Raw genomic sequence first — 130,061 nt, 5'->3', positions numbered from 1 at the left:
AATGCCCTCTCTGTTGTTCTGCTGCCAGTCATATCTCTCAGATACGTCCTTTCTAACTGAAACCTGCGTATCTTTTTCCTTACGCCGACCATGGCCTCCCCTTAACCAGACCACTATAGCTATGCTTACATACTTTCTAACCTCAGCTCCCCTGGGTGTAAGATTCTGGAGTGAAGTGTAGACTTGGGAGAGGGCAGGAAGGAGGACATGTGCTGAAAAGAGGGGGCTTTGGGGTCGGAGTTACATGATCTGAAGAAAGTGCAGTAAGTCCCCAGAGAACAGATGCGCTTCCTGAAACCGCCAAAGGTGGCCACGCCTCAGCCGGTCTATCAGTGGCTGTGGGGTGTTCTTTCTTTGGGTGTGGCCAGAATCCCAGTGTCAGATGAAGGGAGAGAACCAGGATAGAATGAATTCCACTAACCCGAAGAGGAGAAGGCAAGATGAGGCTTGGGAGAACTTTGTGAATAACCTCAGTGTCAGTGGTGGGGATGTCAGATGCCACAGGCCCTGGTGACGTTGATGCGATTGGTAGCAGCAGCAGTTTGCACAGCTGGAGGAGCCGCGGCACCTGTCTTCCTGTAATGGCAGATATATGCCATGCTCTAGGTTATTAACTGCAACTGTTCTCATGAACCCAGCACTGGCTTCTGCCAACAGCAGCTCTCAGACTGGAGAAAGGTATGCAGTGAGCTGAGGGCTGGTGTCCCTGTTTAGAAAGGTTTGCAGCAGGGAAAAGCTGATATCCCAAATCCTCCAGTGACCAGGTGCCTGCTCCCACACACTCCTGCTGTCTGTGCCTACCACATTCCATTTTAGGTGTTGAGGTTATAAATGCGGGTAAAGCCAGTAGACGTCCTGTCTAGGTGAGGAGAGGCACAGTGGTGTGACAAGCGCAAATGGCGACAAGGGCTGACAGATGCTTCAAATTAACTGAGCTGATGAGGAGGTGCACCGGAGTCTGAAAGACAAGGGCTGGGGTGAACAGAGAAAGGTCCCTGCATATCACAGGACTACTAATAAAACAGAGAGGGCTGTGTACAGAGAGGGCTGTGTCCTGTGGTGCATTTGGGAGGCTGAGAAACGAATCTCAAGTTTGAGGCCAGTTTGGGACACATGGGGAGTTCCAGGCCAACCTGGGCTACACAGTGAGATCTTGTTGTCAGTGCTCTCTGTCCGGTCTTGGTGTGTTGTTTAGGGTAGACACAAGGAGGCCGGGGAACAGTGGGCTGCTTTAGTTAGAATGCTCAGGGCACCTGGTTACTCCCAGGATGCCCTGCTGTGGTCCATGAGTCGGTTGCTAAGGGCTGAGTGGGGGTGATTTTCTGCTTTGTGTAATAGACTTGGGCTCTGTACGTCTTTGTCTGATGCACCTGTTCTTTCCCATGATGCATCTGATTTTAATCACAAGCACAGCCAATCTCAGACAGGCATAAGATAGCAAACGGGGCTACTTTTTTCCCTATAAATTAATTTTGAGGACAGATTTTTGTTTTATTATGCGTGCACTGAAAACCACTCCATGCTGGGCTGTCCCGTTGTCCATACCTTCCTGATACATTCCAGAATGTATTTGACCACAGACTAGGGGTTACCAGCAGAGGGAGTTACCATGGTGTTGCTATGAGTGACCTACTTCATTGTTTAGAGCAAGATGCATGCACGTTAAGCTTGGGGTTTCCAGGTTGCTAAGTGCATTACTGGGAAAGAGGTTTGGGTATAATTCAAACTAAGCAGAATCCTGGGTTTTCAATTTGTCCCTGTGCTGGCCTGCTTCAACTGTTAAAAAAAGAAAGAAAGAAAAATGTAAGAAAGTTTTTGACGTTCAAAGACAAGCTTGATCGTGGGTACTGGATGGAAACGTGTTATGCATGGATGGCTCAGAGGAAGAGCTGTCAGCTCTGGGCCCAGGGAAGACGGGAAATTCTGAGAAATGAGTTTGACCTGAGTGTTGAGTGTGTGCTTGCTTGAGGAAGAACTCTGGCATTTGAATTTTTTTTTTAATTTTTAATTGATTCTTTGTGAATTTCACACCGTGCATCCCAATCCCACTCATCTCCCCACTCTTCATATCTGCCCTCTGACCTGGCAACCACCCCCACAAAAGAAGACAAAAACAACAAAAAACAAAGCAGATAAAAACCATCTGTGCCATGGAAGCTTCGGTGTGTCACAGCGTGTCACACGGTACACCCTTCTGCTCAAACAGCTTTACTGATGGCAATGAGTCAGCGGTCTGGTTCGAGGCCTCTGCTAACACCACTGAATTCTCACGGGACTCCTCTCAGGAATACTGTTGTTGCCCTGAGTCATGGAGATCCTATAGCTTTGGATCACCCATGCCATGAGGGTGAACTCTCCAGCTTTGTCCAGGCAAAGGGCAAGGACGGCTCTCCTGCTCTCCCACCCTCAGGGACAGCTCACCCACTTGCTGCAGGCGTGTGTGTGTGTGTGTGTGTGTGTGTGTGTGTGTGTGTGTGTGCGCGCGCGCGCGTGCGCGCGTGTGCGTGGCACCTTTCCTGTACATAAGCCCTCAGGCTGCCTCATGGGCTCTACCTCGATGCCCAGGCGGGGTACAATCCAGATAGTCCTGATTGGTCCAGAAGGGTGGGAGGGACATCAAGAGGTTCCGCCCCCAAGCCTCCACAGTCAGATGCTTTAAAAGACATCACTACATATATTGAGTGTGAGAAGTCTGTGACCAGCCCATGGCTAAGCTGATATTCTTGCTCTCCGGGCCTCTTGTCACCGAGACATGCCTCAGTCATTTGCATTAGGCCGCTTCACATTTGATGACAAACTTGGGAGAAGAAGAAAAATGACAATACAGACTCTGAGATTTCTCATAAGCTGAAGTGATTCCTCTCTGTTTCTAGGCCACTGACTAGATGATGGATTACAATATAAATCTTGACAGAATTAAAAAAAAATAAAAAAGCATGGCCGGGCCAACCTTAGGTGTTGAAGGTATAAAATTAAATTTCACATTGTGTGTTATACACGTGAAGACTTGTCTTCATCAGGCCAGTCAGGCAGATATGATTTAGTGAACTATGTTTAGAGAAATGGGGAGGAGAAAAAACTATGGAAGAGGGTAATAATACAGATTAGAGGACCATGATTTGATACAGCACCTTTCTATGTAGATCAGTCTGGCCTTGCTTCTGTGGGCCTTCTGCCTCTGCCTCCTGAGGATACAATCCTCAGGTTTGGGGTTATAGACATGCTACGTTCCAAGATGGGACAGTTCCCCGAGCCAGGCTGTGAATGGCAGCCCTCAGCAGGTTTCTCCTGGCTGTGGAATAAGCGAGTGGGTTGCTTTGAAGGGTCTGTAGGTCATAGAGAGGAGCCTGGACGGGGCTCCTCTGGCTAGCCCACCCTGATTGTGGCATCCACTTGCTTCAATATTTCAATGAAAGGTCCCGCTGCTCTGCTCTCTTACTCCGAATTTTTGCATCCGGGCAGCGTCCCATTTTCTGTGATGCCGAAATACAGGAGAAGGCAGAGCTCTCGGCTTACCTTCCAGTCCCTGCATGCTTTCTTATGACTGCCCCCCCCCCATCAAATTGTCTTTGTATAGTTTTAATTTATTCTTTAGCCATTCTGTTTCTTCACTGAACTCTGCTTCCGTATCTCAAAGTTGTTTCTTGACTTCATGTTTGATTTCATTCTGATGAGTTGGATATATCTGGTTGGAGTTGTTTGGACACAGTGAGTTCAAGAGAATCACTCTCAGCCGGGCGTGGTGGCACATGCCTTTAATCTCAGCACTCGGGAGGCAGAGGCAGGCGGATTTCTGAGTTCGAGGCCAGCCTGGTCTACAGAGTGTGTTCCAAGACAGCCAGGGCTACACAGAGAAACCCTGTCTCGAATAAACAAACAGACAAACAAATAAACAAAGAAAGAAAGAAAGAAAGAAAGAAAGAGAGAAAGAAAGAAAGAATAACTCTCGAATTCAGAAAGTTCTTTCCATTCGTTTCCATTGGGCGCCATTACAATGGAATTCGTAGCTTGAAGGGGACCTGTTGGCCTTTTCACACTGTTTTTGTTTCTGTACCAGGACTTGTGTATCTGGAGTTCATTTTCTGGTTATGTAAACCTGTGCCCCCCACAGCTCCCCAACCCATCCATGTTCTTCATTCAGTGGAGGGATTTGCAATGTTTCTAAGAGAACAAACTCTCGTAAGAGTTAAGTGTCATTTTCTCAATGGACTGATAGAGTTGTAGGCTCTGTCCGTAATCTTCCTCCAAGAGTTATTGCATTGATGACAGTGACTATGGAAGGGTCAACACACTCTTGGCTGGTCCTTACCCCCTCGGCTGTTTGGTGTGGTCAGCTGTGGCCTGATTCTAGCTTTTCTGCACTTTCATGCCTGTTGTGGGCCTCCATGCATCTGGGAGCTGTATCCTCCCCTCTCAGCTCTGGCTTCATCCTGGCCTTCACTGCTCGTTTAAGGGCTCCTGGCACTTAGATTAGCTTAGACCTGATTCTGGCTTCCCCAGCCTTCCACGTGGGACTCTGCCACCTGGGCATCTTACCCTGGGTTGGTTTGGGACTCCTTCCTGGGTTCATGGCTTCCCCTGCAGTTTTTATGCACACTCGGGGGCCTTGCCCTGGGCCAGCTCCAGCCTTCTTACTTGGTCCTTGTTTGCTGAGTTTCCCCTTGTACCTTCTATTCTGAATTTTCCATTGTCTCTTTACACCTTCAGCTTTGCCCTTTCTCTTCTAAAACCAGGAGATAAATTTTTCTTCACTTACAAAGCCAATTGTCCTATGAGAATTCCTCATTGAATAGTCTCCTCACACTGCCTGGCTATCTGAGGTCTCTCTTTCAGGTTCTGGACAAGGAATTGCATTGTGTTGTGAGACATTGTCAAGGGACAAGGAGCCTGACATTTCAACAGGCTGTTGGTGCATCTGAGAACCTGTCCGTTGTTTTCCGATGCTGACAGTATCATTGCTCTTGGGTGTAAGCTGCCAAGCCTGGTTCTACCTCAGAAGCAAGCATTTTCCCAGGACTTGGGACACATGGAATGCACCCTTGAATCTCCCCAAGTTGCATATGCACACGTATTTCTCTAGTACACAAAACAACGACCGGCTGCTTGTCCTGTCAACTGTGGGGTGTGGAGAGGAGAGGGCGGTATAAATGACAGAAAACAGTTTTGGTTATAAGGCTTTCCAAAGTGGTTCTCCAGGACAGAATAAACTGTCTGTGACAGTAAAGAAGGTGACTCCTGTGACTATCTTAACCCTAAAGCTCCCCTCTCACCCATACAACTTGCCCAAAGAAATGCCAGACACCAGGAAAAACAGGCACCCGGTGCAGTGTTTGGAGCCTGACTTCGCAGGGTACCCTGAGGCACACTGCTTAGTGGGTTGGATCTTGTGCCTCCCCAAGTTTCCTTTGTGACCTTGGGCAAGTCTTTGCTATTCTTCTAACTTTAAAGTGGGCTGCACAGACCAAGCTGTGCAACTGACCCCCCTCCTCTGCCCCGGGGCAGCTGGTAACACACTCTGCTATCCAGGGAAGGTGATCAATGTGGTCTCTGATAAAGACTGGATTGGGTGGCTGGAAGAGAGAGAGTATGGGGGGTGTGGAGAAAGGATGGATGCTCACAGGAAGAGTATATCATGTTAAATGAGTTTTTAGGATTGAGACCATCAACAGATAACAGATAAGTAGGTTTACTTGATCCAGTTGTGGGAGGAGAAAGGAAGAGAGGCTGATCGGTTTATCTGGAGTCAGAGAGGAAGATAATTCTTCCCAGAGCAACTCAGAGACGGGAAGACTCCAGTTCTCAGCCTTATCACTTTCTTTGCGGAGGCTCCATCTACTCCAATTAGTCCAGGATTGTGGTGACAGCTTTGGGCTTGTTCAGGCTTCAGGTCATCAGAGCCTTGGCAAAGGATTGAAGCCATAGCTCTCCTGGTCAGAACACTTCAGCGGCTGCCTCTGCACGGCACTGCTTCCCATGTCCGTTCCCTCTGCTCCTTGTCCTTGCTGAGAGCCACAGATACTAAGCACACTGTCAGGATTCTAATTCTGTGTGATCATCTGCACGTGGAATGATGCTTTAAAGTCAAGGTCAGCTTTAGAAAGAGGCTGTCAGCATTTTGCCTTCTGGGTTTTTTTTTTTTCTTCCTACTCTTTGTAGAATAATAATTTCCCACACAAGCAAATTTTCCTGGCATAAAAGACTTAATTAAGATTAAATACTTCAATTGTGGTTCTCCTGCTCACAGTGCCTGCTTATGATTCCGAGTATCCGGCTTAGTAGCAAGCACTCTAACTTAGTAGCAAACACTCTAACTGGTGAGCCATCTTGTTCCCAACTCCAGGAATCTCTTTTGCTTTGGCAGAGATCTCTAACAGGGTAGTATTCTTCTCATCTTCTCTCTTACCCCCCCCCACTACCCCCCCCCAGCACTGGGACTAAACCCAGGGTGTTACCCCTGCAGGGCCAGTACTCCATTCCAGTACAAAAACAGTATTTCTTGTTTACCTCCCCTCCTCCCCTCCCCCTCTATCTCTTCCCCTCCTCTTCTCCTCCCCACTCCTCTTCCTCCTCCTCTTCTCCTTCTCCCCTTCCTCCCCTCCTCCTCTCCCTCCTCTTTCCCTCCTCCCCTTCCTCCCCTCCTCTTCTCCTCCCCTCCTCTTCTCCTCCCCTCCTCTTCTTCCTCCCCTCCTCTTCTTCCTCCTCTTCTCCCCCTCCTCCCCTCCTCCTCCTTCCCTCCTCCTCCCCCTCCTCTTTTCCTCCTCCCCCTTCTCTTCTCTTCCTCCTCCTTCTTCCCTTCCCCCTTCCTCTTCCTCTTTCTTCTCCATCCTCCCCTTCCTTTTCCCTTGAGTCCTCCCTGCTTCTTCTTTTTAAACAAGGTCTCACTATACAGTCCAGGTTTGCCTCGAACCCACAGCCCTCTTGCCTCTGTCTCCTGTGTGCTGGGATCACCAGTGTGTGCTACCACACCCCATTTCTTTTAAAGTTTCAAATCTCTCGTAAGTCATTCAAGACACAGTTTTCTCCCACTTATTTTGAATACAATCTTCCTTTGGAAATGGGTGTCAATTGCAGATAGCATGTTGGCTAGGGGTGGGAGCCCCATGTCCATTCCCCCGTCTCAGCAGTGGGACCCCATCTGCCTTGAACCTGTACAGGTCCTGTGCATGCTTCCGGGGTCTCTGTGGAGTCCTATGTGGATCAGAGTGTTATGTCTGCAGGACACTTTTCCTGTTCCTCCACTCTGGCTCTTACAGTCTTTCTGCCTCTTCTGTGTAGCTCCCTGAGCCCCGAAGGCAGGGTTGGATGGAAACATCCCATTTAGGACTGAGGGCTCCAATATCTGCCACTCTGCACACTGTCCAGCTGTGGGTCTGTTAGTTCCTGTCTTCTGCAGGGAGAAGCTTTTTTGATGATGGCTGAGCAAGACGCTGATCTATGAGTATAACTGAGTGACATTGGGTTGACCTGACTTATAAATGGAATTTAGGGAAAGGATTCTTAATGTAGGTAGAGCATCCCTAATCTAAAAATCTCTTCACTATCCAGCACCCCAAACAACAACGCATAAAAACGAAGTGAAATAATAAAATGTATTGCCTGTACATTGTTTATACTCAAACTTAGAGTTAGATGGTGTTTGCCTTTATTCCTAGAACTTGGAGGCAGAGGTAGATGGATCTCTGTGAGCTTGAGGCTAGCCTAGTCTATATAGTGTGTTCTAGGCTATCCAGAATTACATAGTGAGTGAGACCGTGTCTCAAAAATAAATAAATAAAACCAAAATAACTTGAGTTTAAAATGTTGGCTTTCTTGGATGGGATAAGTAGAAACGGACACAGCTGGATTTAATGTCCTCATTCACCTAACACAGATAAAAATGGGGGAATTGTGTAGGTCTCTCCTGCGTCCTCCTGTGCAACTTTCTCCCCACCCCCGCTGTGGCAGTCATATTAACCCTTTGGACTGAGCCTGCGCAACTGTTCCTGGTGCAAAGGCTTCCTCCCTTTCTTCTGCACAGGGCAGGCGCCTTCATGTTTTCCTTCCCTTCACTTGACTTTGAATGGGTGTTGGTTCGCATCCAGAACTCCAACCTTTAAAACATATTTTTAGGTTAAAACAAACCTCCCCATTCTAAATCCCTGCGTGTCTAAGGGGATACCCCTTCACACAACAACATGCACAAAAGCTCCATTCAAATCCCCAAGTAATTTATTTTCCCCCCCGGCGATAATCTTCCTGCTTTCCCCAATATATTAAATTTGTTTTCTCAAAGCTATCTCAACTGTGGTCTGAAAGACTGGGCAGTTTCTTTCCCCTCCTAACCCGCAGCCTCTCCGTGGGGTTGTGTCTCAGCTCCTCTGCTCCCCCACACCTTGGTCCTCTTGTTTCACCCTGGTGCTGATGAGGGGCAAGGTGTGAACGAAACACCTTAGAAGAGAAAGAAGCAAAGATGCTGTGGTGGCAGCTTATGCACTGCTGATTATCGGTTGTCAGAATGGTCACAGTTATCAGAAAACGTCCTGGGTCAGGCACAGTAATGAGAGCGGGCATCTATCTGATACAATACAGCGGCTTACAGTGCTACATACTTGAATAGACACTCATTTAACTGCCTCACAAACCTGTGATCAAGCTATTGCCATGACTCCTACTTTACTTAAGAGGAAGCTAATGAAGTTTTTAGTGAAGAATTTAGTAAGTGATGCAGTTGGAACTTAGACCTGGTGGAGTTAGATCTAGAACGCTTGTAGCAGTGCAAGAGGAAGCTGTGAACTCTGGAGTCAGGGGATCTGCTTCTGAACACTGCTTTCCCCATATTACCTGTGACATCACATGTCAGCTGTGACATTGCATATCTGCTGTGACATCACATGTCAGCTGCAATATCACATATTAGCTATGATATCACATATCAGCTGTGATATCACATATCAGCTGTGACATCATATATCATCTGCAACATCACATATCACATTTCTACTGTGACATCACAGTTCTTCTGTGACATCACATATCTGCTGTGACATCATATATCATCTGCAACATCACATATCTGCTGTGATATCACATATCAGCTGTGATATCACATGTCAGCTGTAACATCAGATATTAGCTGTGACATCACATATCAGCTGTGATGTCACATTTCTACTGTGACATCACATATCTGCTGTGGCATCACACATCAGCTGTGATATCACATATCATCTGTGACATCACATGTCAGCTATGACATCACATATTAGCTGTGACATGCAGCAATCCCTTAACTTCTGACATCAGTCTCCTCCAGTTAGAAAGAGAACCAGCCCCAGGATGTTCTGAACCAATGGTTCCTCATTACGCAGAGTTGGGCATACCAAGTATTCAGTTTTTATGTGAATTATGCTGTCTCTTCTGAGATCTATTAACTCTCCTCACTTACTCTATGTCAACGTTTCCAAGTGTCTCGAAGACATTTTAGAGGCTTGCCTCTACTTTAGCAATCGCTTTCTATTATTCCAGATTACTGTGGAAAACAAAAGAATATGACAGCGTTGTGGTGTGGGGTGGAATAATCCACTGATGTAGCTGATACAGTTGACAAAAATTAAGATGAGACACTGACTGATGTGAAGAGAAAGTTTAAATAAGACTAGCAGACCAAAGACATATCATGGCGGGTTAAGAAGAAAGCCCAAAGAAGGAAGGGAGGGAGGGAAGGAAGGAAGGAAGGAAGGAAGGAAGGAAGGAAGGAAGGAAGGAGCGAGCAAGAAATGACAACATAAAGTGTACATCAGAGGACGAGGTGTCTTTCCAGGAAAGACACAGAGCATTGACACCAGGATGCCTCAGCCAGAGGACTCTGGGCGGGGCCTCAGGCAGAGGGTGCTGGGACGGGGATTCCTGGGGTGTCTTTAGGCCTCTTCCCTCTGGCCCTCATTTTATTAGTCAGCTCTGCTTTCGTAGTTTTCTACCTCACAGACAATATAGGCCATCCTAGCCCTAACTTTCCTCGTGTCTTCCTTACTGTGTCTGACTGCAGCTGCCACAGGATCTGGATTCAGTACTTTGGTTTACAGGTGAGCGTTTCATAAAGTGATTCCTTCTTTAAAATTGAGAACTAGCACTTCTCTCCAACCAGGCACTGACCTATGCCCTTTGTAGGTTTTGCTTACATTCAGAGGTCATAAGAGAGGATCCGATCTCCTGGGGCTGGAGTTACAGACAGATGTGAGCCGTCAAGGGGGGCTCAGAATTGAACTCTAGTCCTCTCTGCAAGAACAACCAATGATCTCTTGCAGCTGCTTGCTACTGGTTCCTCTCTGCCCTTCTCAAGGGTCCTGAGGCAGGAAACAGTCTGACTGCTCACCAGCTTACTTTCCTGAGTGCCATGTTTGGTCCATGGAGCATGGTCTTAGTTTGAACATCCTCGGCCTAGGGAGTGGCACTATTAGAAGGTGTGGCCTTGCTGGAGTAGGTGTGTCTCTGTGGGCTTTAATACACTTGTCCTAGCTTCCTGGATGCCAAGATGAAGATGTAGAACTCTCAGCTCCTCCTGCACCATGCCTGCCTGGATGCTGCCATGATCCTGCCTTGATGATAATGGACTGAACCTCTAAGCCAGCCCCAATTAAATGTCCTTATAAGAGTTGCCTTGGTCATGGTGTCTGTTCACTTCAGTAAAACACAAACTAAGACAAGCACACAGCACTCTAGAAAACCCAGAAAAACAGACAGATCCCTGAATGCTTTGCTGTTACCCCAAGTGTCTCAGGAATGACTCTGAGATCTGTTGTCTGCTGCCCCTCTACTTTGTTGAAAATATTTTAAAGCTTTCCACGGGAGCTGAAAATATGAGCTCTCTCCTTAGGCTTGAGATAAAGAAGACTCAGCCTTTGCCCGTATCCCTTGTGGTGAGAAGAGAAGAGGGGACCTGCAGCGCATTGGTGGCTCTCTATTGACTGCCCCACGTACACTCTGACTTTTCCCACTCTTGATCTGTATTTGGCAGCCGTGAGTGGTGGCTGAGTTCTATCCTTTGAGAATTTTGTTTCTGATAGCTGTGGTATCAGTGCCTCACAGAAATGGAAGCCGAATCCTCTTCCTACACCTCAGTCACTGAAGCAATGGAGAAACATGCAAGGCAGGGAGTGTTTCAGCTCTCCATGGCTTCTTACACCCCAAATGTGGTGGCTTCAAAACATGGGGAGACCATTCCTTGTGGTTCTATGGTTTGGCCGATGGCTTCCCGTATAGCCGCCATCCTTCACAAGGCGTAAAGCTGGGTGCTTTTGACTTTTAGGGACAGGGTTGAACACCTGTCTTTCTCACAGCGTCTCATTGTTTAGTGATCCATGCTGGCTTCCCTGTCACCTGCTCAACCCTTTCCTATAGCTTTGTGTTTATGGGGAAAGCAAGTGACAAGATGAGATACTTGGCAGTGATCAGGGTGGAGGGCAGGATTTAGGAAGACGTGATGGGGTGGGGGAGGGGAGGGGGAGGGGGACAGGAAGGGACTGAGGAGAAGGGGAGAAGGGGAGGGGGAGAAGGAGGTGGACAGAAAGGGAGGAAGGAGAAGGGGGAGAGAGAGGGCAGGGGAGGAGGGGGGAGGAAGAGGAAGAGAAGAAGGAGAAAATGTCTTATATTAAAATTTTTACTTCATTGTGTTTTTTTTCTGACCACGTTCCTAAGTTCCTCTGTAATCCCTTGGGTCTCTTTAAAATCTTAGCGTGTATGAATCCAGCCAGCCCTTCCCCCATCGTCTCCCCCTCCCCCAACGTAGCAAAATGCGAAGGTTGATCACCACCTGCTGGCTGGTGCGCTGATCTATCTCACCGGGACCTCCTTGAAGGGCAGTACAAAGAGACTGCCAGTAGGCGGCGCTGTGCCCACACCTCTGGCACCAGTGCAATGCTACCAACTTCACGAATTGCTAGATAACTAAAACAAGAAAGGCTCTTCAAAACTATGCCATTCGCTGATTTCTTCTTCCCCATGATGTACCTGTGGTCTGGAGAGGTGACTGTTGGAAACTGGGCTAAAATCCTCTTGACTTCCAGGTTGGCGTTTCCACTCTCCAATTCTCCCCCAGACAGCCCTACAGCCATCTCGGCTGTGACTTCAAATATCTTAGCAGTGTCAAAAACAAACAAACGAACGAACAAACAAACATCTTTTATATGTGTAAAAAAATCAGCAATGAACAGAATAGCTTTTTGGTGACATTTGTTTGTACCCTTTTGCATTTGTCCTTGCGGTAGTTAGCAAATATCTAGCAGAGATGGAATTAAATTTTCTTTAAAAATGTAGTTTAGTTAACAATTGCAAAGCCACGGGGGAAGATTCCAGTTTCTGCAAATAATTAAAATACTCAGGGATATGAGGCAGTTTGCAGTGTTAATCTTCAATTCTGTTATTGCTAGCTTAGGGATCATGGGGAAACTTCACATCTGTAAAATGGAGCAATGGTGTTGGTGGGTCATGTCATAGTCCAAGCGGTCAACACGTGCAAATGGTAGTGAGAGTAGTAATCATAATTTAGAATCTAGAACTCAGAACTGAAATCTAGTTGTTTCTATTACAACAGAGGAATTCCCCTCCTTGCTGTGGGTATGTAACTGTGGCATAGGTCTTTTGCATCCGTGTATAGCCACTCCAGACACTACCGTGGCTAGGAACTGTGAAAGTGGTGGGTGAGTGGCTTAGCTATGTGGCTGGTGAGTAAACAGGAGATGAGAAAGGAAGGAGGATGCCAGAATGACTTCTTCCCAACTGGGGACCCTTCTCATAGAAGGGTGTGGTGGGGGATCTGGGAAATAATAATAACAGCGCCAACAAGATGGCTCAGTGGGTAAAGATGCTTGCCACCAAGCCTGGGGGTCTGTCTGCGTGCAATCCCGGACATCTACATCGTGGAAAGAGAGAACTGATTCCAGTAAGGTGTCCTCTGGTTCCACACATGAGCACACGGACACACACACACACACACACACACACACACACACACACACACACACACCCTACACTGAAAAATGTAAAGAAATAGTAACTGTTTGCTTTCTGTGAAAACTTTTTTTTTAAGGTGTGGATCTTTGGTTTGTTTTTGAGATATGTTGCACAGTCTAGCTTCAAACTTGCCATGTAGCCCAGGATGGTCTTTAATTCATGATATTTCTGCTCCCTAGGGCTGGGATTCCAGGACTCGGACTCCCCACCTAGCTTTTTGGGTCATCTCTTACGGTGTCATCCACGTGACACTGGCTTCTTCTCTTCCTCTTCCTCCTCCTCTTCCTCTTCTCCTCCTCCTCTTCCTCCTCCTCCTCTTCCTCCTCCTCTTTCTTCTCTTCCTCCTCCTCCTTCTTTTTAAAAAGGATTTATTTATTTTATTTATATGAGTACACTGTAGCTGTCTTCAGGCACACCAGAAGAGGGCATCGGATCCCATTACAGATGGTTGTGAGCCACCATGTGGTTGCTGGGAACTCATGACCTCTGACAGAGCAGTTAATGCTCTTAACCACTGAGTCATCTCTCCACCACTCCCCCAGTGGTTCTTGTCTGATCTCTCCTGTGCTATGGTTTTCTCATTTGGACAGATGCCTGCAAAAGTCTAGATCCTGCATATTCTTTTCAGTTAATTAAGCTGACCTTGTGTCTGTTTGGTAACATGATTCAAATATTGTTTTGTTTACATTTTAAATATTGAACTTAACTGGGATTTTTTTGTGGATTCCTACCCTGTGGCACGGTTATCCCGGACTTCAGTGTTGTCTCTTTCCTGCAGCTGTAAGATGCTTGGAGGTGAGAGTGTTGAAATGTTCCTTTAACTAAAAGCCAAGTATAGATCAGAAATGGGCCGAAAGGCAGGCACAAGCATGGCACTTCTTTTTCTTTTGTGCACAGCAGAGCACAGCAGAGCACAACATTGAATAATCGGTAGGTATATTTGACAAATTGGGAATCCAGTTCATTAGAGAGCTTGGAGTCTAAAAATCAGGCAGCTTACAGGAAAATTTATGAGAGTATTAGACTGTGCAGCTACCAGAAAACAGGGCGCCAGGAACCGAGGCTGTATTGATGATCTTCCGCCCGAATCGGAGCTGTGTCCACTGAGCAAAACCTTCTCTTGTCAATGTGACTTAGGGGAGGAATGTTAGTGACACATAGATCTAGAAGACCAAGGGGACAGACTCAAACCCACAGGGCAGGATCAGCTCTGCAATATCTGTGGTTGAAGAACTAGGGGCCTTGTTCATAAAGCATCAATGTAAACAAAACCCTTGGGGAAAGACTTAGTCCCCATAAGGATCACCAGGACAAGCACCACCAAGTTATGAAATGCAAGTTATGCTGGTAAAATCATCTTTAAAAAAATCAATGTCTGGTAAGGCTTTTGAGAAGTTTATGTTCCCAAACTGGCATAAATTAGTACAAATATTTCTGGAAAACAGCACAGTGAAGTGTTACGAGCCTCAAAACACCACAGCCTCTAGTCTGGTGACACACTAGAGACCATTTCTTGGAGAAATAAGTCAACACAAAGATACAGGGGCTGGAGAGATGGCTCAGTTGTTAAGGGCATTGGTTGCTCTTCCAGAGGACCCAGGTTCAGTTCCCAGCACCCACATCATAGCTCACAATTGATTTTGACTTTAGGGGACCTGATGTCCTCTTCTGACCTGCACAGACATTTTCACACAAGTATTGTACACGTACACACTCATACACATGTATACACAAAATAAATAAATTTTAGAAAAACAGAATAGATTACCTAAAAATTATTAAACAGAAATGATATGTTTAATCAATATAATATTATTAGGACTAATATACTTGGGCTGGAGAGATGGCTCAGCGGTTAAGAGCACTGACTGGTTTTCCAAAGGTCCTGAGTTCAAATCCCAGAAAGCACATGGTGGCTCACAACCACCTGCAATGAGATCTGATGCCCTCTTCTGGCGTGTCTGAAGACAGCTACAGTGAGCTTACAAATAATAATAAATCTTTGGGCCAGAGCAAGCGGGGCCAGAGTGAGTGGAGGTCCTGAGTTCAATTCCCAGCAACCACATGATGGCTCACAACCATCTGTACAGCTACATTGTACTCATATACATAAAATAAATAAATAAATCTTAAAAAAAGAATAATATACTTGTGAGTTGTGAAAACAAATGGAAAAGTCAGTACAAAACAACACCAAGTGAAAAAAGAGTTCACTTAACTTTGTAAACACCGACTATTTACTTCCTTAAGACAGAAACCATTGGAAATGTAAATGAGCTAAATACCTAATAAAAAATGGAAAAAAAAGTATAAACAATAAAATAAAAAAAAAAGACAGAAACCAAGCAGTTACAGATAAGAGGAAATCACTCGGGCTCACTGCATAGCCTGATAAGAAGTTAATTTGATTTTTCTATTGCTCCAAGGTACCGTATCTACTGCTTCCTACAAAATTAAGACACATATTAAAAAGATTAATATTTTGATGTGGATGGGTGTTTTCCCTACATGTATGTCTGCATGCCGTGTGTGTGAGGTACCAAGGAGGCTGGAAGAGAGTGTTGAGTCTCCAGGGATGGGAGTTACAGATGGCTGTGAGCCACTGTGTGAGTGTTGGGAATTACACACTGGAAAGAGCAGTTGGTGCTCTAACCACTGAGCAATCTCCCTAGCCCCTACAACCACAGTTTAAAAGGCTTTAAAACCTTGAGTTGTGAACCTGCTAGTAATCCCAGCTTCAAGGAGGCTGAGGCAGGAAAACGGCTGCATTCGGGTCTCCCTACACAGGGTTAATCAGACCAGTTAGGGCTGCAGAGCAAGACACAGTCTGAAACAACAAACCCAAACAAACAAAGGCCGTATCACAAAAGGCCATTTATTAAGAACAGGACAAAGATGACCCTTGGCTCTCTATCGTGTGTCTTCTGACAGCTGTTCAGATCTTAGATACCAGGTGGGAAGACAGAGTGTACCACTCTGGGCCTCACAGACATGCTGCACACGGTGGGGAGGAGTGTCATGGCGGCTCTAAGCCTTGAGCGGTTAGGGGAGACTGTCTAACTGTCTGCTGGGAAGCTGTCTGGCTGCCATCTGGTTGGGAGCTTGGCTTTGGTCTGGTTCTTATGATTGCTTGGCAGTGTGGCTGGTTTGGACATGAAGCAGCCAGCGTGGGATCACAAGGGGTGGCAAAAGAATTGGCTTCCTTCTGCGGGTGAGAATTCCCCCGTCACTAAGCCAGCACCACAGCTCAGCATCAGTCTCCCATCCTCTGGCCAGAATCTTCCTGTCTCATAAGCATGGCGTCTTCTCAGGCTACATCCTGTTGTTAACTCCTAAGGGCTGTGGCGCTCTTCAGTCTCACCCGTCTTTCAAACACAGGGATCCTGTTACAGGCCTGTTTTATTTAATAGTGGCCATTTTTCTTCTGTCTTTATAAACAGGGCACCTTCATTTGCCCTTTTGTACCAAACGACCCCCAGTCTGTGCTTTGACAGAATTCCACTTCAGCCAGGCAGAGTGAGGGCAGGGGCACCTGGGCCATACCATCTGTGTTAGTCAGCCCCGTGTCCAAACCTTGGAGTGTTCATCTCCTCCGTTTCTCTGTTTCAATGCACAGATGTGCTTCCTGCTGGAGGTGGGACAGGTGGTCACCTGAACGCTCTTCTGGCTTCTGAACTTTTCTTCCCATCTTGTCTAACAGTATCGGTCCTCCGCTTCTCTTTTCAAATTCCTTACAGCAATGGGATAGCGTCACTGAGCAGGTGACGTGCTTCAGACACGCCTGCGTGCGTATTGACCTCTGCAACTGTCTACGAGGTAGACGGGGACTTGTTATCCCCGCCTGACAGCTGGAGAAGCAGGCACAGAGAAGAGCTTGTCTCAGTTCGACAAATGGTAAGATCGGGTTCACACCCAGCAGACAGTCTAAAGTGCAGGCTGTTGGCCCGGTGGGTGCTGAATGCCTCCTCCGTGGGCCAGGCCTGGCCTGTCTGTGCTCTGGGGAAGGAGTGGTGTGGAGAGCAACGCAGAAACGAAGACTGAGGTGAACATGCAGCTCAGCTTGGGTCCTTGTGCTGTGTACATGTGTCGGGCCCCGGCCTCTTCAGATGCTTAACCTGTGCAAACAGAGTTGTGCTTAATGCTTGTCTTTGCAATCAGCTTCATTCGGGACACCGTTTGAGAGCCACCGCTCTGCCTGCCCTTTCTCCTAGGCCTGTGTGACAGGAAGCACCTCTCTGGTGAGTTCCACGAGGCACAGAATCTTCATGTCTGGGAGCTGTCCTTGGAGAAGGACAGAGAGTACCTCCCCTGTTGTCCAAGATCTGTTTCCTTCTCTGAGTGATTGTCCTGGATCACTTTCAATTCCTGTCTTGTTTAGAGGGAGAGACTTGGAGATGGTGGTCGGCTGTCAATGACCAGAGACCAGTCACTTTAAACAGGCCCCGAAAGGTAGGGACATTTCAGCTGGTAGGAGATTCAGGCAACTGAAGAAACGCCTAGAAGCCAGGCACACACACCTGAATTGTCAAAGGGCAGATCTAGAAAACCAGATGCCATGTGATTTAAACAAATGAACAAAATCAGTTTCTTTGCCCCTCAGGCCAGTGGCTTCCAGTTCATGATCCTCCTGCCTCAGCTTCCTGAGGGCTGGGGTCACACAGGTGTGTGGCACACCTAGCTAATGGCAGGTGAATTTGGAATTACTGTGAGAGGAGAAAACTAGAAGTGGAGTTCTTGGCAATGTCTATGACCAAAGGTGGGGGTACCAGGAAGAACAGAACTGTGGGGTTCAGTAGAGACCAAGGGTGATACTTGATATGAAGACAGGCCTTGCAGTCTCTTCTGTCACCTGGGGGAGGGGATGGGGAATAGCTTGGCTCTTTGAGCCCTCTATTTGTGTGGCTGCGGATTTCAGAGGTCTGAGTTTCTCATCACTACTGTCTTGGTGTGTAGAGTGTGCTCTGAACCCTAAACTTCACTCTCAAGAACATTGCCCAGAAGGCTCAGGGATACAGCAGAGCTTCAAGCCCGACTCCTCCCTTCTCTCTTGCAGAGACAGATCTGGAGCCCTTTCACCCACAGCAGGATGCTGCTTAGTGAGGCTACTGTGGTGGTGGCGGCTGCCTGGGACAGCCAATGCTCTGGCCTGGAGTGGCAGGGCAGGCAAGTGGCAGAGAAGGTCATGACACTCTTCCCAGGTGTCCTGCTGCCCACAGACCCTGTGGACTCCTAACAAGCCGCCTTGGCCAGGCTGTGTCTATGCCAGGCTTTGCCCAGCAGCTGTTTCCTGCACCTTGGGTTCCTGACAAAAGCAAAATAATCGCTCCTTTCCACTCCAGCAGATGGTCCCCAGAGGAATTCTGCCAGGTGCTCCAGGTTCTCACAGTCCTGCTCTAAAAAATGATATACCATGTTGGTCCCCTGCAGATCACAGGGTTTAAAATTAAAATGAAGAGAACTGAAAAAATGTCAAAACAGCAAGAATTCGGTGCTGGCTCCTCTCTGTGGTTGGTGGTCTGGCATCTTCTGTGCACCCGAGGAGGCAACAGTCCCAGCAGGTACCCTAAGCAGGTTCCCAGAGCAGTCCTCCCCCCAGCAGGTACCCAGAGCAGCCCTTCCCTTCCCCCCAGCAGGTTCCCAGAGCAGCTCTGCCCCTCACCCTTCAGTGGGTGCCTAGAGCAGTCCCCCACTTCCAGCAGATATCCTAAGCAGGCCCCCAGACCAGTCCTCCCCCCACCAGTAGGTGCCCAGAGCGGGCACCCAGGGCAGGCTCCCGAAGCAGGTGCCCAGAGCAGAGAGGTTAGGCTTGCTTGACACTGTCTGCTTTTAGTGGGAGCCTTTCTCAAAGCAGCAGCTGCCCAAGAGGGAGCGCTATCACCTACGTTCAGAGGAGAAGTAAAAATCCCATTTTCTGTCAGGACATAACATTCTCTAGATGATCCTTGAAGGCAGATTAGTAAGCAAGAGAAACGCCAACAGGTTCTAGGATATGTGCTTCATACACAGAAGCATCCTAGGAGCTCTAGGAATGGCCAGCACAGGGCCTCTCGAAGACTTTAAAAAATTCATTCTTCAGTCATTTCGTGTATGATGTAGTGTATTTAGACATATCCAGTAACTGCTTCGTCCCCCAGTTCCTGGCAGACTCCCCTCACATCCCTGCATCCTGTCCCAGCTTCATGTTCCCCCTTCCTCCTCCTGAGTGCAGCTAGTCCTGCCTATGAGTGGAAGGTGCCAACCTCTGGAGCATGGGCAACCTACCACGGGCCATCTCCCTGCAGACATCTGACTTGCCTTCCCAAAGGGACCATCAACTTCCAGTATCCCCTTGTCTTAGTTAGGGTTTTACTGCTGTGAACAGACACCATGACCAAGGCAACTCTCATAAGGACAACATTTAATTGGGGCTGGCTTACAGGTTCAGTGGTTCAGTCCATTATCATGAAGGCGGGAACATGGAAAAGTCCAGGCAGGCATGGTGCTGGAGGAGCTAAGAGTTCTACATCTTGTTTCAAAGGCAAACAGGAGAAGACTGGCTTCCAGGTAGTTTGAAGGAGGGTTTCAAAGCCCACCTACACGGTGACACACTTCCTCCAATAATGCCACGCCTACTTCAACAAGGCCACACCTCCAAATAGTGCCACTTCCTGGGCCAAGCATATTCAAACCACCACATTCCTCATGTAGGGGTGGGATCTGGGGAGCCCCTTCTCTCTCCACGCCAGACTGTTGGCTGACTGGATCTTGTGCAGTTGTTACAGTGTTATCCACTTACAAGGAAAGCTAATGGAAGATAAGGGCCCAAGAGGAAGATAGATTATGCAGATTTTCTAGTGCCTTTGCTACATCATCGAGGGTATACTGGGCAACATCTGACTCTACTAGGATGTAAGTTTTGTCTTGGTGAATGACATGGGCCGCACCTTCCCAGACTGCAGAGGGCTCTCCCACTGGTTGGGTATTGTCGTGGAAGTGTGTTCTGTTAGAGGGAAGAATAAACACTTTTACTAATCATCCAAAGAACTTTGAACACAGGCATGCCCCAGCCTGGGTAGACTGCTTACTAGCACGAAGACTCTTAATCCCTAGGATCTGCATAAAAAGGAGCACTTTCATTTCAGTAATATTTGTCTGTGTTCTAAGAGGCAGTATGTGTTTCTTAACACAGTTATAAGGAGGAAAAACCAAACCAAACCAAAACAAAAAAACAAACCAACCAAAACAAAACACTCATGTCCTTACCAATAATCACAATAAAAATAACCAGCCTTCAAGTTTTGGATTGGTTCCATTGAAAAAGTGCTTATGAACCTCGCTGTGAAAACCCGAGGTTCTTTTTTTAATATTTTTTATTTTTTATTTGTTTTTATATTTGAATACTCTGTCGCTGTCTTCAGACACACCAGAAGAGGGCATCAGATTCCATTACAGATGGTTGTGAGCCACCGTGTGGTGGTTGGGACTTGACCCGCTGAGCCACCTCTCCAGCCCCAGCCCTTGCTGACTCGTGGTGACTTGAGTTGATGCTGGCTCAAGGTTTGGGGGAAATCGGGAGGCTCCTATGAAGCTTTGTTTTCAAAGGGATCATGTCTAATGTCCAGAATTCAGGATGGGTTAGAGCCACCACAGCGACTGAAAGGGAAAAGAAAAAGAAAGGAAGCACACTCTGTCACCCGACCATGTTGCGAATCGGAAGAAAGGGCGCCATATTTGTGGTGAGATAAAAATAAGGCCAGGTGCGCTTGTGCCCTAGCACATTCCTGTTGGCTGACTGAGCCACAGATGCCTGGGCGTTTGAGCTTGTGAGGCTTTATGCTAACCATCAAGAGCCTGCTGTCGTCTCTACTTCATGTGGAAGCGAAGAGTTATTTATTTCTGATTTCCAGGAAAGCCATTGTTTAAATCCACATGCTGTTCTGAGCTCTTCATAAAAAGCAGACGGCATTTTCATTGTGGATTATTTTTTCAGACTCAAGGCCTGCGCTTGCTTGCCTGCTGAGAGCTGTACCTGCCCGCCAGGCTCCAGGGATGCTGTGATTCACGTTTCCTTTTCAGCTGAATTTGAACCCCAGGAAGCATCGAGTGAGTTCTCCTGCTGAGTATCCTCCCACTGGCATTAATTATGCAACTTGAAATTACAGAAAACCCATCAGATCTTCTTTCAGTGGAAGAGGTTGGAAATCTATTCTTAATTTTTAAATTTCCTCATTCCTTTGTTTTGAGAGAAGGTGTCAGCAAGCCCTAGGCTGGCCTTACAACTCACTGGCAGCCCAGGTTGGCCTTACATTCACTGGTAGCCCAGGCTGGCCTCATACTCACTGGTAGCCCAGGCTGGCCTCATACTCCCTGGTAGCCCAGGCTGGCCCCAGAATCACTGGTAGCCAAGACTGGTTTTGCACTTTTGATCCTCCTGCCTTGTCTTCCTAACTACTGGGATTACAGGCGTGCACCATCATAGCATCTGGACTATTATGATAGTTATGATAACTGAAGCAATGCAGCAAGGCAGCTCTTGCTGAGTCAGCACTGCCAATAAGAACTTCCCGGGTTAAAATAACTCATATCTAGATCTCTTCTCCCTTCACAATGAACCGCTCACTGGCACTTTCCTTCTGACTTGCCAAACAGAAGCAACAGCATGAGTGGATAAATAAAAAGATCAGAGGAGTGTGCGGGAGTACTTTGTTCTGTGAGCAGAGACCCAGCTCTGCACGCTTGGAGCCTCGCCCTGCAGCAGCCACCTTCTCTTTTAACACGTAGTGACAAATAACCTTTCCAGACTTGCCTTGTGAGTCCCATTTTAGAGATGGAGACACCGAGACACAGGATCAGAAGACAACTACACCTGTTCACATGTATTTACAGTTCTTATTTTTAAAATCTGGGTTTTGCCTTTCTTACCTATTTTAGGGCCTATCTATTCATGGACAGGGAAAGGAAGTGTGCATTTATTTAATTTTTATTTGTTTACTACCAGACCAAAGCTTAATCCATACTTTACCATGTAGCTCATGTGTGTTCTGATTTTTTAAAAAAATTATTAGATATTTATTTACATTTCAAATGTTGTCCCCTTCCATGGTTTCCCCTCCAAAAACCCCCTATCCCCTACTCCCTCCCCCTGCTCACCAACCCACCCATACCCACTTCCTGGCCCTGGCATTCCCCTACACTGGGGCTTAGAGCCTTCACAGGACCAAGGGCCTCTCCTCCAACTGATGACCGACTAGGCCATCCATGTGTGTTCTGATTCGTAAGTATAGTCATGGTCATTAATGGTGTGTGATGCAGGGAGGGGGAAGGGGGAGGGGGAGGGGGAGGGAGAGAGTGCTGAAGACCAGTCTGGACTCAAACTCAGAGGTCACCTGCTTCTGCCTCTCAAGTGCTGGGACTAAAGGTCTCTTCTCTTCTCTTCTCTTCTCTTCTCTTCTCTTCTCTTCTCTTCTCTTCTCTTCTCTTCTCTTCTCTTCTCTTCTCTTCTCTTCTCTTCTCTTCTCTTCTCTTCTCTCCTCTCCTCTCCTCTCCTCTCCTCTCCTCTCCTCTCCTCTCCTCTCCTCTCCTCTCCTCTTTCTTTTTTCCTTCTTTTTTCCCTTTCTCTTTCTTCCTTTCTCCCTTCCTTCCTTCCTTCCTTCCTTCCTTCCTTCCTTCCTTCCTTCCTTTCTTTCTTTTTTTCTTTCTTTCTTTCTTTTTCTTCCTTTCTGCATTAAAAAAAGGCACCAGGGATTAAATGGACATAGGCTCTAACAAATGCCAGGCTTGTGCTCTATCCCTGAGCTGTGTCTTTATCTGCCTTTGACTGAATTTTTACCTTTTATTTTGAGGTTCTTACCGACTTGTCCAGGCCCCTCCACAAATCAACCAGCTTGGGTGTGCATTTATTTGTTTTTCTTTTTAAAAACCTCTGAGACTACAATATAATTATAACATTTTTTTCCTTCCCTTTCTTTCTCCAAACCTATATATCTTTCCCCGATCTCTTTTAAATTCAGTCTTTTTTCTCACTCATTGTTTCTGAACGCATATATGTAAATGTGTATTTCTAACTATAACCCACCCAACTGTATAATGTTGCGTGTATGGATGTTTTCAGGGCTGACGGTTTGGCACAGGACAACCAATGGTGTCTCTTCCCTGGGGAGGGCCTGCTCTCCGGCTTCCAGCTTTCCTCAGTTGCCTGGAGTTCGTTGTGTCTGGTAGAAGCCTTGGGGGCTTTCTCCCTGTCTGCTTTGGCATGTGCACTGGTGTGGTCCTTGTTTCAATCATGTTTAGGCAGGCATGCTGGTGGGACTTTATGTGTGCAGCTTCGGACATTCCCAGGAGACACAGCCGCACAGGAAACTCCCTCATCCTTCTGCTCCTGCAATCTCTTCATCCATCTTCTGCCAGGCTCCCTGAGTACTGGGTACCAGAGAGTCCTGTGATGTGTCCGCTGGGACTGGGCCCATAGCTCTGCATCTTGATTGGTTGTGGTTTTCTTTATTTTTATCTTCCTTCAGAGGGATCAACATTTGTGTATCCATGTATGTATGCATGTATGCATGTATGCATGTATGCATGTATGCATGTATGCATGTATGTATGTATGTATGTATATCTCTGCACATGTGTGTGGGTATGCATGCATAATTGTATATGTGGATGGGGGACTACAGGACAACTTTGGCTGTAGTTTCTTAAAGACTGTTTATCCACTTTTTTTGGTGGTGGTGGGGTCTGTTTTGCCCTGGGGAATCAGGCTCATCAGAGAGCAGGGTTCTGACGTCAGAATCCATGTGCAGACACACCTGTCTCTGCCACCCTAGTGCTAGGATAATAAACACAAACACACACCCCACTTTGCTAACACACACACATACCTCACCAACACACACACACACATACCACCTGGCCAACACACACACACCCCACCTCACCAACACACACACACACACCACCTTGCCAACACACACACACACACACACACACACCACCTTACCAATACACACCCCCTACCTCACCAACACACACACACTACCTCACCAATACATACACATCATCTCGCCAGCACAAACACACACACACACACCACCGCCAACTGAGCTAGCTCCATAGGCCATGGCTATTCTTTGTAATAGTGCATATTTCTATTTATAGCTGAGGCACTAGTGAGCATGCTCATAAACACAGCAGTGTGTAACATATGCATGTCTATAACATAATGCTTCACTCACAGGAAAATATAATCTAACCAATGAGAAAGATGCTCAGTATGGGATAGTGGAGTGAACTTGGCACTCAGAATTCTGGTTTTCTAATTCTAATTTTGACAACTGTGTACGATGGAGAAAGATGAATAGAACTGGGAGTTATGAATCAGACGCGTTTGCACTTGCTCTTCCCAGATTCATCAGGAGCCTGAGCAGGACAAAGGCCAGGCTGCAGACAGCAGACTCTGGCTCCTATGTGGATGTGGAGCGCCTCTGCCTCCAGGCTGCTCAGCCCCGCTTTGAAGTGATGCTTAGGAACAAGAACAAGGCACGGGGATAATGCCAGAGATTCTCTGCATGCTTAACACCTTGCACACGGTCCACTGAAGTCGAACACCACCCTTTGACCTGCACCTCCATCCAGTGTGTTTGCTTCACAGGTAGGAGAACCGTGCCTATGGAAGAGTGAGTTGGCACACACACACACACACACACACACACACACACACACACACACATACACACTGGGAGATGGAGAGTGGCATCAATTCCAAGCCACCTGTGAGCACCTCGCCTCCTTGTCAGAGAGCTGGGCAGGAGCCAGCATCTGTACACACCGATTCCCCGTCTAGTAACTGAGACTCGCCCTGTCTTTCAAAGACAAGCTGTATGTTATTTGAAGAGGCTTTCGAAGAAGATAATAAGAAGTCCCACAGGGAGCGGGGAGGCATGCTGTGTACAGTGCGAGGCCCCAGAGTAAGCTGGCCTCTGCTCCTGAGCACTTAGCTCATAGGGCGATACTTTGGGGTCTCTGTACTTGAAAAAGACTAGTAGGGGAAATGATAAAAGTAACTGATTTTTGCTTTGTTTTGTTGTTTAATTTTTGTCAAATGTTAAGTAATTGGGTGTCTCAAAGATGGCTCTTCTCATACAGGTTGAGATTCCCTGATTGGAAATGCTTAGGATCAGAAGTATTTTGGATTTTAAATTCAGATTTAGGAATACTTACATACGCATAATGAGGCATCCTGGGGATGGAGCCAACTCTAAATTCAAATTCATCATGATTTACATGTACCTTAATATACATACATATACACAAAAATACACAACTACACACACATGTACATGCACATATACATACACATGCACATACAGACACACATACACATGCACATGCATATACTGACACACATACACGTGCACATGTATAGAAACACATACACATACAGACGCACACACAGACACACATACAGATGCACATACTGACACATATACACATGCACATGTACATACAGACACACATACAAACACATACACCCAGACACATGCACATACACATGCACTTACAGACATACATACAAACACACATAGACACATACAGATACACATACAAACATACATACAGACACATGCACTTACACATGTACATATAGACACACATACACACACACAGACACACACACACAGATATATACACATACTGACACACATACACACACAGACATCTGCACATACATAAAGTGCAGACAATGTGTTGGCCTGACCTCTCACAACTACAGAAACAGCAGAGACATTTATTTTAGCTCAGTTTCAGAGATTTCAATCCATGGCTTCTTGAGGTAAGGCTTGATGTCATGGCAAAGAGCATGTGACAGACAAAGATGCTCACCCCGTGAAAGCCAGCATGTAGAGCAATGGGAGGGGGCAGTGGTATTAAGATACATCTTCAAAGGCGTTTGCCCTGGTGGCTTCCTCCAACCAGATCCCACGCCTTAGTTTCCCCATCCTCCAAATGATGGGGATCAAATGATTCATCAAACAATGAATCCATTGATCTCTCATGACCCAAACACCACTGAATAACTGACCAACTGATCCACAATTGTGTACCAAGCCTGCGACACACGAATCTGTTGGAGCACACTTCCAAACCATAGCAGCAGTTACAGTTTGGTGTCCTAGCGCCTGTGTTGACCACATCCTGTCATGAAAGTCTACTGGGGAATTTTCTACTTGTGACATTATGGTACTCAATATGTTTCAGAGTTCAAAGGATTTCCTTTTTCAGAGCCTTGGATTTGGGAAGCTCAAATTTGTGCTTTGTGCGAATACTGCGAATACTTCTACTAGTTGACTGACATGTTCAAGGGCGGATCGGCAGCTGAACAGTGCCGTCCTTGGCAGATGCTGGGAAACAATCTTAACCCCACCTTTTCCCAGTCATTTAGCTTGGGTCACTTGTCATGTGTGCTGTCAGTAAGGGCTGACAGCATCATCCTGTGACAACTAAGGGTGTGTGTGTGTGTGTGTGTGTGTGTGCATTTATGTGTGTGTATGTGTGTGCATTTTAGTGTGTGTGTATAGTGTGTGTTTGTGCTTGAAGGCACACAAGTGGGGTTCAGAGGACAATCTATGAAGGTACAGTCTCTTCTTCCAACATCTAAGTCCCAGCTATCAAACTCAGTTATGATCACAATGTCTGAGTTCTTAACTCAAGACACATTGTAACAAATGTCTTCCCATCAAGGGCTCTTTTATATGTATGTATGTTTTGATCAAGCCTATTCCCCATTTCCTCTCTTTTGATGCCTCCCCCATTCCTCACCATGTTCCCCTCCCAACTTCATATGTTCTTTAAAAACAAACAAAAACCGCACTGAGTCTGAGACCGTCTAGTGCTGTCTGGATTACACAGGTGTAGGACCATCTACTGGAGCATGCATAGCCTCTCAAGGGTCACAGCCCCAAGAAAACTGACTGTCTTCCAGAAGCCACCAACTGCCAACAGCACCTCATCAAGAGGAACCCACATTTTGTACAGTGTGTGTACATGTAATTTTACATGCTTGCAAAAAGCAAACCAACAATAAACAAAAGGATACAAACATGCTTTGTACATGAGAGGAATGATGGTGTGGTTATAGGCCATGGAAATAGTGGATGTGGGGGATGAGGAGAAAGCCTGTCGGGATGTGCATGGGAGAGCCAGGTTTAAAGGCAGTGAGGGTCGCTGTCTGAAGTAACAGAGATGGAGGGGTGCCCAGGCACAGATGTTGACAGGGCAGAGATGGATCGCCCAGGAGAGAAGTTCTGAGGTTTTTAGTTGAATCTTCCTGGAAGATGTGGGCAATTGTTCAGAGACTTACGCAATAGCATAGGAGAAGCTGTATGCGGCAATGGTGGAAGACTGTGGATGCCAGAGAGGGACTATTGGTATTGAATTCAGAACGTTTTAGTCACCCATAAAAAAAAAAAAAATAAGGTATTGCTTCTGAGCCCACAGTGTCCAAGGCTTTGTGGAAACCCTTCTGATTTTGAGAGAGCCATTCACCAAGTGCCTAGGAATCGCCTCAAAGTCTTGAGCCTTGACGCCGTCTAGTGGCTACTCTGTAGCTCTCTGGTCTCTGTCATGAGCGAGCACACAAAGCTGGGTCTGGATCACAGGCTGGCGTCCTTCTCTAGCTTGCACTGGGGTCCTCAGTATCAGCACTACCTGTCAACCTGCTACAAACGCAAGCACAGGTGCACATCTGTAATCCTGGCACTCTGACGGCAGAGTCAAGAGGTCTTAAGTTCAACACAGGATGTAGTGAGACCCTGTCGAAACAAAAACAAAACCCAAAAATATCAAAAACCAAAATGACCAAAACCCTTCCAAGTCAACCCGAACTTGCTGTGTTAGGCGGTGTTGGTAGGAGGCATGCACATTATAAAAGGCAGTTTATTAGACTGGCTGACACGGGGCCTGGGTCATCCAGCAGTGACTGAAGGCATATCATAGCTGTCAGACAACAGAGATGATGCCTCTGTGGCCTCTGTCTGGCACTGGAGTCCATGGAGACCCTTTTGTAGACCCTGGCACTCAGCCTACAGGGGGAGCTAGAGATGTGTGTGTGTGTGTGTGTGTGTGTGTGTGTGTGTGTGTGTGTGATGGGCTGCCTGTCAGAGGGTGCAGCTCACTTTGTGGCTGAGCCTTCTTCCCTTAGTCAGTCCTTTCAGGAGATGCTCTCACAGACACGCCCAGAGATGTGTCTCCTAGGTAATTCCAGATCCGTCAAGATGACAACCAAGATCCACATCATAGCAAGCAAGCATCCAAAAAGTTGTGTCCCCACCTCAGATTCTGCTGAGGCGGAATCAGCAGGGTGGGGGTCAGCACCTGCATTTTACCAAGACGTCCTGGAGACCTAGATGGGATGAGTGCTGGGACCCTAAACACTACTGTTCTCTCGCTCCAGTCATAGGCTTTCACTTGATGAAATGACAGCAAATGAAGTGTTTTGTGCTGGGGAGACACCATCCATGCTCTAGGGGATGCACGAGTGTGTAAAACACACACACATATTCACACACACTCATTCTCTCTCTCACACACACTCACACATACTCATACACTCTCACACACACTCATTCTCTCTCATACACACACTCACACATACTCACACACTCCCTCACACCCACATTCACCACTCTCTCACACACACAGGCACACACTCTCTCTCACACACACACTCACTCTCTCTCACATACACACTCACATATTCTCACAAACTCTTTCATACACACACACTCTCACACACAGACACACATTCTCACAAACTCTCTCACACACACTCTCTCTCACACATACTCTCTCTCACACATACACTCTCTCAAACACTCCCTCACACACTCTCTCTCACACACACACACTCACACATACTCACACACTCTCATTCTCTCTCTCTCTCTCTCTCTCTCTCTCTCTCTCTCTCTCTCTCTCTCTCTCACACACACACACACACACACACACACACACACACATCCTGTACAATCCCTCACTGCTCTCAGGGATCCAGAGAGTGTAAGAAGCCAGGAGAACCACAGTTACACCAGGAGAACAAGCAGGGGTCATTTCAAGAAGAACTTCCCTGAGACACAGATGAGAGCAAGGTTCCTTTCTCTCTCTTCTCTCCCCATCCTTCTCTCTAGTACTACTGAGTACTACACTGAGTACTAGCCTCCTGAGTGGATCGACTGAGTACTAGCCTCCTGTGTGGATCGACTGAGTACTAGCCTCCTGAGTGGATCGACTGAGTACTAGCCTCCTGAGTGGATCGACTGAGTACTAGCCTCCTGAGTGGATTGACTGAGTACTAGCCTCCTGAGTGGATTGACTGAGTACTAGCCTCCTGAGTGGATCGACTGAGTACTAGCCTCCTTAGTGGATCGACTGAGTACTATTGACTACTAGACTGTGTTTTGTGGGGTGCTTAGCAATAGAGCTGGCTTCTATCCACTAGAGGCCAGTAGCACCCTTCAGGTTTCAGTTGTGACAACCAATAATGTTAAGATATCACCAAGTGCACAGCCTTGTGGCATGGCAAGGAAGGATATCTGACCTCCATCAGAGAACCATAACCTTAAAGTGAGGGCGACAGTCTTCCCTGATGAGGCAGGGTTATGGCTGCATTCCAGGGCACCCCAGGAGCCAGGGGTGGCTTGAAATTTGTACATATTATATCTTTCAACCTTACAATAAGCCCGTTTACAACAAATGATTGCCTGTTTATGAATGCAGAATCACCAGGTAAGTTGTTTAACCTGGTGCAGTCCTGGACTCATCTTAGCCATTATGTTCTAGAGCAGAGTACAGAGTACACATATGCGTTGCTTTTTGTGTATGTGTGTGTGCATACAAGTATGTGTAGGTATGTGTGTGTACATGTGCATGTGTATGTGCGTGTGTTCATACGCATTTGTGTGGAGGCCAAGTCGATGTCTGGTGCCTTCCTCAATCTCTTTCCACCTTATTTGAGGCTAGGTCTATCCGGGTGCAGAGCTCCCCGATTTGGCTAAGCTGGAGCTCCAGGGACTTTACCTGAGGATTGGAGTCCCACCTTCCTGCTTGTGTGGCAAGCATCTTAGCAGCTGAGCCACTTCCTAGTCCTGTCATGTATTTTCTCCATCTGTGTCTCCAGCTATGAACCTGCAAGCATCTCCCTGTCTCTCTTCAGAATTAAGAGACGCCTGGAGAAATAGCCAATAATTGGCCAGTGCCCAGAACTGATTTTTCCAGACCCGTGAGTTAGTTGGCCAAAACCCCAAATATCAAAGAGGGATGCCTGCTTCGATACCCCCACAGGGGTTGCCTCGTGCCCAGGAGTCCTCCGCCTCTGTTTGCTACCCCTGCTTCTCCCCAAGTTCTTGGTGGATGAAGTTCTTGGTTCTTCCATTCCCTGCAGCTGCACATGCCTGGATATCAAAGGCTTTGTCTGCTGTATGGTGCCTCGGGGCCATCTCACACCATCTGAGGCTGCTAGGTCCAAACCATGAGAATGCAAACAGGACCTGGATAGAGTTCATGTCAATCAGTCGCTTAGCATTTACCCAGCTGGAGGCAGCATCTGCAGGGGGTTGGCATTGTTGGCAAAGCAGCGGCTGATCTCAGCTTCACTGTTTGAATGTTGAATACTGAGTTTGATTGAGCAGGTGGGACCTGTGCTTCTTTAAAAATGCCACTTCTAGAGCAAGGGTTTCCTGGCACTCCAGGTGACCATGATGTACAGCCAGGATCTACTACTGTCTGCTGGTCTGAAAGGGCTTGGGGCTGAGTATTTAGCCCCAGTTTTTTCATAGAGAGATCCCAAGTTACTTAATGTCTCTAGGCCTCAGTTTTGCACCTCTGTGAAATGGAAATTCATGACAGTGAAACTGTGATTGGTAAAGTGACAGCCCCGAGCCAGACTTCTGTGACCCTTGACCTTCTCTCCATTCTCCCTCCATGTGCTTTGAGGCTGCGGCTGTGCCTCATCTGCTGATGGACACTTGGGTTGCTTCTACCTTCTGGCTCTGTAAATAATGCTACTGTGAGCAGGGTCTGGATTAGATGGTGACTCTGGCTTTACCATTTTGAGGACCTCCCACACATTTCCACTTCGTCACTCCCTCTCACATCCCCACAAGCAGTGCATGAGGCTTCCCACCTCTCCATATCTAAGTGGGTCTGAAGTGGCCATGGATAGACATAAAAATGCACACATATACATCTTTTCCAGCCTCAGGGTTCTACATTTACCAGTGACTCTGCTCCAATGTTGCCTCCTTGTAGGTTTTGATTTTTCAAACCTACCTTTAATAAGGGTTCTTAAATGCTTTAGCCTCCCTTCTAGCCCACCACCCACCAGAGGTTGTGGAAAAGAAAGGTTATTAGCATATGGGGGGAAAGGACCTGTTTAGAAATTGTTCTTTGGAGCAAATCCAATCTGCGTTGTTAGGAAATCAGCAGCGGCAGCTAGATCCACTCACAAACACTTCATGGATACACCAGCAGTCCAGTTCAGTAGAGTCAGGATAGTAAACACAAATCAGCCACGGTGGCACGACCTAGCAGAAACAGCCAGGCCTCAGTCCGATCAGTATGAGTCAGCAGGAGGGACCAGGATCAGCAGGGAAGCCAGCGTTCTCTGCAGTGCCTCTCTCAATGAAGTGAAGATCCGTGAAGATGAGGACTGGAGACAGAGAAGCGTTGCAAAGCCAGCTAGGCAAGCCTCCCGTCGCTGTCCATTGAGTCCTAGATATACTCCCTCTAAATATCACTTGTCCTCCCGAGCGTCTTGCCTCACTACATGAGCCTGTTTCATAAAACTCCACATAAGTGTGTATCAGCTGACCTCACTCTGCCAACTGGCCTGAGTCCGCGTAAGTGGCAAGAAGCCGCAGAAACATCTTGAGAAGTACTTAGGTGCTTTTCTCTCTATGGAGTCACAACAAACCTAGCTCAGCAGTGCAATGTAAGGGGAACCAATGTATGCTTGTCCTTAGCGAAGAACCCTTCATCACGCATCCTTTCATGTGTTTGCTTTATCAAAACATTCTTTCACCTGTGTCTGCTTCAGTGAAATGTCCCTTCACATGTCTGCCTCATGAAAACACTATCTGACACAACTGACTTTCTAAAGAGACCAGAAGTCTCCACCTTACCTCCTCCTCCTACCTGCCCCGATCCCATCTCATCCTTAAGGTATTAACTTAAGCTACATACCGCCTGTACAGCTGCCTTTGGAGTCCCAAATAAGTCAGCTCCTTTTATATACTATTTGCTCCAATTTCTTTGCAGCACTTGACATAATTTAAAATAATTCGGCAAGTGATTTACTTTTTAATCTGTTGTCAGTTTATGGGGAGAGGGGCTCTCCATGATCATGTGCCCACCATGCAAATCCAGACCTAAGCTTAATGACTGGCACATAATGGGGGCTCAATAAATGGGAGCTCTAATGAACTTAGGTACTCTTGTTTTTGGAAAACATGTTAAATAGGGTGCAAAAGAATGGTCATGGTGTTTGTGCTGGTTTGTATATGCTTGGCCCAGGGAGTAACACTATTAGTGGGTGTGGCCTTGTTGGAGTGGGTGTGGCCTTGTTGGAGTGGGTGTGGTCTTACTGGAGTAGGTGTGACCTTGTTGGAGTGGGTGTGGCTTTGTTGGAGTAGATGTGTCACTGTAGGCGTGGTTTTAAGACCCTCACCCAAGCTACCTGGAGGCCAGTATTCTGCCAGAAGCCTTCAGATGAAGATGTAGAACTCTCAGCCCCTCCTGCACCATGCCTGCCTGGATGCTGTCATGCTCCTGCCTTGATAATACTGGGCTGAATCTCTGACTCTGTAAGCCAGCTCCAATTAAATGTTGTTTTTAATAAGAGTTGCCTTGGTCATGGTGTCTGTTCACAGCAGTACAACCCTAACTAAGACAGTGTTGTCAGCAAGGGAATGGATTTGCAAGCAGGAAAAGACAAAGTAAACCAGGACTTGGACCATGTGCTTGTGTTCTGAGCTGCTTGGAAGAAAATAATGCACCAGGGTCTTTCCTACTAGACTAAGGTTGTGGTACTCAAGGGACAGCCAGCAGACATGCCAGCATGGGCCTTTCTGCCTTAGGCTGGTCTGGACTCTCTCACTTGCTGCTTCCATCTCCGTAAGACAGAGACCATAATGGTATTCCTCCTTTCCCCTGCAGCAAGTGCCAAAGGAGTGACTCTGTGTGAAGCACTCAGAGAGAGGCCTGGAATGGCAAGCGCTCAGTGATCTGAGCAATGTTTATTTATTAGCTCTCACTTGAGGTTAGAGAGGTCACCCAGGCTGAGGCTTCTATCAACTGCTCCTTCTATCTGCTCTGACTCTTCAAGGCTATATTCTTCTCTCCCTCTGATGGTGTCCAGAATGACCAGATCTTAATTTTTTCTTATCAACTCTCAAGGATCTTTTCATATTGCGTGGGAAGTTATTACAACCACATTGCCAATATTGCACCAACAGGAGAATCAGGAGAGATGAGGGACCTGTCTCCTACCTTAGAGGCTCTTTGAAGTCATGGGCTCCCCTCTTCTTGTCACTAGCAGCTCAAGCTGATCCTTGGGACCTGATTAGAGTCAATGAGCTCTTCCGTCTCTAGGTCCAGGGTTTTGGTAGCTTTAGATGTAGGTCTTAGATCAAATGGAGACTTCCCTTAGCAGCTGTGGAAGTCTCAAGTACCTATGGTCTGGAGGTAGTAGATGTCAATGGTTACACTAGTAGTGTCTTGGGCCCCAAATCTGCAAAACTGTGCCACTGTGGGTCTCTTTTTTCCTTGTGGGCCACATGGCAAAGGGAGCAGATGTGGCAGGATTCGAACAGCTGTAAGTATGGTAGAAAGAAGTTCCTGGAGTCAGCTCCAGAGAGACAGCTCATTGTATTGTTCTGGGGGTAGGGTATATAAGGGCTCTTAAGGTTATGGGCAGGATCCCAGCACTTGGGAGGCAGAGGCAGGCGGATTTCTGAGTTCGAGGCCAGCCTGGTCTACAAAGTGAGTTCCAGGACAGCCAGGGCTACACAGAGAAACCCTGTCTCGAAAAAATAAATAAATAAATAAATAAATAAATAAATGGCAGACTCTGAATTGGTCAGTCTAAATAAAAAAAAAAAAAAAGATTATGGGCAGGAAGAGCTGATTGGTCATAACACAGAACCTAATTATCATACAGGGGGAAGGGTCAATTGGTCATAACATAGCACCTAATTATCTTATGTGCAGGAAGGAAGAGCAGTGATTGTGTGCTGAGTCACAGCTCTTGCAGGAAGAGGTCTGGCATTTGTGCTCAGACACATTTTCTAGACAAGTTCAGGCAGATAAAAGGAAGCCCTGTTGAGAAAGGAGTCCTCCACTTTGTATGAGCTCAGAGAGCCATCCGGGCATGGCAGACTGCAACCTTGTAGCAGGGTTCTCCAGCATGCTGCCATCACTAAAGTTAGTTATAAAACATCCTGGTCACTTCTTACTCCTGAAACCCATCAGCAGTTGCTCCCTCCTCCCTCCCCACACCTGCAGGACTGACCTCATGCAATACTATTCTACTTTCAGCCCTCACAGGGGAACTCTTCTATAATCAGAATTTAAATCTTCCTTTTCCGGAGAGAAGGTTCCAGCATAATGAGGCCTGTGTTAGTTATCTATTGCTGCATAATGCATTATCCCCAAATGTATGGATGTGAACAGCACTTTCTTTCTCACAGTTTGGGGTGTGGGGCAGGAATACAGGAGAAGCTTAGCCAGGGAGGACCTTGCATGAGGCTATGGTGGACAGGAGTGCCGTCTGCAGGCTTGGATCCGCATCCAAGCCCATTCACACGTCTGTGGCAAGATCCAGCAGCTGTGAACTGGGCAGCTGGAGCCTCACTCACCTATTGGCTGGAGGAACCCTCTTCTCCTTACTACATAGGATCCTCTAATGTGGAAGCTTATTTCATCATAACTGACTTATTAGAGAAATATGCTTGCAAATCTGTTGTCATGTTACCACAGAATGCCAAATCCTGCCACGTGGAATGGATGGCTTGACACAGTTTCCACTCCTGGGCACACTCCATGAGTGTGGATGGTGGCTAGGTATGAGGCTTGTCTTTATAATAATGTATATAGTTTAATGTTCCTTCTTTGGGGAATGCTTTCCCTGTTAAGATTACTGATTCCATGATAATTAGCAACAGCATGACTCTAGGAAGCAAGAATGTGTCTCTGTGATGCTGAGACCTTCAGGACAGGCCTTAAGGCTGTGGGAAAGAACCCTGAGAACATGAGTCCAAGAATATATAAACAGGAATTTCTCAACTACGCAAAATATAAGGATGCAATATAAATTATACTAGGGGCTTCAGGGACCTAAAAGAACAGAGACAGCTGTACCACGAGCCAGCTTGTCAGAAACTTATTAAGAAAGGCGATAAAGAGACTGAGGGAGTGGCGATTTCAAAGTGAGAGCCTATCCAGCTAAGTTTATTGTTTGTGCTAAAAATGCGATTTATGCAAAAATCAAAAGGGAACCTGTGTAAACCATTAAATTGATATGTAAATAAGACTTGGTTTTTGATCAGAAAACCTGCTAGACTAAATTCTATCCATATCCAAATTCAACTCATGAGTTGTCCATAGAGCTTTTGTAATTTTTTTTTCTAGCAAGAGAGAGAGCTGTCTCACGCACAGAGAGATCTAGGGAGATTTTGAGCAGACTACAGAGCTGTCAGCTTATACCCATAATTGATGTCGAGTCATTCTTTTGCTGCTCCCAAACACCCCTTCTTCAGGAACCCCTCTCTAAGCCAAGGCTGGTTCTTGGCAATAGAACTGACATTCCTTCATATTGCTATGCTCCTTTGGTCAGAAATAAATTACTAAAGGGGACATAAAGCCATTAGCTAGGGGCAAACACTTAGTCATCTTTGGGTCATGACCAAATAGCTGCTTCCCTCTCAATATGTCCTGAAAAATTTAGGCATCAGAAATTCAGACCGCTTTAAGTAAAAATGGAGTTTGTTGACCATAGAAGTTTAGAAGAACGTTGTGGAGACTCAAAGGATGGAGAAGATCATTAGGCTTCTAGGCCTACAAGGTAAGCAGTTCTTCAGGATCCCATGGGTGTCCCATCACCTTTGTGTCTCATTTTTCAATCTCTGCTTAGCTTTTTGACATGTGACAACTAATAAAAGTTCAAGACCTAGAAAAGAGACAGAGTTGATCCAGTCGGTTACTCTCATGGTTAGGAGGGCAGGGTTTGTGTTTAGCCAAACAGGGGTTGCATGAAGGCCTCAGAAAACCAACAACCAGCACGTCTCAGTGCAGAGGCTGACTTGAACCCATGTCAGTGGTCAGAACATGGGCAGACAAGCTATGCAAATGGACCTTACATTTTTGGAGACTTCCCACAGGACAAGATGATGCCATACTCTCCAGTAAGGGCCTTGTTGAGAAACATGGATTGAAGTGACATTTTCACCCAATGTTTTTCATGGAATTTTGGCATTAATTGTATAACATCCAGGGTCTAGAATCTTAGCTTATTTTTTCACTCTGGATTTTACTCCTAACTACCTGACAGCTGCAAAGTGAATAGTAGAGACATAAACGCCAGCGATGACATGGAAAACAACTTCCATTCCACAGGTTCATGGCCAAGGTTCAAGTATAATAGCTAAGAAGAGAAATGCTTTTTATTTACTGTCCTTTCTGTGACCCACAGGCAGGCTCCTGTTTGTCTTTTGCTTTTAATCTCTCAACCAAGGCATGAATCGTCAAGCTCATAAAAGCCATGTGTCTTCAGGAACTCACCCACCTCAGGGCTGAGGATAAATCTTGCGTTCTGAATTCTATTAATGTAGATTGAGTCCAAGATCAGTCAGGCACTTAACTTTTGTAAGATGTAACATTGTGTTCCTATTAAATATGTATACTGACATCAAACTTGCCATAATTCTCCCAGAAAAGAGTCACACAGACTTTCTACGTGCCTGTTCTGGCCTTGGACTATTCACAACCACTGTGAGGCCTGATTCACAGCCCAGTGCTTTTAGTTTGGCAGCTTTTTATGATTGGCCTTCTAGTGCTAGGTGTATGGGCCACATCCCAATAGCCTGGCTTAGGGCTTTCTCTTTACTAGATGTGAAAGTGGGCTGCTTCCTCACTTGAAAACAGCAAGGTACAGAGGAGTAAAGACAAAACTTACTGAATATTTCCCAGAAGCAAAGTCATGTTGCTGGCAGGTCTCTGTCCTTGGTTCAGAAAGACTTGGAATTGACTCTTAGTAAAGATGCTCCAGTTTCATGACTGTGGGGACCTGTGAGTTTCGACAAAGCTCACTCTTGTGAGGCTTTGTTCTCTCATCTATAAAATGGCACAAGTAATAATACAAACCACATACACTTGCTTAATATGATCAAGATAATCCAGTTAAAATTCTTGGCAACAATGGACACACTGCTTTTAAAATCACTGGAGCTAGATGTAATAATCTCCAGGACCATTATTGTTGGATCCCTATATATCTACTTTCTATTAACTGGTAGCACCTTCTATGCCTCTGGACAAAAGGGAAACCACCATCACAATAAACACCATCACCATCACCATCACCTCTGCCATCATCACCATCAACACCACCTCTACCACCTGCAGCAACAGCAGCAACAGGGACATGGGGTCTCTTGGCAACAGGTAAGGGTAGGGCTTACACATAGGATTTACCAGTCAACCCCTCAGGGAGCCTCAACTGTGAATGGAGGAAGGAAGCACCTGTGGTGAGCTTTAGAGATGGTAAGGTCTATAAGTCCTATTCTAGGTTGGCTATAAAACCATGCCTCATCTGACATCTTCCATCTCTAGTTCTTTTGAAGGCAAATCTCATCATCCCTATGGTCAGGCTTATTTTCATCCATATTGGCCCCAGTCAGACTTCATTACTGCTAAGCCTACCCTAATTTCCTTCAAAACGAGGCACATGGAACCATGATATATGCAGGCTGCTTACAGACATGCTCTTTCTAGAACACTTACAAGGGCTGTGGAAGAGATGGGGAGAGCCCTCACTTCCAGAAGTGTAGGTGACAGGCAAACCAGAATGCAAAGGGCATTCAAGTGATTGAGCCTTTGCATGAAGACCAGAACAAAAATCAGCAGATAAAAGGCTTTTTTGGTGTTGAGGAGAAATGGTGTTGAAAGCCTCTGGAAGTTAGGCCAAGGTTTCCAGAAAGTTCTTTCCACCTCTTTTCACCTTTCCCTGTTATGGAAAGCTACTCACCAAAACAAAACAAAACAAAACAAAACAAAACAAAACAAAACAAAACAAAAAAACAAAAAACCAAACCAAACCAAACCAAACCAAACCAACCAACCAACAAACAAAAAAAACCACCACCACCACCAACAACAACAACAACAAACAAAAACCAAACAAACAAACAAAAAAGTACATCTTCTTAAGTTACTGATACAGCATCTTCCTGTATACAGCATCTTCCTTGGATGGACACCATTCCCGTGGACTCGGGAGAGAAAACCGAAGGATAATCTAAAGGCTTGGTGACAGTGGCTGACCTTTGTCCCTGCTTGTGTCTTACAGCCTACTTCTGCTTCCTCCTGACTGCCCTGTGTGTAACGGCTGGTGGCCACCATCTGTGGAGTCACAGGTCCTACAAGGCCAAGCTGCCTCTCAGGATATTTCTGACTGCTGCCAACTCCATGGCTTTCCATGTGGGGACAGTGGGCTCCTGGGGACCGGCTAGCAATGTGGGAGGAGAGGACAGCTGGGCAGGTCCTTCTCTTCCCTTGCTCTAGGCCCAATGGCCAGTCTCAAACACTCTCAGGCTGCACCAGAGTTTTCTTTTTTCCTCTCCTGGAGCTATAGACACAGTAAAATGTGTCTTGGGGGATTTTGTGCCTCAAGTCATGCTGCCAAGGAGGGAAGGAGACTTCTCCATCCAGAATTCATGCTATGAAGGTACCGTGACCCCTGACCTTTATGTATTATGCACTTGAACGTCACAATACCCCATGAACTAGCTGTTACATGAATCCCAATTTACAGGCAAGGAGACTGGTGGGTTTGTTTTTTTGTTTGTTTGAGATAAGGTCTCAAGTAGCCCAGGCTAGCTTCAAGTTCATTATGTAGTCAAGGATGACTTTGAATTCTTGATCCTCCCAAGTGCAGGGGTTAGAGGCACTGCCACAGGCAGTTTATAGGATGCTGGAGGCGGAACTGGAGCCTCCTGTGTGCTAGGCAGGTAGTCTGCACCTATGTGACATCTCCATCCTCTAAACCAGTGGTTCTCAACCTTCCTAACTCTGTGACCCTTTAATACAGACCTTCATGTTGTGGTGACCCCCAGCCATAACATTATTTTTGTTGCTACTTCATAACTGTAATTTTGCTACATTTATGAATCATTAGGTAAATACTTTTTGTCAAAAGAGTCACAACCCACAGCTGAGACTTAATAAGGTTAACAAATTCACTCAATGTGTAGAGGTAAAGTGTGGGTCATCCAGTCTGGGCAGTCATGGGCACTCTCACATTGAAGCCATCATGCTTGCAAGGCCTCCTCCTCTGATTGCCCTGCAGAATCTCAGTGGGAGGTCTGTGAGATCCGGAGTCCAGGACTCGGGGACCTAACACCAACAGATGCTAGCTGTGAATCACACATCCTTTCTAGCTCATTCCCCTGTAAAAATAAGACTGCCTTCCTTGCCAGTTATTACATAATCCCTGAAGGCTGCTGTGCACTAGAGAAACTTAAAGAGAAACGTAGACACTGCTCTCTTTGCGCTGGAACTGGGCTGTATCCTTCCGGTCAATTCCAGTTCTGGGTTCTCCCCACCGCTTTGGACACTTTCTGAGCTGCTGGGATTTGGGTTGACCATAGATTTCTCTTTTCCCAATTCCTCATCGGATCCAGGCTGCTGGGGTGGGAACAACTTGTTTGCAAAGTTTCTACCCATGTTTGCACATAGACGACTCTGGGCCTGGTTTATCTTCACTCATCCAGGAGGAATGGCAATTTAAAATCCAGGGAATCAAGCAACCTAGGAGCCTTCCCGTGGCCTCGGACCTGCAGCTGCTATGGCTTCCTGAGATGGGCCTCCCATCCCTCCAAATATCGCACCCAAGTGTTTCTCTAATTGTCCTTGTGGCCAATTCATTCCCCCATTTTAGGCCTCTCTACAGTTGGATTATTCATAAAGCAAATAGCTCAGTTGGGAGACTTATTTGGCAGGAGGGACTTAGACTCCTCGTTCAAGCACAGCGATGACCTAGTCCCAGAGCCCCCGGATACACTGCTGAGCACAGAGGACCAGCAGCAGCCTCTTGCTGCCATTTCTTTGCTTGCTCTCTGCAGCATGAACTCCGTGCCTTTTATTTTGAGTTCAGCCATCATCGTATGGCTGCGTCATTCTTTACCATAGATTCTGAGCTCATTGACAAAGGTCTGCGATGCCATTCTGGACTGACAATTTTAATTTATTTCATTCATGCAGTTTATTGTATTTAACTTCCAGTTACACATTCACACGGTTATAAAACACTCCAACTATCGGAACTTTTTCCCAAGATGAATAACTTGTAGCTGAGAGTCTAAGCTCAGTGAGATTATTTGTGTATAACTCAACATTTGAAAAGCTGTGTTTCTGTAACAACACATCACAGGGCAGAGGATGCAGCTTTAAAGAAAGTACTAGGTAGAGGATGGACCCAGGCCTTAGAAAAAACTCTTGGCTTTGCACTTGCAAGCTAAGGGCCTGTATAGAAGTCTTTAGTTTTTTGCCTACAAAGGGAGCATAATCGAATCACACTCAGAGTCACTGGATGACGAGGAGGGTGAGGTAACTGTGATCCAGCCCGGCGTGGAAGCACACACCTGTTAACCTTGGGAGGCATAAGGATTTCAAGTTCAAGGTCAGTCTGGATTACGCTTTTAAAAAGTGCTTATAGTAGCATCCAGTAGGTGGTTCTTCATCTTGTCTTTTAGGTCAATTAGCATGCTATCACTTATCTCTAGCTCTATCACAGGGAAAACAGTGATTGTTGTTACATAAATAAAAGTGAATGGCTTTGGGAAGTACCTTTAGAGATCACATTTGACGTATAAAGACTTTTTCAAGGTCCATATTACAGCAAACTTTTTAAAAATAATTTTCCTTACAGTGTTTATCAGGCACCCACCACATCCCCCCAGACTCTGTGGTCACAATGGTGAACAGCTATCACAATCCTGCTGCCTTCACAGCGCCGTTCCATCTAGTGAGATGTTAGAATTACAGCTGCCCAGTAGAAATTTTCAGTGCTTTAAGACACAGGGCTCGGCTGGTAAGAGCATGCACTGCTCTTATGGAGGACCTAAGTTTGGTTCTAAGCATCTACATCGGGTGACTCTCGACTGTCTCTAACTCAAGCTCCAGGGGATCTGACACTGCACTCATGTGTACACATCCCACATACAGCCGACACACACACACACACACACACACACACACACACACACACACACACGTACATGCGCATAAATAAAAATAAAATATTTTAAAAATGACTCTGGGAAGTTTCATAATATTGACACTTAGACCTAGGTGAAAGTTGTCTATGTGGCTGGCATAGGGCTTGCTGCCATGATAGTGTATGGTGAGCCAGTGGGAACACAGTCAGTTTAAATCATATAACCTGTGAACAGTCTGGGAGGATTACAAAAAGAGTGGTCTACTCTGGCACTGTGAGGATGGCCCCCAAGCCCCGACTAGAGTGGTTTGTGATTCACTTTCACTCTGGTTTCTGTCTTAGTTAGGGTTCTATTGCTGTGAAGAGACACCATGGCTAAGGCAACTCTTATAAAGGAAGACATTTAATTGGGGCTGGCTTACAGTTTTAGAAGTTTAGTCCATTATCATCTGTAGGAGGAATGGCAGTAGCCACCTTTACATAAACATGAGGGGAGACGCACAGCCACAAAGGCAACTCTTGCAGGAGGTCCTGATCAAGTCAGCTCAGTCAGTCTACAGGGTCTCAAGAGATGAAGTGAGGACTGAAAAAGAAAAACAGACAAAATTAGAACGTGACTCCAGCCATACTGAGGCTCTATGTCTCTCCAGCCTGCTTTTGTATCATTCTAGGTGCATCCAAAAGCATGGTCAGTTCTTAGATCAAAGACAAAGTAACCAAGTGAAGTAGTAAACAAGGAGACCATACAATGTATTAGTTAGGGTTTTACTGCTGTGAACAGACACCATGACCACAGCAAGCCTTATAAGGACAACATTTAACTGGGACTGGCTTACAGATCCAGAGGTTCAGTCCATTATCATCAAGATGAGAGCATGGCAGCATCCAGGCAGGCATGGTGCAAGAGGAGCTGAGAGTTCTACATCTTCATCTGAAGGCTGCTAGTGGAAGACTGGCTTCTAGGAATCTAGGGTGAGGGTCTTAAGCCCACGTTCACAGTGACACACTTACTCCAACAAGGCCACACCTCCTAATAGTGCCACTCCCTGCGTCAAGCATATAAAAATTACCACACACTAGAAGCAATTAAGTCAAGCAGTAAGCAAAGAGATCACACAAGGTGTGATTCAGCAAAGCAGTAAACAAAGCCCCATGGCAACTGTTGATGATATTCTTATTTGAGCCTACTTCCTTGTCCTAGCCCAGTGACAAATGACAAATTCCTAGAAATGGCACCAAAAGCCCTCAACATCTCCCCCTTTTTTGTTTCATAAACAAGACTGCGCCTATCTTAGGTTATTCTGACAAGAATGCCTTCCTTATCCATTTTGGAATTTACATTTTCAAAAACAATGTAATTCTGTCTTAGATTGGTAAGACACTGTACAGAAAGTTATCTGTCTTTGGCAACCAGCCTGTTAGATTAAAAACTCTGCCTGGGGATCCATTTTTAGTTTCAAGCTGTATTTTGGCCACCAACATGAGGATGTTGTTAAAGCCAAGTTTTATCACAATGGGCAGGAATAAAAGTATTCCCAGGACAAGGAGGGCTAACATGATCAAGCTATATAAGCCATTCTTGAAGCTTGAACAAGATGGAAATACTAACCTTAAGTCATGAATCAGGATGACCAAGATTAAAGAAACGCCACACACTCCCCTGACACTCCTGGGATGACTTTATTTTGAGCTTTGTATTCCTTAGATTCATGATCTCCTTATGCAAAGTTAAAATATCCAGAGAGGTGTTAGAATTATGCCAAATACCCTGTAAGTATCTTTGAATTTTCCATTGGTATTTAGCATGATACTCAAAATTACTTCTTATTCTTAAACTCTGAACCTACTCTCCAATAGTTTGAATAGTATCAATAACAGCATCAATTTGTTATTTTAGATGTCTATCTAAATCTTCTTGAATACTCAGAGACTTAGTAACATTTTATGCTAAACGGTTAACAAAAGTAGCTGTCTTAACTTCTTGTGTCAAAGCAATTGCAGAAGCAATGGTGCTAGTAGCTATTAATGTAATCAAAGCTGCAATACCACCAATAATCAAGCCCACTACCCTTTTGCTTCTGCTTAAAGTCTGACTCACTTCTTCCAGTATTTGCAAGTCTTTTTCAGAATACCAAGGTTCTGTAATACTCACAAGCAATAATACAAAAGCTGATTGATAGACCACCATAACAGGCGTGCCAGATTTCAATACATTAACACAACTGGAAAGAGTACAATCAATTCAACTTACATTAAATACCATAGAAGAAACAAAAGTAATTTTAACATGATCAATTAATAAGATTCTAATTTTAAGGAAACACAGAAACACACCCATCATTTGTACTATTCTTTATAAAGCAAACAGAAATACCATCACCAAATGCATTGAAAGTCATGGTCTTATTATAAGCTCTCTGTCCAGGGAGCTCCAAGCAGGAGAATCTCCAGTCTGGACCACACTGCTGGATGTACCAGTGGTAGGTTAGGAACACGGGACCAATACAGCTTCCCTGTCCCCACCGTCAGGTTACTCAGCAAGCTCACGGTCAGCATCATTTTTTTTTTTTTTTTTGTCCCAGCATCAGCACATCTCACCAATCACTCTGGCAGCTACCATACTTCTTCAGCATCCTGCAGAAAAAACACAAACATGACCTCTTCCCCGTATTAATACCTGATTGGGATCATATGCTGATAAGTGGATCTTTCCATTTCACCTAGGCATAAGTATGTCAAGTTGTAGGATGCCATAGGACTTAAAATAATGAGGCATTCTTTTAAGAATTCTTTGGCATCCAATTTTTTAAATATTTAAGTAAATTTGTGATGTACAGGGACATAATTCCCTCTTTTTTATTTTATAAAGATATTGTAACTCTGAAAAGCAAAATCAGTTTAACAGTATAAACAATCCATTTTCTCTAAAATCAATACCAAGTTCATTACTTTCATATTAGAAAGTTTGGCTGCCAGTTCTTATATATGAATGTGTGATGGTACAGCTTTTAATGCCTCATTATTTTAAGTCCTATCTTTAATAAATCTGATTTCTAGGACAAAATTTATCCCAATTTAGAGGTATCTTTAAAGACCTCTTTCCCTGGGTTGGCTCATACCGTGTGTTGTTGTCTAGAATTACTCCAACCCTGAGTTACCAGTTTCAAGCCAACTTTTTTTACCCATGTTACAAATTTTTAATCATACCCAATAACTTATAAGTCAATAATCTATAACCAAACATGCAGAACATATGTGTACATTTAAACAAACATGAGGTGGCCACACATTTACTTATATAGAGTGGAAAATTTTTTCTTATTTTTTCTAGCTGTAGTTTCAAGGGAGAAACAACTTGTCACCTGCTGAACCCAACAATCACAGTCACAGAGATTTTCTAGGAGAAACAACCATCAGCTTCCTTACCATGGAAGCTGAGAAGCTGCTGGACCCTTTAAGAGCAGCTTGTACAGGCAATCAGCTCCTGGCAAGGCCTCTCCAGCTGTGCTATATTCCTAGCTACAGGTGCAGGGCTCCAAAATCTATCAGTTTTTGTTGTGTCAGTTGAGACCACTTTTTTTTTTTTTCTTGAAACAGTTAAAACTAAATCAAGGAGCGAACAACCAGCAGATAAAGCTTTAACCATTTTTTTTTCTTTTGAACGTGAAACACAGAGCAACAATCAAGCAACAAAATGAAAACATAGACATAATGTGACAGACATGGACAGATTGGTACACCAAGGACAGACAATAGACAGAAAGGGAAAGGAACTAGCGTGCCAAAGGGACCCAGAACCAGAACGAAGCATTCCCCCAGTAGGAGTCAGGGAGGAAGCTTAACATGTCCCGACCTCTTCCTCTCCCTAGGAGAGCTCCAGACAGCCTATGTTCATGTTCCTTCTCTTTTGTCTAAGCACACACACAGAGGAGAGGACTGCTTTTCTGAAACCCATTCTCTGTCTCATGTGAGCTATCTCTAATTAGGATCCAAAGACTAAAAGCATCTATGAGAATTATCTTCAATCCTGTATATTCTATCATAATTCTAAACACATTCACAAAATACATTCTACCATTACCTTGTCTCTCTTTACAAAATTTATTCACCACCGGCCCAAGTCTTTTATTTCCCTTTACCTTTCATTTTCCCTTTCGAGTGCTCCTCTCTCAGCAGTGTCCTTCACTGTATCCCCCTTACTTGAGCCCCAGGTTGGGCGCCATGCTGACTAAGCCAGTTCAGTCAGTCAACAGGGTCTCAAGAGAGGGAGGGAGGATTGAAAAAGAAGAAAAACAAACAAAAATATAACGTGACTCCAGACTATACTAAGGCTGAAACAGCTTTATTCTTTCCCAGCCTGCTTTTATATCATTCTAGGTACATTAAAAAAACATGATCAGTTCTTAGATCAAAGAGATCACACAAGACAGTAATCTAGCAGAGTAGTAAGCAAAAGGATCACAGGAGATAATAATTCAGCAAAGCAGTAAACAAAGCCCCATGGCAACTGTTGATGATATTCTTATCTGAGCCTACTTCTTTGTCCTAGCCCAGTGACAAATGCCAAATTCCTAGAAGTGGCACCAAAAGCTTTCGACAAGGACCTAATTGAAGACTTCCTGAGAGATCAAGGATTGCTGACAGACAATGCCAGATAATCAGGAACTGCTGTTTGGAAGAGATGCTTTCTTGGGACGAATGGGACATGGGTGGAGGGTATTAAAGGAGCTTGCAGCAGCATTCGCATGAGCTTGCTGCGGCTTTCTCACCTGCTCCTGGAGTCTGTGCCATTGATTCTGAACCACCTCATCTTCAATCCCCAAGGGCAAGTAGGGTTGGGCAGCAGGCTGTCCAGGCACAGGCAGCGATCATCCTGGTGGGAAACATGGCAGCATGCAGGCAGACATTGTGCTGGAGGAGCTGAGAGTTCTACATCTTGATCCACAGGCAGCAGGGAACTGGACTCCACACTGGGGCATGCATATATATATATATATATATATATATATATATATATCCATCCTACCCCCAAAGACTACCCCCTCAGTGACATACTTCCTTCAACAAGGCCATACCTCCTAATAATGTCACTCCCTATGCCCAAGCATTCAAACACATGAGTCTATGGGGGTCATACCTATTGAAACCACCACATTCCATTCCCTGGCCCACATAGGTATATAGCCATAATGAAATGCATTTAGTCCAATGTCAAAAGTCCTCATAGTCTATAACAGTCTCAAACTTGTTTAAGAAGTTCCAAGTCTTTTCTGAGATTCATGCAATCTATTAACTGTAATCGTCTATAAAATAAAATAGAAGAGCAGATCACAACATAAAATGGCACAGGATATATTTTACTGTTTCAAAACGTAGGCAGGGAGCACTGTGAGGAAATATTGAACCAAAACAAGCTGGGCAAACCCAAATCTCTACATCCCCATGTCTGATGTCAAAATGCTCTTCAGATCTCCAACTCCTTTTAGCTTTGTTGACTGCAATACACTTCTTTCTCTTGATCTGGTTCCACTTCTTGGCAACAAATTCTCTCCATTTTTTTGTAAGTCCATTTTGCTTTTGAAGAACACTTTCAATCACAGAATTCCTAGGACTACTGTTTTGCTCTCAGCACGGTTAGTGTTCTGCTCTCATGCCACTGGCGTGGCTTCTGAAGAGAAATTTGGTGTAGTTTTTCATCACTCCTGTGAAATAGGCCAAGGGTTTTCTTCACCTTCTCTTCCTTCAAGCTTTTCTCTTTTCTTTGCTTTTCTGCAGTTTGACTGCTCCTAAGTATAGGATCTTTGCTGTGCACCCTGTCTCATGTTCCCTGAGATGTCTATACAGGTGTCTTGGTGACTGAGCTCAGCTTTAAAGAGTCTGTGTCCTTAATAGTTCGTTCGTTTGTTCGTTTGTTCGTTCGTTCGTTCCTTCCTTCCTTCCTTGCTTGCTTCCTGTCTGTGTGTCTGTTTGACTGTCTGCCTTTTTCTTTTGGTTTGTTTTTGTCTGCATGGGTTGGAAGTGAGAGACTCAGCTGGGTGTTTGTGGGCACCAGTAGGGATGCTGAAAGAGAAGGTGGTAGATATAGGGACTCTAGGCTTCCCTAGAAATGATTCATGAACTGCTCTGGGCCCCGAGCTGTTTCCCAGGGTCCATTTTTCACCTGGAAGACACAGGTGGCCTGTGGGTTTCTGGGATTTTCCATTTCTTCACCTCAGAGAGAGGAGTGTCCTGAATCAATTCTGCCGGCTTGGTGCAGACTACATTCAATTCTTTGAGTTGATTGTACAGTCCACAGGACTATGCACAGCAGCAGGTGGAAGGCTGCTCTCCAGATCTATCTTCTATAGGGCAAGAGTGCTGCCAGGCTCACATTAAATTCACTGGTGGAGTAAGGTAGGACTTTCTGGAATACTGAATTGACGGATGACTGTAAATGACCAACAGAAAGCTAGCTCTCTGATTGCATTTCCCTGGGTAACAATAACAAAAGTCCTCTTCTCTATTCACATGTCTTACACAGACTTTTGTCTTACATGGCATGAGAACTCCTCCTGTTTTAAAGGAAGTCCTAATAGTGTCTTTTTTTTTTTAAAGTAAACAGCAGCTACAACATTTTGTGATCAATGTAGACTCGTTCCAGGTCTCTGTAATGCTGTAAAGGCAGAACAAAATTGTGTGGTTGTAAACCAGTCTGGTCCATGTCTGTGCTATGAACATTTCTAGTTAGGAACTACAGGATCCTTGTGGTATTCTGTGTGACATCTTCAGGCTGGCTTCACTGTGCTTTCTAACTTCTGAACCCAAGTTTCCATAACATATCTCATGCCTACCTCTCTCAGAGCCTGCTTACCCAGATCTCTATCTAGCCAGAGGGGCTGGTCATCTTCCAAAGCCTCTAGCTAACTGTTAACTATTACTTCCTCATATAAAACTATATGACAGGTTTTATAGGAAACAGACCAGATTTACCAGGCCCCTCCCTCAGGATAATAAATAATAAAGACTATGGAGTCTTAGTCAAGTGCAGTAGGACTGACAGACCAAACAACCAGAAGGATTCCTGCAAGACAAGCATATTTTATATAGCCCCTCCTTTTTTAAATGATGTGTACTTATGTGCCCATGAACGCCAGAGGCATTGTGTCCTACAGACCTGGAGTTATAGGTGCTTTCGAGTCACCCAACCTGGGTGCTGGGAACCAAAGTTACATCCTCTTTGAGAGTTACAGCAGGTACTCTTTTTTGTGTTTTTAAGATTTATTTACTTATTTCATGTATGAGAGTACACTGTTGCTGTCTTCAGACACACCCGGAGAGGGCATTGGATCCCTATTACAGATGGTTGAGAGCTACCATGTAGTTGCTGGGAATTGAACTCAGAACCTCTGGAAGAGCAGTCAGTGCTCTTAAACCACAGAGCCATCTCTCCAGCCCCTTTATATAACTTAATGAGAGTCTCACAACCCAAGATTGACTGTCAGATTCATGCTTTTTTTTTTTTAAAGATTTACTTTTATTTCATGCGTATGAGTTCTGCCTGCTGCACACACATACACCTTGTGCCTGCCCAGGGCAAGAGGTGTCTATAGCCTGTCACCACCACGCCTGTCACCACCGACTGTGTGGCCCGTCTGCCATGGGAGCCACTACAGTGTCTAAGAATATGGGAGGTAGATGGGAGAGAGAGAGAAGCAGAATGGTTTGAGCATTATGAAGAGAGATGGAACTGGAAACATAAGGGTTATGGGGAAAAGCCTGTAGTGAGTAGCCAGCCCTGCCACCTGAGGCCATGGTGAAGTCCCAGCCTATCCTGCAGCTGAAAGCCACGTCTGGGCCTGTGGCCATGCAGCAGCAGGGGTTGGTGTTAATGTTTGTGGCTCAGATTACCACTGGAGAGCATGGAGATGTCCCTAGTCTGGGCAACCACCTGGGACCACACAGATGTGGTCCAAAGGCTGTGCAAAACTGGCACCGCCTATCACTAGCTGTGGCACTCTGGAGAACTGACCCTACTTCTCATTGGTGCCAGCACTTGGGATAGTGGGCCCTGCACCTTGCCTGGGCAACATTCTGATGCTGGCCCAGATAGCAAAGGCACAGGTGAGCCAGCTCTGAGGGCGTGAGAGCAGGAGAGCTGGCCCAGCCCCTCACAGGCTGCAACACTGACTGGACCTCGTGCCATGACTGGCCAGCACGTGGAGCTGGATCTGGTGGTCTGATTGCCTGTGAGCTGATCCTGATGGCATGAACACAGGAGAGCTGACCCTGCCTCCTGTCAGCGATGGCAGCTTTGGGTGGCCTGGCCAGAGCAGTGCCGGAGAGCTCACCTTGGTGGTGTGGATAACGGAGAGCCTGCGGGCTGACCAGCTCAGCTACCAGCCAGGCCCAGATCCAGGGCTTTGAGTTGTCCTACCCAGAAATCTACATCATCTGTGAACTGGTGGAGCATGTGAAAGGGCTGGTCCTGCAGATTCAAAGCTGCAGGATAAATGAGAGGAGTCCTGGTGAATATCCAACATTGGTGCTGTTAAAGAAGTCAGAGACTGGGGCTGGTGAGATGGCTCAGTGGGTAAGAGCATCCGACTGCTCTCCCGAGGGTCAGGAGTTCAAATCCCAGCAACCACATGGTGGCTCACAACCATCTGTAACAAGATCTGACGCCCTCTTCTGGAGTGTCTGAAGACAGCTACAGTGTACTTACATATAATAAATAAATAAATCTTTAAAAAAAAAAAAAAAAAAAAAAAAAAAAAAGAAGTCAGAGACCTCGAGCTAGCCCAGCGAGTAATTAATTCAATACACATTTGCAAGGGCAGATGTGTGGACAGAGGGGTGTACTGTAGGACACACTGCGACACGTTACAGCATCCACAAAGAGATGTTTTCTATGCTTGGTTTTGCTTATTTATTTATTTTTGCTTGTTTTTGTTTAACTTGCAAGGGTGGGTGGTGGATATGAAGAGGTGGGAAGATGAGTGGGACTGGGGTTCACGATGTGACATTCACAAAGAATCAATAAGAAGCTTTTAAAAATGTTATGTAGACCCAGTTCCTTCTATGCACAGTCTCCTCTAATGACACAGGCATGTAGGAGTCCTACTGATGTGCCAGCAGCTGGGGAGGGGAGAGGACACATTCTGTTAGTGAGAAGTTCCTGTTTGGATCTGGGCTGTCCTCCAGAGACCCTAGTCTCCAGCCTATGACTCTATTGGGCATTGGTAGAACCATCAGGAGGTACAGCTGAGTAGCAGGAGGTTGTCTCAGGTGGAGGTGCTCCAGGGCATGTTGGGTCCCTGCTACCTCTTCTCTTCACCTTTCCTTCCTGGCTGTCAAGAGGTGAGCAGCCACCATCACCATGATGCCACAGACCCAAGACAACAGAGTCGACTGCTTGTGCATCCCGTCTCTGAAACACATGTACTGGCTAGTTCTGTGTCAACTTGACACAAGCTGGAGTTATCACAGAGAAAGGAGCTTCAGTTGAGGAAATGCCTCCATGAAATCCAGCTGTAAGGCATTTTCTCAATTAGTGATTGAGGGGGAAAGGCCCCTTGTGGGTGGTGCCATCCCTGGGCTGGTAGTCTTGGGTTCTATAAGAGAGCAGGCTGAGCAAGCCAGGGGAAGCAAGCCAGTAAAGAACATCCCTCCATGGCCTCTGCATCAGCTCCTGCTTCCTGACCTGTTGAGTTCCAGTCCTGCATCCTTTGGTGATGAACAGCAATGTGGAAAGTGTAAGCTGAATAAACCCTTTTCTCCCCAACTGCTTCTTGATCATGATGTTTGTGCAGGAATAGAAACCCTGACTAAGACATGCAAGATCAAAATAACAGATAGAAGGAAGCTTACAGTTAGGTCTTAATTATTTTTTGTTCCTCAGGGTTTTTTTTTCTTTCCTCCCTCCTTCCCTCTCCCTCCTCCCCCTCCTTCCCTCTCCCTCCTCCCCCTCCTTCCCTTCCCTTTCTACCCTTCCTTGTCCTCCCCCTTCTCTTTGGTCTCTCCTTCCCTCCCCCTCTCCCTTTTCTTCCTTCTTTTCAAGACAAGATTTCTCTGTATAGTCCTGGCTGTCCTGGAACTCGCTCTGTAGACCAGGCTGGCCCAAACTCAAAGATCCACCTGCTTCTGCCTCCTGAGTGCTGGGATCAAAGGCATCACCATCACCTGGCAGGTATTTTTCTTTGTCCAGATTGTTTAGGTAAAACTCCTGTTGTTTAGGTCCCTGTAAAACAATTTCTTTAGAGAACAGGCCTTATTAAGAGGATGGAGGGCCCTTGCTGAATTTTTAAAACAGCTGATTTTATCTTCTCCCGAAAAAAGCCCAAGGCCATCTTCTTGAGATTGTCATAGTGAGAATTTGATAAGATCCTGCAAGTAAAGTTCATGAACGTGCTGGGTTTCCCTGGGACAGCCCATCCCATGGATTTAGCTTCTAATGTCCACCCTAACCACTGCATCCATCACTTACAATATACGTGCTCTTTCTCCTGGCTCCCGCTGCAGGCCTCTGTCCCTGGGCTATGAGCTTCTACATTGTGTTCATCCTGCTAGTTTACAGGGCTGCAGTATGACCTTAAGGCTCTAATAGATGTAAGAATTTCTTGTCTTTAGTTTGTTTAGCTTTTATTTACTGTGAAGATAAGAGATGACTTCTAGGGCTAGAGAGATGGCTCAGTGGTTGAGAGCACTGACTGCTCTTCCAGAGGTCCTGAGTTCAATTCCCAGCAACCACATGGTGGCTCACAATCATCTGTAATGGGATCTTCTGGTGTGTCTGAAGACAGCTATAGTGTATTTATATATATAAAACAAATAAATAAGTCTTTTAAAAAAAGAGATGACTTCTAAACATGCTGGACCAGTATACAGAAATTATAGTGTGATTTGGAAATAGATCAAACATTTAAATACAGTAAGGGAATCACACAATCATGGGGTATGCACTTTGGAGTAATATAATAATCATAACAATGACAACATGATAACAGAACTATGCAGTGCTAACAACATAATATATAAGCAGTTCATTAGACACTTTATACAGTCATTGGACAGAACACTACAAAGTAGGCACTGTTGAGTTCCTGACTGGACAGATGAGAAAAGAAAAGATACTATGTTGCTAGTCCATGTCACATCTGTTTCAGTGACAGAGAAGAATCCAATGCAGGCAAGCCAACTTCAGCTTCTTAGAGCTGTACCCTAATGTCTATTCCAATAGAGTATGCACTTACCTTTTGGTTCAGCAAACACAAGAGCTAAGCACTGCACCACTCTCCGGGGATCCCTCTCCTAATGACATATATGTTACAGAGAGCACTAATGCACATACAAACGAATGAATGAATGAATGAATGAATGTATTCAGATGAAGAACATGAAGAATATTTTATGTATGTATGTATGAGTGTTCTGTGGGCATCTATGGTGCATTCCAGAAGAGGGCAACAGATTCCATTCCAGATGGTTATGAGCCACCATGTGGTAGCTGAAAATTGAACTCAGGACTTTAAGAAGAACGGCATGCTCTTAACTGCTGAGCCATCTCTCCAGCCCTGAACATGAAGAATTTAAGGGCAGCAATGTGACATACAGGGAGGTGACTTCTTTAGAGAACAGAGATGACCTGGCAGAGGACACACTACGAAACAAGGAGCAGGAGAGAGCATCTGTGGAGCTGGGGATGCAGCCCAGTTGGTAAAGTGCTTGTGTAGCATGCAGAGAGCCGTCAGTATGAGCTCTAGCACCAGGTAAATCAGGTATCTTAGCACACACCTGCCATTCTAGCATCGGGAGGTAGAGGCTGGAGAAGCAGGGATTTAAGGTCATCTTCAGATGCATAGTGAATTCGGGGTCTGAGGTCCATGAGATCATGTCTCAAAAAAAGAAAAGAAAAGAAAAGAGAAGAAAAGAAAAGAGAAGAAAAGGAAAAAGAAAAGGAAAAAGAGAAGAAAAGGAAAAAGAAAAGGAAAAGCGAAAGGAAAAACGAAAGGAAAAACGAAAGGGAAAAGGAAAGGGAAAAGGAAAGAGAAAAGGAAAGAGAAAAGAGAAAAGGAAAGAAAAGAAAGAGATTTTGAAAGTAAGAAGAACATTTTAGTAGCTAGAAGAAAGAGCCTAAGCAGAGATCTAGTATGGTCAACCCATGTCTTGGGAAAGATAGTCATAAATGGAGCCAGATGAGGTGGGGGTGAGGGTGTCAGGGCCACACCCTGTGAGACCCTGCCAGGAGGTTTGGACTTTGTTCTGAATGCCCTGGGAAGGTACAGGAGGGAGTGACAAAGTCCACGAGTTACACTGGCATAAGAGAGACTCAGATTGCAGCTACAGGACCCTGGAGACTTTGAGCTACATTCAGGACCACAAACTATCTCCTAAGGCTAGATTTCTGTGAGGGTGTACGCCAAGGAGCCTACACCCGGGGCAGGACCCTCAATGCGATCTCCATCTCCTTTTAGGTTTGCCGCCTTCCCTAACCACAAGGGTAAGAACCACACGGATAACTTCCATGAGTAACCTAGCAACAGTCTGGTCCTCCCAGACAGTGGGGGCGCCTGACCCGGAGTCCTGAGGAGTTTTCCTTCCTTTGCGACTTAGGAGGGGGCCCATCTTGTCTTCCTCCTCCATGTCTTGCTCTTCTGGGAACACTGGGAACAGATGGCGGTCCCTTCATCCTCTGATGCTAAGAATGGCGGTGATCAATCAAAGCATCCTGCCTCTCTCTGACTCAGGGCAGAAGATCTGACCGATGCAGTGAGGCAATTGGGGAGTGGGAGACAGACTCCTGGAGCGGTTGTGAGAGCGCCAACATGTTCCACCTGTTTTTACTGTGAAAATTAACTGCCCATCCTACCGAGACAAAGGTTCCCTTTACAGTAGAGAGTAAAATCATCGCACATACCCACAAGTAGTCTCTCTTCCTTCGTTGTTGGAAATCTAGGTCAAATGAAAACAGGTGAGAGAAAACGGCCCAGCAGAGTGTGCTGCGTGGGAGGATGAACCTACCCAGCAGAGGCAAACCTGACAGGAGATGACTCCACAGATGGCTGACTGCCCCAGAGGCTGCGCAGTCTTCCCCAAATAGAGTGGAGATTTTTCCCTTTCCTTAAAAAAAAAAATAGTTCTTTAAGAATTGTATATGTATTTTTACTATATCCATCCCTCCCCACAACTTCTCTCAGATCCATTCCCACCCAACATTGTGTCCTTTAATTTATTTATTAATTTTTCTTTTTTTATCCATCAAGACTGATTTGTGCAACCCATATCCTCTTGGGTGTGTGGCCATTCACTGGAGTGTGGTTGACCTACCAGAGACCACAGCCTAAAAGAAAGCAAGCTTTCTGTTTTCCAGCAGCTACCAGTTACTGTCTTAGTTAGGGTTTTACTGCTGCGAACAGACACCATGACCAAGGCAAGTCTTATAAGGACAACATAATAATTGGGGCTGGCTTACAGGTTCAGAGGTTCAGTCCATTGTCATTAAGGCGGGAACATGGCAGTGTCCAGACAGGCATGGCACTGGAGGAGCGGAGAGTTCTACATCTTCACCCAAAGGAAGCAAAGAGCAGACTGCCCTCAGGCAGCTAGGAGGAGGGTCTCAAAGCCTACCCCCACAGTGACACACTTCCTCCAACAAGGCCACACCTCCTAATAGTGCCACTCCCTGGACAGAGCATGTTCAAACCACCACACTTACCAATATCTCCTCAGCTAGGAGTGGGAGTTTGTGCTCCCTTCTCCTCCCTCTGTGTTAATCACTGTCTATTGCAAAAATAAGCCTCTCTAAGGAGGGGTGAGCTTGTACTTATGTCTGGGTATAAGTTACAGTATTTTTAATACTATGTTCATTTAGCAGAATAACAGTTCTGGGTTCTTTTCTAGGGTCTGTCACCTGCCTAACTACAAGCTCTTGGCCCTGATAATGATGAGAGGGTGCTCATCTTGGGGCACAAACCAAGCAGAGAATGGTTGCTTACTTCCATGATGTTTATGCCATTTTTACATCAATGTGCCTGGCTTGCCAGACCTGTCATCTTCGTAGTTCATAGCTGACGATTCCTTTCTCCACCAGCAGAATGCATAGCACCTTCTAGAATCATGGAAGAGAGCCAGTAGGGATGGACCTTCCAGGTCAGTGCCAGCTTGCTTTCTCCGTATTCATTCTGTGACTTAAGTATACAATATCTTCCGTAAAAGGATTTTACTGTCAGGTTCTGGAGGGTAACCAAGACCGTTGGCAATAACCCCCTGTACTGTTTTGAGGTTTATAGAACCTCACTGGTCAGCACCTCTAAAAGAGAGGTAACCTGTGCCTGGCACAGGGGATTTTATTTGTTAGTTAGAATGTCTAGTAAGGGCATGGTCACTGAATTACAGGATAATTTCAGGTAGCTTCTACAATCTTAGATTTCCATATGACTTTTTGAAAGGTCTTTAATGTTAGTTATCTCTTCCCTCCCCCACCCCATCCTATCCCATCCCCAGCCCGATTAACCCTTTCTGTTCCCTTGTTTCTCCTATACCCAGTTATACCATACTGTGGCTTTCCTGGAAGGTCCCTTTCATGTCCCCATCCTAACTTCCTGCCCTCTGTGGGCATTCCAAATGGAACACGTACATCTTGAGAGTCAACGCTAATGAAATGAGAGGAACAGGAGACGACACAGAACGTGTGCCTTTCTGGGTCTGAGCTCCTTCACTCCGAATGGCAGTTTCCAGTTTCATTCATTTACTTTCCAATGTCATACTTTCATTTTCAGGACAATATTCTGTTGTGTGTATGTAGTACATTTTCTTTACCCATTCTTCAGCTGATGAATGGATACACCCAGGCTGTTTTCAGTATCTGGCGGTGTGAACAGAGCAACAGTGAACGTGGACAAGCAGCTCGCTCTGTAGTAGAATGTAGAGGCCTTTGGGTAGATGTCCAAGATTGGTGTAGCTGGATCGTGTGGTAGAGCTATTTCTAGCTGTTTGAAGAACCCCACATGGATACTTCACTCCACCAATGGTGGACACGTGCTCTGCTTCCCATACCCATGTCAGCTCTCACTCATGTGCACACTCTTGTCAGCACTCACTCATGTGCACACCCATGTCAGCTCTCACTCATGTCCACACCATGTCAGCTCTCACTCATGTCCACACCCATGTCAGCTCTCACTCATGTGCACACCCATGTCAGCTCTCACTCATGTCCACACCATGTCAGCTCTCACTCATGTGCACACTCTTGTCAGCACTCACTCATGTCCACACCCATGTCAGCTCTCACTCATGTCCACACCCATGTCAGCTCTCACTCATGTCCACACCATGTCAGCTCTCACTCATGTCCACACCATGTCAGCTCTCACTCATGTCCACACCATGTCAGCTCTCAATCATGTGCATACCCATGTCAGCACTCACTCATGTCCACACCCATGTCAGCTCTCAATCATGTGCATACCCATGTCAGCACTCACTCATGTCCACACCCATGTCAGCTCTCACTCATGTCCACACCCATGTCAGCTCTCAATCATGTGCATACCCATGTCAGCACTCATGTCTTCTTTAAAAAAATTTTTTTTTATCCTAGCCATTCTGACTGGGATAAGATGAAATCTCAAAGTAGTTTTAATTTACATTGTCCTTGTGGCTAAGGATGTTGAACATTATAGACACATGCAGACAGACAGATACATACACACAGACACACAGAAACAGACACACAGACATACATACATACCTACACAGAGACAGACAGACAGACAGACAGACAGACAGACAGACAGACAGACACACATATGCACACAGAGACACATACAGAAACACAGAGATAGGCACACACACATACGCATACAGACAGACACACACAGACACACACAGATACACAGACACACACAGATACACAGACACACAAACACAGACACACACAGGCACAGACACACATAACGAGACACACACATAGATACAAAGAGATACACACAGACAGATACACACAGGCACACAAACAGACAGATACACACAGACAGAAAGAGACACACAAAGTGTATCTTATTTATATTTCACCGTTTTGAGAACTCTGTTCTGTGTTAAAAATTGTTCCATGTTTTTAAACCGAGTTGTTTGACCTCTTGGTGTTTGGTTTTTCAGTTCTTTGTATGTTTTAGATGAACAGCAGGTAAAGATTTGCCCATGCTCCAGGCTGTTGCTTCACTTGACTGACAACGTCTTTTGCCACACAGAAGCTCTTAGTTTCATGATGTCCCATGTGTGTATCATCAGTTTTAATGCCTGCACCACTTGGTACTGCTCAGAAACTCTCTTTCTGTATCAACAAGCTCAAGTACACTCCCTACTTCTCCTCTCTCAGACTCGGGCATCAAATCTTAGCTGAGGTCCTTGATCCATTTTGAGGTGACTCTTATGCTGGTAAGAGACAAGGATCTAACCTAACTCTTCTACATGTCTCTGTTCAGTGGGCCAGCACCGGTCGCTGAAGATGTTGTCTTTTCTCCAATGTCCATCGCTGGCCTTTTGCCATCAATCAGGTGGCTTTGGCATCAGTACCATGCTATTGATCAGTGTATCTGTTCTCACGCCAGTACTGTGCTCTTTTTATTACTGTTGCCATGTAATATGGCTTGATATCTGGATGGTAAGGACCCTCCCCCCACCCCCCAGCAGTATTTTTCGTTTTTCAGGATTGTTTTAGCTACCCTGGCTTCTTTATGTTTCCATAGGAAACTGAAAAAAAAATTTTTTTTTAATTCTGTGAAGGATTACATTGGAATTTTGATGGAGATTGTATTGACTCTATAGATTTTTTTATTTTAATTAATTAATTATTAACATTTTTCACAATATCAATCCTACCAACAGGGAGGTCTTCCCATCTTCTGGTGTCTTCTTGGATTTTTTTTTTTCATTGTCTTAGAGTTTCCATCATGTAAGCCTACATGTAAGTAAGGTTACTTCCCTGACAGGGTTTATTCCAGTATTTTCGAGGCTAGTTTGAATGGTATCAGTTCTCCTATTTCTTTCTTTGTATCATCTCATTGCATCTAGGAAGGCTACCGGGTGTTACTGTATCCTGCTTTGTGGCTGAATGTGTCTATCAGCTCTAGCAGGGTTCTGGAGGAGTCCTTAGGGTCCTTTATGTTTAGAGTAACATCATCAGCAAGAATATTTTGACTTCTTTTCCTATTTGTATCTCCTGGATCTCCTCGTTGCCTTACTGCTCCAGCTAAGGCTTTGAATGCTACATTGAACAGGAGAGGGAAGGGAACAGAGCTGCTTTGTGTCTGACTTTAGTGCAAATGCTTTACATTTGGTCTGTTTAGCTGGCTGCTGGCTGCGGGCCTGATAGATTGCCTTTTCAATGTTGAGATGGCTAGTTTCTCCAGGACTTTTATCGTGAAGAGATGCTGGACTAGTTTCTTCAGGACTTTAATCATGAAGGGTTGCTGGATTTATGAAGAGAATTTTTTTAGGGGAATTGCAGGTGGCTAACCCTCTTAATCCTGCACCAGTTTTCCTTACCAATCCCAAACAACTACAGTTAGGGGGTCCTGAGCTACAAGGCTTAGCCCTCCTAACAATGGTGGAATGAAACCCAGATGTCTGAGTGTGTCTCATTGGTTTCTTTTCCCTGCTAGTCTCCCACCACGTTTATGGATGTCAAGGAAGGCTGTTGCAAGGCAGTCTTTGTCAAACAATTTCTCTCTCTACCTGCCACCTGCTGCCAGGCTGAGCTACAGGCTGTTACAGCATGCCCCTATTCCCCTGTCGGCCTGACAGAAACACTTCTGCTGCTGTTTCCTAGGTGCCCCAGCCTGCTGATGGGCCTGTATCTCAAATGATTTCTCCCTCAGCTACCTTCATTTGCATTTTTCCTAAATCACATCTCATTCCGATCATTTTTTACTTATATTCCTAATCTCTCTAGGCCCATTTGTAACATCTCTGTCCTCAACGGTGTCTGTTGCAGCTCCCAATTTAGAACCAGCTAAAAATGTTATTAACCAAACGTGTAACCCTTGCTTCTGCCGTTAATGAAGATCTCAATGAAACTGGGTCTCACAGGCAGGGGCTTTCCACTACCTGTCTTGTCCCCTCCCCTCATTAGACGCTATCTCCTGAATTAGCTGTTCTCACCAGCAGCTCCGTTCATCACAGCTCAGGGCTTTCAATTATCCTGCCCCAATTCCTCCTGGTGCCAACCTCAGGTTCCCCCACAGGACTGTTCCAGGATGCCACTGCTTTGCCATTAAGCTCCAAGGCTACAGTACCTGCAGTGTCACTGAATAAACAGATTTAATCGATGGTGAGATTTATGGAACGTCACATGGCATGTGGGCATTTCTAACCTTGCACCAGAAAATTACGGTAAAACCTAGAAACATCTGATTGTTTCCATCCAGGTTTCACCCACCAAATCATCCATTGTTTTTGTGTAAAGCCTCTGGTCAACTCCCTTTGAGGTCACATAAACCGTTATGGGCCACTGAGGAAAGCAGGGAGCTGTATAAGAAATGGCCCTTGTCATGGGGGCTTACAGTCTAACAGAGCTGGCTAGAGTGGCATACAGCAAGGACAGTGCCATACAGGACAGTATGGAATTAAATTCAATGGCTTCACATTGTTCTGGCTGCAGAAATTCGAATACAGGCTGGGATAGCTGGAAAAAGCCTAATGCCACACAGGTTTTGAAAGGGTTCTTTGACCCTTTGACCTTTGAAAGATAAAAAGAATTCACCTAAGCAGAGTCGAGGGGAAGGTGAGGGACACACCCAGGCAGAGGTAGAGAGGAGTGACCACACACACAGGCAAATGTAGAGAGGAATGACCATCATGTGCTGTGTTGAGTGATTGGGGAAGTAAATTGACAGGCTTCAGTGTGGTTCCAATCCAGTACTCAGCATGTCGTTTGTGTATATGCATGTGTATGTGTGTGTGTGTGTGTGTGCACACATGTGCACACATGGGAAGGCCACATGATACCTGTAATCTTTTGCAGTTGCTGTCTAACCTGTTTTTAAAGACAAATTCTCTCACTTGAACCAGGAGTTCACCTATTCAGCCAGACCCGTTGTCCAGCATGCGTCTGGGGTCCTCCTTCCTCTACCTCCTGAGGGCTGGGATTATAAGCACGTGCTGCAGTGCTGAGGTTTTTATGAGGGTGCTGGAGACCTGAACTCAGGTCTGCATGCTCTCTCAGCAAGCTTTTCTCACTAGCCAGTGACAAACCCATAACCTTCTAGCTTCAGTAAAAATTCACCGGAATAGCTCAGAACTCAAGAAAGTGCTCAGCTTCCCTAAAAAGGAACAATGAAATAGCCACATCCGGTAAGGTTTGGGAGGGCCTGCAGCTCAGAGCTGCCATGACCTGTCCCCTGGGGTCAGGGAGCATTACCTTCCCGGCACATCAATGTGCTCACCAACCAGCGAGCTCCACCAACCTTCCCTGTCCAGAGACATTATCAGGATTTGTTGCTTTGGCGTGGGGATGCAATCATGTGTCAGGTGACCAAATTCAATCTAAGCTCCGCTTCCCTTTGAGGGCCAAACTCGAAATCATCTGACTGGTCCTTCTAGTGATCTGTCCCCACTCTCTAGGGGTGCACGTGAGTCACTTCTTCAGCGTGACAAGGACTGTCCTGGCCATTAAGCAAAGCAATGCCAAGCTTCTCAAAGTTCTGAGCTAAGACCCAGGAACAAAGACCACCTTTATTCCTCATCAGAGTCTTTGTCTTCATCTCGCCCATCCTGCCCTAGCTCGGTGCTACGGACGCCTGACTTTGAAAGTCCTCCCTTCTCCTCAGATGGTGTCATCAGCTCTCCCTCACCCTCACCCTCAACTCCCCTCAACCTGAGGTCTGCCAGGTGAGAAAGGCCTGTCCTGTCCCCAGCAACATCTCCTGCCAGCTCACCCATCTGCTGAAAGACACACAACGTGAGGACTCCCCCACGTTCTGACTCAGGAGAGGCGACACCCCAAATCACTCACGAGAAACGGTCTTGCTGCAAAATGCAAGAGGACTTTTAATTTAAGAGCGCTCTTGGGCCCACGGTCATACACCACGCAGGGGTAGAGGACCGTGGCGCCCCGAGTAGCTGGGTAAGGGGGTATTTAAAGGAAGAAACCACAACTCAAGGAGGTGGGGAGGGTGTTGTTGGAAAATACCAAAAATAACAGTTAAGAATCACAAGGAAGTGCAAAGTCACAAGAGTCACAAGGAATACCTGGTAATTGTGCAGGTTATTTCTCAAGACAGTTTCTAAGATGTTGGGAGCTATTAAGATAACACTATTGTCCTGATCTCTGAATTGGGCCTCCCCCCCCCCGCCCCCCGGGAAGAAAAGAGGGTCAAAAGCGGGCCACCAACACGCCGCTCCGAGAACAACCACAGATTGTTCCAGCCCTAAGTCAGCACCGGATGTCCTGACCTCAAGATACCCTGATACCACCAAGTTCCTGCTTCCCCGTGTAACTGCCTAAGAATGTGCAATTCTATTGCCCCCCACCCCCACTGATAAATACTTCTCCTTTTGCTTGTATTGCCCCATCCCTCCTGCTGATAAGTATCTGTACTTCCCCTTTTCCTTGTGCAATTCTACTGCCCCATCCTTCCTGCTGAAAGGCACTTCCCCTTTTGCTTGTGCATTTAAACCTCGGGCCTGGCAAATACATTTGGGGGCTTTGATGCATTCCAGAACATCTCCGTGTCGTTATTTGCACAAGGCCCTCATCCCTCTCTACCCCCCATTTGGTTCTTAGGAGGAGGTCCCCTCGAGACCCTCGAATAACTGGACCTGCTGGACAGGTCACTAAGAGCCCCTAACAATAGCACATTTGCATAGCGGTTTCCAGCAATGGTCAGGTGGGTCAGGGTGACTTTCTTTGAATGAACATTCTTTGAACCCAGGAAGCGGTAGGTGGAGGAATGTTTCTATCTGTTTTATGATTAGCATACCTTGGAGCATTGAGTCACAGAGGTCACATTCTCAAGCCTGGGCCTAAAGGCCTAGAATTTTGCTTTTATGTTATATTTTTTTCATTGCCTCGAGGTTCCAGTCTCAGTCTGCACCTGTTTGTATTTGCCACAATTGCTTTATGCTTGTTTTATCTTCCATAAAAACTGAGGTTCCCCCAAGACAGTCTTGATTGCCCTTATCTTGTCTGCCAGCATAAAACCAAACATAAATATTTGTCACACTGAAAGCCAAAGTGGAGATGATAAGAATAACAGGACCAGATCTTCAAAGGGGGAGATCACTGACTGCTGCAAAATTCCGCTTTTATGAGAACAGCAGTAAGGGGCAGCTTGTCACATAATAAGCAAGAACATGGCAGGCGTTTGGGGAATGTGAGCGGCATGGAGGATGTCTGCAGAGTACTCTCTCACAGTGCTGATGAAAGGACCAGTGGCTGGAGGCGGTGACAAAGTCACCACAGGAGCTGCAGACAAGGATGAAAGCCGGAGGCTTCACAGAGGGATGCCTTTGAAATGCTTTAGCTTTAACTTTCATTTTGAAACCATCCCTGTTTAAAGCTTGAGTTTGCTGCTCTGGAAAACCTGATGAAGGCCCTTCTGTATCTCCTGCCCCCAGATGGACTGATGATTAGCGCCTTGCCTCATGTGCTCCCTCTTCTGTCCACATTCGTGTGCACGTGCATTTGCCTGTATCCTTTGAAATCTTTTGAGACTGTTCTAAACATCACACTCTTTCTCTTCTGCCAACGGAACGTCAGAGCACATTTCCTGGTAACAAGACACAGCACTTACTGAGTCCAGCAATTTAATGATGCGGCACTAATCAGAGGTCTAATCCAGGATGGTAAGAGTGAGTTGTGAGGCCTCTCTATAATCTTTTAGTCTGGAACAGTCTTTTCTTTGATCTTCCAATGTTGACGACTTTGAAATGGAGTGGCCAAGGTCAGTTTCCCTGTAGAGTTGGGGTCTGCTCATATTCCCTTATTACTGGACTCAGAGTGTGCCTTTAGGCAGGAAATCTACCCAAACGATCTCGTGTTCTTAGCTTTAAGCGAGAGGTGCTCGATCCCACCTTGTCATGTTCTGGTGACATGAACTTTGATCGCTTGGTGAAGGTGGCCTCTACCAAGTTTCTGTGCTGAAGATGACGTGGCGAATGGTTGGGCCGTGCAACACCTCAGTGTTTAATGTACTATGAGACTGTGTAGATATGTCTTCATCAATTTTTAACCCACTAGTTTTAGCTTACATTGGCAATGCTTCCTAAATCCGTTACGCCCATGACAGATGCCAAATAGGGATTTGCAGCCATCATTCCTTCTGCTTCTGTTGGTTGGCATTCTCCTGAAAGGAAGAGAGTTTTTGTTTTTGTTGTTGCTGCTTATTTTGGGCCCATGAATTCTTATTGAATAGATTATACTTAATGGCTGTCAGTATTAATTTTAACGGCCCGGTCGCTTGAGTTTATTCAGTTTGAGGGATTGCAGATAGACTCATACCCCACATTTGGTCTCTCCCATCCAATCTTGCTTTTTCTTTTCTTTGCAGTGCTGAGGATTATATCCAGTGCCTTGTGCCTACTAGGCAAGCACTTTATCTCAGAGCGGCACCCCTAGCCCAAACCCTGATGTTCAGACACTTTCCCCATCCCCACAATAGCATTTGCCAATTCCGCATGAGCTTTCCTGCTCTCATTTTGTATCGGGCATTTCTCCCGAGTTCCAATTCCCGTTAATGGGCGATAGTACTTAAAGGGCAAGACCTGGGAGCCAAGTGTGTTCACTGCTATCCAAATGCCAGGGCATTGCCTTAATCTTATTTCTTATTGCTGTGATAAAATAGCTACTAAAGCAACTCCAAGGAGCAAGGGCTTATTTGGCTAACAGTCCTAGGTTTCGGTCCATCCCTGTGGTCGAGGTTATAGGAAGTGAACATAGCTGGTCTCATCATACTCGCAGCCAAGAGCAGAGAACAATGAATTGATGCATGTGTGCAAATGTTCACCTCACTTTCTCCATTCACATAATCCAGGTGCTCAGGGAATGGTGCCGCCCATGGTGGAGTAGGGCTTTCCACTTCAATTGATGTAATCAAGAGAAGTCCCAAGAGACATGCTCACAGGCCCAACCAATCTAGACAACCCCTCACTGAGACTCCTTTCAGGGTGATTCTTTTTTATTTTTCAAGACAGGGTTTCTCTGTGTAGCCCTGGCTGTCCTAGAACTCACTTTGTAGACCAGGCTGGCCTCAAACTCAGAAATTCGCCTGCCTCTGCCTCCCAAGTGCTGGGATTAAAGGCGTGTGCCACCACTGCCTGGCCTTCAGGGTGATTCTTGATTGTGTCAAATTGACAATTAAAACTAAGCATCGTGGCCACTTTTTTCGACCAAATTTTTACACATAAAGTAAAGGAGTACAGAATAAAGCCCACTCCTCTGACCAATGACTCTTCCCGACCTGAACATGGGAACTTTCATGAAAGGGCTATCAGACACATTTCTATTGATTTTTTTATTCTTGGAAAATTATCAGAGACATTTTTATTGATTTTTTTTAAGATTTATTTATTTATTATATGTAAGTACACTGTAGCTATCTTCAGACACTCCAGAAGAGGGAGTCAGATCTTGTTACAGATGGTTGTGAGCCACCATGTGGTTGCTGGGATTTGAACTCCTGACCTTCAGAAGAGCAGTCGGGTGCTCTTACCCACTGAGCCATCTCTCCAGCCCTTTATTGATTTTTTTATTCTTGGAAAATTTCACACATATATACAACATATCTTGGTCGTATGCATCACCTCACATCTCCCTCCAAACTTCATCTTCTCCTTCCTCTCCCCTCCCCCCATACACGCCCCACCCCCTCCCCATTCCTGCTGAAGAGGTCAGCTCAGGAACTTTTGAAAATTCTACCAGGCCCCTCCCCTCCTGGAAGAGAAAGGTCATGGGAGCCCCTCCCCTCTGGTAGGGAGGGGCTAATTACATTCCTCAGACAACAGGGAGGAGGGACCAACCACAAGCCACCTGTAGGTACGGGAGGCCCAGGGCTCATAGACACATTCCAAGACTGTTGGCCACCTACTTCATTCCCTAAAGACAGATCAGCTTAAAAGTCACATTGTCCTGCCAATCACATTGTACCCAGTGGCTGCTGCCTTGAGAACTGTATAAAGGCTCACTGGATGGGCTGTGTGTGGTCTTTTTCTCTCTCTCTCTCTCCATGTGCAGGGCGACCCCAACATGTTGGAACAATAAATTCCTCTTTCTTTTTGCATCAATTCCCTGCTCTGAGCTGTTCGTTCACTCAGGGAGTCCCGATAAACTAAGGCTAGACAGAGTCTTATACTGCCTTTACACGTTTGAGGGTGGGGTCATCCACTCAGACGTGGGTGATCTATCGGTAGCCACTCCTCAAAGAAAAGTGATCCTCCCACCTCCAGCAGCCATCAGGAGCCAGTAGCTCCCCTGCTAGAGCTGAGGGTTTGTAAGTCCTTCCCCTACCCATCCAAACCAGCATTAATGCAAACCTTTAAAATGCTTTTGTGGGGCTGGGAAGTGGCCCAGTTTATAAGGTGCCTGTTGGACAAGCATGAGGACCCAAGTTTGAATCCCCAGAACCCACTTTAAAACATAGAGGAGTGGCTCATGCCTGATGCCTGTAACCCAGCACAGGGGTAGAGGCGGGAGGGAAGGACAGGTATACAGGAAGTTCACTGCCCAGCCGAGTAGCAGGATTGGTGAGCTCTCGATTCAATAAAATACTCTGCCTCAAAAACAGAAAGGTGGAGAGTAACTGAGGTGATAGACCTAAGGCCAGCCTTTGGCTCCGTGTGCGTGTACATCACACACACACACACACACACACACACACACACATTAACAAGTACAGCTCCCTCCCAATAACATGCTTTTAAAAAGGATCATCCAGGAGTGCCGGCTTATACCTTTAATTCCAGGAAGCCGAGGCAGATGGATGGCTGCAAGTTTGAGGTCGACTTGGGCAACATAGTGGGTTTGAGGCCAGCTTGGGCTACACAGTGAGGCTTCCTTTAAACACTCTAAATAAGATCCAACATCTCTTTACCCCTTTGCAGACTTTAAATTTTGTCAGCAAACACCTTTCGAGTCACTAAGATTGGCTTCTAAACTCCCTCCAGCTTCTAAGTCCTGGCGTAGGTGGAGTATCCTATCAAGACAAGTGCCAGCGGCCGGCAGCTAGCCTCTCAGAAGTACCTGCCAGATGGCAGACACCTGTGCCAGGCCCCCGGTGGGGACTTTCCGGACCAGGTTTTACAGATTGTAAGCATCATCTGTAAGTGAATTAGTGCTGACTCAGTATTAACGGTGGGGGAAGCACTGAAGGGTCTCCCAGGCTATCCCGTACAGTGTTGGCATATGAGCTGGACTAGCAGAGCCCTGAGATGATTGATTTCCAGTGACTTACAACTCCCAGGAGGTGGGCAGTGAGCCGTTTCCTATTTGACTTCTTGACAGAAGGATGCCTTTACCCAGAGTGCACTCTGGCACACTCACGCAAACGATCTCTCCCCTCTCCCAAGCCTGCCTGTCTCAGCAGATACGTTGACATGTTAGGACTGGTTTCCTTCCCACTACTTACTGGAAGCTCAGACAAGTTATGAATAGAAGCAGAATTCCCTTTGGCTGGGTTTTGAGCCCACCTGGAATGCTCTTTTGGACTTTTAAGCAACCAGAAAAAATTGAATTACAGAATGTAACAGCCACACTGTGTCTGCTCAGGAGCGAACATCTGTTTCCAGGGGTGCCAGGGGAACCCCAAGCACTGATCTGTTTTCATCTCTGGGAAAGAGGCACGCTCTGAGCTGTGTGAGGCGAGCTCAGAGCTATGTGCAGCCTGCCTTCCCTCTTGTCAACAGTGGAACGCAGCCTGAGTCGAAGGAACACTCAGCTTGTTTTCTTTTGAGGCAGGGTCTCACTGAAGCCCAGGTTGGCCTTGAACAAATGGTAATCCCGTGTTAGTCTTCAGAGTGTGCCAACATGCCCAGCAGAAATTTGTTTTGATCATGAAATAAAGCAGAAGAAGAATAGTTTCATCCAGGCGGGCTGCTTCAGAGCGGGCTGCTTCCGAGGTACACTGCCTTTGCCCGAGTCCCTTGTGGCATGAGGAGTGACAAGTGTGGAGAAGAATCTCTAAGTGATCAGGGTTGTTCACCAGGGACCTTGGTTAGGGACACCATCCTTGGTTAGGGCAGAGGACTGGTGTAAGACAGTGCACTGCACACCAGCTGACACGATTGTCATTGGTGCTATGAAAACATACAGGAGCAGAAACAAGAAGATGTTCAGTGATGGGCTGAGTCTCAGTGCTTTGTGTGGTTCCACAGGGCAGGGCTAACCACAGAGCTCAGGACACGGCCCACGGCAGAGCTCCTCAGGACAGGGCTCACCGCCGAGCTGGGACGATTCTTTTATATGTTTTTCTTTCTTGATTATGTTTTAATTTTTAAAAATGTCAAGCTCAAAAAAAATTTCAAGGGAGGTGTATTGAACCACTGTATAACTTTACCTATGACTGCCAGCTTTAAACCTCTGGTTGAATTTTGAATATTTGGTATATGTGTGTGTGTGTGTAAGTTTGTGTGTGTTTGTATGTGTTGGTGCTTATGTGTGCATGTGTTTGTGTGTGTGCGTGTGTGCATGCATGTGGTGCTTGTGTGTGCATGTGTTTGTGTGCGTGTGTATTCATGTGCTTGTGTGTGTGTGCATGTGTGTGTGTGTGATATGCATAGGAGCACTTTTTCCTAAGCCATCTGGATGTTAACAACACACTCACCACCTTTCCATCTCAAAACTGCACGTCTAAGTACAAGTGCATTCCCTACATACCTCAAAACAACAACAAACTAGGAGTTTTAATGATCATATGACTACTATCTACTGTACAGACCACAGTCAAATCCCCCCGTATCCCAGCAGTGCCCATCATCAATGCTTACTGTTGTGACAATCCTGATTGAGCATCTCTCCTCTGCTTTGTAGTCCTGGCCATAGAGCCCAGGGCCTTCATGCCAGGCAAGTACTTTTAAGATGGGACTTTTCGGTTCAGGAAGATAAGGACTTTTTCAACAACAGTCTGCTTCCTTTCTCTTCCTTACAAGAGAGAAATCCGTACATCTGATAGAGCATTAATTCATCTCTCAACCCTGCCAGAGACACTTCTATTTGCAGATGAAAATTAACACAGAGAGTTAGACCTAGCCAAAGCTCAGGTGAGAAGGGATTGCAGAATGCTCAGCCCTAGATGGGACATGTATACTTCACCCCCTCTTCCAAGGCGGCTCAGAGGTCGTTGTGGAAAGGGGGGCATAACAGTGTAAGGCCAGAGACAGTGGGTGGCTATGAGGAAACGGTGTGTTCTGAACACGCAGGGCAGCTGCACACGGGGACTCACAGTGGTTGTGACACTGTCTATAAGACCTATGCAAGCCTAAACCAGACTAAATGGCTATCTTGCCAAAAGCAATCTACAGATTCAATGCAATCCCCATCAAAATTCCAACTCAATTCTTCAACGAATTAGAAGGAGCAATTTGCAAATTCATCTGGAATAACAAAAAACCTAGGATAGCAAAAAGTCTTCTCAAGGATAAAAGAACCTCTGGTGGAATCACCATGCCTGATCTAAAGCTTTACTACAGAGCAATTGTGATAAAAACTGCATGGTACTGGTATAGAGACAGACCAGTAGACCAATGGAATAGAATTGAAGACCCAGAAATGAACCCACACACCTATGGTCACTTGATCTTTGACAAGGGAGCTAAAACCATCCAGTGGAAGAAAGACAGCATTTTCAACAATTGGTGCTGGCACAACTGGTTGTTATCATGTAGAAGAATGTGAATCGATCCATACTTATCTCCTTGTACTAAGGTCAAATCTAAGTGGATCAAGGAACTTCACATAAAACCAGAGACACTGAAACTTATAGAGGAGAAAGTGGGGAAAAGCCTTGAAGATATGGGCACAGGGGAAAAATTCCTGAACAGAACAGCAATGGCTTGTGCTGTAAGATCGAGAATTGACAAATGGGACCTAATGAAACTCCAAAGTTTCTGCAAGGCAAAAGACAACGTCAAGAAGACAAAAAGACCACCAACAGATTGGGAAAGGATCTTTACCTATCCTAAATCAGATAGGGGACTAATATCCAACATATATAAAGAACTCAAGAAGGTGGACTTCAGAAAATCAAATAACCCCATTAAAAAATGGGGCTCAGAACTGAACAAAGAATTCTCACCTGAGGAATACCGAATGGCAGAGAAGCACCTGAAAAAATGTTCAACATCCTTAATCATCAGGGAAATGCAAATCAAAACAACCCTGAGATTCCACCTCACACCAGTCAGAATGGCTAAGATCAAAAATTCAGGTGACAGCAGATGCTGGCGTGGATGTGGAGAAAGAGGAACACTCCTCCATTGTTGGTGGGATTGCAGGCTTGTACAACCACTCTGGAAATCAGTCTGGCAGTTCCTCAGAAAATTGGACATAGTACTACCGGAGGATCCAGCAATACCTCTCCTGGGCATATATCCAGAAGATGCCCCAACTGGTAAGAAGGACACATGCTCCACTATGTTCATAGCAGCCTTATTTATAATAGCCAGAAGCTGGAAAGAACCCAGATGCCCCTCAACAGAGGAATGGATACAGAAAATGTGGTACATCTACACAATGGAGTACTACTCAGCTATTAAAAAGAATGAATTTATGAAATTCCTAGCCAAATGGATGGACCTGGAGGGCATCATCCTGAGTGAGGTAACACATTCACAAAGGAACTCACACAATATGTACTCACTGATAAGTGGATATTAGCCCAAAACCTAGGATACCCAAGATATAAGATACAATTTCCTAAACACATGAAACTCAAGAAAAATGAAAACTGAAGTGTGGACACTATGCCCCTCCTTAGAAGTGGGAACAAAACACCCTGGGAAGGAGTTACAGAGACAAAGTTTGGAGCTGAGATGAAAGGATGGTCCATGTAGAGACTGCCATATACAGGGATCCACCCCATAATCAGCATCCAAACACTGACACCATTGCATACACTAGCAAGATTTTATCGAAAGGACCCAGATGTAGCTGTCTCTTGTGAGACTATGCCGGGGCCTAGCAAACACAGAAGTGGATGCTCACAGTCATCTATTGGATGGATCACAGGGCTCCCAATGGAGGAGCTAGAGAAAGTACCCAAGGAGCTAAAGGGATCTGCAACCCTATAGGCGGAACAACATAATGAACTAACCAGTATCCCGGAGCTCTTGACTCTAGCTGCATATGTATCAAAAGATGGCCTAGTCGGCCATCACTGGAAAGAGGGGCCCATTGGACACGCAAACTTTATATGCCCCAGTACAGGGTAACGCCAGGGCCAAAAAGGGGGAGTGGGTGGATAGGGGAGTGGGGGTGGGTGGGTATGGGGGACTTTTGGTATAGCATTGGAAATGTAAATGAGCTAAATACCTAATAAAAAATGGAAAAAAAAAAAAGACCTATGCAAGCCTAAACCAGACTAAATCCCATGGGGGCGGGGCCTGATATCCCATGGGGGAGGGGCCTGAAATCCCATGTGGGCGGGGCACTGACAATTGGTAGGTGCTGGCTGAGGGAGAGGCTATGTTCCCTGTGGTTGTCGCCCCTGGTTAGTTGACACTGCTGTAGTGGAAAGCCTCCCATTCAAGAGTGGGCAAAACAAATTGGTCTTAATGGGCTTTTTAGTTACTTTTCTATTGTGATAAAGCTGTAACCAAGGCAACTTAGGAAAGAGAGGGTTTAACTGGGCTTATGGTTTCAGAGGATTGGAGTCTATGATGACAGTGAAGAGCTTATAAGAGCTAACTGAAAATGATGGATAAGGAGCAAGGCTTTTGAAACCTCGAAGCTCACCCCAATGACAGACTTCCTCTAGCAAGACGGGACCTCCTAATCCTCTCAATCTGCGCATTACCCAGAGACCAAGTAGTCAAACATATGAGGCTATGGGAGCGTTCTCATTCAAACCGTCACAATGGGACTAATTTGAGAAAGGACACAGATTGTGTGGGAAGGGAGGAGTGGGAGGGTCTGGGAAGAGCTGAATATTGAGTGAATATGATCAAACAATTTTTCTAAAAGAACTGATAAAATATTCTTAAAATCTGCACACAATAAAAAATTAGAAAATGAAAACTAAAAAAGAGGATCTCCTACAGACTCATATTGTGGAGAGACACTGTCAAGTTCACCTTATAGATTCCCTCCACTTTCCTATGCATAAACACACATTTTGTTTGTTTAAAAAGTGGGTTAACAGCATACATACCATTTTGAAAACTACTTCACGGGACTGCTTTGATGGTCATTCTATCATTGCACAATATCCTTTTTGTTAAAATTTTAGCCACAAAACTAATTGGTCTTTAGTCATCCCAGAGCATAAAAGAGAAAAAGCATTTTTTCTCATCTCTGCCTCTTGAAGTGACTCTAAGACTTTACTTAACTATTTCTTTCCAGAAATGTCTATGTGCACATTATTATGCATACATAGAGAAAGACACTTTCTACTATATGAATGGTACTTACTTGATTAATGCATCACAGAGTGATTGGTTGAAATCTATTCTGTGGAATCTCAGAGTTTCCCTCGTGTTCTCACTCTGGTGACCATTCTTGTGGCCAGGTGTTTGTATACAGCCACAGCTGCTCCCTAAAGCCAGCATCCAGAAGATGATGATCTGCTAGCTTAAAAGTCATGGACAACGTAAGAACATCTCTGCCACTTAGTCCTCTGTGCCAGCTTCACATTCACACCAGCAGGCAACACTGAAACAAGTCTCACTGTGTAGCCCTGGCTGTTCTGGAACTTACCATGTAGACCAGACTGGCCTTGAACTCACAGAGATCTGCCCATCTCTGCCTCCTGAGGGCATGTACCATCTCCTCCAAGGCAGCACTGAATTCTTAAAAACTTGGAAAAGTGAAATACATGACATTTGTAGGAGCTGTGAGTTAGACCTACACTGTCCAGTGTGGTAGCCAATGGCTATGGTTAGCTACCGAGCATCTGGGATGTGGACAGCCTGAAGAGAAACGTCCTGTGGGAGAAAAATACATACCACATTTCTAAGACAGAGCATAGAAGAAATAAGGAGAAGTCCCTCACTACTACTACTACTAATAATGATAATTCTGTCTGTCTGTCTCTGTCTCTCCTCTCCACCAGTGTGTGTGTGTCTGTGTGTGTGTGTGTGTGTGTGTGTGTGTGTGATACGTGTGTGGAGATAGCACTGAATTCAGTATTGAATTCAACCGTCAAGGTCAGCTGACCTCCTCTAGCTCTCTATGCCTCGTTTTGTGAGGCGAGGCCTCTCACTCTGCTTGCAGCTCAGCAACTCAGTCAGACCATCTGGTCAGTGAGCTGCTGGGAGCCTCCTGCCTCTGCCCCCTCAGCACAGGGGTTTTAGGCCTGTGACACCACATGGTTTTACAGTGGCCTCTGGAGATCCAGACTCCAGCCGTCATGCTCACACAAGCACTGTAGCCTCGGAGCCACACCCCCGATGACTTTTACACTCATATTTGGGGTACATTACATCGAGTACAACACATTACTAAAATTAATATTACTTCCTTGCTTTCAAGGATTAATGTGGCTACCAGTACACTGATAAGTGGTTTGCGTTATATTACATTACACTTCTATTGATCATCCTAAAGTAGGACCGTGACACAGTTTCTTCGAGGGTCAAACCTGCACCATCAGTGTGCCCTCTGTATCCTCTCACTTCCTGTTCCTGCCCCACCCACCCACCCACCTTTGTCACAGTTATTCCCTTGTCTCTTAGAGCCCAGGTCAGTCCTTGAACGCTTCAGGACTTTCTTAGGAATGATCAATAGAGGTTACGATGTGAATGTAATGTGCATTAAGACTGGCCTATCAGAACCTACTGTTGAATATAAACTCCAAATTGCACTTTTTTATAATTTGTTATTTTAGAATGTATATAAATTTAGGCTTTCAGCATGGTGACTGATTTAGCATGTTCCTTTCAGAGTGTCCCCCCTGCCCCAACACACACCCAGGGTAGGAAGAGATGGGATACCATTACACAAGAGCCAGGGCATCAGTGGGAACTGGTCAACTCTGTGCCTCCCTGGCCTGTCCTATTCTCCTCTTCTGTCCCCTCCTCTACTCTCCCCTTCCCTCCTCCTTGCTCCCCTCCCCCATCCCTTCCTCTCCCCTCCCCTATCCTATCTTACTCAATGACATGAAAACAATGGAATGGTGTCTATAGTTTTAGACTGGAGTAGTCAGCACTATATGTTGGCATTTAGTCTAGGCTCTGCCCCATGGTTACCTGGCAACAGTCAGATGTGCCTGACTCACTATAAAAGGGGCTGCTTGCCCCCTCCTCTCTTTTTTGCTCTCTTGCTCTGACCTCTCGCTCTTGGTCCTCTCTCTCCCCATTTGCCTGCCCCCCCCCATCACGTGCTCACGGCTGACCTCTACTCCTCTACTCTTTCTCCTCCCCCCCACCCTCTCAGCTCCCCTCCCTATGCCCTGAATAAGCTCTATTTGGGCTGCCTTAGCGTGGACTTCGGAGGCACCCCTCCCTACACACCACTGCACATTCATCAACATTCCTTCTCTCCTTATCTTTTTATAAAACACAACAGTATATGAACATGGCAGGAAGGAAGTTAATGAGATGACTGTAGGACTCTGGCTTCTCTCTCTGTCGAAGTTCAGTTTGCTCATGTCTTCTAGTTCACCCCAGTTTTCCCTTTGGTCCATCTCTAAGGTACACACTGCCTGGACTCCAACGCACCGGAGGCGTACACACCTTTACCCAGTCACAGGTGCTGGTCACAGGCAGGTTCTTCTGTCCTCCACCAGCTGCTTCCTGTCATTCCCAGGTCAGAGAGAAATAAATGCAGGCTAAGAGGGAAGAGAGAGGCCTGTGGGTCAAACAGGCGACCCGATTTCTTTTTGCGGTTCTATTGTTGGCTCACAGTTTGGTCTTTGAATCCCTTTCTCGATGGTCTCAGCTTTACAGTTACAGACACAGCGAGAGCAAAGCTATCACTTGAAGTATTTTTGGCTCACTTCTGTGCTTTGGAATGGGGCCCAAACCCTTCCCTCATTCCATTGTTCCAGTCAAAAGCCACTGTAAGGAAGCCATCTGGTGAGAGGACTTAAAACCAAAGCTGTTGTTCCGACCTGTCAGCGTCATGCCTTTGGTTTTGTTTCGTTTTACTTTTGTGTTAGGTTTAATTGGGGGAGAACTGTGTTCCTAGCCCTTCAGAATGCTCCTCTCAGGTCTCCTTAAAAAACAAACAAACAAACAAACAAACAAACAAAAAAACTGAGTGCATTAAAGAACTGCTATAATCTTTTTAAAAGAATGAGCGCTCCCTGTAAATGAATCCCTACACTTGAAGAGGAAGGGGTGTGTCTTAGGTCTGAGGAGACGCCATCTTGGCTCCATAACTGTTTTCCCAGTGAGATGAACTGGGGGGCATATAGTCTAAGCCTTCATGTTTGCTGCCGTGAGCAGGAAGCACAGTGTCCTCTTCCTTCAGCAACACCTCGCTGACCTCTTCAATATATCCCAAACTCAAGCTTGCATTCTGCTGAATGAGAACTTCCTCCTGTTCTGGTGAAAAACTATCCAAGACCATGTTTAGGAGTTGGATGTGGGGGGCAGAGACTGTGTGGGGACAACATGGGGACAAGAGAACCAGAGTGGGCAGTGAGAATAGGTTGGATGGCTGGAACTTTCTGGAAGGGCATCCTGGGGATGACATTTCACCCAGGCTGTTTTCCCTCTGTAAAAAAGACATCTTGGGAGTGGGCCAAGGGCCATCAAGCCCACCACAAGCACTCAGAGACATTCGCAGACCCCCATAACACCCGTCGAGGTGTCTTCTTCTCCCACGTTGGGTAGCTGCTGGTCCTCAGGCATCCAGATGTCATTGAGAAGGGCAAGAAGCTGATGTTGCTGATCTGCTTGCTCTGCTTGCTGACTGTGGTCCAGTTCCAGAGAAAGTGAGTGAATGGATAGCAAAGGGACCAGAAGAGGGGACAAAGCAGAGGGCTGTAGTCGTACCTCCAGCACAGTCCCCCCACCCCCTCCAGCTGAGCTCATTCTGAGATTGGCTGTCCATTAATCAAATCCTGTCTGTGTTCGTTTTGAATTTGAAGTTTCATATGTGCTGGGTTTCCATTAATCCTGGCCTCATTCCCTCTGATTGGCCTTGCCTGGCTGATTTCATGAAATTTGTCAGTTTTCCGTCTCTTCTGCCTGAGCTACCCTGAGAAGGCAGAGGGAGGGGTCCAGCCTTTACATAGTGACACGCTTGATGCCAACACAGCTGAGTCTCTCTCAGTGCTCTTGTTGCCCCATGGAAATGTGGCACTGGTAGGTTACTGTGTAAAGAAAACGGGACCACATATCAGGGTGCCTCAAAGCACCCATGTTGGGGGCTGGAGAGATGACTTAGAGGTTAAGAGCACTGACTGCTCTTCAAGATGTCCTGAGTTCAATCCCCATCAACCACATGTAATGGGATCTGACGCCCTCTTCTGGTGTGTCTGAAGACAGCGACTGTGTACTCAAATCTTTTCTTTCTTTCTTTCTTTCTTTCTTTCTTTCTTTCTTTCTTTCTTTCTTTCTTTCTTTCTTTCTCTCTCTCTCTCTCTCTCTCTTTCTTTCTTTCTTTCCTTTTTTAAGCACCCATGTGTTAGCCAAGTATGTTTAGTTGACTGCCATTTGCAGGGCAAAAATAGTTTGAATAAGCACTCGAAGAAAGGCTGCCTATAATGGGGTCAGCAAAAGGAAAGCGTCCTTCACCTTCTAGCCAGGCACCTTCATGCTTCCGTATGTCGAGTTCATGTTAGTCAGGGTCTACAACGGTGGACACTCCAAGAGCATTTATAAGCAGGCTCGTTGCTCCTAAAGCAATAGATTTGTATGTGACAAGGACAACCTTGGAGCCATATCTTGCTCAGGGCTTTCTTTGCAATAACATGGGGACTCCGTGGTTATTCAAGACCATCTCAGACAGGCTGGAGTCAGCTGGGTACCTTTCAGTTCAGGATCTGTTCAGGCTGAAACTGTGAACAGATGCTGTGCCTTTGGTCAATCCCAAAATCCTTGCATGAAAGGAAGTGCGCTGCAGACTGTCCTCCTGAGCAGAGGAGTGGAAAATTACTCAGAGGAAACTGCCCTGATCCGGCCATGCTCCCACTGGCCAGTGAACAGATTACTAGTGTCTCCATTTCATCATAAAATAGGGTAGCAGCGATACGCCACAAAGCTTTGGGAAGATAGCTTGCAAGTAGAAGTATGGCTGGCATATAGTCAGAGCCTGTAAGTCACGTGACATAAGTCACAATGTCACCCAAAGGTAGCTGCTGGGCGTGATGCAGAACTGTGTTTTCCTCTCTGCTTCCGTTGTCTCTGCTCTTTCGGGCAAACATGCCGAGTGCCACAAGCCTAAAGTCTTAGAGCAGAAAATAACACAGTGTTTTCTCTCTTAGCAGTGATGTGATTTTCTAATTTTGAGTTTTTACCCAACAAGTAAATATTAAAGGTCATGGTGCTGGAGATACAGCTTCGTGGGACATATGTGCCCATCATGCAGGAGGCCACAGGTTCAATCCTGAGGTTGCAAAACTGCCAAGAAGGAAAATGGGGAGGGGAGAAAGAGAGAGAGAGAGAGAGAGAGAGAGAGAGAGAGAGAGAGAGAGAGAGAGAGAGATCTTTAGAGAAAAGCACAAGGAAGCGGACTCACCCACAGCCCTCACACACAAACACTGCCGCTATTAATATCACACTGTCTCTATGTTTAGGCATAGATTTGATGTATTTAGTGTGATGGCAGTCACACTGCACTGTGATTTTATGTCTCGATTTTAACTTCAGATTACATTATACACACCATTGTCAAAGCCTTCGGGCCAATCCTTCAGTCAAGTGTGTCATAGTTGATTTAACCAACGCTGTGGTTAGATATGTATGTCACTTCCAGTTCTGTGATATAAATGATGTCACTATACAATTTGTCATGCTTTGGGACAATCAACCCTCAGATTGATGTCAAGAGTCTGGATGAGAAGGCAAAGACGCTTCTGTTTTATTAACAAGATGGAGACGATATAATAGCAGTCTGAATTTCTTAGCCCTCTCCAATCTTGTCCCTTAAAAATGTTGGAATACAATTCATTATGTGTGTTCTGGCAGGACACATGTCCCAAGGCTGTTTCTAAATGTAAACCGGAGAACAAAGACTATTTTGACAAGTTCCTTGAATCATCAACTGGGAACATCTCTTTCATCACTGGGCCCGTGACGACCAAAGGGGCTCAGCTATCAGGAACCACCACTCAGATCATCTCTCCACGGGGCTCCTTGAGCTTCTGCTGGAACCAGTGCTGTGAGGATGGCCCTAAAGATTAGCCTCTGTCTCCCCAGGTGTAGAGAAGGGCAGGGAACCTACAGACAGTGAGAAAGATGCTGCAATACAGGGCAAGCTCCGAGAAAGCACAGAGGACCAGCTCCTAACTCTCACTGCAAGGGAGAGGAATGGTGGGGGTGACTGAAGGTCTCACAGAAGGAGCTGGAAGTGGTCAGGATAAGGACACGTAAGCCAGAAAGGTTTTTAAGCTGTCAAAAGCACCATCATGGACTATTTAAACATGCACACACAGTGTAGCCTATGAGAAAAGTAATACGTAGATATGAATAGCAAACCGGAGCTTGAAGTCCCTCCGGCTCTGATTATTCGCTCGGTGTTCTTTCCGTCATACCTGACTGTTTGAAAGACACAAGAACACTGTGGGCAAGCACTCTTGTCCTCTGGTAATTATCCAGCTGAGAGATCACAGGGACCCATGATCCCAAGTAAGCCTTAGAGTCACTGAACTAAAATGGACATCCAAGACCCCCATGCTGAAGTTTGAATTCTGTCATGTTCGTGGAACTGGTCTTTCTAGTCATGCCAGGCAGCCAGGCTATATCAACCAGACAGGTTCCTTACCGGAATCAGGAATCGAAGTCATTGCGTGTTGTGGGTGAGCTACAGGGGAGGACCTGGGCTTGTCACATCAGCTCTCAGTTCTCCTTATCCAGGGCTGAGTGCCAGGCTTCCTAGCTGGCACAGGAATGAGCCTTGGGAGCACGGTCCAGGGCCTTTCCGAGGACGTCCCTTACAGAGCTGCTTCCCTGCTTCTGTCCTGCTCTCTGGGGCAATAGTTTCTGTCCCATCCCACAATAGAACATTCTGTCTCTGCCCCCTTTTCACTGCCCCCAGGGTGTGGGGTTCACGAAAACATGTCGATCCATCTACCTGTTGGAGATGTTCCTGGGTGTGACTGAGACAGAGGGCCTGAAGAACCCGCTTCTGTCTATTAACACAGTTTGCAGATCAGTGACAGCCAAACCTCTGCTTAACCATTCTAAGCAACAGCCCACCAAAGCCACGCATGGCTGAGAGTCAGGCTTGAGGGTCGTTCCTTCATCCTGCCTAATGGAGGAAGACAGGATCCTTAAGAGTATCAGGAAAGCATCAGAGCTCAGGCTGTACGGTCATATCCTCTCTAAAAGGCCAGGTACCAAGGCTCTAAAACAAGTAGTCAACCATGACTGGCATCCAGGGGGGAGTGGGGGAAGAGTGACACAGAGAGACTACTTGGACCTCAGAAGGCACACCTTGTGTCTGAGCAGATTGCAGGGCCACAAGGACTTTCTGGGGTTTCTGTGACATGCCTGGGTTCCTAAGAGCTTAGAATTCCCTGCTCAGATGTCTGAGGCCCAGTCTAGAGCTTGCAATGGTGTCTGTCAGGCGTGAAGGGTGGTCCGGTGGTAGCGTGCTTACTCAAGGTTGGATAGACACGCAGAGGACAGAGCTAGATGTGACAAAGGCCTGACTATGAACTCCACCTATCCTCTTGGCCCAAGTGCTACGGGTATTGGGGTTACCCTAGAAGTGAGTCATGCATAAGGCTGAGATAGGTCTTCCTGTTAGAGAGTGTGTTTAGTTTAAGCAAGAAGGGAGTTTATTTCTCCTACAATTAAAAGCACTCTGGAAGCAAATTACTGTAGTCCTGGAGCTCTGGACTTGATATAGAACAAGGATGGGCAGGGGCAGGGGCGGGGGCGGGGCGGGGGCGGGGGCGGGGGCGAGATTGATTGATTCCAGAAACAGGTTTCCAAGGAGGCAAGAAAGGACACAGCACCAGCTCTGTAAAACCTGGGTCCTCTTCCTTCAGCTCAACAGTATTTGCCATGTGGCATCTGTGGTTCCACGTGACATCTGCTCTCTGTGATTTAACGTTCCACGCTGTCCACTGAGCTCCAACCAGGAGTTGTTTGGTAGAGGTAAAGAGGCACACTTCTGAGTTTTCTCAGAACACACACACCCTATCCACTCTACTCTTGTTGTCCATATCTGCCCTCAAGGGAAAAGGAAACTATATGCTCTTGGTGAATACATTGTGCCTTTGAGTAAGGTCCTGATTGGTTTTCTATGTAAAGATTATTAAAAAGAAAAAAAAGAGAGAGAACAGTTTAGAGGATGAGACTATTGCTCAGTGGGTGAGAGTGTTTACAACCATGAGGACCTGAGTTCAAATCTCCAGCACCCAGGTGTGGCTGCACAGGTCTGCGATGCAGCATTGGGGGAGGGGGAGCAGAGACAGATGGCTCCTAGGAGCTTGCTGGCTATTTTGCCAAAGTGTCGAGCTTCCAATTGAATGTGAGACTTTGTCTCAGGTGTCAAGACAGAGAACACTAGAGGTAATACAAGGCCACATATTCAGAATCATACAGAGTATTTCACTACCCAACAGCCCTGTGTGCTCTCCCTCATCGCTCATATCCCCACAGCACCTCCAATGTGCATCTCATGCCTCCATAGTTCAGTCTGTCACACCACGGGACTCCCACGGGACAAAGCCTTTTCAGGTCGCCTTCCTTGAGGGAGCAATGTGCATTGAGGTTTCCTTCGCATCTTCTCACCACTGGGCAGCTCAACGCGTGTTAGCACTAAATAGTGATCCACACACTGCTCTGTGTGTGCCTCAGTTTACCTAGCTATTCACTAAAGGACATCTTGGTGGCAATTATTAGTAAATTATTAGTATCCACATGCAGGGTATTTCTGTGAACATAACATTTTAGACCCATTTGAGTAAATGCCAAGAAACACTATGGCTGTGTTATACAGTAAGGCAATATTTAATTTTAGAAAAAAAAAATAGCCAAGCTGCCTTCCTAAGTGTCTGTATCATTTTGTGCTCCTGCAGACTGTGGGTGAGAGTCCCTGCTGTCCCACATACTCGCCGGCATCTGATATTGTCACAGTTCTGGACTGAGCTACTCTGATTGATGCATAACACCTCATTGTCACCTGATATGCCTTTCCCTGATAGCATATGACTTACAGCCTCTTCCCATGTGCTAATTCTCCACTAGTGGGCCTTTCTCAATGAGATGTGTGCAGATGGTTGGCACCTTTTTACTGGTCTGTACTTTTCTTTTAAAATGTACTTATTTTTTATTTCATTCTTATTGGTCTTTTAGCTTTGTTGGTCTTATTGCCTGTGTGTGTGTCCGTGCACCACATGTGTGCAGTGCCCGTGGAAGCCAGATGAGGGCATCTGATCCCGGAGTTACAGATGATTGTGAGCTGCCATGTGGGTGCTGGGAACTGAACCCAAGTTCCCTGCAAGAGCAGCCAGTGCTCTTAGCCTCTGAGCCATCTCTCCAGCCTCTGCCTATTTTCTTAATCTTAGGTTTTCAGAGTTCTTTGTATATTTTGAAAATCAGTTCTTTTTCAGATAAGTCTTTTGTAACTATTTCCCCCAGTGTCTTTGGTAGAGGAGAACATATCAGGGACAATATCAGTGCTCTCTCCCTCCCTCTCCTTCTCCCTCCCCCTCCCCCTCCCTCTTCCCCTCCCTCTACCTCTTCCCCTCCCTCTCCCTCTCTCTCTCTCTCCCTCTTCCCCTCCCTCTCCCTCTTTCCCTCCCCCTCCCTCTCCCTCTCCCTTTCCCTCACCCCTCACTCCCTCTCCCTCTCCCCCTCCCCCTCCCTCCCTCTCTTTCTCCCTCTCCCCCTCTCTCCTCTCTGAGATTATATTTGGGGTTACACCTAAAATTCACCCATCAAATCCAAGGTTATTTAGGTTCAATCCTTTGCCGTTTTCAAATAGTTTGACTGTTCTGTATTTTATCTTCATGTCTGTGGCTAAATGCAGATTTTTAATATGAATATGTTTAGCTACCGTAGGACTCTCTGTAGAAAAGACTGCACGCATGTTCTATTTTATTGCTTTAGCTCCTCTGTTGTACTCAGCTGACTATTTCTTGTGGGTGTATTTTTGGACTACATTCTGTTCCATTGATCTGTTAGTCTGTCTCCCCAGTACCATACTATCGTGATTACCGTAGATACACAGTTCATCTTGGAGCCAGATGGTTTTCCTCCTTCACTTTGTCCTTCTCCTTCAATGTGGTGTTGGCCATTCTGTTTGTCTCTTGTGTACCAGCTATAGCATCACTTTGGCAAGTGAGTCGCTGGGCTTTCAGTTAGAATTACAGTGACCCTGGGTCAAACCAGGAAGAGCCAGTGTCTTGATGATACTGAACCTTCACATCCATAAGCATGAGGTGTCTTCATTTATTTATCTAACTCTTGGATTTCTTTCATCAAAGTCTTGTAGTTTCCCTCACACGGAGTGTGTGTGTGTGTGTGTGTGTGTGTGTGTGTGTGTGCCCCTGGAACTGTTGTTGCAGACAGTTGTGAAGCCACCTACTGTGTGTACCAGGAACCATGATTAGAAAGCACTCTTAACTGGTGAGGCATCTCTCTAGCATGTCTGTCTGTCTGTCTGTCTGCCTCTTGAGACAGGGCCTTGCTCTACAGCCCAGGTGGCCCAGAGCTTACGATCCTACTGCCTCAGCTTCCAGAATGCGGGGACTAAAGGCAGACACCACTGTATCTGCTCTCCTTTTATGATTTTAATATTTTATGATTTTTAATACTTTATCATCACAGTGTCTTTCTTTGATTAGCAGGGCAGTTATACTTAAAAAAAAATTTAGTGGTTGCCCTAAAGTTTATAACGGAGAACTAATCCAAGTTCACTTTGAAGTAATTCTGTATCACTTCACCCTTGGTGTTCTATATTTAATGCAGAACTTTGACTTGCCCTCTTGTCCCTAATGTCATGGCTCTCAGTCATTTCTCTCATACAAGCAGGGGCTCTGCATACATTTAAATGTACAGTTGTACACATGAGATGAGAATTCACAAGTAGACATGACTTTGGGCATTCTGCTAGACCAATAAAGGACAAGAAACTTAGGGTTTCTTTTATAGTCGTCAATCCTTCCCTAATGCTTTTCCTTTCATTTTGCAAACCGTGTTTCTGACCCATATGGTTCTCTCTCTCTCTCTCTCCCTCTCCCTCTCCTTTTCCCTCCCCCTCCCCTCCCCCTTCCACTCCCCCTCCTCTCTCCCTCTCCCCCCACCTCTCTCCGACTTCTTTTCATGTCCTGTGAAAAGCAGGCACACACAACTCACACCCTCAGTTTTCTTTGCCTGAGATTTTAAAAAAATATATTATTTTCACTTTTCAAGGATAGTTTTAGTTAATGTTTTTTCTGCTCAAAACGTTAAGTACTTCCGTCTACTCTCTTTTTGCTTGCTCTGTGAGGTCTTTATCATCCCTCCTGTACAGGTAAAGGTGTTTTTATTCTTGCCTTCTGGCTTGCTGCAGGATTTTTTTCTGTAGTTTTGATTTCTTTTGCCAGCCTGTGTATAGGATTATTTATTCCTACCTGCATGCCTTCTTCCCACCCCCATCTGCCCTGCTTTGGATTCTCTGAGCTTCCTGGAAATTCTGTCATCACTGTTTCAAACAGCTCTCCTGCCTCTTTCTTCTCTTCTGTTGCTCTCCTACCCCCTGCAGCTTGTTACAGCTTGTATGGTTGATTCATAGCTCTGGGAGACTCTTTCCACAGCTGTGTCTACAAATACTAAAAAGCCCATCAAAGATCTTCATTTCTGCTACGCTATCATTTCCAGTGTCTGTGAGCCCTTAAGGCCGTGATCATGATTTCTGACTTTCCAGGTATACTTGCCATGTGTTCTTGCCCGATGCCTGTTTTATGCAGCAGAGCATCTAGTTGTTGACTTGGTTGCTTTGAATTCCCTCCGACATCTCTGCTGCGGCTCCTGATGCTTGAGCTGCCTCTTCACACTGCAGAATGCCTGGCACTTTTTCTCTTGCCCTCTAGGCATGGTGTACTACGTACAGGTAGAATATAGGCCTGGCTCTTGGTAGTGTGGAACTGAGGAGTCTGGGAGGAGAGGGGAGCCTTCTGTAATTCCGTGACTAGGCCTTTTGTCCTCGTGTAACCATGCCCTTGGATTGTGAATAGCACAAGTGGTCCTCGTTTTTTAGGTCTTCTTTTAAAGCAAGGCAGATAGAATGATCGAGAGCTAGGTGTTCCTTCCTCATGTGTAGAAAGCTCTATCTGGCTTCAGTTGGATTCCTTTCTTCACTGAGCTAACTAGGCTCTGATAAAGCACCAGCATGCCCCAGCCGCTAGTTTCTCCTCAAGGTGGACATTGTCAAATGGACCGGTGTATTTAAAAATGGCTCCCTCTAGAGACTGAAGCAGGAAGTGCAGGGCCAACAAGGGTCTGCCCAGCTCCTCTGCATTTACAGTATAGTTTTCAGCTTATTATTTTTGTGGGACTCCTGAATGTGGGGACCAGTGGGTCTCTGATTCTTGTGCCTTCTCTTGGGCTCTTTTCCATCTGTTGGTTTTCCTTGTCCAACTTTCATGTGATGCTTTTTGTTCCATGTTTGGTTGTTAGCTCTTAGAAGCCTGTCCTTTTCAACGAGAGAGAGAGAGAGAGAGAGAGAGAGAGAGAGAGAGAGAGAGAGAGAGAGAGAGAGAGAGAGAGAGAAGGTGAATAGATCTGGAGGGGTGAGGGAGGAACTGAGAGGAGCAGAGGAGGAGGGGAAACTGTAATCAAGGATTTGTTCTATGAGAAAATAATCTATTTTCAATAAAAGGAAAAATGCCCCCCCTTCCTCCTTCTGCATACAAGTATAAGGGACACTTCCTGTGAAGTTCTACCACTGAAACCTAGTTCAAGCACCTGGAGTTAAAAGTCACAGAGCATCAGGGTGACTTGTGACTAGGTCACTTGGGAGTAGTCAGCTCCCACATATGTGTCCCTCTATCTCACAGAAACTTGTCAGGTGAGTCTCAGTTTTCCTGCATCAGCACCAGAACTTGTAGAGGACCATCAGAAGACATATTTTCAGTGGTCTTAAGAACTTCAACCATACACTTATTTTCATTGCTACTATATAACTGTAATTTTGCTACTGAGCGGTGTCTCCGTTCCCAAGAGCACTGGAAATATGTGTTTTTGCGGTGGTTGTGACCCAGGGGTTGGGAACTGCTGCTGGGGAGGCTTCTGTTCCACGTGCGGTAGCTTCCTGCATCTTCCGGTGTCTTCCCAATGTTTGGTAGCAGTTTGCCCTGGACCTTATTTCTCTCACGGGTCTAAGAATTGTTGGATTTTCAGCCTGTTCAGCTTTTCACTTTGAAACGTCACAGTTGCCTACACCCCGAGTACATCCCAGTGCTTCTGAGCATGGTATACCCAGGGCAGAGCAGTCTACCATCAGCACCAACCCGTCCTTACTTCCCTACCTGACCTGCATTGCTTTCCACTTGGGGATTTCTGCGGGGAGGATGAATCATCTGGAGATGCATAAACATCCTGGCCTCCTCTCAAGGTCAATTTTGCTGCCTTTGATCTCAATTCTGTTTAGGGCTCTTAGGACATCTGCGTGTTCTGAGTCCCTCTGCCATGGGCCTTTCCCTACCAGTTGTTAGGCTGATAGACTAGTTCTTATTCAGACATTAGCAGCTTTGAGAGGATGAACATATTTGAGATTTTGGTGTGTTATTTGTATTTTGTGGAAACAGTAGAAATAATCTCCAAAGGAGGCTCAAATAATGACTCAGACACTTAAATGTGTGCTTGAGACTTACGGGGAGATGTGGAGACAGGAGATGGTAAACCATGACCATCTCCCAGAGCCTTGTGCCCCTCAGCCACCCTTGGCTTTGCACACTGGCTATTTCATTTGGATCCTGGGCTGTTCCTGCCTTGGGGAACCCAAATTTGGCTTAGCTATAGCAGAACCTGGTTCTTTGACATCCCTTCCATGAACCCACAGTTTAACAATGGATACCGTGTGGCATTTTTTTATCTTCACAATGTTTCCCTCGCATGTCCCTTGCACAGTTCATTATACACTAATGTATCGAGCACTCATTGTATCCCAGACACTGCTGAAGAGCCCGGGGACTGAACGGCACACGAGAGAGCAACATTTGGGGGAACCATTTGGTCTTTCCAGAGCTTCTCAACTTGGATCTGGGATGCCAGAGGCAGTGTCAGCCCAGCGCTGCCCCAGCTTCTCTTCCCTTTTCTTTGGGCTCTCCCACAGTTCTATTCCTGCAGAAAATCTGTTTGTCCACTTGTTTCCTCAGCTTGCTTGTTTGTGTCCCTTACAGTTACTCTTCCTTTTGCTGCCTTCTCTGCATGGGGTCTTTCTCCTTAATATCACAGTGCTTTCTGGGTCCCATGATGCTTTTCTGTCTTTCCAGCTCGTCACTCAGCAGACTTTTGTCAGATGGAGATCTCTCATCCTCCCAGAGTCTCTCCTCACTTCACCATTTCACTTTGAGTTAACCTTTCTGAACTTCCCTATGAGTTCAGAAACTTTTTTTCTCCTTAGTCTCATGTCCCTTCTGAGGTGGGCAGGCTGTCTTTGGTTTCCAGCCCTGCATCCAGACTTTCCCACCTCCACCTACCTCAGCCACTGTATCTTCTCCGGGCTCCACAAAGTCACAGAGAATAATAAAGTGGCTCCTCTCTTTATTTCCCCTGCACCCAGATCCAGTTGTCAAAGATGAAAATTCTGAACATCTCAGCTCCAAAGGCTTAATAAAAAATCAACCAAAGTGTATCCTGTGTCTCATTATTCCTTTCTGTTGAAAGTGGGTGGAAGAGGTTAAACTTCCTTTCCTACTGCTATTCAGCAACTTGCTCTTTCAAAGGAGATTTCAAACATTTTGGAGAAATGGCTGAATTACCCAGGTGTAGGACAGCAGTGATTCAGCGCCCAGGTTACAGCCTTGGTACAAAAGCTTCCCCTTAGTGGTTCAAAATTTGAGCAGAAGTCAGTGTGCCAGACAATTCAACAGCTTGTTTTGACCTTTAAGACATTTCCAAGTCAAAATGTCACCTTTTGTCTCTCTCTGAGTGTAGGAGGTACTTTCCTACTGGAGTTTTGGGAGAGTGTGTGTGTGTGTGTGGGTGTGTGTGCATGGGATGTGTGTGTGCACATGTTATGTATGTGCACACATGGTGTGTGTGTATGTGCATGGTATGTGTGTATATCTGTGTGTGCAGGGGATGTGTGTGTGCACACATGGTGTGTGTGCATAGTGTGTGTGTGCATGGTATGTGTGTGCACATGGTATGAGTGTGCACACATGGTGTGTGTGCATAGTGTATGTGTGCATGCATGGTGTGTGTGCATGGTGTGTGTGTGTGCACATGGTATGTGTGTGCACACATGGTGTGTGTGCATAGTGTGTGTGTGCACATGGTATGTGTGTGCACATGGTATGAGTGTGCACATATGGTGTGTGTGCGTAGTGTACGTGTGCATGCATGGTGTGTGTGTGCATGGTGTGTGTGTGCATGGTATGTGTGTATATCTGTGTGTGCATGGGATGTGTGTGTGTACATGGTATGTGTGTGCACACATGGTGTGTGTGCATAGTGTATGTGTGAATGCATGGTGTGTGTGTACATGGTATGTGTGTACACACATGGTGTGTGTACATAGTGTGTGTGTGCGCATGGTATGTGTGTGTACATGGTATGTGTGTGCAGACATGGTGTGTGTGTATATGCATAGTGTGTGTATGTGTGTGTGCATCAACAGCATTAGAATTTACTTTTCTTTCCTCACATTGATCCTCCATTTCTGTGTGCAATAAATTCCCCTGGAAAAATAAGAAAATGTTTTCCACCACAGCACGGGAGACAGTCTTTAACAGTAATCAGGGAAGGGGCACTGTACAGTCTGTGAGGTGTTGTCTTGATGTCATTGTTGATATCAGTAAGGGCATCTTCCTGCATCATGACTCACTTCAGTTGCCAATGGCAACCTCATTTGTTAGTTCTTTACCTACAGTTGTTCATTACCCAGATATTTCTGATCCGTTCAATAATTTTGCCATGCAGATGAAGTAGACTGTGGACTGAGTCATGAATACCCTAACTCTTCACTGCTTTGAGTAACCAAGTCCAAAGAATAAGTGAAATACTCTTCATTCATGAGAGGCTTTATTTACACCTTAATTATTTTCTAAGAAGTTAGATATGGGTGGGTGAGATGGCTCGGTGCGTAAAGACCCTTTCTTGTAAGCCTAGTTTTGATCCATGGAACCTGCAGGGTAGAAGGAGAGAAATGGCTCGCAAAAGCTAACCACTGGTCACCATAAAGAGGAGAACAGAGAGATCATCAGCAATCACAGTTTCCCTTGAGAACACCTCTTCTTCAGGCCATTGTTGTGTGGATGAGTGGCGGGGGACACAGAATGAATCAACTCACCAGAGGCTGAGCTGGGCTTGGATGTTGCTGCTGCTCGCCTTCTCCTGCGTGCACCATGATTCCCAGGTGCTTGGAGCCCAGGGTGACAGAGCAGTGTTCTAAATGTTCAGCCATCTGTGTCCCGCTGTCCAGGCTCGGGCTGTATCTCGGAGTCTACCTCCCTTTGCTCTGCTGCCTGAGGGCTCTACTGTTTGTCTCTCTGTGTGTGTGGCTTATTGTAAGAGTGTGGGTTTCTTTACTTTCCTGTCCAGGGTCATCCTCAGCCAAGGCACACTTGTCTGAACCTCGGGATCCTGATTCAGCCTCTCTGCCTTCTCACCAGTAGTCAAAGACCCATGCTTTGGAGCAATAGAGAATCCTAGGTAAAAAGGATTCTCTCTCTCTCTCTCTCTCTCTCTCTCTCTCTCTCTCTCTCTCTCTCTCTCTCTCTCTCTTACCCCTTCTCCAAACCTGATTTATTTCTTGCCTAACTCAATATTTTTTGTCTCATCCCAGGAGCCAGACTTTCTATTTCCTCTGGGCAGTGGTTGACTTTTGCTTCGCAGTAGACAGCTCTGGGAGAGAAGGCAGGGTTTCCCACTGGCCCCTAGCAAGGTGCTGGCCACCCTTGCAGGTGTATGCAGCAATGGGCAGGTGTGGTCTCATACCTTGTTCCCAACTTGTTCTCATGAGCACCAAGTGGAGATTCTCAGAATGGAGTTAAGAGTAAGGCCACACTCTGCCTCTTGTTGGAAGAAGGTTACACAGGCACAAAATCTCATCACTGGGCTGTGTGAGCTCCTGGACTTCAACCCAAACTTTCCATGCAATAGCTCATTTGCTCTATACTTTCTAAAGAATCAAGCTAAGATAAAGCCAGGCAGAGTGTCGTAAGGAAGTTGTTTCTCAACACAGCTTGTCAGACAGTAAGAGAGGAAGTGGCTCACCGTAAAGTAGCTCATCTCACATCTTCTTAGTCTTTCCAAGAAATGATTTAGGAGATTAATGCCCTTCACGACAGCTAGTTTTTGTTAATACTAATTGACTCTGGGCTCCTTTCTGGAATGGAAAGGATGTGATTATGTGTGTATTTGTGAACTTCAAATAGATTTTCTCTCTTCAGCTGGATGCCACGTTATTGCAGAGACCCTTTGTCAGTTGACAGTTGAAGTGAAAATATTGTCTCCAGAAATGAGTTTGTTGATAGCTGTTCCAATACTCTAAATGGATATTGAGATTAGCTGCCTGCAGGCTGTCCCGTCAGAGCTCCTGGGAGCATCCCACCTGCAGGCTGTCCTGTCAGAGCTCCTGGGAGCATCCCACCTGCAGGCTGTCCTGTCAGAGCTCCTGGGATCATTCCCTTCTGATAGAAGATTTTCAATTCTTCGGTCCCATGTTATTCTGTTGTATCCCAGCAACTGTGGCAAGGGAGGATTAGGTTGAGTTATCTGGGGTTTTGTTTGGCAAAATATACACAGGAAAACTGAAGAAGCTAGTCTTCTCTGAGTAAGTCTGGGCACAGCGTCAGTCGTTTTCTTTCTTTTCTTCTTCTTCTTCTTCTTCTTCTTCTTCTTCTTCTTCTTCTTCTTCTTCTTCTTCTTCTTCTTCTTCTTCTTCTTCTTCTTCTTCTTCTCCTCCTCCTCCTCCTCCTTCCCCTTCCCCTTCCCCTTCCCCTTCTTCTTCTTCTTCTTCTTCTTCTTCTTCTTCTTCTTCTTCTTCTTCTTCTTCTTCTTCTTCTTCTTTTTTCTGCTTCTTCCTCTTTCTCCTCCCCCCTTCTAAATTCATACAAAAATGTCCCCAAACAAGGAGAAGCCCTCAAACAAGAGGCCATGTTACGACACACACTTTGTGAGTAACTTCAGAAGTAGACCCTCTCAGAATCTACCCTTTAGCTGTCACATGGTCACTAAAGGCAATCTACAAGTGCTGCCAGTTGCCACATGTCCCTTCCACATCCCTGGAGGCATTCTGAAGGTCAGAGGACAGATTCACAGTGAGACTAGGTGAGAACATTAAATAAAATAACAGATGGGAAATCAAAATCACAAACTATATGAAGCTGTAGACTACCTGAAGCAAAGACAGAACTCTTATTGGGTTGATCCTGGGACAGTGGTTCACTTAATCCGTCTACACAGTGAGGCAGCTGTGGAGTGTGAGACATGCACGGTACCAGATGGAAGCATCTGTCTGTCCGTTCTATCTTTGAGATTCTGTTTCCACAGTGATAAATAACGATGGTGGTGATGGCTCCCTTCCAAAGTGCATGAATATGTTACTCAATACAGGTGACATTCCCAATGAGGTGAGCATGAAATGTCTGTTTTTAACTGCATGTGTAGCACTACAGTGTAGCTATTCCACTTAGAAAGGTTTAGGTTCTAACCGATTATCTGTATGCATTTTTACTTAAGACCAAATCTTACTTCACAGCCCATAGTTCCATTTCTATTTTTTCTCCATAAAGAATAGCTCTTCCTTTAAAAAATATTTATTTTTAATTATATGTATAAGTAAGTAGTTGGACACATGCGTGTTCCAGTAGAGGCCAGAGGCATCAGATCCCCTGGATCTGGAGTTACAGGTGGTTGTTTGGTATCCATCTTGGGTGCTGGGAACTGGACTTGTTTCCTCTGCAAGAGTAATACATGCTTTTCACTGCTGAGCCATACCTACAGCCCCAACATTCCACTTCTTAAAAATCATCCCAACACGACTAAGATCTACTTAAGCTACTGATGTCCAGATGACAAATTTTCCTAGCTAAAAGCATCAGAGGTCCCAAGAAAGCTATACATCTAGGAGTGTGCTTCTCTTCCTTCCTGGCACTACACACCTTCCTCAGTGTGGACCTCTCTCTACAGCATCCTTGTTACTGGAACCCAGAGCCTGGGCCCTGACAGCCTTAACCAGCTAGCCTTGAACATGTCACCATGCCAATTAAAAAGGCAAGTGAAGTGAGAAGCAGAAGAGGAAGATTTACGCAATATGACCACATTGGGAAGAAGTCTAGGGATGGCCTCCCCAACAAGGGAATTGGCAAGATACTTTAAATAGAGTGCAAAAGAGTGACAACTAAGCAGTCCTGGCCAAGGTATGGTCCTGCCCAGAACTGACATACCATTTGTCTTGGAACCTGACTCCTGGTCTGCCCCACAGATTGACAACACGTTGTGAAATCTTTCTGAGAGATAAGTTCTTCCCCAGGTGGGCCCCAGACTTCAATCTCTCTGTTTCACATGATGAGACTGTTGAAGAAACACTAGTTCCTTGGGGAATTTTTAGTTACCATCTCAATAGTCTAATGACTAAAGAACGACTCATGAGTGTCTTTCATAGGTGTCTCTCCTCAATGCCTGCACTCCTGTGAGGATGGTCTTACCTTCATGCCATCCGACCATTTGCTGTTCTGTTGCTTTGAGGGTCTGGATGCATAGTTCTCAGCCCCTGAAGCTAAAGTTGGCTTCAGTCTGTCGAGTTGCCCCCAGGCTCCATCTTAAGCTCTCTCCGGAATGCTTGGCCCTTACTGGCACTAATGCAACGTAGGCAAAGATCACTTATTGCTGCTGACATTTGTGGTGACCTCATCAGGATTCTCTTTCCATTTTGCCTCTCTCCACCTCAATTATTATTTACTCTTTGTCTTAGATTTTCTTTCTCCATTGTGCCACAGGCTCCTTTCAACATTTAGCATTGTGCCCTGTTTTGCAAATTTGAAAGATTATCTCTACTTTTGTTTCCATCCTAAGTATATGCCTCTTTTTTTTTTTAGCAGTGCTTTTATACAGTTCAAACTGACAATATGCTGATATTCATAAAATATTTCAGACTGAATACAAACTCTGGGGCCACACTCCTGCGTAGTCAGTGGTCCATGGCTGCTAGTTCCATCTGCTACAGTGGGCAGTGTGGACATTCCAAACTCTGTTTTGTTCATACCTGTGGCCATTTCAATGAAAAAGCTTTAAACAAAAGCATTTCTATACTAAGAGGTACAGGGGACACAAAGGGAGAAAGGTAGCAGACCTTGTGGGTCTTGTACTATGACTGGTAAATAAAGACATATGCGTGAGGAACAGCCAGAGACTCCACCACCACCAGTCTGCACATGAAAGTGTTGCTGAAAATCTTGGAGAGACCCACATTGGGCACCAGATGATAAGAAGGAAATTGGAGTTCTCCCTTTGGGTCTTTAGTCTCCTTAATAAGTAAATTTTAAAACAGACTCTCAAGGGCCAGACTTTGAGAGAAAAGTACCAGGGTGTGCAAACTATGAATGTCAGCAGCTGCTGGAAGGAGGGAGACAGAGGAGAGAAAGACATAACTTTTGATGCAGGCTTACATGTTCAGCAATGGATGCCAGCAAGCAACACCACGACTTAGCAGCAGGCAGGCTTACCAGAGCTGCATGGTGGTAGCTGTATGGGTGAGAGAACAGAGGACAGGGTTCCTGGGAAGGGAAAGTACATTACCTCATTAAGGTAATAATTACTCGTCCCATCTCTTTAATGTGGCTTTAGGTGAGTAAGCCTCTTTAAAAGGTTGCCTTTTGTCCACACGATCAACAGACCCATCTAGATGAACTCTTAATGGAAGATACAGCAATATATAATGTTCTACTCTTTGGAGCAGTTCATGATGTCATATCTTCACCCAGGACCAAAGGCAGATTCCATTAGGGAAGGTCCATCCTGGAAGTTCTTTAAGGCTCCTGTAACATTGATCTATTAATTGGGGAGACCCTAATGTCACTTAGGAGTGGGCTAAAATTGGGGAACAAATATAATCCGTTTCATGAAAATTCAGAGATCCAGCCCCAAAGCTGACCACCAGGGGGAGTTCATGTCTGGACTGGAGTCTCAATGACACAGATACAACGTCTAGACCAGTGGTTCTCAACCTGTGGGTCTCACCCTGCATCTCAGATATTTATAGCATGATTCATAACAATGAATTAATTTTGTGGTTGGGGGTCACCACGACACGAGGAACTGTATTAAAGGGTCGAAGCACTGGTAAGGTTGAGAGCTAGTGTTCTAGGTGGAAACGCTCATTTAGGAGAGAAGAGAGAACAAGGAACCAAGTACCAGAGCTCTACTCTGGCCTCCAGCAAGGACTTTCCTAGGTCCGCTGCTCTCTGAAACCTTGCCTTAAGCTGCCGAAGCAGTTTTTTTTTTTTTTTATCTCCTGTTCTCATCAAAAGTGACACTCTAAGATGATTTCATCAGAAGCCTCCCCACTGGCAAGGACCAAGGCGGATGGAAGTCCTTGCAGAAGTTTTATGGGAATGACGTTCCTTCTCCTGTCTATGCTTCTCTTCAGGAGCCAAGTCTACCCTTCTGTCAACTCTTTTTGTATGTGTGCATGTGAGGGGCTGGGGAGTGAGGCCAGATCGTACTGGACAAGTGTCTATCACTGAGCTACACACCCAACCCCATCAATAACACCTGCTTCTTTAAGTGTTTAAATTCCTTTAGTGTGGGCTTAGATGGTCCTTACTTGGTCTGTTTCCAAACAGCATAAAATCGTTGTTGTTAATCGTTGTTAACAGGGATTAGTTGTTGTCCTTGTTAACAGGGATTACTGATTTTTTTTTTTTTTTTTTTTTTTACATTCACTGAACAGATACCCAGACACCTGGCCTTAGGGAGCTTTGGTTGACCACAGGAACCAGCGAGTGCCTGAGAGCTGTAACCTGCAGAGGCTGTCATCTGGGTGGTCACCTGGCAGGGGGCTCCTAGTAGATGCCCATTGTCTGGATAGCTGATGTAATTCAGCCTTGAGTATGAAAATTCACCCTCCTCACTTGCTTGTCTTAAAGATGCATTTCACAGGTTCATAAATTTGAAAAGTTAAAGAGTGTGGGCAAGCTCCCTTCTTAGGGGAAGAATGCCTCATTGTGAAGAGTTCCGAGTAGAATTTCTAAGATTAGTAGGGATTACACAGGACAAAAGAGAAGCCAAAGCAACCTGCATCTGCTAGCAGCTGGGGATGAGTCAGGTTTTCTCAGGACCGGGCACATTTCTCTGTACACTGCTTATTTCCTATAAGACAAGTGTGACACACAGATAAGAATGGGGGCTGAGGTAATGCAATTTACCAGAGCATGCTTCCACTCAACGGATGTGCTGCCAACTGACTCTCTCTTAAACTGCTCTTAGCTGCTTCCATGCCGAAGCATGTCACAAGTAATTACCATCAAGAGATCGAAAGCAGCTCTGTGTGTGTTTGCGCGTGTGCACACATGCAAGTACATGTGTGTGTCTGACATGTCTGTCTACCTGTCTGCATGTTTGTCTGTTTGAGTCTGTCTGTCTGTGTGTCTTTCTGTGTGTATGTGTGTGTGTGTGGTTGTGTACGTCTGTGTGTGTCTGTTTGTGTGCATGTGTGTGTGTGTCTGTGTATGTGTTATGTGTGTGTATCTGTGTCTATGGGTCTGCTGTCTTTCCTAGTGGACAGAACTTGACCTTGTTTATTTAATCTAAAATATTGCACATACAGATTTTCTCTTTTTGTCTTTTTTTCTTTATGAGGTTATAAATTGATTACACAATTTCTTCCTTTTCCTCCTTCTGGCTCTTCCCATACACCTTCCATATTCCTCTTTGTCAGGTTTATTCTCTCTCTCTCTCTCTCTCTCTCTCTCTCTCACACACACACACACACACACACACACACACACACACTAATGGCTATTGAATGCATATATGCATGGCACATGGACTTTTAAGTTCTGCTCAGTTCAGAGCTTGGCATTTGTAATGATGAACCATTCGTTTGCTTTGTATCAATATTTGTCCAAATGAGTAGGTGGATCACATTGTGAGTAACTTTGGTTAATTTTAGGGCCAGTGTGGAATATTGAGCCCTCGGATGCCCAGGTGGTGGTGTAGGGATTTCTGGATACTAAAGGCCAAGTGTTTCCAAAGAGAAACAGGAATAGAAATTACTAAATTAGCAGAATCTTCTAGCACGGGTGCCCAGGCAGAGGGAGAATCTTAAAACTATAAAGACTCTTAACAGGCATGCTCTCTCTCTCTTAGCCCTTCATGCCTTTGCTGCCAGGAGAGGGCAACAGGGAGAAGGTTAAGAGTCAAACCAATCAAGTATGTATTGAAAGTGTGTGTTGGAAGCAGAGAGGATTCACTTGAAACGTGCTGAGTTGACAGCAGCTCGCTGGTGCCCCCAACTCCTCTCTTCCTGTGGGTCACTGTGAGGGACTGCCTTGTCTATAGTAAGCAAAATATTCCATGTGTAGGATTCCCCTCTGCAGGTAACCTGCTCCTCCTGGATGTGCTGGCAGGCCCCTGCATGGCAAGCAGGACACCGTAGTATTTCAGAGACAAAGAGCACAGCTCACCATTTAGGGAACCGAGCCACAGATCCCCATCCGTGGCTAGAAATAAGGCGGAACTCAAGTTAGACCACGCTAGAGAACAGGGGATGCTGGGAAGTACCCACGCGGTGCTTCCAGCCAGTGGTGTCGCCATTTACCAGTGAAAATGTATTTCCTTCCTGTAACTACAGACTCCGAAGGTGAGATAACTGAAAATGGAAACAGTGTAGCAAATCCGATATGTGAGCTATTTGGTCCTGTGTTAACTGCAGGGTGGTTTCCTCATTACGGCTCTTCGAATGTTAATGAATTTTCCCCTAGACTGAGAAATAAAACAGACATGCAAACCCTCTAGAGCTCACCCAGAACCAGAACACTGGCCAACCCAAGTGGCAGTGTATCTGTGATTTGTGATATTAAAGCTCAACAAAATTTGCTAAGTAGGGACTGGAAGAGATGGCTCAGTGGCAAAGAGCATCTTCAATGTGGACTCTGTGCCAATCACTCTTCAGGGACCATCCAAGCTGTCAGGACTGGATGGGGACTGCTAAAACTATCTGCCTTCTGTATCAGCCAGCATGCAGGTCAGCACTGCTGGACTACCCAGCCTCTGATGTGTAAGCCAATCTGATCAATCTCTCTTAATAATATACAAATTCTACAGGTTCTGCTCTGCAGGAAGCGGATGCGGCCGTATGGGCCAAGATGTTTACTGCCTTGCCCGAGCATGCGCGGTGAGGCTGCATGCGTGGGCTGCCTGCCAGGCTGGACTGTTCCTCATGATCCGGACCTGTCAGACTATCAGTGACCGACCTAGGCTCGTGCCTGGAGCATGTATAAATTCTGATTGGATGAGGTGGGGTGGAGCTAGAAGGAGGTCAGTCGGCACGAGTATAGGAGTTTGTTTTAGCCCTTGCCATGAGTAGAAGTAGTAGTAAGAGAAGTTGTTGTAATAAGAGTTGTTTTAGCCCTTGCCCTAAGTAGAAGCTAGTTGTAGTAAGAGAAGCTGTTGTAAGGGGAGTTTTGTAAGAAAAGCCGCAAGAAGGAGAACAAGTAAAGAATCTGTTGCGTGAACCCAACTTGGTGTCCATGTTGTTCTTGTCGCCGCTGGCTCGAAGGACTGCGTCAAGTGCCTGTATGGGGTCATCGTGTCGGTCAGCAATGGTAAGTAAGAAAATTTTAGTAAGCAGAGATAAGGAAATTTTGATAAGAGCAGCAGTAGGAAAATTTTGGTAAACAGCGGTAGGAAATTTTTGGTAAGCAGCGGTAAGGAAATTTTGGTAAGCAGGGGTAAGGAAACTTTAGTAAACAGCGGTAAGGAAATTTAGGTAAGTGGCCAGTTTAGAATCTCTTTAGTTAGACTGTAAGAGTCTGTGGAACTTTTGATACTTGAAAATGAGTGATCAGAGTGATGCCATCTTGTAAAGGGTGAAGGAAAATGCAGTTTCCATATGGAAGGCATTCAGATTTTAGTAGACAAGTCAAATAGATAGGATGGGTGTATCAAGGCCAGAAAGGAGAGGCAGAGCAGAGCAGAGGCAAATGTCCAAAGTGATCTAAATTATAGACCAGGCAGCTTTACATTTTAAAAATGGGACTTGCATAGATAGTACGGACAGGTAACCTCAGAGACTTGAGAAAAATTATCTACAAGGAGGGAACTACAGTGCCTGGCAGATAATTAAATCACCAGAAGGTGGTTGAAAAGTAAACTTATTCTGCTAGAGAGAGCAACACCTTGGTGGAAGGTTGGTGTATCTAAGCTCAGTTTCTTTTTGGAGAGGTTTGAAGTGATTGTCTCTCTTCGTGAAGGAGAAACTCAGTAAGGTTCCTGGGAAAAAAGGGACAAAGCATTAAGGGTCTCAGGTATAGAGACGAAGGTAAGGTTCCCAGGGGGAAAAAGGGGGACGAAGCACTAAGGATCTCAGATATAGAGACGGAGAGAATTTAAACAATATGGGTTCAACTGCGAAAAATGAAAGTAAAAATGTTAGCCATCTGAATCTTGGTCAGGGCGTGCTTGAGGGACGACAGTGGAAAGTACAATGCTGAAATAGAGGAAGGAGCGGCGCTTGAGGAGGCTAAGGAGATTGCTTCTCAGGCTAGCTGCCAAAAACCTAAACAGCTTAGACAACAAACCAAAGATAAGAAAGAGAAGAAGGAATCTACCTCTGAAGGGTCTACTAGTGACAGCGACGGGACTGATAGCGACAGTGACGTCTGTAGTCGGATGTCCCGCTGGAGTTTGAGGCGCGGTAGGCCGCCCGAACCATCATCCCCTCCGTGGCCTTCTCCTCCCCACTATAAAGATGAGGGAGACAAAAGGGGAAAGCATAGTCTTCATGCAGAAATCTGGAAAAATGTGCCCACTGTTGCAGGGGCCTTCCCAGTATTTCAGGACCAACAGGGGCAACGGTATCATGAACCCCTGGAGTGGAAGGTTGTACAAAGATTGAAGAAGTCAGTTTCGACTTCTGGGATCCAGGCTGCCTTTATAAAATTTGAACACGTGTTTAAACTCTGATAAAGGCAGTAAGAGTTAAGGTTAGCTACTTTTTGAGCAATTTCCTCAAAGATAAAACATTGCAACCTGCAGGAAAGCTCCTGAAGACTCAGTAGTAGAAAGTTGAGCCATTAAAGGAGAATGCTTTAAATGAAAGAAAAAGAGAAAAGATGGTCTTATATAATGGATGGGAAGACTAGCCAATAGTATTAGAAGGAAAACAACACTATGAAAGGGACCATTGTTTTGTGTAAGATAAAAACATTTAAAGTTCTTAGGTATGCATATGTATGCTCTATGTAAATATGTTACAAATTTATGTCTATAAGCATTGAAAAGATAAGGAAAAGACATTTAGTGAACAGGCAGGGAACAGAAGGCAGTGTGGTATGGGGGTATAGAACAGAATATAGCCAAGTTTGAATAAAAGGTTTTTCTTTATGTACTTCTGTGTTTTGAAAGTAATAAGGTGTTCACAAAAATAAGATCATGTTTTCCTCCCCCAGACGGGTGTCTGCCATTTCCCCTGGAGATAGAATTGCTCAAATTTTGCTTTTGCCTAGTCACCATGCTAGCTTCCCTTCAAGGGGACTGAAAAGAGGAAATCGGGACTTCGGCTCCACTAGAATACAAATTTGAAAGCTGGTATTCTTATGGTTAACCAAAGAGTGGATTGGTTGCAGGAACAGATGAATATTTTGGAGCAGTTAATATTTGCTTCCTGCATTACTCATATGTCAGGAATGTGTGTAACCTCTGTTCAGCATCAGAATTTTTGCAGAGCTGCAAATCTGTCGCATGCAATTGGTGCTTTGCTGCTAGGAAGTTGGAGTCATGATCTCCACACAAAGATGAAGGAATTGCGAGCATCGATTGTTGCAGTGAACAACACCCATGTGGAGATTGCAACTGCAAAGCAATGGATGGAGATCATCCAGGGAACTGTGGGATTCTTAAAGAATTGAGGAGGGATGGCCTTTTGAGTGCTCCTGCTGACTGTTGTATGTGGAGGAATGCTTTAGTGGATGGCACGTATGTGAAGGCGGCACAGGGCTGATAAATGAGCCTTAGTGCAGGCTATGGCAGCCTTGGAAGCAGGAACATCACCCCAATGTTGGCTCAACAGGCTGGATCAGTAATCAATGACGGATAAGACCCTCACGTGCGCATACCAACTTAAGACAGGATGGTGAAAGTGAGTTCGTCTCTCCCATGATGGGTAAGGATGTGGCACGGATGGGGGCAACCTAAGACAGATGCTGATCCCAGAACTGCTAATAAAACAAAAAGGGGGAGATGTGGAAAGTGGATGTGGCTGCATGGGCCAAGATGTTTACTGCCTTGCCCGAACATGCAAGGTGAGGCTACATGCATGGGCTGCCTGCCAGGCTGGACTGTTCCTCGAGATCCGGACCTGTCAGACTATCGATGACCGACCTAGGCTCGTGCCTGGAGCATATGTGAATTCTGATTGGATGAGGTGAGGTGGAGCTAGAAGGAGGTCAGTCAGCGTGAGTATAGGAGTTTGTTTTAACCCTTGCCATGAGTAGAAGTAGTAGTAAGAGAAGTTGTTGTAATAAGAGTTGTTTTAGCCCTTGCCCTAAGTAGAAGCTAGTTGTAGTAAAAGAAGCTGTTGTAAGGGGAGTTTTGTAAGAAAAGCTGCAAGAAGGAGAACAAGTAAAGAATCTGTCGCGTGAACCCGACTTGGTGTCCGTGTTGTTCATGTCTCCCGAGGACTGCGGGGACTGGGACACTGCTCCTCTAGAGAGTCCTGTCTAATAATTTAGCTTAGATTATCATGACCATCTAAGAAGGTTGAGGTTTTTATTAGGGCAGAAAGGTGAATAATAATATATTATATATATTGTATTATAATATTATGTGATTATATAACAATGTAATTATATAATATGTAATGTATTACATTATAATATATGTAGTATAATATTATATAACATATAATAGACACATACATATTACACAATCCATATATGATATAATACAATACTATTATATATACAAATATATTTGTGTGTGTATGTATATATATGCATATATATCTATACATACATACATATATGATGTGTGTGTGCACACTTGCATGTGTGTTTGTGTGTGTGTGCGTGCATGCGCACATGTGTGTATGGGGGCAGGTTCTCATTAAATAGCTTAGATTGGCCTTTCAGACTTACTGTTTGGTCCAGACTGGTCGTGAACTTGTGACACTCCTGCCACAAGTCTCCCAAGTGCTAGGATTACAGGTGTGTGTTAACATTTCTGCTCATAAACATTTATTTTTATAAGTTTATGTGACTGAGCATGTCAACTCTCAGTTAGCAGGAAAACCTTGGGGTCTTGGCGTCATCGCACCGAAGGCCACCGGGAATGCAGGAGCTCACAGCACAGGTAGATCTAGCAAACCAGGCTTCTGCAATTTGGAAGAACAGCACAGCTCGAACACAGGAACGGAACCCATGTGACATGTATGAAGCATATGTCTTTAAACATGGGAGGGAGGGGTCATGCTAGATGTCTTGTTGACCTTTGCCCTGGATGAGAACAATGTGCCCATACACATAACCAGGTCAGCAGGAGTAGGCTGACTGATCCTGAGGGCAGATCAAATGGCTGCATTGGCTCTTTCCCCTCAGAGCCTGGCTGGCTGCTTACCACTGAGAGAGGTGGCAGGGTTGGTTGACTGTCGTCCCTCCAGCACATGATCTTTGCATATGTAGGATAGAATAATCAGGGGAAACACACACACACACACACACACACACACACACACACATATACACACACACATACACACACATACACACACACACACACACACACATATACACACACACACACACACACATACACACACACATACACACACATACACACACACACACACACACACATATACACACACACACACACACACATATACACACACACATACACACACATACACACACACACACACACACATATACACACACACACACACACACACATATATATACACACACACATACACACACATACACACACACACACACACATACACACACACACACACACACACACACACACACACGACTGCTATCTCGTGTCAGCATAATTATTTCCCACTTTTCTTTAACTGCTGTAGAAATTGGAGATGACAATCTCGTTTTTTAAAAGAATCAGACTTTAAATTGAATTAAATTTCTTCTGTAAATCCCCAAACAAAGCAAATCACAGTTAAATAGCTGCACCATCATCAAAGAAAACAGTAGTTTTGCTACAAATGCACTCCCTTGAGGATCAGATCTCTCTGACGATAAGAGCCGTAGCTTTTGCCTCCCAGAAAAATGGCAATGTACAAATGAATTGCATTCAATTTCACAGGTCCCAGATTAAGAGGAGCAGTTATGTCTTTTTTTGCGGTGATCAGTTTATGCCAGGAAGGCAGGGTGAACGTAGGAAGAGGTTCTAAGGGTGACAGAAACTACAAACGCAGCCACTCTCTTTAAAAAATTACTCCACAAATGATTTTAATTTGTCTGGGTAATCCTGCGCCACAGGCCACTAGCAGCCGGGCTACTGTTCATATAACTTACTGAGAACAATTGATAACTAATAAGAAAGGGAAGGAGAGACAGAAACAGACAGAAGAATCAGACAGGGAAAGCCAGAATGGAGGACAAGTGACTTAGCTGCCTTTACAAATGCTTACTGGACCTCAGTTCTTCGTGGTGCAATGTAACCAGGCAGACAAAGCCAGAAGCAGAGAGCGCGTTGACTCTTAACTCTGTTAAAATTGAAAACAGGCAGGCCTTGACTTTCATGTGTTGTGCCGTTAAGTAAAAGCAAAATGATGACTGTATTTGAATATCCTTGGGAAGTTCTCATCAGACCCTGTGGATCGGGTCTTGACCTCACTTCTTCAGTATTACACAAGCAAACATTCCCATGGAGGGAACTCTGTTCACTGGACTCTAGTGAGTCCAATCCTCGTCTTCTGGCTGCATCTCCGCTCCAGCAGAAGGATAAATAGCAAGCTACAGCTTCCCAGAGCATCTTAGTGGCAGGGAAATGGCCATTGCGTCACTTGCAACCTGCCAGGGTGTGCCGTTTGCCCTATAAATAAATGCTTAGTAAACACCCTCATTATTTTTCTTGGTGTTCAACAAGATGAAAGAATTGAGGGGGAAATGAGTTTCCGGTGAGGCTTTAAATGAAATCACAAAAGCAAACGTGTTTAAGCAAGTGGTTCCGGCAGCTCATTGCTCGTCATTACACCACACGCATGGGGCTGTAATCTCGTTTGCTTCTTCTCACGGTTCCCCAGGCTGTCCCCTCTGGAGGCTGGCAGGTGCGTGCCTTCATGCCACGCTCAATAGATTTCTCTCTCAAGATCTCCTATGCCGCCAGCTTGGGACTGCTGTGTTTAGGAGCAACCAATAGACAGGAAAAGACTACAGCAATTGCTTTCTCCATGAAAAGAGTACTGAGAGCTTTAAGCTTATCGGGGGCCAAGGTTGGGGGTGGGGAGAAATCCAGAACTTGTTTTCACGGAACAGTTTGGGTCTCTGGGATGTTTTCAGTGCGTAACTTCTCTTTGTTTGGTTTGGTTTCTTAAAATGAGGGGAGATTCTGAAGAGCAGGAGCAGCCAAAAGGTTAACACCCTACATATCTCACACACTAGCCAGCACTTGGTATGTGGTGGCATTGGGTGTATGAAATCAGGATTATTTATTTATTTATAGTTTTCGTTTGTTTTTAGTAGTAGTCGTTTGTTTTTCGAAGACATGGTCTCAAGGTCACTGTGCATCCCAGGCTAGCCTTGACCCCCATGATCTTCATGCCTAGCCTCCCCAAGTTATGCGATTACAGGTGCGTACAACCCCATGTCTCAATAAAATAAGACTCTGTGTCCTGAACTAAAATCTGAGAAACATCTTTTCCGTTGTGGTACTGGTGTGGTAAGAACTGGTGAGCGGCAGGGATGAGAATCTCTGGCACCTAACCAGCAGTCTTCCAGCAGCAGGAAACAGCTTTAGAATTACCCGAAAGGTGGTGCGAGTGACTTCGTATTCCTGATTAAATACGTGAGCCTCTCTCTGCTTTCAAATCTGTGAGGCCAGCCGCTATACTCTGTGGGTCCTTCTTGATTCTGTATTTACCACCTCTTTCTAGTCTTGACCTTGTCATTTTTCTCCTCTTGATCTCAAAGGTTTTCTCCAAGTTCAGAGCCAAAATGCTCTCAGGGAGACTTCACAAAGCACAACTAAACTCATGAGAATGAGAATTAATTCTACGTATTGTTGCATTTTCACACATTTTACTGACTGGAGAATAACCTAGAAGTTCATCATCAGAAATGGTTCTTTTAAACTAGGGATTGGAAATCTTTCAATGAATCCTGGTGCAAGAAAGCAACATGGTGAAGAAAAGCCTTTGATTGGGTTGTTAGCTTTGTGTGTGAAATCTTGAATTGATAACCCAACAGATAAGCATCTAATAGCATCCCAGAACAGCCTGCTCATGTATTGTATGGTTGGGTCTTTAAAAACAACAATAACAATAGCTTGATTCTTAATCTATTTGCTTTACTAAAATCACTGCAGTGATCTTATCTTTCTGAGAAGTTAGAAATTCATCATTTATTAACCATTTAGAATCATTTAGTCAGTCCGAAAATATTTAGGAGTGTTTTCCACTTCCTTGTTTGAGCTCAGAGTCTGCCTGTCTGCCACCACATATCCATGTGGCAAGTGTAGTCGCCTGCTGTGTGACAAAACTTTTCCCGGGGAGACACAACACATGTGCTTACTCACCCCAGATAGGAGATCCACAACAGACCAAAGTGCAGCTTGGTGAATCAGTAAGTTTTATTGGAGTTACTTACAGGAGTGTAGGTGAGGGGTTACTTATAGGAGCAGAAATAACTGAAAGACAGCTCTACCGTCAAAGCCCACCCACAAAGCTGGGGACCTGGAGCACACTGTACCATCTGTAGGCAGCTCAGTGGATTGAAGAGCTCTTTATAGGTACATCAATTGGTCTAAATCTCTTTAAGGTGGCTTGGCTGTTTTCTGCTTCTTCCAGGCAAGCTAGTCTATCTAGTCTGAGAGTCTTCTCTGCACTTTGGCTTGTCTGAGAGCAACTCTCAGCTTTTATTTGCTCACGCTGGGAGGGGCTTGGTAAATCTGGTCAGTTTCAGGGACTTCCTGAAGCTATTTCGAGTTGTTTACCTTCCTGCTTAAGGAGCTTCCTGCAGGATGGAATGTCTTAATCTTATAGCAAATTGTTACCCAGCAGTCACCTCAGAGGCTAGTTCAGAGGAAGCTCACTTGAGAGCACCCTTAGGATCAGTGCCCACGAAGTAGGAATGCTGTGGGAGTAGGGATGGACGGGAGGAGAAGCTGGCCTCTGCTCAGTGTGATGGCAGAATCAACCAACACTACAGGGACTAGGTGCAGGCAGTGGTCCACACCTTCATTTATTCACTGCAGTGTCATCTGTGAGGGGATGGTATCTGCACAAGACCAAGACCAAGTTCTCAGCACAAAGGAGATCAATTTACCTCAGAGGGACCAAGGGCAGGGAATAAGAGACAAAGTCAGGAGAGAGAAGATGAGGGAGATGGGGAAGTAAACAAGGAGAGGGGAAGGGATATTTGTCCTGAAGGGACTAAGGACTGCCTCTGAATAGAGAGGACAGACGTGGCCCATAGGGAAATGGCGGTTTATAAAGGTAAGAAGGGAAACCCCATGTTAGGATGAGTTAATTAAGTTTGATTGCACAGGTTAATTAGGTGAGCCAAAGGGGCCTTTGATCACTGACTTCAGTACTTTGCTAGCTGGACCTTGGTGGTCAGCCTCGCTTTAGGAATGTAATCTAATGGTTTTTAGCAACGCAGAGGGAGTGGGGTGTGTGTGTGTGTGAGCAAGTCAAGGCCTGCTACAGCCACATGTGCCATGCTGGGCCTGCAGGAGCCCTTCAGTGAATGGAGGGACAGTAAGTACCTAGGGAACGTGATTCTCTGTCAGTGGCAGCGCTGCCCGCAACTGGGACATGAGATGCTCTTCAGTCTAAGAAGGGGTTGAGGTGGCCTATGACAATGTCCCTCCTGTGTGCTTTTAGGTTCTCTGAGAAAAATCCTCATTCAACTGGCTTAAACAAAGGAAGGCACCAGACCAGTTAGCACCTGGGCTCCGTAACATTTTCAAGGCGCTGTCCAGCTTCCTGATCTGTCAGTGGAAGATGTCAGTTTTGTTTCACAGGCTCTGGTCATAGCCAAAGATGGTGGAACAGGGGTCACTGTGGGAAACAAGAAACCATGTTGGTCCCTGTGCCTTTTATGTTGTAGAAAATAGTTCCCTGTGTCTTTCTTTTTTGTTGTGATGATAGAGATGACAATATTTATTATTTTACCTATTTAAGACTTATCTTTCCTTTTTCAATGGATATGAGTACACTGTCACTGCCTTCAGACATGCAATCAGAGGGCATCGGATCCCATTACACATGGTTGTGAGCCACCAAGTGGGTGCTGGGAATTGAACTCAGGACCTCTGGAAGAGCAGTCGGTGCTCTTAACCACTGAGCCATCTCTCCAGCCCCATTTTACCTATTTAAAATTACATGCTTCTATGGCTTTAAGTCCATTCACAGTGTTGTATAACATTTATTACAATTGAGTTTTGTCACTTTGATCCAAACCTAGACATAGCTGGGAAGAGGGGATATCAGTTGAGGAACTGTTCACTAGACTGGCTTGTTGTGTGTCCAAGGGGCGTTTTTGTTGATTAATGCTTCATGTGGGAGGGGCCCAGCCCATTGTGGGTACTGCATCTGCATCCCGGGGTAGTTAAGAAAAGAGCTGAGCACACCTTGAGAAGCAAGCCAGTAAACAGCTGCTCTCTGCTTCAGTTTCTGCCTCCAGGTTCCTGCCCTGAGCTCCTGCCTTAGCTCCTTACCTCCATGCTAGCCTGCAAGCTGTAAGATAAAGCAAACCTTTTCCTGCCCGAGTTGCTTTTTAGTCCCTGACTAAATTTACAGCCGGCGCCTGTGACTTCCTGGTCCTGAGGCTAAGCTCTCAAGGGCTGCTCCTCTTCCCCTCCACCATGTCAGCTAGCATCTGCACCTTTGCTGTCTTCCTTGACTCCATCTCTTCGTTCTAACATCAAGGCTTTTTAATTTTTAAACAAATCTAGTCACTGGCCTTTTCAAATAGATCTAGAACTTAACCACTCCTAATCACCATTTCTGTTTCTCTCCTGGACCACATTTTGTGACCTAGATTTCTGTCACAGTCCCTACAAGACCTCTTTCCCACTTGGTCCCCCTTGGTCTCCCTTTATCTCCCTTGGTCCCATCACCTGCCTCATCCACTGTCTTCTCCCATGGTTCCCTGATGTCTCCAGAGCCTTGTGTTGGAGTTTCCTCCAACATACTTAGCCAAATGGGTCTTCACTGAAGCCATAGTACAGGTTAGACTTTCCCCAGATGCCTATTTCATACCCTGAGTACATCATATTGTCCTCTACTTCATTGTTTTTCATGTATTTATGACTAAGGTACTCTGTGTTTCATCTACACTGGTTGGCATCTGTCTTTCCTATCAGACACACGGGCTGCCTTTGTTCCACAAGGGAAGTGATGTTTGTCTGTCGACTTCACTGGAGTCTCAGTGCTGAGGGAAGAACCTGGCATAGGGTAGACATGTAATAAATCTGTTGGTACAGCATCTTACACAAGAGAAAGCTGAGGCTCAACACAAGGAAATAATCTACTCAGGGCCACATAGCTAGGAAGTAGCCAAGTGGAGTAGTTAAATGCTCTGTGATGTTTTATAACATTAAAAAATCCATTTAGCAAAAAGCCAGACGATACCAATGGCCCCACTCCAGCCTTTCTCCCTTCTACTGATGGAAGTAAGGAGTTTGAAATGAGCTGGGATCTCCTGCTGAGGGGCATCAGGAGATTGTCTGTGGGCCGCTGGCAGGACGTTCAGACTGAGTGTCATTAAGGAAGGAAGTTAGCAAGCCATCTCCGTGCTGGGCCTGGCCTGAGGAGCAGAGGCCAAGGCCTGTAATTAAATGCAGAGCAGCTGCTCTAGGCTGGCACTGTGTGGGGGAGGGATCTGGGCCACAAGGGGTGGATTTGCAGACTCTGAAACAGTTCTGGAGAACAGCAGTTTTTGATATAAAGACTCAGCACATGAGCATCCCGCTTTGACTTGCCCATGGTCCCTGGGATCCCTCCTGTAATCTACACCAGGGTGGAAGGACAGAAGTCTCGCAGGACCCGGAAGGACGCTCTGCGGCTTTGCAATTGGGCTCGCTGCCGCTTTGTCAGGATGAGAAGGGTCTGGGGTTTTGCGGCTGGGTTGGATTTTGCATGTTCATTTCCGTAAGTTGCTTTTTTTTTTTTTTTTGGTTTTTTCGAGACAGGGTTTCTCTGTGTAGCCCTGGCTGTCCTGGAACTCACGCTGTAGACCAGGTTGGCCTCGAACTCAGAAATCCGCCTGCCTCTGCCTCCCAAGTGCTGGGATTAAAGGCGTGCGCCACCACCGCCCATGTGCTCATGCGAGCTGGCGAAGCACACAACTGGTGTTTCTTGTATTAGGAAGCCATGCTGCAGGCGCTCTCTCTACACAGGATGCAGCAGGGTAGAGCTTTGAGAACTGGAGCCTTGGCTGGCAGGTAGCTAGCTTCTTGACCAGTTGACAAGGAGGAGGCAGAGGCACAGAGTAGAGCTTGAGTCCTACAGGCTGCAGGCCCACTTCAATGGTGCACCAGAGTTGCAGTCATGGGAGGTCAGGCCATGGGAGGCTTTAGGGCACAAAGTCCTGACTAGGGCATCGCTGTCCTAGCTATACTGTGAGACTTGAACAGGAGAGGCCCATGGAACTCTAGTCAACAGCAAGATATTGACTCAGAACAGGCCTAAGAGAGGAAGCTCTGAAGGCTTGGTTGAGAGAGAGAGAGAGAGAGAGGCGGGGGGGTGGGGTGGGGGGGGTGGGGGGGGAGAAGGCCCCTGGGTCAAAATGCCTGTTAGCAACATTCCATGGCTCTTGGTGCTGTTATCACTCTTCTTTCCTTTTTATTTTCTTTTTTTCCTGACAAGGGCTCACTCGGGGAGAGTCTATGGAATTCCTTCTTTGTCACTTCCATTCTCTGATACATTGTTGCCCTCAATGGCATCTGGCTGGTCAACAGCACTGCCCACGTATGGGAAAGCAGACCTATGACAAGCAAATCAGCCCTCAGAAGAACCCACTCGTCGCTCTGGGAGCCATTGGTGAGTGAGGCATTGAGAGCCAGAAGAGGTATGGCGGTCCAGATGTTATTGACTTAGTGGGAGGGAAGGGTTTATGGCTCTAAAAAAGAGAGTGGAGCAGTGCAGAGACACTGAACATTGGCCTTAGCATCCTAGCTCTCAGACAAGTCGGGCGAGTTCTCTGCCTTACAATGCTCTTATCTGTCAAACAGTCAAAGAGCAATGCCTCCCTTGTAGAGCATACAAACTGCACAGTGCAGCTCCTGGAGCACGGAAGATGATCAATAAATGGGATAATAGTTACTTTCATCATGAAAATTTTCCTACAGGAAGAAAAGCAGCAATTGCTTTGTTTCTCAAACAGTCTTGTCTACTCTAGACTTGGCTATCCAATCATATGTCAGGGGGGAAAAAAGGCCTTCAATCAAGCAGTGGCAAGAAAGGAGAGTCATGGACCACAAGTAGCTAAGAGTAATGTTAGCCAGTGCGGACTCCAAGTTAGGTTCCTCCTGGGTCCTCCACTTGCTCTCTGGGCACGGTCCTCAACATTCTGGGTTCTTATCTGTAATAAGACAGTAGGTAGCCCTTCCCTCCTCCCTTGGTCGCTGGAGAGTAAAATGAGTTAATACACAGCCTTGTCAAGCTGCTTAGCACGAAGTCGGCCCTCTGTGGCACTGCCTTTATTGCCAGCTTTATGGTCGTAGGTGAGTTACCTCTCCCTTCTGTGCATTTCTGTCCTCATTTTAAAGCAGCGATAATCATAGCAGTTAGCTGAGAGGCGTGAGGATAATAGGAGTTAGTACTTAGCCCTTAGCGCTCTGCTCAGTGTGCAGTAAGCAACTCATAAATATTAGCTGAGCCCCTCCAAATGCAATGCTGGCTCCTTGGTAAAGCTCTGAACATTGAGCAGAGACCAAGCCAGGAGGAGAAGGGTAGGAACAGTCTCTGCCACTTGGTGGTGAGCTCCTGTGTCTGTTTCATCAACCATCCAACTAAGATCCCGGAGTGCTTAAGGTCTTGTCAACCTGTGTTGACAGCAGCAACAGGAGGGGGATAATCTGAGCTCTAGCTGTGGAGTCACTCCATGGGAGGGGACGGGAGGGGAGCCCAGAAGGGATTGTCTCCTCTCTGCTGCTTTCTTCTCTCATCTTGTGTCTTGAGTGGCTATAACTAGAGGAGACACATTATGTGCCATTTCCAGGCACAAATACAAGTGGGGACACCAGTGTTATACACCCACAGTGAACTAGTATTCACAAATAAAAAGACTCAAGCTAGGGTGCGCGACAGCCTGGGTGAACCTTGAGATCACTGCTGAGTGGCAGCAGACAGTCACAAAGGAGCACATGAGACTGTGTGACTTCATCACATCATCTGTCCACAGCAGGACAGGCGGAGTGGGCAAAACCACTTGCTGTGCAAGCCAGAGGACCTGAGTTCAATTCCCGGGACCCACAGTAGACAGAGAGCGCTGACTCCCTAAAGTTACCTTCTGACCTCCACATGTGTGGCATGGCACATGTTCAACTCTGTCTCTACACACACACAAGTGCACATTAACAAATAAAAATCTATAATCTGTCCAAGGCAGTCAGATTTATAAAGATGGAAAAAAGGCCTAAGGAATGGGAAGGGGGGCAAGCTAAGGAGTCATGGGGGGGGCATAGGAGATGGTGGTGGGAGCCTCTTGAGGAATATTGAAAATTCTCAAGGTCATTGTATTGTATTATATTGTGCACTTTAGAAGGGGAGATTCTGTGAATTATAACTCAATAAAGTCCCTTTAAAAGGAAATGAACTTTTCATGGGGAATGAAAATGAAAACCAAGAGGAACTGGCGTCTCACCTTAGTTAGAATGACTTAGCACAAAGATGAAGGGTGCCTGTTGGCCTTTCCCTCCTCCTGCCCCTCCTCCTCTTCCTCCTGCTCCTGCTCCTCCAACTGCTCCTGCTCCTCCTCCTGCTCCTGCTCCTCCTCCTGCTCCTCCTCCTCCTGCTCCTGCTCCTGCTCCTGCTCCTCCTCCTGTTCCTGCTCCTCCTCCTCCTCCTCCTGCTCCTGCTCCTGCTCCTCCTCCTGCTCCTCCTCCTGCTCCTGCTCCTGCTCCTCCTGCTCCTCCTCCTGCTCCTCCTGCTCCTCCTCCTCCTGCTCCTGCTCCTCCTCCTGCTCCTCCTCCTGCTCCTGCTCCTCCTCCTCCTCCTGCTCCTCCTGCTCCTCCTGCTCCTCCTCCTCCTCCTGCTCCTGCTCCTCCTCCTGCTCCTGCTCCTCCTGCTCCTCCTCCTGCTCCTCCTGCTCCTCCTCCTCCTGCTCCTGCTCCTCCTCCTCCTGCTCCTCCTCCTGCTCCTCCTCCTGCTCCTGCTCCTCCTGCTCCTGCTCCTCTTCCTGCTCCTGCTCCTCCTGCTCCTGCTCCTCCTCCTGCTCCTGCTCCTCCTCCTGCTCCTGCTCCTCCTCCTGCTCCTGCTCCTCCTCCTGCTCCTGCTCCTCCTCCTGCTCCTGCTCCTGCTCCTCCTGCTCCTCCTCCTCCTGCTCCTCCTCCTCCTGCTCCTGCTCCTCCTCCTGCTCCTGCTCCTCCTGCTCCTCCTCCTGCTCCTGCTCCTGCTCCTCCTGCTCCTCCTCCTGCTCCTCCTGCTCCTCCTCCTCCTGCTCCTGCTCCTCCTCCTCCTGCTCCTCCTCCTGCTCCTGCTCCTGCTCCTCCTCCTGCTCCTCCTCCTGCTCCTCCTCCTGATCCTGCTCCTGCTCCTCCTCCTGCTCCTCCTGCTCCTCCTCCTCCTCCTGCTCCTGCTCCTCCTCCTGCTCCTCCTGCTCCTGCTCCTCCTCCTCCTGCTCCTCCTGCTCCTGCTCCTCCTGCTCCTCCTCCTGCTTCTCCTCCTCCTGCTCCTCCTCCTGCTCCTGCTCCTCCTCCTGCTCCTGCTCCTCCTGCTCCTCCTCCTCCTCCTGCTCCTCCTCCTCCTGCTGCTCCTCTTGCTCCTGCTCCTCCTGCTCCTGCTCCTCCTCCTGCTCCTCCTGCTCCTCCTGCTCCTGCTCCTCCTCCTCCTGCTCCTCCTCCTGCTCCTCCTGCTCCTCCTGCTCCTGCTCCTCCTGCTCCTCCTCCTGCTCCTGCTCCTCCTCCTGCTCCTCCTCCTCTTTCTCTTCCTCCTGCTGCTTCTCTTGCTCCCCCTCCTCCTTTGTAAAAGGGTTTAGTCATTGAGGCTAAACAATATGAAAGAATTTTTTAAAAAGTTAAAAAAAGGGAATTACCATGTGATCCAGCAAGCTTACGATCTGGTGTGTATCCAAAGGAAATGAAATGTTTGCAGAAGAGGCACTGCACTCCCATGTCTATTGAAGCCCTATTTCCAATAGCCAAGATACTGAGTGAATGTTCACCAGTGGAGGACTATGCTACGTGAGTGTGTGATAGACAGTACTCCTCTGCCTTAGTGAAGAAGGGCATCCTGTCAGACGCAGTGAACTTGAAGGCTGTAACACTTGTAGGGCATCAGGCACAGAAAGACAAATGCTGCAGCATCTTGTATATCTGTTGAACCCCAAAAAGTGAAACTCACAGAAGCAGGGAGTAAATGGGGTCACCAGGTACTGGGAGATGTAATGAGGGCGAGAGGTATTGGAACACATACACACGTGTGCACACACTCATACACACACATACACTCATTCTCATACACACATATACACACCATGCATACACATTCTCATATACACACACACATACATACACACTCTCATATACACACATGCACACACTCTCATAAACACACATCTACACACAGTCACACACACACACTCACACACACACACACACACACACACACACACACACATTCCCATTAGCAGAAGGAATCAATTAAAGAGATCCATTGCATAACATGGTGATATATGTGTCAACAAAGTAAATTGTAAATTGCTGGTAGTTGTTTTTTAGTTTCTACCACAAAAACTATGTATGGAGGGAATGTATAGGTGAATTAGCCCAGTTTAGTCATTCTACAATGTACATACATTTTCAACACATGTGCTTATATGTCATACATACGTTTTTGTTATTTAAAAAATTAGCAAAAGAAAAACCAAGAGAATCAAACGAGAGAAGCTCATTTGCCCTGAAGATGCCCCTTGAAGAATGGCAAGGATGAGATAAGTCAGTGGGAGACGGGAATTCTGCACAGTAGACCGGATATTTAAAGGCCAGGTTTTTAATTCACTCTCCTGTCTGAACATTCTCATTTCTCCCTTCCAGAGCGTGAAGGAAGTCTCCCTGTAATCACTCCCTCCCACAGAGGCTATTTCCCTTTTATGAACTTAAGTCAAAATAATGGCCTGCTGTCAGCCTTGTAGCATTTACCTTGAGAAGGGCAGCCCCCAAGGAGCAGCATCTTGTCTGCCGCCAATGCCGAAGAGCTAATCTTGTGTTGCTGCTGAACAACGGTGCTGTTATTTCCTGTCCAACGTAGCCTGTCTAGCAACTCAGTGAATGTTTCCAAGGGCTGGAGCCAAGTCTTTTGCCCAAACAGGCAGTCTGAAACAGCCTTAAATGCCGTAGATCTTAAAACCTGATAAAAACTTCTATGAGGCATCCATGTGTACTGCTGTTCTGTTAACATCTTTCAGGAAACAGAGCCAGTCTAGATGTCCGCCAGCAGATGGCTAAGGAGTGTGATACATACACACCGTGGGATGCCATGCAGCTAATGAGCAGGGAGAGCTCAGGGCACTCACAGGAAAACCACCATCATCAAACATCCAAATGAGCCAAACTTGGGAAGACGGTTGTCTGTCGCGTGTTTTATTTTATATGTAGAGCCTAGATTTAAAATAATGTGTGTGCACTGATGTGTGTGCTTGTACATACACACCACTCCTAAAACTAGAAAGGGGATCATTAGGAGAGTGGAGATTTTCAGGGATGAAGGGGAAGGAGTGGGAGAGAGAGGGCATTCAATAAGAAAGCAGAGGAGACTAACAGGAGAAGCAGGGGCGGCTGGAGTGAGGCAGGGTAGAAGAGAAGGTCATGAGGACGTGGAGCAACTGAGAATTAAATATAATGACACATATGGATGAAGAATTCATAGTGAAACTACTTTGTATCCTAAACTAAAAAAGTGAATTAAAAACAAACAAACAAAAAACAAACACTAACAACATCCATGGGGGAGGCAGCCATGACGAGTGACGTCAAGGCACGCTTTGTCTTCCAGGTGAAGGCTTCCGCAATTACCACCACACATTTCCTTTTGACTTCTCTGCGAACAAATTTGGCTTAAATTTCAACCCAGCCAACTGGTTCATTGATGTCACGTGCTTCCTGGGACTGGCCACTGACCACAAACGGGTGACCAAGCAGATGACTGAGGCCTGCACGGCCATGACTGGTGATGGCAGTGGCTGAAGCCTGCCCAATGCCGTCCACAGTGACAACTCTCGGTGACTCTCTGCATCCAGCTAGCGGCTGTTGGCTTACAGTTCTCTTGTTTGCTGCTTGTAGGAGGGGGTAGGAGGTGGGGAGGGGATGAAGTCTACAGGGTTTGGGAAGCTTCATTTGTCTCAGATAATGTCAACTGTAACAATCAGTGATAAAAATCAGTCGGCATGGTTTAAAAGATGAAGATATGGGAAATGGCTCTTGTGTTATTTTCACAATTTATAACTTCCTGACTTTCCACTGTCTGCTCTAAAAGACATTGTGTCTGGGGCTGGTGAGGTGGCTCAGTGGCAAGAGGTCAAAATACGTGCTGAGTTTGATCCTTTGGGACCCACATAGTGAAAGGAGAGAATTGAGCACTCAAGTTATCCTCTACATGTAGAAGATATGTGAACCACATGCAACACACACATGCACACACACACACAATCACTTGTGCTCCTAAACGATCACTTGTGCACACACACAATCACTTGTACAAACACACACGACCACTTATGCACACGTGCGTGCACACACACACACACACACACACACAGGATCACTTGTGTGCAAACACAATAAATCTAATCTTAAAATAGTTTAATGAGGGTGGGCTAGAGAGATGGCTCAGCAGTTAAGAGCATTGACTGCTCTTCCGAAGGTCCTGAGTTCAAATCCCAGCAACCACATGGTAGCTCACAACCATCTGTAATGAGATCAGATGCCCTCATCTGGTGTGTCTGAAGACAGCTACAGTGTACTTACATATAATAAATAAATCATTTAAAAATATAGAAAAAATAGTTTAATCGATGTAATTACTGCTCAGCCCACTCTATAAGTCAAATGCTTATTTAGATGTCTTATTTTCTCCTTCCTACTACCATTTTAAAGGCGTATAATTTAGACATGCCAGACATCATATTAAACACAAATTAAGCTTTCATCTTAATGTTTATACACCTGATTTGTATTCTAATTGATCTCAGCCACTGATGCATGCTACTTTAGGTACTTCTACTAAATAAGTGTATTAATTTTCCACACCAGGCCATCAACACTTAATAACCAATAACTCACCTGGAGTCATCAGTGCTTACGGATGTGTCGTGTGCATGTGGCCGTCATTGATTTTGCAGCAAAAGATAAAGTGATCACTATGTAGCTTCTGAATTAGAACAGACTGGGTGTGAAGGGCGTATGGACGTCCACTGTGTGAGAGGTGAGAGGGAGAGGAAGTGTCTGTTAGGTTGGCACCTAGTAGGTTCAAGATAACATCAGGAGGGATACAGGATTTAAATTTTAAATGTTAGGAAAGGACATGATACACCAACTGGGAATTATGATGAAGTTTTTCATCCAGCGGGTGTTTAACATTGTTATTTGGCCTTTAGAAATGTGCGAACCATGAGCAATTTACAATAAATGATTACCGTTCGTTGGTGTCCTTGTCCCGATAATTGCATGTTATTTAGGGACTGTTCTCTCCAGCTCTGGATGCTTGGTGATCACTCACATTTAGCAAACTCTCGATTACTGATGGCTTCGAGGCCAGGCATTGCCCATCCTATCTGCCCTTTGGCACAGCCAGGGGGAAAGCCAGCACATCTCTGTAGAATGGGGATCCTTCCCCCACCCCATGGTTCTGTCCCTCATTTCCCATCTACTAATACCAGCACTTACTAATTAGCACTTACTAATTGGCTGATGAATGGGAACCTGATCCTACTTATCACCAAGAAGATGACAGACATCTGTTTCATTTCAGGGGGAAGAAGCTCAAGTAGAGTCCTGTCCTCCCCTTACCCTGATGTCATGGTGACCACACAGAGCCAGCCTGGGATGGTGGAGCTAACTCATTAAGCCTGGCTCTGTCTAAGATCCACTCAGCCCTAATATACACCAGCAGGATTAGGTATGAGGCTATATCTGACTTCTTCTTAAGGTAGTGCCCACCCCTTTCTGGAACCCGAATGATCAAAACTGAGAGAAAAATAGTTGTGTCTACTTGGGAGGGGACAGACAGAGGCTGAAGGAGTGGAGTACACTTGGTGAAATATCTGTATTTCATCCATGCCTCAAAAGGGATGAAGCACTGCTTCACCCACCAGGAAAAGCTACGGGGTCAGCAGAGCATCCCTCACAGGGTGCTCGGCCACAGTGCCAGATGCCGCATTGATGGTGAGTGGCGTGGCTCAGACACAAGCTGGACAATGGGGTGTAGAGCAACGGGCCACAGACCAGAAGCCTCCAGGCCTCTTCTGTCGTTCACTAGTTGTAAACGGGTACTGTGGAAGCTTCTCTCTGAAGAAGACGAACAACTGCGCATGTTGCGCCTTTCTCCCCAGTAACAAAATATCCAAGTAAACAGCTTAAAGCAGCAGTTTTTATTTTGACTCAAATTTTTTCCAAAAGCTGAACAACCGCAAGTGACAGAGGCAGAAATGAGGCAGGAAGAGGCTCTGATAGGACTCAGGCATCAAAGGTTTGTCCTCGGGGAACTATACATCCTCCAGCCAGGCCCCACCTCCTCATTTCCATAACCCAATCTGGCCCCACCTCCTCACTTCCATAATCCAACCAGGCCCCACCTCTTCATTTCCATAATCTAACCAGGTCCACCTCCTCATTTCCATAACCCGACCAGGCCCCACCTCCTCATTTATATAATCCACCAATTTCTGGATCCACTCAGGAGCTTGAACCCTGTAGTCCGTTCATTTCCTCCAAACCCACTGACAGATCACCAAGCCTTTGCCACGTGAGTCTTTGGGGAACACTTCACCCTCAAACCGTAACACTGTGTATCACCCCGTAGTCTTTTTCTTTGAAACTCTGGCTCCTCCCCGCGCCTCTCATTGTTCTCAGAGGACAAACCTTTCCCGGGTTCAGTCGTGAGCTAGGATGCATGTTCCTTTCTTTATTTCAGTCCTGTCCCCAGATACAGGGACACTGAAGTATAGTTGTTCCCTCATTGTCTGAAAAATGAGGAAGGAAACACACGTCTCACTCTAACCTCTGTGATCCTTTTTTAAGCTTCCACAGTTTAAGGAGTCAGTCAAACCCCTTTTCTTCCCTTTCCCCTGCGTCACGGAAGCGCTATAAATGAACTGGAACTTTTTTTGTCCATGTTCTCTCCGCCATTTCCCTGCAGATCTATGCCCGTAGCCCTACCCCACCCCACCCCCACCCCTGGGAATATTCCTGACTTCTAAATCTGCCTCATCAGAAGCATGAGGAAGGAATCCCTGGTTCCAGGCACCTGTGGGCACAGCGAGCCTGGCAGCAAAGCAGTGGGTGGCTCTGCCTAAGCCTTTAGCCTTCATTCTCCCTTCTTCTGCCCGCCCTCCACGGTGTCTCTGAGCCCATGAGTGGAGGGGGAGCCAGTCACATTTTGATGGTGACTGTCTCACAGTTTCAAAGTTTTAGGAAGGCCTTGACCTGAGAAAGGGCACCCTCACTTCTAGCTCCGGTCCTGGTTTTGAGGAAAACATGCCTTAGGCCATTTGTCCATATCACTCACAACTTCCAGTCTACCTTGCTGTTTCTACCCTTCGGTTTTTTCTCCTATACGAGGCAACACGAAAATGTGATTATTGACAGAAATGCTGCAGAACTTGATTCTCTGCCAACAGGCCTGGGCTATCCATGGATAAATCGGCAGGGCCCCAGTCGAATGGGGGTAGGGTTACATTTTTATTACCAAATGTTAGATTCACAGTCCTGGTCTGGGCAGCGGTGTAGATGGTCTTACAGCTGAGGTAAAGGAACAGCAAAGCCGGGCATCGGCTCCTTCTTGGCCCCGCAACTGCTGCACACAAAAGCGAGAACAGTTCCGTCAGATTTGATGGTGGGCGCTCACTTCACTTCCTCTTCAGAAGTAAAGGGCACTTAGCCATGTAGCATGGGAAAGTGCTTCTTCCAAAGGTGCCAAGCAGAGAGTGCATCTATCTGCGCAGTTCCCCACCACAGAGCCACTTGTAACATAGAGGACCACAATCCTTCAAGTCAGGGTCTTAGACTGAGTACACATTCCCATTACAACCAACCATGCAGGGGCAGAGGAGAACCAGACAACAGGGCTGGTTTGGTCTCTGTGGCTTCAAGATACAGTTTAAAAACTAAGGGCTTTGACTTTTGCTCTATATGTAAATTCAGAGAACTAAGTCAGCCTTAAATACTGCAAACAAAAAACTACTCCCTTTCTTTCTAGATTGATTTTATCCTTGTGCTTTGCTTGGATGAATGCATGTATGTGTACCATGTGCATGCCTGGTGCTTTCGGAGGTCAGAAGAGGGCATTGGATCCCCTGGAACTGGAGTTACAGATGGCTGTGAGCCACCACCCTGGTGTCAGGAACTGAACCTGGGTCCTCTGCAAGAGCAACAAGTGCTTTTAACCACTGTACCATCTCTGCAGCCCTGTAACAGGCCACTTTGATGGGGTTTAGTACTACAGTACAGTCCCTGATTCTGGCCCTCATCTACACAACCCACAGAGGTGGACACTCTTAAATTACTGGCTTCAAATAGCTCACAGAAACACACACAAAACAAACCTCTTTCTTCATTTATGAGCAAAAGTAGAAACGTCCTTAGGCTTCTTTTCAGGTCACAAACTATGGGAAAAAAATAAGAACTGTCATCAAAGCAACATCCAAGATAATCAACCTATAGAAAGAAAATATTTATTATTTATTAGGGCTCACGATTTTCTTCGTCACGACCCCTGATTGGTTAGTCCTGAGGTTCTGGGCCCATAGTGACACATCATGGCAAGAATAAATGAAACTAAAAAAAGTATCTCATAGTCGGGATTAAAAAGGGTACAAAAGGGCCGGGGCCCCACTGTCCCCTCAGGAGCATGTCCTCACTGAGCGGGAAGACCTCCCATGGCCTGTCCCCTAATGATTTCATCCTTCTCCCGTCAGTACCACAGAGGGTGCCACATGCATGTGAAGTACGGCCGTGTTTGGTTAAGAACGGAGTACTACTAAATATAGTTAAAGCACTGTTAATGTAGAAGCAACCCCGTTACTGTTCATCTTACCTTTAAGTAAACTACAGTCTCGGTCGCCAGAGCCATCTAATCTGACTCCCTGATTGGCAGCCGTTCTTCCCTTGTACCTTGACCAGAAAGACTTTTAGCCAAGCAGCCTCTTCCAGGCAAGTGGGGGCCGGATTGCTCGGAGCGCTCCACGGATTCCCCGAGGAAGCTTCCTTGCAATCCCTAACCCAGCTGCCTAACTCCTGCTCCGGAAGGCACTGTTGAAGGTGTGATCTTTCAGACAGCTTGTTCTGGACTTTCTCCATCACGAGCCGCAGTGAACTCTGATGCTCACTTCACCCAGGCTGGAGAGGCAGCTCTTCCTGTGATCGGCGCAGACCGTCTTTTACATACAGGGAGAACTGTGATGCGCGCTGTGCAGATCATCACGCCCCTCTTTTGCGTGGAGGTGCATGCTATGCCATGATGGGGACAATTCTTGCCCCTGCCCCTCCCCCCTCCATCCCACATTATAAAAGCAGTCAATTCCTGTCACTTCTTGAGTCAACCCAGAGACACTCTCCTGTTCTGTCCCCTAGAGCTGCAGTAGCAAGCCTGATAAACTGCTATTCTCAAGTGGCTTTTCCCAACTATGGTTTATCTTTGTTTTTAGCAGAGTGAGCTGAGGCAGTAATACATAGAGACCGTGGAGGCCCCAGTGACAGTGACATCACTGCACAGCGAGAGAGCAGCTGGAGAGGTCCAGAGAATGGTCGGGACTTGGAGTGGAGATGGTGCGAATGACTAGGGTTATGAAGAGCTGAAGACAAGAAACTACGGGCTCAGACACTAGAAGAATTTCAGGGGGCTATGTGCTGCAAGGGTTGTGGGAACCAAGGGCCCCAACATCTAGGGATGTTCAGGAGCTATAACACTAGCAGGCATTGCCTGCTGCTGGAACCTGAGGGCTACTATAGCTGCTAAGTGCTGGAGCTATTGATGATTATAATCTAGAGAGCAGTACGCTTCCATCTCGAGTATCTAGAACCAAAGATCAAAAGCTTTAAAACCCCAAAATAGAAGGCCCTATGTCTCGGATTGGAGCTGTGAGCCTCGAAGTGTGCCTGCCAGTTCAGGGGCTTGGCATTGTTCAAGGGTCTGGTGTTAGCGTTCTGTCTAAGCTCCACTCCACAGTTACCTGGCAACATATAGGTATGCCTGAGTCACTGTAAAAGGGGCTGCTTGTCCCTCCTTGCTCCCCTGCTCTTGCTCTTCCCTTCCCCCTCTCTCCCTATGAGCTTCTGATAGCCATGACCTTACTCGACACCCAGCCGCCTTCAGGACATCCATCTACCCTATTGTGCTAATGAACGTGCTTGGCTTTTTAACCACACCCACCCGGATAAAGCCTTATACACATTCCTATTCTGACCAACCAGCAAACCTTTTCAAGTCTTTCTGCTCTGCTCTTTTGAGTCCCGGGTTGTCACTGAGAAGCCTTTACATCATAGCCCGAGAGCTGTGTCGTCTTCATATTTCCTCTGCCAGACAAAGCAGTCCGATGTCCTTTAGCTCTGCTTCTCACAAAGTCTCAGGAATAGACAAAACCTAATGGACAGAAGCTAAACCCCTTGCCGTAGTCTGACAGCAACAACAGCAACAAAAACCACGTAGCTCTAGTGCTTGTCAGGCTAGCCTGTTCTAGCCATGTTCTAGCCATGTCACTGTGGGCCTCCTGGAGTTTTCTGAACTCCAACCACAGCCACCTGTTGGCTCCACCTAAGAAATTCTGTTGTTTCCAGACTACTTCTCCAAATGTTTTCAAAGTTTTCCTATAAATCGATTCTACAGGCTTTCCCATGCTATTGCTATAGAAGACAGCCACACGCCCAGCTTCTCAATACAAATTTTCTAAGCATTCCTCGGTCCAGCCAAACTGACAAAGAAAGTTAAGCATCATAGTAAATACATTTAGGAAATACTATTTTGATTTTTCACCCAAGCAAAAGATAGGGTCATAAACTACTCCCTTCCCCGAGAGCTTTTATGCTTCCAAAAAAAAAAAAAAAAAAAACCAAAAACCTGGAAGACTCTTGGAGTAGGAGTGCCTATGCAGAAGAGCATCTTATGTAATATACTCTAGTGGAGATATAGTTATGAAGTTGATTGATGATTAAGACATACCATTTTGATGCCTAGATCACTATAAATAACAGCACTTTGCTTTTGTGCGACATTGCTTTAACTTTTTCTGCATTTCCTTTTAAAGGATAAAACGAGCATTGATGGATCCAGGAAGTCACAATATTATGTAGTGACTTGCTCCAGAATAAGGTCTGTGGCCTTCATGCGCTAGGATGATTTGCCTGCCAGAGTCTCTTACTCTCTGTCGAAGCTTGACTGAGTTCACAGAGCCCAGCGACGTGATTAAAACCTCCCTGACACTCCCTGACAGACTTGTCTTGGCTCATCCGATGATAACACAAATGCCTTCTGCTGTAACATCCAGCCTGCTGTTTTCTGTGTCCCCAACCTCACACTCTTCTCCAGCTCTCCATGGAACAATGTTCTTGGCACTTGGCAGCTCTTTGTAACAACTTCCAGGCCACTTATCATAGCATGGCTTTCTCATCCGAGAAGAGATGCAGCGAAAGCATTCCTGACTTGAAAAATCACCAGGAGAACCTCTGTGAAGAGTGTATCAGATCGCGGAATTCTTCTCCACATTAGCTGTAGAAGGGGAAATGAAAAGGGAAAGAGAAAGGAGAAAGGACGAGGGGGAAAGGAGGGAGGGAGAAAGCTTCATCTGGAGGACATTCCTCCCCTAACTACATATAAACTTTACATTTGACTTAGCTTTCTAAATCTATATACAACTACATCTATAAACCGATATGCCTTCAATTTACAACTCATATTAAAGAGTCATGGAGGTCATGAGTTTTTACTGGTGTTCCACACAACAGGGCCTCAGAGTTGGGAAGTTCTTGTTACATAATTACTGGATGAATAGAAGATGGATAGTTGGAAGGAAGGAAGAAAGAAAGAAAGAAAGAAAGAAAGAAAGCAAGAAAGAAAGAAAGGAAGGAAGGAAGGAAGGAAGGAAGAAAGAAAGAAAGAAAGAAAGAAAGAAAGAAAGAAAGAAAGAAAGAAAGAAAGAAAGAAAGAGAAATGGATGGATGGATGAAGGAATGGATGGATAGATGAAGGAATGGATAGATGGACAGATTAATGGATAGATAGATGGATAGAAGGATGGATGGATAGATAAGAGGTTGGATGGATTAATGGATGAAGGGATGGATGGGTGATGGATGGATGGGGATGGATGGATGACAAGTAGATGCAGTGTTCAGCAGTGCAGAAGGAAACTCTTCAGTATTGCTTTGTCTCATCTCTTGTTTACATTACGAAATGAGAAATCTAGTAGGCCTGGTGGTACAAGCCTGTACCCAGTTACTTAGGAAGCTGAAGTTGAAGGATTAAAAGTTCAAAGCCTTCCTGGGTTACACAGAGAGTTCAAGTCTGCTCTAGCCTGGGCAACTTGTGTGCCGCTCTATCTCAAAATAAGTAGAAATAAAGGACTCAGGGCTGGAGAGATGACGCAGAGGTTACAATCCTGGATGCTCTTCCAGAGGACTCAGATTGGTTCCCAGCAGCCACATGGCAGCTTAAAACCATCTGCAGTTCTAGTTCTAAGAGATCTAATTCTTCTTCTGGCAAACCCCAGATTCTGAGGCTCACTCATACACTTAAAAGAAAAATTAATATATCCTTAAAATATACAATTAAAAACTAAATAAAGTGCTGCAGATGTAGCTTGGGAGAATTTGCTTAGCATATGCAAGGCCCAGGCTTTTAATTTCCAACAAAACAGAAAACAGACGTGAAGCCCAGGAAGCGGGACCCCAGGCTTGTTTCATGCACAGGAGTATTCCAAGTTCCCAAGTGGGAACGAAGAGGACCTTGAATTTTTTGGTTGAGCTTTTGTTATTGTGAATATAGGTAGGCGCCATACACCCAGAAAACTATTGACCCAGAAATCCAAACTTACAAAAGTAAACATGCAAGAAGAGTATTTGTTTTATGGAAGCACCCATTGTAGGTTTCTATTCATAGAAAGCACGTCACTGCTTTTAAAGGTCAGTGTCCTGGGAATGCAAGAGACCCTTGTCTACCAAGATCACACCTGCAGATGGCCAGGGCTAGAGCCCCACAGGTCACCCATAAGCCACGAGAATAAGACTATGTCCCAAGTAAAGCAGGTTAGAACAGAGTCACTGGGTGGTGTATCTTCAATTCCTTCAAACCCTACTTTTAATGATGGTTCCCAAGCCCTCCAGCCTCCTCTCTAGCCCACCACCCAGCAGAGGCAGTGGGAAAGAAAGGACGTGGGGGAAGTGGACCTGCCTGGAAATGGTTCTTTGGAGCAAATTCCATCCCCGTTGTCAGAGAATCAGCAGTTCAGTTCACAGGTCAGCAGTGGCAGCTCGATCTACTTGTAAACACTTCACAGATACACCCGCAGCAGTCCAGTTCAGTAGTATTGGGATAGCAGCAGTGGTGGCATGACCTAGCAGGAACAGCCAGGCCTCAGTTGAAACAGCAGGAGTCAGCAGAAGGAATTCAGCTCACCAGCAACCCCAGGAAAAGTTCTCCGTGGTGCCTCTCTTAACATACTGAAGTTCAGCAAAGATGAGAGACCAGCAAGTGTTGCATAGCTAGCTCTACCAGTGAGTCAAGCTCCTCTCACAGTCCGCTGAGTCCTATTTATCCCTCCAAACATCACGTGTCCTCCGCGTGTCTTGCCTCACCACGTGAGTCTGACTTAGTAAAACTCCATGTGAGTCTGTCTCTGCTGACATCATTCTGCCAATTGGCCCAAGTCACCTTCACATATTTGCCTGAGAAAAACACCACCCAACACAACTGATTTTCCAAAGAACCCTTAAGTTTCCACCTCAAGGTGGATTCTTTCCCTCTGAGTTCTCAGCTGAACTCAGCATCTTGGAGTACATCTGGAATATGAGGCCTTTAAAGGGTGTTTAAGATAAAATGAGATTATAGAAGTAAGCTCTAACCAACATGGCTGGAGAAACACAAGACAGCCATCTTTAAGTGAAAGAGGAGGAGGGCTCAGAAGAAACCAGATCTATAGATGCTCGTGTCTCCAGCCTCCAGAAGCAAGATATGATAAATTCCTGTGGCTGCCGCCTGGTCTGTGCTATACATGATCATCTGCATATACATGGAAAAAACCTTTTGTAGGCTTTCTTCTACTGTTCTGCAGACTACAATTATAGTGCAGAAGTTTCTGAATCCCAGGCAAACAGAAGACAGAGAAAAGGTGCTTCCCCCACCTTCTTCCTCACCCCAGGCAGCTCAGCTGGGCTTTCCCCTCATCCTGAGGTTCTCCCTAGCAGATGCACACACTCCGGCCTCCCGGCAGAAAACAGTTATAACAATCCAGGTTTCTTTTTTTTTTTTTTTTTTTTTTTGTCACAAGAGTAGGAGTATGGAGGTAGGAAAATGGCTGTTACTTTGATCCTTAAGGAAAAAAGATCCGTTCTCAATCTCCTGCCTCACTCTCTAAATACAACCACACCATTTGGACATTAGAATTGCTTTTGCAAACGCTGCAGAAAAACAAGCAACTTGGAAAGTCCTGAGCCTTCACTTAAGAAACTAGCCTAGCTGAAGCCCTGCGCTCGGTTGCTGGCCCTTCACAAAACCAGTCTCTTGCCTGTAATTGCTGCTCCCAGTAAGTGGAGGCAGGAGGGTCATAAGTTCAAGGTCATACTTGGCTTCAAAAAATAAGAGGAAACCCTGGCCTTGGACCTGTGAGTGGTGGGAGACAGGAGCCAGCCAGAGGTATAGACAGAGTGCATTCTTTCACTGAGAATAGCCCGAGCGGCAGCATCAAAACAATTTAATACATTACTTCCCTTTAATAGAAGTGCAAATCAAATGTCTCGCTCAATCAAACCATGTTAGGAGAGAAACCCTTGGTCAGCTCCGGGTTCTGCTCAGGCAGGCCTGCATGGAACAGTCCTGGCTGAGGACTGCTTGTATCATTAAAAAATTATCGTAACTGCTTGCTGCCAGAAGTCATTTGCCCTGCACTGTCCACGCTTTAGCGGCAGAACTAATGCTTCCTGTGGCTGCGGATGTCTGGGAAATAGCATCCCGAAGATAAAGGTCTGCAGACAGCTGGAGAGAGGGAGCTGGCCTGGAGGAAACAGTAAGACCTGGGGGCTGGGGCAGGAATGTACAGGCTGTGGGTCACCCTGCAGGAACCAGGCCAGACCAGTGCTCCCTGAAGTGGGTAGAGTGGGTAGAATGTGGACCACGGAGGTGGTGTGATGAGGAGGGCCCATGTTTCTGATTCTGTTCTCCCAATGCCCTCCCACCCTAGGTTTAAGATTCAGGATAGCAAAAGTGTACACATGTGTGCTTGTGGGGTAGGTTGTGAGCGAGTGCTCCACTGTGGGAAGGTTGTGAGTGAGTGCTCCACAATGGGGTAGGTTGAGAGAGAGTGCTCCACTATGGGAAGGTTGTGAGAGAGTGCTCCACAATGGGAAGGTTGTGAGAGAGTGCTCCACTATGGGAAGGTTGTGAGAGAGTGCTCCACTGTGGAATAGGTTATGAGTGAGTGCTCCACTGTGGGAAGGTTGTGAGAGACTGTTCCACCATGGGGTAGGTTGTGAGTGAGTGCTCCACTGTGGGAAGGTTGTGTGAGAGTGCTCCACTGTGGGAAGGTTGTGAGTGAGTGCTCCACAATGGGGTAGGTTGAGAGAGAGTGCTCCACTATGGGAAGGTTGTGAGAGAGTGCTCCACAAAGGGAAGGTTGTGAGAGAGTGCTCCACTATGGGAAGGTTGTAAGTGAATGCTCCACTGTGGAATAGGTTATGAGTGAGTGCTCCACTGTGGGAAGATTGTGAGAGAGTGCTCCACTGTGGGGTAGGTTGTGAGTGAGTGCTCCACTGTGGGGTAGGTTGTGTGAGAGTGCTCCACTGTGGGAAGTTTGTGAGTGAGTGCTCCACTGTGGGGTAGATTGTGAGAGACTGTTCCACCATGGGGTAGGTTGTGAGTGAGTGCTCCACTATGGGAAGGTTGTGTGAGAGTGCTCCACTGTGGGAAGGTTGTGAGTGAGTGCTCCACTGTGGGGTAGATTGTGAGAGAGTGCTCCACTATGGGAAGGTTGTGAGTGAGTGCTCCACTGTGGGGTAGGTTGTGAGTGAGTGCTCCACTGTGGGAAGGTTGTGAGTGAGTGCTCCACTGTGGGGTAGATTGTGAGAGAGTGCTCCACCATGGGGTAGGTTGTGAGTGAGTGCTCCACTGTGGGAATGTTGTGTGAGAGTGCTCCACTGTGGGAAGGTTGTGAGAGAGTGCTCCACTGTGGGGTAGATTGTGAGAGAGTGTTCCACCATGGGGTAGGTTGTGAGTGAGTGCTCCACTGTGGGAAGGTTGTGTGAGAGTGCTCCACTGTGGGAAGGTTGTGAGAGAGTGCTCCACTGTGGGGTAGATTGTGAGAGAGTGTTCCACCATGGGGTAGGTTGTGAGTGCTCCACTGTGGGAAGGTTGTGTGAGAGTGCTCCACTGTGGGAAGCTTGTGAGAGAGTGCTCCACTGTGGGGTAGATTGTGAGAGAGTGTTCCACCATGGGGTAGGTTGTGAGTGCTCCACTGTGGGAAGGTTGTGTGAGAGTGCTCCACTGTGGGAAGCTTGTGAGAGAGTGCTCCACTGTGGGGTAGGTTGTGAGTGCTCCACTGTGGGAAGCTTGTGAGAGAGTGCTCCACTGTGGGGTAGATTGTGAGAGAGTGTTCCACCATGGGGTAGGTTGTGAGTGAGTGCTCCACTCCTCAGTCCCTTTGCAATTCTATCCCGCCTTTTAGTCTCCCCTCCTCATTCTTCCCTCTCCTTTGTCTTCTCTCCCCTCCTTCCTTCCCCTCTTCCCTTCTCATTTTCCCCTTTTCTCTTCAGGCCTCTCTTGTTCCTTCCCATCCCTCCTCCCTTCAGTCCTCCCCAGTTGTCTGACATCAGTTCCTGAGAACCTTGTCCTGGCAGAAGTTGCTGCTGAGAGGGTAAGAAGCAGTCTCATGGACCTGGGCCAGTGTCTGAGAAGCTGGAGAGAAGAATGTGGGGGGAGAACCACTTCCCCCCACCTCATGTCTTCGAGTCTCTCCCTTAGCATCTTGGTTCCCCCATCAAAGACTGCTCTGTGATCAGCTCTGCTGGCTGCCCAGAGGGACCGTGGGCAGAGGCAGGAGAGGTGCAGGTGCTTACTTAACCTCTCCCTGTCAACAGCCTGCTGCTCCTTGGGGCGCGCGCGCACGCGCGCGCACACACACACACACACACACACACACACACACACACACACACACACACGGGATGGTGCCCCTCTCTACCATCTTCTGTTCTCTCTCCTCTACCCATCGTTTGTGAGCAGCCTCTTGAGACAGTCACGGAGTGGTGCCTCTTGGACGTCTTTCAAGAGAACTTGGTGCAACTGTGCAAGGCTGACCCCTCCGGCTCAGTCCACTGTTTATGCAGCTCCTGCCTTGCCACACTCTTGGCCTGGCTATTTGTGCCTGAGCAGTCTCCCACATAGCCCAGATCCACTCTGGGATGGCCAGACTCTTGTAGATCTGAGAGGTGCTCAGAGCGCATGCTCCCTGGCTCCTCTCTGTCACATCTGTGATATCTGCACTAAAGGCTTTTCTCTTCCCAGCTTTATCCTCCTCAATCCTTGCCCACAATAAATCCAACATCTGCTTCATGGTAATTCCAACTCGCTCACGGCTTTTTAAAGTACATGTAAACTCTGCATCTTGATCATACGTGCCCCTGACTTTCCTCTTCCACTCGCCAGGCACCCCGGCGTTTCATCTGACCCCTTCATGCACTTTCTGTTTATTCTTTGCAACCCACTGGGTCCAATTAGGGCTGCCTGTTGGGACATTGACTAACCGTGTTGGCTTGATGGCGGGGCTCACCAGCCTTCTATCAGGTCTCTGACTGACACAACTTGCTATGGATTTAATGTCATTCCACATGGGTTGCAGTGTTGGCTTGGACTCTTCTGCTGTGCCCAGGACTGTAGACCAGAGGTTCTAATGATGCCACCCAATAGTACAGTTCCTCGTTCCTCGTGTCGTGGTGATCCCCAACCATAAATTTATTTTCATTGCTACCTCATAACTATAATTTTACTACTGTTAAGAATCATAATTTAACTATCTGATATGCAGGATATCTGACATATATCTGACCCCTGTGAAAGGGCCACTCAACAATCCCACCCCGTCCGTCCCAGGGCTTGCTACCCACAGGATGAGAGCCACTGCTGTAGAAAAAGAGACCAATATCCTCCAGTCTTCACCACCCACACCTGCGCCCCTCTCTGCTCACCCAGACCTGCCCGTCGGAATCTAAGGAACCAGGCCAAGTTGGTGGGAGAGGAAGCCGCTGCACTGTGGGCCGTCACTGTCTGAGGAAGCCCAGGTCTGTGGCTCTTCTCCACAGGACCTTAGAAAAGCCATCTGATCCTAATTAATTGGAAGAATCTGTCCAAAGTCATCAAAGCATGGAGGCAAAATCATGCCAGGAAGGTCCAAAGTTGCTCATTAATCCTGGGACCCAGACTGGTTGTGAGCTGAACGTGGAACCCAGCTGCTTGGCTTCTCCAAGCCTGATTCATGTGAGGGAGAAAAGAGGAAGTGGGCATGATTTTGATGGCTTAAATTTAGGGTACTGGATGGCTAGCTAATGCACTTGAAGAAATAGCTGGGGTAGTAGTAGTAGTAGTAGTAGTGTGTGTGTGTGTGTGTGTGTGTGTGTGTGTGTGTGTGTGTGTGTATTTCTGTATGTATGGGTGTCTGTGCATACGTGTCTATGTGTGTGTGTGTCTCTGTGTGTGTGTCTATCTGTCTGTGCATGTGTGTCTATGTATGCCTGTCTGTGTGTCTATATGTGTACATGTGTGTGTGTGTATGTCTATGTATGGGTGTCTGTCTGTCTGTGCGTGTGTGTCTATGTCTGTCTGTCTGTGTGTTTCTGTCTATCTGTCTGTGTGTGTGTCTATTTGTACATGCATGCATATGTGTGTGTGTGTGTGTGTATGACTCCATATACTTTCTCATTCTGTTATGATGGGATGGGTGTCACATTGTTGGGTTTGGGGTGGAAGCTGAGAAAACTCACCAGACACTTAAAAATGAAAGCTTTACTTTCTGAGCGCTCAGGGAGGCGGCCAGTTCGAGACCCAAACTACATCTTCAAAGGGAGGTAGTACAGCATTTCTATAGGATGGAAACACAAAGCGCGGGGCCTGGGATAGGCTGTTGCACTGGCCACTATATTTTGACATGAGGGGTTAAGCAAGGAAGTTAACACTGGTGGCTGGGCCTTATCCTGTCGCCTTGTTTCAGGGTCCTCGGGTCAGCTTTTGGACTCTGGCCCAGAACTTTAGAATGATAAGGGAACAGAGGAGTGGGCAAACTGCACATAGCCAATAAGTCAAGCAATGTATTGACTACGTGGGAGACAGTTCCTATCTAAGCCACAACATCAGCATGCTTCCACCACATGGAGTTGTCCCACCAGGCCTACTGACCTGCATCTCGTTCGACCTATAAGGTGTTACACCAGTTTTATTCCTCTGAGAAGCAGATGCTAGGGCAGGCCTGGGCATAGCAAGGACTTTTTATGGAAGATGCCCATGAAGATGAAGGACAAGGGCCACCAGGGGGAATATCCGAGGCATGGTGCAATTCTGACCTGCAGCAGGCTCATGGGAAAGGATTAAAAGAGAGAGTCCAACTCATATTTGGTTCTGAAAGAAATCTCCACCCAGTCATTACAGACTTCTGAGCCTGAATCGCTCATTAGCTGAAAGCTTGTGTTGCATAAAAATAATGGCCGAGATTCAAGTGCCTCTCTCTGTTTAACTTCCTGCTCTTACATCTACAAACATGTTTGTCCACCTCCTGAGCAATCCATGCACCTCTCCTAAAGACTTAGCCAGGCTCACCTGCTTGACTTTCTGCATGACCTTGTATGACCTTGACTGTTTTCTGTCTCCTCCAGATCCCAGCTTTAGCAGGGTCCATGTGTTCCTGCTTCTCAGTTGACCCAGGAGGAGGAAGCGAGAGAGCACAGCAGGGTCAGGGGGATGACCAGGTGCTCTGTGCTTGTGACATACATCACAAATACTCAACAAATATGTATTGGATGGACTTGAGTTTTGTTCTTACTTGAACAAAATAAGTCCTCTAAGAACAGTCTGTAACACAGTCAGCTACATATTTCTACCTATCAACCTACTGGGATAACCATTAAGATGTAACTCTAGGTTGGCTGTGGGGACCCCAGTGGAAGAGCTAGGGCTGGACTGAAGGAGCTG

The 130,061-nt window shown here is 46.1% G+C and overlaps 5 long non-coding RNA genes and 1 pseudogene across 6 annotated transcripts; 2 read left to right on the top strand and 4 right to left on the bottom strand.

Annotated features, from left to right (window-relative positions):
- Nucleotides 1–25,734: 25,734 nt before the first annotated feature.
- Gm45913 (predicted gene, 45913) lies at nucleotides 25,735–31,723 on the bottom strand. Its single transcript, NR_152163.1, has 2 exons — nucleotides 31,387–31,723; nucleotides 25,735–27,773 (listed from the first exon to the last, which is right to left on the bottom strand). It is a non-coding gene; the product is annotated as a predicted gene, 45913 (long non-coding RNA).
- On the top strand, nucleotides 38,578–113,675 carry Gm8091 (predicted gene 8091; annotated as a pseudogene).
- Nucleotides 41,832–42,314, bottom strand: Gm42128. The gene is made up of 2 exons (XR_880477.1): nucleotides 42,283–42,314; nucleotides 41,832–42,029 (listed from the first exon to the last, which is right to left on the bottom strand). It is a non-coding gene; the product is annotated as a predicted gene, 42128 (long non-coding RNA).
- Gm42129 lies at nucleotides 44,540–54,368 on the bottom strand. The gene is made up of 3 exons (XR_880478.1): nucleotides 54,339–54,368; nucleotides 46,216–46,319; nucleotides 44,540–45,702 (listed from the first exon to the last, which is right to left on the bottom strand). It is a non-coding gene; the product is annotated as a predicted gene, 42129 (long non-coding RNA).
- 2310034O05Rik (RIKEN cDNA 2310034O05 gene) lies at nucleotides 116,044–123,401 on the bottom strand. The gene is made up of 4 exons (NR_040679.1): nucleotides 123,066–123,401; nucleotides 118,228–118,287; nucleotides 117,372–117,479; nucleotides 116,044–116,646 (listed from the first exon to the last, which is right to left on the bottom strand). It is a non-coding gene; the product is annotated as an RIKEN cDNA 2310034O05 gene (long non-coding RNA).
- On the top strand, nucleotides 116,346–121,507 carry Gm36304. 2 transcript variants are annotated; one of them, XR_001784901.1, is made up of 2 exons: nucleotides 116,346–116,429; nucleotides 120,925–121,507. It is a non-coding gene; the product is annotated as a predicted gene, 36304 (long non-coding RNA). The 2 variants fall into 2 exon arrangements; XR_389412.2 differs by lacking the exon at nucleotides 116,346–116,429 and adding an exon at nucleotides 119,367–119,449.
- Nucleotides 123,402–130,061: the final 6,660 nt, after the last annotated feature.

The sequence above is a fragment of the Mus musculus genome, chromosome 5 (assembly GCF_000001635.26).
Source record: "Mus musculus strain C57BL/6J chromosome 5, GRCm38.p6 C57BL/6J".
NCBI lineage: Eukaryota > Metazoa > Chordata > Mammalia > Rodentia > Muridae > Mus > Mus musculus.
The sequence above is the reverse complement of the archived record's forward strand: the minus strand, read 5'-3'. Positions and strand labels throughout refer to the sequence as shown.